General features: G+C 38.8%; 1 protein-coding gene and 1 long non-coding RNA gene across 5 annotated transcripts; one reads left to right on the plus strand and one right to left on the minus strand.

Annotated features, from left to right (window-relative positions):
- Nucleotides 1-25513: 25513 nt before the first annotated feature.
- LOC132827025 (uncharacterized) lies at nt 25514-32206 on the minus strand. The gene is made up of 3 exons (XR_009645954.1): nt 32145-32206; nt 31836-31965; nt 25514-25970 (listed from the first exon to the last, which is right to left on the minus strand). It is a non-coding gene; the product is annotated as an uncharacterized LOC132827025 (long non-coding RNA).
- A 164-nt stretch (nt 32207-32370) lies between these two features.
- On the plus strand, nt 32371-107777 carry pik3r1 (phosphoinositide-3-kinase, regulatory subunit 1 (alpha)). 4 transcript variants are annotated; one of them, XM_060835578.1, is made up of 16 exons: nt 32372-32484; nt 34836-35514; nt 77908-78000; nt 78800-78874; nt 80048-80179; nt 81626-81827; nt 81996-82084; nt 96048-96150; nt 97402-97500; nt 97611-97791; nt 98073-98198; nt 98338-98480; nt 101811-101987; nt 102579-102653; nt 102736-102906; nt 103972-107777. In XM_060835578.1, the coding sequence occupies exons 2-16, from the start codon at nt 35184-35186 to the stop codon at nt 104159-104161; spliced, it is 2187 nt and encodes a 728-aa protein (XP_060691561.1). In that variant the 5' UTR covers nt 32372-32484; nt 34836-35183; the 3' UTR covers nt 104162-107777. The 4 variants fall into 4 exon arrangements, with proteins under 4 accessions (XP_060691569.1, XP_060691561.1, XP_060691579.1 ...); XM_060835586.1 differs by lacking the exon at nt 77908-78000 and having other exon boundaries at nt 32371-32484; XM_060835596.1 differs by lacking the exons at nt 32372-32484; nt 34836-35514; nt 77908-78000; ... (2 more) ...; nt 81626-81827; nt 81996-82084 and adding an exon at nt 92530-92673.
- The last annotated feature ends 36402 nt before the right edge of the window (nt 107778-144179 follow it).

Genomic DNA, 144179 nt, shown 5'->3' on the forward strand with positions numbered 1-144179 from the left:
AGATTAGAGTAGTGCTGGAAAAGCACAGCAGGTCAGGCAGCATCTGAGGAGCAGGAAAATCAACATTTTAGGCAAAAGTCCGAAACGTCGATTTTCCTGCTCGTTAGATGCTGCCTGACCTCCTGTGCTTTTCCAGCACCACTCTAATCTAGATTCCAGGGATATATCCAATGAGATTATTTGCGTGGAACCGAGCAATAAGAAACAAATGATCACCTTATTGGGATTGTATGATAGCCACATTGCGCCACCCCACCAAGTCAGGGGGAAATTGAGTAGCAAATTTGTATGGAGATCTCAGTTATTTGTAAGAATAATAAGGTTGTAATGGTCAAGGAGTTTTACTTTTAAACATAGACTGGGACTCTCATAGTGTTAAGGGCTTGGATGGAGAGGAATTTGTTAATTGTGTATAAGAATATTTTCTTGTTCTGTATGTGGATGTACCTGCTAGAGAAGGAGAATAACTTAACTTCTCTGGGGAAATAAGGCAGGGCTGGTGACTGAAGTGTCAGTGGGGGAGCACTTTGGGAATCAGTGATCATAATTCTATTAGTTTTAAAATAGTCATAGAAAAAGATAAATCTCATCTAATAGTTAAAGTTCTAAATTGAAGGAAGGTCAACTCTGACAACAATAGGCAAGAACTTTCAAAAGCTGATTGGGAGCAGCTATTTGTAGGTTAAGAGACAGCTGAAAAGTGGGATGCCTTCAAAAATGAGATAATGAGAGTTCAGACACAATATGTTCCTGTTAGAGTGGAGGGCAAGCCTGGTAGGTGTAGGGAATGCTGGATGACTAGAGAAATTGAGGCTACGGTCAAGAAAAAGAAGAAGGCATATGTCAGGTATAGATAGCAGAGATCCGGTAAATTCCTGGAAGAGTGTAAGGGCAATAGGATTGTACTGAAGAGGAAATCAGGAGGGCAAAAAGGGGACCTGAGATAGCTTTGGCAATTTGGGTTAAGGAGAACCCAAAAAGATTCTACAAATACATTAAGGACAAAAGAGTAACTAGGGAGGAAACAGGGCCCCATAAAGATCAAGAAGGTCATCTATGTACAGAAGCCATAGGAGATGTGTGGGACATGAAATGAGAATTTTGCATCAATGTTTACTGAAGGAATTGGAGGTAGAGAACTTGGGGAAATAAATAGTGATGTCTTGAAAAGTGTCCATATCACAGAGAGGAGGTGCTGGACGTCTTCAAACACATAAAGGTGGATAAGTCCCAGGGACTTAATCCGGTGTACCTCAGAACTTTGTGGAAAGTTAGGTAAGCAATTGCTGGGCCCTTGCTGAGATGTTTGGATCATTGATAGCCACGGGTGAGGTGCTGGAAGACTGAAGATTTGCCATTGTGGTGCCATTATTTAAGAAAGGTGGTGAAGAAAAGCTAGGAAACAATGGACAGGTGAGTCTGAAATCAGTGGTGGGAAAGTTATTGGAGGAGATTCTGAGGGACAGGATTTACATGTATTTCTAAAGACAAAGATTGATTAGAGATAGTCAACATGGCTTTGTGCATGGGAGATCATCTCTAACTAACTTGACTGAGTTTTTTTAAGAAGTAACAAAAAAGATTGATGAAAGGAAAGCAGTGAATGTAGTCTATATAGACATTAACAAGGCGTGCAACAAGGTTCCATGTGGTAGACGAGTTAGCAAGGCTAGATCACAAGGAGTACAGGGAGAACTAGATGTTTGCATGCAAAATTGGCTTGAAGGTAGGAGAGAGAGGGTGGTGGTAGAGGGTGGCTTTTCAGACTGAAGGCCTGAGACTGGTGTGCTGCAAAGAATGGTGCTGGCTCCATTTTTTTTATCTTTTATAAATAATTTTGATGGTTAGTAAATTTGCAGATGACACCAAAATTTGTGGTGTAGTGGACAGCGAAGAAGATTACCTTAAAGTACAACGGGACCTTGATCAGATGGGCAAATGGGCCAAGAAGTGGCAGATGGAGTTTAATTTAGATAAATATGAGATGGTGCATTTTGGTAAAGCAAATCAGGGCAGGGTTTATACATTTAATGTTGATGTCGTGGGGAGTGTTGCCAAAGAGACCTTGGGTTGTAGGATCATAGTTTCTTGAAAGTGGAGTGGCAAGTAGACAGGATAGTGAAGAAAGCATTTGTTATGCTTGCCTTTATTGGTCACTGCATTGAGTATAAGAGTCGGGAGGTCCTGTTGCATCTGTATGTGGCATTGGTTAGGCCATTTTTGGAATAAAACATTCAATTCTGGTCTCTCTGCTACAGGAAAGATGTTGTGAAACTTGAAAGGGTGCAGAAGAGATTCACTAGGATGTTGCCAGGGTTGGAGAGTTTGAGCTATAGGGAAAGGATGGTGTGTGTATACGTAATGAACTACCAGAGGTGGTTGTGGAGGTTGGTACAATAAAAGCATTTAAAAAACATCTGGATGTGTACATGAATAGAAGGGTTTAGAGGGATATGGATCAAATGCTGGCAAATGAGAGTAGATCAGTTTAGGGTATCTGGCTGGCATGGATGAGTTGGATCAAAGGATCTGTTTCAATACTGTACATCTCTATGACTTTAAGCCAGTATGATGAGTGGCTTGGAGGGGATCTTGAGTGTTGTGGTGTTCCCATGTATTTGCTGCCCTTGTCCTTCTAATTGGAAGTGGTCATGGGTTTTGAAGGCACTGTGTAAAAAAACAAACAAAAAAAATTCTGTAATGTATCTTGTAGATAATACACATTGCTGCTTCTAAGCATTGGTGATGGAGGGAGTGGATGTTTTGTGCATGTGGTGCCATTCAAGTTCATTGTTTTGTCCTGAATGGTGGCAAGCTTCTTGGGTGATGTTGGAATTGCGTTCATCCTGGCAAATAGGGATTATTCCATCACATGCCTGACTTGTACCTTCCAAATGGTAGAAAGGTTGTAGGGTGTCAGGAGGTACAGTTTTCACTGCTGTTTTCCTAGCCCATGGCCTGCTTTTGTAGTCAATATATTTATATGATGAATCCAGTGTGTTTCTGGTCAATGGTAATTCCCATGATGTTGATAGTGAGGGATTCAGTAATGGTAATGCCATTAAATATCAAGGGGCAGTGATTAGGTTGTCTCTTATTATAGATGGTCATTGCCTTGCATTAGTGTGGTATGAATGTTACTTTCCACTTTCTTAGCCCAAGCATGAATATCATCTATATCTTCTTGCAATTGAATATGGACTGCTACAATAGCTGATGACTCACGAATACTGCTGAATATTGTGCAACTAAAGGTGACAATCCCCACTTCTAATGTTATGATGGACAGAAAGTCATTGATGAAGCAGTTGAAGATATTGGGCCTAGCACACTATCCTGAAGAACACCTGCAGAAATGTCCTGGACCTCCAACAACCACAGCCATTTTCCTATGTGCCAGGTATGACTCCAACCAGCGGAGAGTTTGCTCTAATTCCTATTGCTTCCACAATCTCCTCGATGTCACACTTGGATAATTGCAGCCTTGATGTCAGGGACTGTCTCACCTTGCCTCTGGAATTCAATGCCTTTGTCCATGTTTGAACCAAGGCTGTAATGAGGTCAGGAACTGAGTGGCCCTGGCAAAACCCAAACTGGGCATCACTGTGTTATTGTTGAGCTGTGCTGCTCGATGGTACTGTTCATAATGACACCTTCTATCATTTTGCTGATGATCAAGAGTGACTGATGGGGTGGGAATTGGCTGGGCTGGATTTGTCCTGCTTTTTGTAAAAAGGAATCTCTGAGCAATTTTCCACATTGTTGGGCAGATGCCAGTGTTGTAAGTGTACGGGAGCAGCTTGGCTAGGAGAGTAGTAACCTTTGGAGCACAAGTCTTCAGTAGTATTATCAGAATGTTGTCAGGGCCCATAGCCTTTGCAGTATCCAGTACATCCAACTGTTTCGTGATAGTATCCAATGTCTCTAATTATTTCATGGAGTGTTTGAATTGGCTGAAGGCTGGTGTAAGTGATGCTGGGGCCACTGGTAGAGGCCAAGATGGACCATATACTTGGCAATTCTGGCTGAAGATTGCTTTGAATGCTTCAGCTTTATCTGATGTGCTGGGCTCTTCCATGTTTGAGAATGAGGACATATGTGAAGTTGCCCCAACCAGTGAGTTACTTCTCCACTACCAATCAAGACTAGATGTGTCAGGACTGCAAAGCTTAAATCTGATCCAAGCATTGTGGGATTGCTTAGTTCTGTCTTATAGTTTATGCTGGTTGACACACAAGTAGCCCATTTGGTTCCTTCACAAGGTTGACACCACATTTTAGGTCTCCCTGCTGCTGGTATGCCCTTTTCCATTGAACCAAGTTTGATGGTAATGATTGAGTAACAGAGATGCTGGGCCATGAGATTGCAGGTTATGTTGGAGTTCAATTCTTCTACTGTTGATGGCCCACAGCATTCATAGATGACTAGTCTTGAGTTGCTAGATCTGTTTAATATCTGACCCATTTAGCACAATGGAGGTTATTCTCTGTGTGAAGGTGGGAATTCAAGATTTGTGCAGTGGTCACTCTTATCGAAACTGTCATGGACAGATGGGTCTGCAACAGGCAGATTGGTGGGGATGAGGTCAAGTCTATTTTTTTCCTATCATTGATTCCTTCACCACCTGCCATTGACCAGTCTAGCAGCTATGATCTTTAGGGCCCGACCAACTCAGTCAGTAGTGTTGCTGCTGAACCACTTTTGGTGGTGGACACTGAATTTTCCCAAACAGAATTCATGCTGTATTTTTGCCACCTTTGTGTTTCATCATGGAGGGGTACTGATCCATCAGCTGCAGGAGGATGATACATGCAATCAGGCAGGAGGTTTCCTTGCCCATGTTTCATCATAATCCACGAGACTTTATAGTCTCCGTAGAAATGTTGAGGACTTTCAGAGCAACTTTCTCTCGACAGTATTCCACTGTGGTGTCACCTCTACTGCGTCTGTCCTGCTGGTGGGACAGGACTTAGTAATTGTGGTTTCTGGGATATTGCACAGTATGATTCCATGAATATGACTATATCAGGCTGTTACTTGACTCTCCACTCACCCCCTCTCCCCAGCCCCACCCCCACACACCCCTCCCCAACTTCCCTCCCAATGCGTGATTATCTCACCAGGTTCAACTTACCCATTTTATTTCCCCAGTGTGCCATCTCCAGGGTGCAAAATGTTCTGCCATGTGGATTGGATTTTTTTGGGCAATTCCACCTGAAATTGAATAAGGATGAAGTTTCATGGCAAAGGAGGAATACTGAACATTGAGTTCAACTCTTGTCCCAGCAAAGCAAGATTAATTTACACGCAAATGTCTGTGTATCTGGTCAATTATTTTACAGCTCTGAAGTAGGTTAATGAATCCACTACAATTCAACAGTTTAAATAATCAAAGAGGATACCAAATGAAGGCCAATCTAACATTCTGCCCCAGTGCTAGTGTCATTCAACAGCATATCCACCCTTTTACTCTCAAGTATGCTGTTGATACAATTGAAATTTTGTAAATATTTAACCATCTGTGAATTGAAGATGAATTTGATAATGATGAAGTTGCTGTAATATCAGGACATATCCTAGAAGTGGACTCTGGCTTTTGTCACTGTAAAGTTGGATACTAGTATTACTATTGAAGAGGAAGGCAATAGGGCAATAGAAGACAGAGGAGCAAGGGGAATTCAGACTTGTGGACAGATGGCAGTCAAAACAGAAAATTAACAGCAATTCCGAGCAACTGCTGGGAGGAATTTAAAAAAAAAGGAACATAACACTGACAGGAAGACATGCACATTTCCTTGTTTAAGTACAAAGGAACTGTATACATATGGGCGTTAATATTCAGTTATGACGTTGACAGAAAATAATTTGTCAAATTGTACCATAGTTTTGAATGTGATCAAATTTGTATGCATATCAGTTTTACAGGTTCCAAAATCACTGCCCATTCCCAAAATGTATTACACTGATTAAAAACTGAAGCTGTCATGCCATATTACAAAACCACTGTTGTTAAGGGGCTGCCAAGTCAGGTGTGGGGAAGATGAAATATTTTGGAAAAATTGGAATTCTGAAGGGTACACCAGCAGCTGGAGTTGAGAGTGGGTGGTCTTGGGGGTGGTTCTCACATGCAGGAGAATATCTGGGATTAGGTAGAGGGGAGCTATCAGAAAGGCTGGAGGCAAGAGGAAGTTGAAGACTTCCTTGAGGAGCTGGGTAAATCTGTTAGTCAATCTTGGTCCACAAGCAAAAAAGTATTAACCATAAAAAGCCTCCTCCAACATCCCTAATATCACAAACACCAATCTTTAGTCGATTCAATTCACTCCACATGAGTTTCAGAAACAGCTGGAGGCAGTGAATAAGCAAAGGCAATGAGCCCTGAAAACATTCCAGCAATACTACTGAAGATGTGTATTTCAGAACTTGTTGCACCTCGAGCCAATACAGTTACAACATTGGTATCTACTGACAATATGGAAAATTCCACAGGTATAACCTGTGTATAAGGAGCAGGACAAAACCAACCTACCCAATTAACAAAAGTCACTCTATTCTCAATTATCGGTAATGTGATGGAGGTGTCATTGACAGTGTTATCAAGCAGCACTTGCTTAGCAATAAACTGATTGCTGCCATTCAGTTTGGGTTCTGCCAGGGCAATTCAGCTCCTGGCCTCATTACAGCTTTAGTTCAAACATGGATAAAAGTTCCTAATTCCAGAGGTGAGATGAGAGTAACTGCCCTTTACACCAAGGCCACACTTAACCTAGTATGGCAACAAGGAGCCCTAGCAAAAACACAGCCATTGTGAATTGAGGGAAATTGTCTGCAGTTTGGAGTGAGAACTGGTGTAAAGGAAGATGGTCATGGTTATTTAAAATCAGTCACCTCTGCTCCAGGATGTTTCTACAGGAGTTCCTCACAGTAGTGTCCAAAGCCAAATCATAATCAGTTGCTTTCCCTCATTATAAGATCTGAAGTGCAATCACTGATGATTGCACAATGCTCAGAATCATTTGCAACTTAGATACTGAAGCAGTCCATCTCTAAATGCAGCAAGACCTAGACAATATCCAGATTTGAGCTGGCAAATGGTAAATCACATTTGCACCATACAAATGTCAGGCAATGAACATTTCCAAAAAGAGAGAATCTAACCATTACCCCCTTGACATTCAATGACATTACCACTTGTGAATCCCCCACTATTAACATCCTGAGGGGTACTAGTAACTAGAAACTGTACTACATTACCATATAAATATTGTGTTTGCAAAAGCAGGGCATTGGCTAGGAATCCTACAGCAAGTAACTGACCTCTTGATGCCCAAAGCCTGTCTACTATCTACTGGGCACAAGTCAAAGTATGATGGAATATTCCCCACTTGCATGGATGACTGCAGCTCCAACAATACTCAAAAAGCTCATCATCATCCAGGACAAAGCAGCCCACTTAACTGGCACCACATCCACAAACAATCAGTCCCTCTATTACCAAAACTCCTGTCAGCAGTGTGCACAATCTGTAAGATACACTGAAGCAGTCTGTTACTCGTAAGATGGAGTATGAAAGCAGGGAAGTCTTGAATGAATCATCTGGGGGCAATGTGAGTCTCAACTACCTGCTGGAATGCTGGCAGCAAACCTTCCTCTAGATGTCACTGAATCTAGAATCAATCAAGCAGTTGAGATGCTACTGATGTGCTTTCCACAGGACCAGAGCCCTACAGAGCACTGTCTATAGACTGCTGTCTGCCAGAGGTCAGCTCTTTTCCACAGCAGCGGCAGCAGTAGTGGCTACTGCTAGCACAGCATCCATCAAAACCTCAAGATCAAGGAGTGATCAAAAGCTAAGCAGGTAATGTCAGGAGCAATTTCACAAGGTTAGAGTTACAGGGCAGAGTTCTGTAAGGGGAGAGGTTGGCAGAAAGGGTAAGGAAGTATTTTGATCTCTCACTGGGGAGATTACAAGTATCTTGCACATGTTAGTCTTTCATGCTCCCCACTGTTAATACCAGCTGCAATGAGTTGAGATGTTTAAGGATCTCAATTGGGCAGGAAGGCAACTCCTGGGCCTTCCTACCATGAACTGAATCGGGGTAGAGGCAGGAAGAGGGCCTTCTCCAATTACCAGCCACTCTGATTAAATGCATTCCTTATCTCCAAACATTCCACAAGAGAAGGCAGAAGATCCTGGTCTTGTTGCAACTGAACACATCATTACCAACTAATCTGTGTACAATTCTGGTTCCCTTATTTAAATAGGAATATTATTGCATTGGAGGCAGTTCAAAGATTTATTAAGTTTATTTCTGTGATAATGAGGTTGACTGATGAGAAAGGAATGAGCAGTTTAGCGGGCATTTACTTATTAGCATTTAGAATGTCAGGTGATCTTTTTGAAACATGTAATACTCTTAAGGTTCGTGAGAGGGTAGATACTACGATGATGTTTCTCATCATGGGAGCATCTAGAAATAGGGGCTCAGCTTCAAAATATAGGACTATGGTTTATGACTCCCTCTTGGATATGTTTAAGAAGAGAAGCATGTCAGATATGAGAGACAAACAATTGTCAAACTGACATCCCAATCACATTGTAAAGCCAGTAGGTAGGCAGGCAATTAACAGGCAGCTTGCTATTTCCAAATAGAATATTAACAGTAAATTTAGCTTATTACAAAGAATTGCTTAAATATGATACTACCCACATCATAAGACAGTTGCCATGTCAGACATGCAGGAATGAGCTGGCCTTTTATCAAACACAAGCTGTAGAAAGACAGTAAGGAAATGGGGAATGTCTTTTCACAGACGCCCTATGTGTACTTCCAACCCCAAGATCTTGCCCTGCTCTCCATCTGGCCTCCAAGACACATTCACCTCCCCCGCCCCCACCCCACTCACCCTCATCCCAGGGGACCAGCTGGCTCTATGGTCATTCACAGTTTTGTGCGGGCCTGCTTGCAGTGCTGGAAGTGGTCACTGGCTTGTCATGCTGCTGGAAATTCTAGTCCTACTGGCCAATCAGATTGGCTAGCAGTTTTCAAGGATATCACTGATGGAAGTCCACTGTCTGCCTTAGCCTATCAACAGCATATTATGGTTGGTTGCAAGGTATATCTGTTAGTTGCTGTCCAACTTATGCAACATGATGACACAGCCTACCTTCCCCAATAATATCTGGCCAGTGAGAAGCCCCTTTACATGGCAAAGAGGAGGAATTTCTTCTGTAGAGCAGTCACTGAATTTTGAATTTCCATACCACGGATAGCAATGGAGGCTGTGATATTGAATACATGAAAGGCTAAATTGGACAGATTTTTGATCCAAAAAGGAATCAAAAGTTATGGGGGTCAGGCAGGTAAATGGACTGAAGACTACAATTAGATCAGTTATGATAGTATGGTTGTATAGGTTGAAGGGCCAGATGGCATGCTCCTTCTATTTTTTATGTTCTTGTTTTCAACTAATTGATGTAGAACAAATTTTTTGTCCATTTACTGTTATACCTCAATTACCAGAGAAAATGACTTCATGGTTTCAAATTCATCATCAGGTTTCCTTGACTAGAGGCCCACCTGCAAAATATCGAATGGATGATTGGATCACATTTCCAAATTAAGTATAAAGGAACCAATTTCTAGTTTGATTCAACTTCAGTGATACTTCATCTGAGGTGGTGCCTGACAATGTCCCTGACATTAAACTTGTCCAATGTTACCCCAATGGTTTCAGCAACAGACAAAGCAATTTTTAAAAGAAGTCCCAGAAGTGAAGAAAAAATATCAGTGAGTCAAAATATCTAGCAACAAGCTTCTTGGCATGGAGTTGAATGTTACTAAGGCATTTGCCCCATAACTGCATTTGGCTTACAGTACTTTCAACCATTAGATGAAATTGTTGCTGGAATGGACCAGATATATTCATAAAAGTTCTTTTTGTAGCCAGCTAACGTGCTATATCAAAAATGTTCTTGAAGCATTACATTTCCACAATAGAGATAATGGTGCCAGATGGCATTTTTAATTGAACTCTTTGTTTTATCCAATTTCAGACTGCAAATAAAGCTTGAGTCAGGTTCCTTTCCATGTATTTAATTTCAGCAACTAATTAAAGTACAGCAGAAATGGCCAGTAGGCAACAATTGCTTCATGACAGCCAAATGTTGAAAATCTGGCAAAAAAAGAACAGCAGCAGATTGCTTTATTTCCATGTTAGTGCTTGGCTTAGGTGTGGTTGAAGCATGAACAGGAGTTTAGACCATCTTTTATATAAAGTGACATCGCTTACAAATTAACAGATGAACAATTTGTCAAAGTTTGGACAGAGGGATATGGACATTGTTCGTTCAGCAATTAGCAATAAACTGCCTAATCTGATCAAGATCACTTAATGCTTAAGTACAATACATATGTTTCAGAATCGTACATAGTTCTTTTCAAAGTAAATTAAGTGACCCAATTTTGTATTTCTATTTGTCTTGTGACTTTACATCTTAAGACAGCTCAAAATTGAGCTGAAAGGTAAAACCCCTGATAAAATTCAACATCTCACTGATAATTTGATGGTATAATAAATTTAAACATTTTAATAGATCACTCAGAGCAACTGTCATCTTCCATTCAAGTGCCTCACTTACCAGTCAATCTCTGCTTCAAAGAGCAGCCATGAACTGCAGAAAGGCAATAAAAAGAGATGGAAGAGAATAGATTTGAAATCTTCTGGAGTTGAGTGCTTATCAAGAGATTATTGTTATGTTAAGACCAAAAGAAATAGGAACAAGAGTAGGCTACTGGCCTCTCAAGCCTGCTCCACCATTCAATAGGATCTTGACCAATTCGCTATGTCCGCTTTCCTGCCCTTTCCCCATAATCCTTGATTCCTCTACCTATCAAATATTTATCTCAACTTCAAATTTACACACAGATTATTTTCCTACAGTGCTCTGTGAAGGAATTCCAAATACTCACAACCTCTTGGGAGAAGAAACTCCTCTTCATCTCAGTATTAAATTGGCACTGTTTTATTCTGAGACTATGCACTCTGGTCCTAAAATCTCCAATGAGGGGAAACATCCTCTCAGCAATTACCTTGTTAAATCCTGAAAGAAGTCTATACATTTCAATGAGATCAACTCTCATTCTTCTAAATTCCAATGAGTAGAGTCCCAACCTGTTTAACTTGCAACTATGGAACAATCCCTCCCTGCCAGGGATCATCCTAGTGAATCTTCTCTGAACTGCCTCCAATTAAATAACATATTTTCTTTAAATAGGAGACGGAAACTGATCACAGTACTCCAGATGTGGTCTGACCAGCGCCTTCTACAATTGCAGCAAGTCTTCCCTCCCTCTTGTCTTCCAAACTCTTTGAAATAAGGGGCAACATTCCAAAAGGCTTCCTGCTTACCTGCTGCACCTACGCACTAGTTTTCTGGTTTTGTATCCTAGTATGTCAGGTCCCTTTGAACTGCAGCTTCCCTCCATTCAAATAATACTGTCCTCTTTTGTTCTCCCTTCTAAAATGAAATACTTCAGATGTTCACACATTATACTCCATTTGATTCATTGATTTATTGTCACATGTACCAAAGTACAGTGAAAAGTTTTGTTTACGAGCAATACAGGCAGATCATAGTAAGCAAGGATGCATAGGTCAGAGGTTGTAAAAAGACTTAAGAGGCATACAGGTTGCATTGCACAGGGCGTGCGCTAGACGAGATCAATGTTGGCAATATCAGCATTGTTTGATGCTACAGTGTCCATTCATCAATCTAATAACAGCTAGGAAGAAGCTGTACCTGAACTTGCTTGTGCGTGTATTCAGACTTCTGTATCTTCTGCCTGATGGAAGAGGTCGTAGGAGATCATTACCAGGATGCAATGGTTCTTTGGTGATGTTGGCAGCCTCTCCGTGACAGTGAGCCATGCAAATGGAGTCCATGGTTGGAAGGTTGGCTCTGGGATGGTCTGGGTTATGCACACCATCTTCTATTGTTTCTTACAGTCCTGAGTTGAGCAGTTGCCATACCAGGCCATTATGCTTTTAACGGTGCATCTGTAAAAATTGTTAAGGTTCTTTATGGACATGCCAAATTTCCTGAGCCGCCTGAGGAAGCCGAGGCCTTGTTGTGCCTTCTTAACCGTCAAATCTATATGGAAGTCCAAGACTGGTTGTCGATTGTCGTCACTCCGTGCTCTCCACCCAACATTTTCCACATGTGCTAAACCTATGAATAACTCTCCGTAAATTGTTTATAGCCCTCCCACAATCTTCCTTTGCTCCTATTTTTATGCTTTCTGATAATTTGGTTACAGTACATTCGCTTCCTTCCTTCAAGTAATTAATACATATTGTAAACCATTGCAGTCCCAGCACTGATCCTGGTAGAATACCATTGTTCATAGTTATCAACCGTAAAGAGAATTCCATATCCCAACTTTCTGTTTCATGCCCAATAGCCAATTCCCTATTCATACCAAAATATTACCTCCAATACCAATGGCTCTTATCTTGTGCCTTTACATTTTGTCAAGAGCATTCTAGAAGTCCAAAGACAACACAATTACTGGTTCAACTCTATCCAACCTGGTTCAGACTTCCTTCAAAAACTCTAATAAATTGGTCAGACATAATTTCCCTCTTATTTAGCTGTGCTGACTCTGCTCAATTAGATTGTGATTTTCCAAATGTTCTGCTATTACTTTCTTAATAATTAATCCCATTTGCATTTCCAACAATAGATGTTAGGCAAGTTGGCCAGTTACCCACTTTTTGCCTCCTTCCTTTTTTGAATAGGGGTATCACATTGGCAGTGTTGCAATTCTTTGGTATTTCCCCAAAACATCTTTGTATCGTCTTTGGCCACAGTTGAGGTCCCTGAGGACTGGAGAATAGCCAACGTTACCCCATTGTTTAAGAAGGGTAGTCATGATAATCCTGGAAATTACAAGCCTGTGAATCTCATGTCGTTGGTAGGGAAATTGTTGGAAAAAATTCTCAGGGACAAGATCTATATGCATATAGAAGCGAAAGGACTTATTAGCGATAGCATGATATTGTGCGGGGGAGGTCACTAACTTGATGGAGGTTTTCGAGGAGGTGACAAAGATGATTGATGATGGAAACATGGTTGATGTTGTCTACATGGGCTTCAGTAAAGTCTTTGACAAGGTCCCTCATGGCAGACTGGTACAAAAGGTAATGTCACACGGTATCAAGTGTGAGGTAGCAAGTCATAGGAGACAGAGGATAGGAGTGGAAGGATGCTTTTCAGAAAGCAGAGTTGTGACTAGTGGTGTTCCACAGGGATCAGAACAGGGACCTCTGCTATTCTTGATTATACATAAGAGATATGGAGGAAAATGTAACTGGTCATGTTAGTAAGTTTGTAGATGAAACAAAGATTAACGGAGTTGCAGATAGTGAGGACGATTGTCAGAGGATACAGTAGGATATAGATCAGTAGGAGGCAATAGAGAAAAATGGAAGATGGAATTTAATCATGACCAATATGAGGTAATGCATTTTGGAAGTACAGGTGGAAATTATACAGTGAACGGCAGAACTGTTAGGAGTTTTGACATGCAGAGCGATCCACGTGTGCAGGTCCACAGATTACTGAAGGTGGCAGCGCAGGTAGATAAGGCTTATGGCATGCTTGCCTTCATTGGAAGAAGAATCGAGTACAAAGAGAGACAAGTTGTGCTGCAGCTTTGTAGAACTTTAGTTAGGCCACACTTGAAATATTGCGTACAGTTTGGAATATTGTTTCCACACTGTAGATAATCTAATCTAATCTAATCTGTTCTAGTCACTACACTACCAGAAGGATGCTTTGGAGAGGGTACAGAAAAGGTTTACCAGGATTTTGCCTGGTATGGGGGATTTTAGGTATAAAGAAAGGTTGGATAGACTGGATTTGTTTTCACTGAAATGCAACACTATGAGGGGGCAACCTAATAAATGGTTATAAGGTTGTGAATGGCATGGATAGAGTGGAAACTGAGGCTTTCTCCCCAGGGTGGACAGGTCAATTTCTAGGGAAGACAGGTTCAAGTTGCGAGGGGGGAGATTTCAAAAGAGATGTGCAGGGCAAATTTTTCACACAGAGTGGTGAGTGCCTGGAACACATTGGCAGAGGAAGTGATGGAAGCAGACACAATAACAGCATTCAAGAGACACCAGGATAAATACATGAATAGAAAGGGAATAGAGGAATTTGGATCTTTTAAGTGAAGACAGGTTTAGCATGGGAGGGCAAAACATGGCCGCTCAGGCTTGGAGGGACAAAGGACCTGTTCCTGTGCTGTATTGTTCTTTGTTCTTTTTTTTAGAACTGTCCTCATTTAGTACTTCATCACCTTTTCCATTCCATTCTTCTCCATTCCACAAGGTCAAGTAACCCTGAATGGTAAGAACCCAGTTTTGATCTCCTTGTAACCTACTTCCATGGTGGCTGAGAACATATTCATTTACCTCAATTTTCATCCAGCTCATTCAAAATGCTTCATGTATCAAGATGCAAAGCCTTTAAATCTGTTCTATTATCAAATTTCCATACATTTTATTGCTGTTTGGTGCAATGTGACATTCTCATATTTTTTTCATTCCTTTTATTTGCTGATAATATCAGCCCATCACTAACCTGCAATCCTTCCTTCTCCTTTATCTTTGATTTTCTAATCTTCTAGACCTAGCAAGACTCAGGTAACACTCCTTCCAGTACTGGTACCAATGGCTCACAAATTCAACCCAATTTCTCCCATACAAATCTCTCAGCCAATAAACGCTGATGGATTGTAATTCCTATTTCAAAGGAAATATTTAGTGAGGCAGCAGTGCTAACCACTGAGCCACCATGCCGCCCCATGTCACACATTACGACCTTTACATCATGTAAATCCTCTTCAGATTTTCATGTAATGTCTTTTGTAATCTGCTATTCATATTAGCACTGTGAAGCAGCAGTGCTAGCCACCATACCACCCATAGATAGAGGGATACGGACCATGTCGAAGCAAAAGGTGCATAGTTTAGAAAGGCATCGTGTGTTGGTATAGTCTTGGTGGCTGAAGGACCTGTTCCTTAATTTGCACCCCGTACCTAGCTCGCACCAAGACTGCTTCTGGCTGCTATTCATATTTTTTGAAGTTTTTTGCATAGATTCAATGATTCTATGATTCTACTATCTAGCCATCTCATGATTTTAAATACCTCAGTCAGGCTTTCTCTTCAAGAAGAAAAGTCTCAAATTCTTAAATCTATCCTTGTAACTAAATTATCCCAAGAATCATTCTTGTAAATTGCCTCTGCACTCTCTGCAATGTGTTCAGATCCTTGCTCTGTACACAATACTTCATCTGACATCTAACAAATGTCTTATACAAGTTTAACATCACCTCCTTGCTCTTATTCTCTATTCCCCTATTAATAAAGCAGAGGATATGTATGCTTTACTTACTACTTCCCACTTTCAATGATCTGTGTGTATATATGTAGGTTCCTCTGCTCCTGCACCCCCTAAGAATTTTACCCCAAATTTTATATTGATTTCAAATTCTTCCTACCAAAGTGGACTCTCTGCAATGAGGTATATCTACTAGCTTTATCCCAACCCAATCAGCTTACCGATGTCCTTCTGGAGTTCTACACTGTCTTCCTCATGGTTTACAATTCTTCCCTGTATTATGTCATTTGCAAATTTTGAAATTGTCCCTTTCAACTGAAATCTAGATTATTAATATATATCAGGAAAGGCAAGAGTCCCTGATGCCTGGGGATCTCTACTACAAAACTTATCTCAGCTCAAAAAATGTCCATTGACCATTATTCACTGTTTCCTATCACTCTGCCAATGCTATATCCATTGTTGCTACTGACTACGGAGTCACAAATAGTGCTGAATATTGTGCAATCATCAGTGAACATCCCCACTTCTGACCTTAAGATGGAGGGAAGATCATTGATGAAGCGGCTGAAAATAGGTAGGCCTCAGACACTACCCTGAGGACCTCTTGCAGAGATGTCCTGGAGCTGAGATGACTGATCTCCAACAATCAGGACTATCTTCCTATGTGCCATGTATGACACCAACCAGAGGAATATTTGCCCCTGATACCCATTGATTCCAGTTTTGTTAGAGCTCCTTCATGCCACACTTGGTTGAATGCAGCCTTGATGTCAAGGGCTGACAATTTCACCTCACGATATTAAAACAGAAATATTAGTTTCCTAATTAAATCATAAAATTTTTAAAATTCTGCTAATGTCCAAATGATGGTATCAAAGTGTCACTGATATTTGGACTTGGAATTAATTTCTATGAATTTGATGACTCATACAGAACTTCCAACCAAACTTGTGATTGAAGGTTGCAACAGGGAAGAGTGGGCATTTTGACCTTCAGGGCTGGAAGAGTTATTTATTCTTTCATGGGATGATGGTGTTACCAGTAAGGTCAACATTTGTTGGCCATCCCTAGTCACCTTTGTACTGAGTGACTTACTAGACCACTTCAATTGTACTCCTGAGAGTCTGGAGACTGACATAAGCCAGACCAGTTATATAGCAAATCTGCTTGTCTAAAGGACATTAGCGAACCAGATGAATTGCTACAATAATCAATGATAGTTTCATCATCACTATTTCTGAAACCAGCACATATACTCCAAAATTACAAATTGAATTTGACTTCCATTTGCTCCTATGGAGGGATCTGGACACATGTCCCCAGAGCTTTATCCTGAGTTTCTTCATTATTGGTCTAGTAACTGTTATTGTCTCCTCTGGGAAGGAGACTTATGGTTATGATGCGATAAGTGGGTTGTTACAAGCGATTGTTGGCTATGGGGAGTGAATAGTGCTTGGTAGGTATAGGGGTAACAAAGATTGCTGGCTGGCTCAAGGAGATTGATAGCCAGAGAAGGAAGACTAGTAACTGGTGATGTGTGATTAGGGGTGCAGAGATTGCAATGAGGTCAACGATATGCAATTCATAGAATATCAGTTCCCTAACTGGGACTGCTAACCTGATCCAATCAGGGAGCCCTGGCTGACAGATATACTAACAGGTATGTCAGACATCCTGACATTCTGAGAGCTGAATCAGTGACAAGGATTCTGCACATGTAGATAAAGGGTGACAGAGTCATACAGTCACAGAGTTGTACAGCATGGAAACAGACCTTTAGTCCAACTCGTTCATGTCAACCAGATATCCAAAATTTAATCTTGTCATATTTGCCAACGTTTGTCCCATATCCCTCCAAACCCTTCTTATTCATATACTCATCCAGATGCCTTTTAAATGTTGTAATTGCACCAGCCTCTATCACTTCCTCTGGCAGCTCACTCCATACATGCACCACCCTCTATATGAAAGGTGTGCCCTTTTAAATCTTTCCCCTCTCACATTAAACCTATGCCCTCTAGTTTTGGAGTCCGCCATCCCAGGGAAAAGACCTTGGCTATTCACCCTATCCATGCCCCTCATGATTTTATAAACCTCTATAATGTCATGTCTCAGCCTCTGACACTCCAGGGAAAATAGCCTGAGTCTATTCAGCCTCCTCCTCTTGCAGAAACCCTCCAATTCTGACAATATCCTTGAAAATCCATTCTGAATTCTTTCAAGTTTCACAACATCATTCCTATAGCAGGGAAACTAGGATTGTATGCAGTACACTGGCCTCTGTGGAGTTATTTCAGAGGCAGCAAGAGTAAAGTATGCTTCTGAAGAATTTCACTCGCAACAGTCATCTTTGAGTTGGGGGAAGCATTTTTGGCATCATGTCGTTATTTGGGAAGCATGACTTGTACAATCCTACCGTTGAAGACTTAGCCTAGTATGTGGAAAGAATGCATTATTTTTCTAGGCAAATGACATTGGGACAGATTAAAAGCAACAAGCAGTTCTTCTGACAGCTTATGGATGTATAGCTTTATTGGTTATTAGGAGCCCAGCTTTCCACGAGGCACCAGATACTAAAACCTTTCAAGAGTTGACAGATTAGGTAAGGAAAATTATCACCCCAAGCCTCCTTTAATTGTGAGATGCTATTGGTTTTACTCGACAGGAAGATGATTGCAGGTTAGGAAGGCGGTGCTGAATTCGATAGCAACATGATGGCTGGAAGAAGAGCGCCTCATTTTCCACCTAGGAACCCTCCAACCACAAGGGATGAACCTACATTTCTCCAGTTTCCTCATTTCCCCTCCCCCCACCTTGTCTCAGTCAAATCCCTCGAACTCAGCGCCGCCTTCCTAACCTGCAATCTTCTTCCTGACTTCTCCGCCCCTATCCCCACTCCGACCTATCACCCTCACCTTGACGTCCATCCACCTATCGCATTTCCAACGCCCCTCCCCCAAGTCCCTCCCTCCGACCTTTTATCTTAGCCTGCTGGACACACTTTCCTCATTCCTGAAGAAGGGCTCATGCCCGAAACGTCGATTCTCGTGCTCTTTGGATGCTGCCTGACCTGCTGCGCTTTTCCAGCAACACATTTTCAGCTGTAATACTAAGTGCATATAATTACAAGTTGGAACATTGTCCAGGAGGTCAAGTAGCAAATGTGGATATATTGAGCCGGCTCCCACTGGCACTGGAAGAATCCGTAATGGTTTTAAATTTTCTAGACACACTTCCAGTCACAGCTGACAATATCAGACTTTGGATACAGAGAGATCTGATCCTGGCAAGACTGAAGCAGCTTGTGGTGATGGAGGAAAATAAAGGGCCATTAAACCAGAATTGAAACAGTTTTGGATCCGGAGAGACCAGATCACTGTAGCAGATGGCATATAATTATGAGGAGTAAGACTAATTGTCCTAATTAAAGGTTGCAGCCAGATACTGGGTTAACTCCATCAGGGTCATCCAGGGATTTCCAAAATGAAGATGCTGGTGAGAAGTTGTATCTGGTGACCAGGACTGGACACTGACATAGCTGCGTTGATGGGGCAGTGTCCAGAAGGCCATCAAGGGCAAAATTACCACTAGCAGTTCCTACATAATCGTGGGAATGGCCAAGTAAACCCTGAACTTGGTTACATGTCAATTGTGCAGGTCCTTTCATGGGCTCAATGTTATTGCACATTGTGGACACCCATGTGCATAGAGTTAACTTGTCAAACACGGAGACAACGACTGAAAAACTGCAGGCATCTTTTGCAATATACAGACACCCAGAATTGTTGGTCACAGATAATGGGCCATTGTTTATCAGCAGGAAATTTGAGTATTTCCTAAAGTTGAATGGCATTTGACAGAAAAGGACAGTTCCATACCATGCATCAGCCAATGGTCTGGCAGAAAGAGCAGTATAAACTTTGAAGTCCAGGTTAAAGAAACAGTCTGCAGCTTCACTAGATACCAGAGCCAGTTCCTATTTGAATATAGGACCACCCCTCATACAACTATAGGAATAGCCCCTGCAGAGTTGTTAATGGAAAGAAGACTCCATACCAGCTTAAATCTGATCTTCCTGGATCTGGAGGGGAGCGTGAAACAGCATCAGGAATGCTAAGTGAGAGAGACGGTTTGCTACAGGGGACAAAGTTTGGTGTAGAAACCATGGAATGGCCCCACATTGGTAAGAGGCATGGTCGATGCGAGGTCAGGTCCAGTGACGCATAAAATTTGGGTAGGTGCGACAATTTTGAGCAAACACTTCTGGGCCATATGAAGGCTGCAAACTTGCAAACAGGGTAGACGTAGGATGCCTGGCTCCTCAAAATATTTGGAAAGGCTGCTGGAACCCATGGGTTCTCCACCCTCAATCAGGCAGTGAAGAAACCTCAAAATCTGAGATGGACACAGCTGATGTCGTTGCTTTCATGCCTTTGACACCTGAAGAGGAGGATGAATTTCTTCCACGATGCTCTGGGCGCAAGAAGGAGGCTACCCGTATCTGAAGCAGAGTCAGAGGAACCCGACCCAGTTCTAATACGGCCTGGGAGGAGATACAAGGAAAACAATTGTCCTGGATCTTCAGACTCAGAGGGACAGGTATGTAGTGATTGTAACAAAGTCAGACAGATGGACCTCATAGAATATGGGTTTCCTGATTGGAGCTGTTCATCCAGTCCAATCAGGGAGCCTTGGCTGACAGATAAAAACAGGTGTATCAAACATATTGACGCTCTGGGAGTTGGCTCTGATAGAAAAGTGTCAAGGACTCCCATGTATAAATAAATGGGGACTTGGTAACAGGATACCAGCCTCGGATTTATTTCAGGTGGCTGACATTGATGTAATTAGCACCTGGATCAGAAGGATCATCAGTTGGGAGGGCTAGATTTAGGCTGTGATCTTTTAATGTAAAGTCTGGGGGAAACATACCTGCTCTTCCCTGTACTACATTCAGATGAGTATGGGGAGCATTTCTGCCTAGTTATCACATCATGTTATCTTCATATAAAACATGTGATTACTTTGAAATTGAAATATTTGAGGCATATACTGCTGTAATTTCAATAAATTGTGACCTCCTAACCATATGTTTTAATGGTGAGTTTATTTGTCTCAACATGGCAGATGACACATTTCCAGGTTTCAATTCCCTGAAGAAAACGAAGACGATTCCAAAGTTAACATCATGGGTTATGAGCAAGATTAGAGACTTAAACAAAACATCTCAGAAACAGTAATTAAACAATGGTTAGAGGAGCTTAATTATCTCTACATTTGCTAACAGTTTTGAGTATGATGTACATTCTTGGTCTATAAGTATGAATTCTGTTGTATGAAGCAAATAATATCTGCAAAGGATTAAATAATATTAAACCCCCGCCCAGCAGGAGAAAAAGAACTCTCTCTAGTTGGAGCCAACCAGTTCTATACCGATTCTGTATTTGTTATCAAAACTGTGTGAAAATGGTTTAGTAGTAGTAATTGAATTTGCTTTTTAGTTGAGTCTAATGCTTCACAGGAGACCACCGTGTTTCTCGGGTATCACATAACTTGCTATTAAGTAACATGTAATAAACCTGTTCACTGTTCTTCAAGATTACCAAAGACTTTGTGTGGACATCCTTCCTGACATTGTATCAGTGACTTAAATTAACACCGGCAAGAAGTGACAAGAAACCACCCAAAGCTTCTTAGTCTTACCAGTATAGAATGGTGGCAGCAGTGGTCATCTGAAGACTTAATTTAGCTGTATATTATAATATGCTTATAAGGTGGGCACTGCTGTTTCACATAATATACTACAATGCTACAGCAGCAGTGGTCACAATCTTAAGATATTCAGTTTTACAAATTCCATAGCCAACCTAGAGGAAGAAAAAAGAAAAAACATTCTAGTCAGAAAACTAAATGTGTATTTCTATATTCAGAAGATTAAAAAGCACAGAATCTAACAGCTTCAGTGAATGCGGAAACCAGTAATTAAAAGACCAGCAGCATGGTCAGGAGGAATAAGCTAGCAAGTGAAAGCCTAAAACAGCAAAATATAGTGAAAAATTGTGTTAAAAGCTTGAGTAGAACATAGAGAGAGACTGTAGGAGTCATGGAGAAAATCCACATCATAAACCCACAATAAAATGATCGATATCAGATACCCGATGTAAGTTAAGTGGAAAGATTAAATTTATTTTATTTAAAGAGAAATTCTAAGCTGAGAAGCTTAAGGATGGCTTATATATCAAGCAAACAAGCAATGTTAAAACTTTTTAACAATTTCTTAAAAGAAAAATAAGAATGTACAGTTAAAACCTCTTCATGATAAAACATCATAGCTTAAAGATAATATTTTATGAGCAACTAATCTGCATTATCCAGTAATTTAATAAAATAATTACAATCGTTAGAAAACTTGCTGAAGAAGATTCAAGATTTAAAACTATTGAAGTGAGTAAAGACAGCTTTATCTACAAGACATTAGAAAATTCATCAACAACTGTCAAGAAATGCTTTAAATAAGAGAAAGCAACAGCACATAAATAGAGGGCTGAATCTTTCCAAAACACATATTTGGCAAAATGTCATTTTGAGTATTTCTCTCAACAAGACTTAGCAAGTTTTCTCACACTATTGTCTAAGACTTACCTTATCATCTGCCTACCACAGTCCTACAGTAGCCCTCTTGTCCAATGCTAGCCCAACTTTTCCATTAGCTGTAGCCAAAAGTATATACCATGTGTTTGGATATCCTGGCATCATGGTGCCATACTTAAAATGCTGCTCTGCACCCAGTTAAGCACTGGCATTGCTGCCAATTATGATTTCACACACTGTCCCAGGGAATGGCTCATAAGGTCAAAGTGGAGCTCCACTTTGCTGACAGGGACTTGGGGTCCTGGTGGTTGGATGGTGCAGAGGAGAGCAGTCCTACTCCCACAGAACTGCCTGAGGAAGCAATGTCACCAGATCTTGCCAACTTGGTTTGAAGTCAGCACCTAGATCAGTCTCCAAGCTCTACAAAAAGGCTCTGCACTTGGCCAGCTTAAGTACCACCATGTTCTCTCTTCTACCTTAAACTGTCTATCTCCCTCCAAGGCTAACCATTTTCACTAGTACATACAGTATACTTTCACTCACTCCATCGCATCCAATCCACCCAGACCACTAACCCTGCAAGTCCTCTGCATTTCCTACTCACTCACTGGGGCAGCCTCACCAATTTTCACAAACCTGCACCAGCACTAACAGTTATAAAAGATGATCTGAGTGCACATATGTGCACAGGTGATATACCATTGTAAGTAATTTTGGGCCCTTGCAAATATATGCTCCCTTTCACCATTGTGTGTGTGTGTGTGTGTGTGTGTGTGTGTGTGTGTGTGTGTGTCTGTGTCTGTTTAGTCGCAACTTCAATGTAGAAGGTACAGAACCCATCCATCCTTAAGCAACATATTTCCATGATCCAAGGTGTGATGTGAATAACTCCTGTGTCAAATGCAAACAATGATTAAATCAAAAATGACTGATACTTTGGGAACATTTTTCCAGATAGATAAACAATCTTATTGCATTACTGGCAGGGTCAAGGAAGGCAATGGCCTAGTGGTATTATCACTAGACTGTTAATCCAGAGATCCAGATAATGTTCTGAGGATCCGGGTCCGAATCCCACCACAGCAGATGATGTAATTTGAACTCAATAAACTCTGGAAGTAAGAGTCTAATGATGACCATGAATCCATTGTCGATTGTTGTAAAAACCCATCTAGTTCACTAATGTTCCTTAGGGAAAGAAACTGCCATCCTCACCTGGTCTGACCTACATGTGACTCCAGACCCACAGCAATGTGGTTGACTCTTAACTACCCTCTGCGCAATCAGCAACAAATGTTGGCCTGGACAGCGATGCCCTCATCCCGTAAATGACTTTTTAAAAATAGTTTTCTTGAATGTTATGGTCGGGGTGCTTAAGACTGCACACAATAGACTACCGTCAAATCTCAAAAGGAATGGATTGCTTGCAGTTGTGTTTCAGCTGCAGTGAATGGTTTTGGTGTAATGGCGTTACCCTTTGAATGTTCTCACACTTCATAAACACGAAGCTCCCTCCTTCACAGACCCCACCTAATCTGGATGTGGTAGCAGCCATTTTCATCTCCATTGCTCACTTTTAACTTACAGGATGTGGAAGGCAATAGTGGCCACTCTTCCATGGAGTCTAGTTCAGTTCCCGAATATTATCTAAACTCCATGCTTCTGACCTTATGAAGAAAAGAAGACTCCAGCAGCAGAGAATTTTCTCGATTACCATTAACACTAGTTTTTCTAGTGTTCATTGAACCAAATGTAGCTTTGATGTCAGGGGCAGTCACTCTCACCTCCCCTTTGGTGTTCAATTCTTTTGTCCATATTTGAACCAAGGTTGTAATGAGGTCAAGGGTTGAGTGGCACTGATAGAAACCAGAATGAGCAGGTTATTGCTAAGCAAGTGCGGCTTGACAGATGTTTAGATGATTACATCTAGCACCTTACTGATGAGATGACTAAGTTCCAACAATCACAACCATCTCCTTTTGTGGCTCCGTATAATAAACCTGAGGTGGCTTATTCCCTTATGGTATCAGTAGCTTACCAGGAAGTACCAGTAAGAATGGTTGTAGTGGCAGTAAACTGCCAAAAGCTTCTCAGGACTATCATTATATTAATTTCCTGGATTACTTTGTAGTCAACATTTAGAAACTTTACATGAAAATATTTTTATTGGGAAAGCTGTAGATAACCACTTTGGGACCTGCTGCCATTGGGAAAAAGTAAATGCAAACAGTATTGTCTAGTTTATTGGTAAAACAATCCAATTACTCCATGTCTTTTGAAAAAAACTGGTCTGTAAACAGAATGATTTTTCTTATCTTACGTTGAGTTTTTTTACAATTTACTTATCAATTTATCACTTGTGTTTTGCTAATTGTTACAAAGAATAAGTATTGTAATAATGACTGACAGATACGTGATACAGAGAGGGAGAGAAACGAGTATTTAGTTGTGAGGAAGGGTCACTCAACTGGAAATGTTAACTCTGATGTTAACTCCACAGATGCTGCCAGACCTGCTGAGCTTATCCAGCAATTTTGTTTTTCTTTCTGATTTACAGTAGCTGCAGTTCTTTCAGTTTTGTTTTGGGACTAGCTGGATCGAAGGCTCTGTTTCCATGTTGAATGACTCGATGACAAACAGATGGAGAGAAACAGTCAGATATGAGAATCCATCTTCCTAACATCAGAATCGTATCTTCCTTGGCTTGTCCTCGAATGGCTGAAGGTTGTGCAGATTTTCTTTAGGAAATTGGATCCTGGGACTTCACTGCTGTTTCAGTTACCAAGTTGCAGTTTGTGATGCTGGCAGTCAACCAGGACTACACACCAGTACGGGATGGAGCTGTCATCAGTTTGTAGGGTGTGGACTGTGTTTTAGCAGGAGCTATGGGATTTCAGACAGGTTTTTTTTAGGTCCTGTGTTATTGGAAGCATTTGATAGTTGTCAGCTGCCAATGTACTTTGAGGTGGATGCTTTCTCTGTTGACACCAAAAGGTTCGACATGTACTAGCACACCACTCAAGTTGTGTGATTGGTCTAAATGATCTAGAAATAATCCTACACTTCTAGAGATGGCTATCAACCACCATGCTCGTATGTCAGCTGAGCCAGGTTGAATAGCCGTACTCTGCTGTTGTGTCGACGAAGTTGACTAAGGTTGCGTTCAGTGCATTTGTTCTGTTTTCACAAGTGGTACCTTTACATACCCAGAGACAGCAGAAGTCTTCATGTGGCACTCTTGTTAAGGAACGTTTTCTAGTCCTGTCACTTGAAAACTGACTAACTACTGCTATCGAGAGGAGAACCAAACCCTGACCACCTAGTTGAAACAATACAAGCCAGCTGGGCTAAGTAATTGAAGCAAATGATTGAGATTACTCAAAAAGGTAAATTAGATGTCAAAATAGAAAATTGAATGTAAGAAAGTAATTGTATTTAAACGGAGGCTTAATACTTCCTCAGGATGTCTCACAGTCAATTGTTTACTTTCGAAGGGCAGTCATTATCGTTACGTCAGTAATTTACATAGAAAAAGTACCACAGGCAATGATTAATTGAATTAGCAAATAGTTTTGTCTTCAAGTAGTGTGGGTTGAGAGAAGAATGTTGATCAGTGCACTAAGAATAGATTACAATTGTGTGATCAGAGTTTAGTACATCTATCCAAGCTAGTACAGGCCATTCAAGCGATCTTTGATCAACAAGACAGACTGCTCTGTGTTGCTTTTCCTGATACACCTTGTAACTGTATATATAGAATTAAAAACAGCTTTTTGCATTAATCTGCTAACATGAAATGCAGACTTTAAAGTGCTGTTCATTAGAAAAACATTGTCCAGTGATTCTAAGAAACAGTTTCTGAAGTTGAATCCCAGAAAGTTACTTCCCAAGACTTCTGTGCTTCTCCTTTCAGTCTAGTTCACCATTAGAACTTTCGACAACAGCAGCAAGGATATGGAAATAGCTGAGGGACAGGAAACACAAAGCAGTGACAAAGATTGTTTTACTTAATACATGAGAAAGATGTATAGTAGAGCTCCCCAGTGTTAAAACTGGAACCATTCATTCTCTTGATTTGTACTGATGACCCAGATTTAGGTGTAAAGGCCATAGTTTCAAAAGTTATAAATGATACAAAACATGGAAGTATTGTCAACTGAGAGGAGAGTAGTAATAACATTAAAAAAAGGCCAGATTGATGGATTGAGCAGACATTTGATAGATGAAATGTAACACATAAGTGTGAATTGATACATTAACTAGGAAGGATAAGATGAAACAACATTTAAGCAAACGACACAGTCCTAAACGTGTATAGGAGCAATGGAAGCTGGAGTATATATGCACAAATTATTAAAGGTGACAGGGCAAATGAAGAAACTGGTTAATAAGGCATATTAGCTAGAAGTTGCTAAATTCAACTGGCAATTTAGATCAAGCAGTAGTTCAATAAAGATGCAATGGTAAGGCAATATTTGTGGATACACAGAATAAATACATTCCAACAAGAAAGGAAAATTCTGAGGGGAGGACCAACTATCCATAGTTAACTAAAAAGATGAAAAAATATTTACATTTTTTTAAAGCGTATATATTGCACAAATAGTGCTGTGGTAGTGTCCCTGCCCCTAGAACAGGAGACTCAGGTTCAAATCCCATCCACTCCAGAGGTATGTAATAATGTCTCTGAACAGGTTCACTAGAAAAATAGATTAAATAAGAAAATATATAATTGCACAAAGGTTGGTGACAGTACAGAAGATTGGACAAAATATAGAAAACAGCAATGAATGACTAACAGGTTATCAACAAGGTAAAGTTAGAGTAGGCTAGAAAGTGAGTTAGATATATAAAAGATAGATAGTAAGAGATTTTTAGAATCCTATAGTGTGGAAACAACAAGTCCACACTGACCTTCCAAACAGTAATCCATTCAGACCCATTCTCTAATACCCGACTTTTTTTTACCCCTAACTAATGCACTTAGACTACACATCCCTGAACACTATGGGCAATTTAGCATGGCCAATTCACCAAACCTGCAAATTTTGGATCGTAGGAGGAAACTGAAGTACCTGAAGTAAGCCCACGCAGACACGGGGAGAAAGTCCAAACTCTACACAGACAGTCGCCCGAGGCTGGATGCAAACCCAGTTGTGAGGCAGCAGTGCTAACCACTGAGCCACCGTGCCACACAATTAATCTGGATTCTATGGATATTTTTAAAAAGTTACCAAAATGTGTGTTAGTCCTATACAAAGTGAGTCAGAGGCATTAATATGGGAAAATAAGGTAATAAAACCTGAATTAAATAGGTATTTCAAATTGATCTTCCCTTTAGTGTAATATCCCAGAAATATCCATAAATCAGGAAATGAAAGGCACAAAGGAACTCAAGAAAATTATTTTCACCAGGAAGTAGGATTGAGAAAATTATTGGAGCTATATGGGTGGAACAGAAAAATAAGAAAGGGATGATCACTTTGATGGGATTGTACTATAGGGGCCGCAATAGTCAGCGGGAAATTGATGAGCAAATATGTGGGGAGATCACACATAACTTTAAGCATAGTAGGGTTGTAATAGTAGGGGATTTTAACTTTCCAAACATAGACTGGGACTGCCATAGTGTTAACAGCTTGGATGAGGAGGAACTTAAGTGTGTTCAGGAAAACTTTCTTAATCATTATCGAGATGGCCCTACCTGAAAAGGGACAAAGTCGACCTCCTCTTGGGAAATAAGGCAGGGCAAGAGACTCAAATGCTATTGGGGGAGCACTTTGGGACCAGTGAGCATAATTCAATTAGTTTTAAAATAGCTACGGAAAAGGATAGGTCTGGTCCTCAACTTAAAGTTCTATTTGGGGCAAGGTCAATTTTAATCAAGAACTTACAAAAGTCGAATGGGGGAGGTTGTTCACTGGTACAGGAACACCTGGCAACTGGGGGGTTTTAAAAAGTGAGATAACAAGAGTTCAGGCCAGCATGTTTCTGTTAGTATGAAGGGCAAGGGTGGGAGGAGTAGGGATATTGAGGCTATGGTCAAGGAAAAGGAGGGATATGTCAGGTTTCTGTTTATTTATTCACAGGATGTGGGCTTGCTGGCTATGCAGCATTTATTGCCCATCCCTAATTGCCGAAAGGGCAGTTAAGAGTCAACCACATTGCTCTGGTCTGCAGACCAGGTAAGGAGGCAGTTTCTTTCCCTAAAGGACATTAGTGAACCAGATAGGTTTTTCCAACAATCAATAATGGATTCATGATCATCATTAGACTCTTAACTCGAGAATTATTGAATTGAATTCAAACGTCATCACCTGCCATGGCAGGATTCAAAGCTGAAAATGTGTTGCTGGTTAAAGCACAGCAGGTCAGGCAGCATCCAAGGAACAGGAAATTCGACGTTTCGGGCCAGAGCCCTTCATCAGGCAGGATTCAAAACTTGGATCCCAGAACAATATCTTGGCCACTGGGTTAATACCATCAGGCCATTGCTCCCCCTCAAATAAGTGTAGGCAGCTGGGATCAAGTGAATCTCTTGAGGAGTTTAGTGAGTGTAGGAGTACACAAATCAGATGGGCAAAAAGGCAAATGTGTTGGCTTTGGCAGATAAGGTAAAGGAGAATCCAAAGTATATTTCTGCAGTATATTAAGAGCAAAAAAGCAAGCACCCAGATGTGCTTCATTTTAAAAGAAATGGGTCTTAAAAGAAATGACTAGTCAGACAGTTGGTGTACTAGTTCTAATTTCCATTCCTGATGAAGCGCTTTTGCACGAAACATCAAGTCTCCTGCTTCTCAGATACTGCCTGACCAACTGTGCTTTTTCCAGTGCCACACTTTTCGACTCTGACTTGCCAGCATCTGCGGTCTTTACTTTCTCCTAAAGGAATATGTGATAATATAGTAGGACCCTGGGAAGCATTGAGGATCAGCGAGATTTTGGTGTGCATGACTACTGGCAGGACAGATAGATAAAGTGGTTAATAAGGCATATGGGATACTTGCTTTTATGAGCTGAGGCATAGACTTTAAGAGCAGGAAGTTTAGATCAGAGTGGTGCTAGAAAAGCACAGCAGGTCAGGCAGCATCCGAGGAGCAGGAAAATCGATTTTGGGCAAAAACCTTTCATCAGGAATAGAGGCAGGAAGCCTCCAGGGTGGAGAGATAGACGGGAGGGGGAGGGGGAGCTAGGGAGAAGGTAGCAAAGAGTACAATAGGTGAATGGGGGTGGGGATGGAGGTGATAGGTCAGAGGGGAGTTTGGAGCACATAGGTGGGAAAAGAGATAGGCAGGTAGGACAGGTCATGAGGACAGTGCTGAGCTGGAAGGTTGGAACTGGGGGGGGGGAAATGAGGAAACTAGTGAAGTCCAAATTGATGCCCTGTGGTTGAAGTGTTCTGAGGCGGAAGAGGAGGCGTTCCTCCTCCAGGCATGGTGAGGGAGCAGCGGTGGAGGAGGCCCAGGACCTGCATGTCCTCAGCAGAGTGGCAGGGGGAGTTTAAATATTGGGCCATGGGGCAGAAGGGTTGATTGGTGCGGGTGTCCCGGAGGTGTTCCCTGAAGCGCTCTGTGAGGAGGCATCCAGTCTCCCCAATGTAGAGGAGACCGCATCGGGAGCAACGGATACAATAAGTGACATTAGTGGATGTGCAGGTGGATGTGGAAACTTTGATGGATGTGGAACTTATACACTTAATGTTAAGGTCCTAGGGAGTGTTGCTGAACAAAGAGACCTTGGAGTGCAGGTTCATAGCTCCTTGAAAATGGAGTCGCAAGTAGATAGGATAGTGTAGAAGGCATTTGGTATGCTTTCCTTTATTGGTCAGAGTATTGAGTACAGGAGTTGGGAGATCATGTTGCGGCTGCGCAGGACATTGGTTAGGCCACTGTTGGAATATTGCACGCAATTCTGGTCTCCTCCCTATCGGAAAGATGTTATGAAACTTGAAAGGGTTCAGAAAAGATTTACAAGGATGTTGCCAGGGTTGGAAGATTTGAGCTATAGGGAGAGGCTGTACAGGCTGGGGCTGTTTTCCATGGAGCCTCGGAGATTGAGGGGTGACCTAATAGATATTTACAAAATTATGAGGGGCATGGATAGGGTAAATAGACAAAGTCTTTTCCCTGGGGTTAGGGAGTCCAGAACTAGAGGGCATAGGTTTAGGGTGAGAGGCCAAAGATATAAAAGAGACCTGAGGGGCAACTTTTTCACACAAAGGGTGATATGTGTATGGAATGAGCTGCCAGAGGATGTGGTGGAGGCTGGTACAATTGCAACATTTAAGAGGCATTTGGATGGGTATATGAATAGGAAGGGTTTGGAGGAATATGGGCCGGGTGCTGGCAGGTGGTACTAGATTGGGTTGGGATATCTGATCGGCATGGACAAGTTGGACCAAAGGGTCTGTTTCTATACTGTACATCTTTATGACTCTGTGGAAGGCTCCTTTGGGCCTTGGATGATGGTGAGGGAGGAGGTGTGGGCACAGGCTTTGCAATCCCTGCCGTGGCAGGGGAGGGTGCCAGGACGGGAGGGTGGTTTGTTGGGGGACGTGGACCTGACCAGGTAGTCACGGAGGGAATGGTCTTTGCGGAAAGCAGAAAGGGGTGGGTGGAAGAGCAGGAAGATTATGCTGGAGCCATATACAAAGTTGGTTGGCACACAGCTACAGTATTGTGTGCAATTCTGGAATCGCATTATTGGAGAGATGTGACTGTGCTGGAGAGGGTGCAGAGGAAATTTACCAGAATGTTGCCTATGGGCTGGAAAGTTTTAGCGATGAAGAGAGATTGGTAGATTAGGGTTATTTTCCTTGGAATAGAAGAGACTGAACTGGGACTTGATTGAGATACAGTATGAGGGGTATAGATTGGATAGATTAGATAGAACCATTCCATTTGGTGAAGGAATCAATGACCAGGGGCATAGATTTAGGGTAAGCTGGACGTTTAGAGGGGATGTGAGGATTTTGTTTTCTCCCAGAGGGTGATAGGAATCTGGAACTGTCTCTTCATAAGGATGGTAGAGGCAAAATTCCTCTCAATATTTACAAAATATTTAGATGCATATTTGAGATGCCAAGGCATACAAGGCTATGGACTAAGTGCTGGAAAATAAAGCAAAGAACTGCAGATGCCAGAGACCTGAAACAAAAACAAAAATTGCTGGCAAAACTGAGCAGATCTGGCAGCATCTGTCGATAGAAAAAGTTAGTTTCGAGTCTGGCAATTGTTCATCGGAACTGCTGAAAAATGGGATTTGAGTGTTTTTTTTTGACTGGCACAGACTCGATAGGCTGAATGGCCTTTTTCTGTGCTGTAAGCCTCTGAAATTATCCCTGATGGGGCAGCACAATGGCTCAGTGGTTGGCACTGCTGCCTCACAGCGGCAGGGACCCAGGTTTGATTCCAGCCACCGGCTAGTTTGGAGTTTGCACATTTCTCCCTGTGGGTTTCCTTTGGGTGCTCCGGTTTCCGCCCACGATCACAAAGATGTGCAGGTTAGCTGAATTGGCCGTGCTAAATTGCCCGTAGCGTTCAGGGACGTGCAGGTGAGGCGCATTAGTCAGGGTTATAAATATGTAGGGCGAGGGAATGGGTCTGGGTGGGATACTCTTCGGAGGGTCGGTGTAGACTTGTGGCCCCCAACGGGCCTGTTCCCACGCTGTAGGGATTGTAATTCTGTCAGCACTGCCATTGAGGATTCCGCGACTGCTGTTCAGTCCGAAACAAAATTCACTCATAATTTTTGAAAAGTTTCTAAACGCTGAACGCAATCTTCAGCTCTTCCCTCGGTATTCTTCCCCAAACTGCCCGAGGGATCACACCTTTTTGAAGTGCTGTGGAATAGTTTGCCACCCTAAAGGCGCTGTGTAAATCTAGAATGCGGTTGTCAAAAAGCTGAACCGCAGAGTCTTGGGAGCTTTCCATCAAGTGTGTCACAATTTCAAGGGGCCCCTGAAGAAATATATTTGGGGGGGGAGGTAGAAAAAAGAAACTAAAATTAAAGCACATATATTATTAAACTTATTAACCTAAGGTACATATTTATGGTTTGCACAAAGTACACTCGTGTTCTCGATTCTAATAAATAGATCGCAAATGATATTGAGAGAAAAAATGTAATGAGTTCTTACATGCCGGAACAGTGAACAACCACTTCTTGCCAACATTGCAGCTGCAAGAATTGAGCACGGGTTGTTGGCGGGGGGGGGGGGGTAACTAGGGCTGGAAGGTCGGTGGAGACGGTGATTGACAGCGCAATGTGCTGCTATCGTCACGAAATTGGCCAATCGGCGATGAGCGAAGCGGAAGGGAGGGCGTGTTTCTCGGAACAATACTGGCTCTTGAGTTTGGGGAGGAGCGGCTCGAGGCCATTAGTAACTGTGGAGTGGGGAGCGACTGGAGAGAGCAGCGCGCCCGCGCGAGAAAGAGGGCACGAGCTGGTACTGGGGGCTTCGAGAAAGTTTGAATCCGGTAAGCGGCGGTTATTTGAAGCGGGGCAGGAGGGAGGTGGTGACAGTTAACAGAGAGCACGGCTCGAGCCGGGCCGGCCGGTTTGGAAGTGGGAGGGAAGGGAAAGAGGGTGCGCGGCCTGTCCGCCTGCCTGGCACTCCGCGCTGTCTGCGGGCTCTGCTCACCACCTCTGGGCAACTGACTCGAGCAGCGGGGGTGGAAGTGCGGCCTGACCGGACGTCCGTCTCCCCTCTGTCAGACTTCGGCTTTGGTTTAACGCGTTTTTTTTGTGTGCGAACGGAGCTGCTGGCTCTCGGCTACAAGATGGAAGGGGGCAAATTATAGGGAAGGTTGATCGCCCGAATTCAGTGAATCGAAGGATTGAAAAGAAAATGCTGATAACTGTGCAGTGTTTCCCCCCCCCCCCCCCCCCCAAACATTGGCTTGTTCTTCATAAACGGTTTACTGATGTTTTATTGTCCCGGATTGAGGAGCTAAAACCGACTAACCTTCGATTATCTATTCGGACGCGTTAGTTGCGTTGGTGCATTTTTCAATGGTTGTTTATTTTTGGAAGAAATTGTAACGGAAAAGAAACCTTGAGAGCCTCTCAAAGAGCATATGCTGACCACGTATCGATAATAATGCAGTCCATATGGATTGTTCTGCGACGTTTCAAATTACTGTACGCTTAACTTGAAGGGTTTCTTCTTAAACTTATTTTATTTTCATTAGAAATATTGATGCAGTAGTACATTTTTAACACTTTTTTTCTTGATGAGATGCAGAAGAACCCTTTTGATTTCCTCAGTTGTGGAGGTGAAGATTTGAATTTATTTCCTTTTGAAACAATATACGCAGGTCCAGTTATAATTGACTTTGGATTAAACGAATCTTCGATGCTGTATTGAGGCTTGTATACTAATTTACAAAACGCCGAACCCATTTTGCACTTGTTCATTTTTTATGAACAGGGTTTGGAAAAAAAATCTTTTGCTCTGATGTGAAGAGTTTTTTTCAGAAATTTACAACGCATTGAATTTGAGCTTCACTACAAGTAATCAAATCCACATGGTCTGGAAGACATTTGCCTTTTTTGCTAAACTTCCATTTCCAGGTTGCAGTTTCCCTTTTAGCTCTTTGAAAGTGCTAGCATTTGTTGTAAGATAACCTATCATCTTACATTGTAGTGCACTCATTTATCATGCACCCACTTAACAGAATGAATAGTTTGAATTTAATTTCATCATTCTAATCTAACATTGCTGAAGAGTTAAATTTTGCAGCTCAATCACAGTATTTTAGATTGGCATTATTCTTTCTGTTTAACTCGTGAACGATCATAATTATCAACTTTGTTTTTCTTGCATGGTTGATCACCTTACTACAGCTGTAAAAGCTCTCAAGCTTGGTGATTTCTTTTTGGAGTAAGATCTGTCTGGCAGGTCGAGATATGCTGAGTTCCCATTTAACTCCAACTACATTACTGCAGGAATGGTAGGAGCTTAAGATACAATCACTATACCTGCTCCATTTCTCTCTTTAGTAATACTTCATGCAAAATTACTTTGGGACAGCTGTTGTATTAAGGTTTGATACCATTTATCTCAGTCTAATTCAAGTTACAATATTTCAATCTTGGTAATTTCAAACAGTTATTAACTAATTCCTGTTGCAATGTATATGCTTGCTATATCTCCATGTCAATTTGTTCCTTTTCACATAACTGACTAACTTTGCTGATGTGTTGAAAGTTGGACCTATGATAAATGCATTTGTAAGATTGTGAATCGGAACAAATTTGACTTGTATAAGCACAAACAGAAATTGCTGGCAAAAGTCAATTGGTCTGGTAGAATCTGTGGAAAGAAAGCAGATTTAACATTTTGAGTCTGATACTTCTGATATAATCTTCCCACAGATGTTGCCTCAACACCAGAATTTTGCCAGCAATTTGCTTTTGTTTCAGGTCTTCAGCATCCACAGTTCTTTGTTTTACTGACCAGCATAAATCAAAAAGTGTGGTGCTGGAAAAGCACAGCAGGTCAGGCAGTATTCAGGGAGCAGGAGTGTTGACATTTCAGTCATAAACCCTTCATCAGGAATAAGCCCTGAAGGGCTTATACTGAAAACATCGACACTCCAGCTCCTCGGATGTTGCCTGACCTGCTGTGCTTGTCCAGCGCCACACTTGGACTCTGATCTCCAGCATCTGCAGTCTTCACTTTTTCTCCTGACTGGTATAAATGTAGATCTATTACTGCAGTCTGGATAAGGATTCATTGTGATCTATTGTCAAATTGGCAGCACTGTTGTAATAAATGTTGCTTTTAAATTGCTTGTAATATAATTATTTTTTTCTTTTTTTTAAGGTTTGGACTGCTTGCAAAGACCAATGGTAGTTTGTAGTTGACTGATGGATATGCTGTGGATGAGGCACCAGAGATGTGTTAATTACTCAGCAGTGGAATTGTACTTTGATTTTAGAATGTGCTGACAAAATCAAGAAGAGCACAAGTCCTTATTGCTTATTTTGTAGAGTGATATTTCATTTTTTTTGAAGGAAATGGTACAAAGACTTAAATTTTTTTTAACCAAGTGAGCACTGTTCACAGTACCTTGTGTGAAACATTCATTTGACACTTTTTTTTTAATTTGCCTGCTGAGCATAGAAGACTGAAATTCTATTTGCATGTTTTGCATCTACAACAACAGAGAAAATGAGTGCTGATGGATATCAATATAGAGCTCTATATGAATACAAAAAGGAGCGAGAAGAGGATATTGATCTACATTGTGGTGATATACTGATTGTCACTAAAAATACTCTGTTAGCCCTGGGTTTCAGCGAGGGAGATGAGGCAAGACCAGATGAGATTGGCTGGCTCACTGGCTTAAACGAAACAACACAGGAAAGGGGAGATTTCCCTGGAACATATGTAGAGTTTCATGGTTTCCGGAAAATTTCGCCACCAACACCCAAGCCACGACCACCTCGACCACTACCTTTGGCTCCAAATCCATCAAGATCAGAAGATTCTGACCAGCAAGGTCAGTCCTTTCAGTTATCTTCAGAATGAGAATCTAGGAATGATGGAGAAATCACCTAATATGAGCATTTCTTAACTCTGTGCAATACTATCTTTTTAATGGATTGATTGTAAAACTTAATTTCCTGTCCTCATCTAATAAACCGAAGAAATAATTCAGGAACTATTCACAAATGTTAAAAAATGGTTCTCGTAAAACAACATCTTACGCTTGCAGGATAATATATTACATTAATTTCTTAAATGAGCGATGTCTAAATTAGAAGATGTTTAGTTCTGGTGTGCAATTGCGTGGATATCAGTAGACGCCTTGGACTTGATTCAGGTTTTATAGTCATAAGAGTTATATTTGGATCGGTGTTAACTTTCTTGACAATCATACATGAATGGAGACTTTCAGGCAAGTGTCTCTAAATAGAGAATTGGAACAGGTGCATTGATTATTTTTGTCTTCATCTCCTACCATTTTTGCAATTAAAATAGTCCAGTCGCTTGGCTAATAAACCACTGACTGTTCACTCAGTGCAGAATGGAGCAATGTAACTCCACAATAGACATTCTAGGTGAAATAGATTGCACCAGAAAAGACAGTTTGTCACTTTGGATATGATAGCAATTTTTTCAGAGTTGCATCCCTTTAACTTCTCTGGAAGTTTTACATTTAATATGTCACATGATTGAAAACCTTGTGGTTTTTTTAGCCTTTTCTTGCTTGCGTAACAGGATTCTGCACAACCAAGCTAGTTAATTACAGTTGGACTATTACCTGGTGTTGTGATTTTGTTAAAATAATTCCGCAGAAACAGGCTGTTCCTTCTGATTGGTTTTCTTTCTAAATCTGCCATCCAAACTAACTCTCCACTGCTTTCCCCCCAAAAATACAATCTAGTTTCTCCTTAATATATTCATGTTGTTTGCTTCAGTTGCTCCATGTTGTAGCAATTTTCACTTTGCTGCGCTCTCTTTGGATGAGGACGTTCTTCTGAATTCCTATTAGTTTTCGTCTCATTACTTGAATGATGTGGTGGCACTGGAGGCAGTTGAGGAGGTTCATCAGATTGATTATGTAGATGAAATGACTGTTGTGCAAGGTACAGTTGAATACCTTGGGCTTGTACTCACTAGAGTTCAGAAGAGGGGAGGTCTGATTTGATGTATATGAAATGTTAAAGGGGTTTGCTATGGTGAACATTGAACAGATTTACCTCTTTATGGGCCCGTCTTGAGCAAAAGGTCATAGGAGGAAGGTTCATAACAGATGAGGTGAAACTACTTCACTTGCAGGGTTTTGAATCTGTGGAACTCGCTACTCCAGAGTGCAGTAGTGACAGAATCAATCAGCAGATACAAGAAAGAAATAGATACTTTCCTGATGGAAAAAATGGGTTAACTGGCTGTGGGGAGCAGGCAGAACAATGGAGTTGTTCTGAATAAGATCATGATAAATAGTGGAGTGGGCTCAAAAGGTTGAATTGCCTACTCTTCTCCTAATTTCTGTATTCCTACATTCCTTACATTGATCAATCATTATACTTACTCACAGGAGAAATCGTTTTCAGAATCCACACTATCAAACCTTCTGTAATCCTTTTAAAGATCTATTATGTAACTCTTTTCATGGAAGTAGTGACCCAGCCTGTTGATCCTTTTCCATGTAATACTTTTGAATGGAATTTAACTAGGATTCAGTGGACATTTAGCATGAATTTCCTATTTTTTTTTAAAATTGATAGTTTCAGAGCTAATTTCTCAATGCTCTAAAAAGATCCAGATTAATTGTGAGCCACCAGTGACTTATTTCGTTGCTCTTTTTGACTGATCAGTGAATCATATTGAGACACAATTTTTGACGCGGTCATAATGCTGCATTTTAATCCCTTTAATATCTGTTTCGTAGCTAACCTGAAGTAACCTTCAGAACCATTTTTAAGGTGTTCATTGCAACCTTCTTCACACACGTTGATTTCAGACTGTGTATTAGGAAGGTAGAAATTCAAGGAAAAGGTGTTTCTAAATAATCTTGAACTGATGCTCTAAAAGTTTAATTATGTACAACTTAAAGAATGTTAGTGCTTTTAATGTAACGAGACATCCCAAAGCACTTCATAGGAGCATTAGTTTAAAAAGGAGACTTTGACTCTCACGTGGCGATGTTGTCCGATTTCCAAATATTTGGTCAAAGCAATAGATTTTAAAGTTTCATTAATAGCAAAGTGAGTTGGAGATACTGGGGCCTAAGCAAGTGAAGGCACAGTCACAAATAAAGAAGTAATTCAAATTGGGGATGCACAGCATGCCAGAATTGTGGTAAGGAGAGGGCTCAGTTTCTAGTTAAAGCCCAGGTGAGAATTTTAAAATTGATGTTTGTAGATCCCTAAACATGGGAGCAGTTCGTCACGTTAAAGCTTGGGTAGCAGAGTTTTGGATAATTTGTGTTTTATGGAGGGCAGAAAACAGCTAGAAGTGAATTGGAACAAATTGAATCTAAAAGTAATGAAGGCATGGTTGAGGGTTTCATTAACAGGTGAGCTGAACCAGCTAAATTCAGTGATCAGACAAAATTGAAGATGGGCAATGTTATTGATGGCCAAAGTACTAGGTCAGAAGCTCATCTCTAGGTCAAGCGTGAAATCAAGATTTACGCAAAGATAAGCATAATCTCAAATTGTTGCCAAAGAGAGCGTGTGTGTTGGCATCAACTAAGAAATAAAGCTTGGAGCTGGGACTTTAATCAGTGTCTTCAGTGTTCCCAAGTTTTAAATGTGGCCCAAATATTTCCAATAAGTCATTGAGGCTCTGGACATTTGCTTGATTTGAATATTTGTCGAGAGTGGTACTGTAAAAGCACAGCCAGTCAAGCAGCATCTGAGGAGCAGGAGAATTGATGTTTCAGGCATAAGCCCTTTATCCTGATTTGAATACTTACCAGTGGTATGAAATATTAGCCAATGTTGTTTAATTTTGTTGAATCAGCTTTATTAATCACTGTCTTACCCCCTATTACTGGTTATACATTACTGATATTGTTGCTACATGGCCTGGTCTAGAATTGGTACTTTTTTTTTTGAATGCTCCTTTTGGGGCATCACAAACCTAATCTAATCAGTGGTCTCATCTGTGTTCTAGATTACTTGAGTTAGGAGGCAAGTAAATAGCTGGCTTCTAAATTATCACTCACTAATTTAATTGGAGAAATGAGGGCTTGACTTGAGTTTTTGAGTCTGTGAATTGCTTGTTGTGTTTACTGTACAGTGTTTTGAGTCCATCCAGTGCTAGGTCATCCAGAATAGTTGACTGTTAAGTTACAAGGCCAAAGAAATTACAAGTGTTCTCCATCTTGAAGTCTGTCATAACTTCAGGATTTGTAAATGAAGGAACTTGCTCAAATTGTACTACTGATCTTGAAATTGTTTTTGTATTAACACAGTCTCTTGCATTTGCCAAGAGTAGTATTGTAACTGCATTATATAGTCTTCTAAAATGCTTTCCTTCCAAACCTGTTTGTCCCCTTTCCCTTGAAGAGCATCAAGAAGGAAACGGGGTAAATAATGCTGCAATGAGGGGAGTGCATGAGGGAGGAAGAGAAATTGTAAGCAAATGGGATCAGGAGAGGGAAGTGGTTAACTAGAGGGAAGTAGGAAGGAGAAGGGTAGCAAACAGGAAGTGAAGAGTTGAAAAGAAGCGAAGTATTAAGTGTAATATTTAGTGTGTGTAGAAAGGACTTTTGGGCTACTTAGGTTGAAAGTGGCAGTAGGTTTTTAAGTGCAAGTTTTAAACACAACACCTTAGGAACATATCCTTATTCAAACTTTCCTGTGATAGTGAATTTTTAATTTCACATTTTTTTGAAGGAACACATCAGGAGTGCTGAGTGAAAGATCACTGCTCAGGAATCAGTTACAGTTCATATTACTGTAGCTTGCATTCATAGACACTTGCAGCCACAAGAGGAGATTTTATGAAAAATGTCAGACTTTGCTTCAAGAAATAAGTTTAAGACCAAGGCTGATAGGAGGAAAGAAAGGCCTAGACACATCAGCTAAGAATTCTAGATTTTGCTGCTTTTGTAAATGAAGGCATGGTCACCTGTGGTAGAGCTGTAAAAATCCAGGACCTTGAGGCTACAAATATTGGCATGAATTCTCTGGGGAATGAGGGTGAGGCCATGGAGGACTTCTAAAACTGGGATGAAAAGTTTTAAAATTGACTCATGACCATTCATAATGCAGATGACTGGGATGGTGCAAGTTGGAATACTTGCTACAGAGATAATCTCTCTCACCATTCCTGAAATTGAGCCAGAACTACTTTTTTGTATCTATCTTGAAGGGAAAGTCGGGTCTCAGTTTGCGGTCGTTTCCTTCTGAAAGATGGAACCTCCACACTACCGTATCACTTGATACTGCTGGGAACTATCTTAGATTATAAGGTTCAGATCCTTGAGTAGGACATATTAATTTGATCACCTTTTAGTCTCTAGGTGAGAGCACTACTAAGGGTGCAGAAAGCAAGATGGTCTACTGTACGATTATTTTTATCTTGCTTCATGTCAAATTTGGATTTTTTATTTTGTAAAATTAATTAATACTGTGACTGTACTGGCAATGGCACCACCTGCAAGTTCCCTTGTAACTCTGTCGCCATCCTAACTTGATGCTGTGTCAGAATAGGCAAAGGTGAGGACTGCAGATGCTAGAAACCAGAGTTTAGATCAGAATGGTACCAGAAAAGCACAGCAGGTCAGGCAGCATCCGGGGAGCAGGAAAATCTATGTTTAGGGCAAAAGCCCTAATGAAGGCCTTTTGCCTGAAATGTCGATTTTCCTGCTCCTCAGATGCTGCCTGACCTGCTGTGCTTTTCCAGCACCACTATGATCTAAATGCTGTGTCAAAATAGTTGAACTTCCTTCCTAACAAAGATATCAGTACACCTGAGACTGCAAGCTAACTCCACCAACTTCAGGTAATTAGGGATGGATGGTAAATGCTTTATTCCTGATGAAGGGCTTTTGCCTGAAACGTCGATTTCGCTGCTCCTTGGATGCTGCCTGAACTGTGCTCTTCCAGCACCACTAATCCAGTAAGCCAGCAACCCCTGCATTCCATTAACTACTTAAAAAACTCAGTGCAAATATATTTGCACTATTTGGGTGTTTTAATAACACTTAACTGTTTTGGATGGATTTGTGTATTTTTTTTTGCTGCTACTATTTTGCTACTTCTTGTCATCCTCCATTCACTCCCTGGCACATTTTTTTTCCTTTATTTTGGTCCCATTATCAAATTCTGCCGCACAAGGTAAATACACCATGGGCTGGATGCTTCCTATAGTTGAGCAGTGTTTCTAATCTCTCTTAAGAGTAGATGCTGCTGTGCCAATTTTCTTTTTGTTGAACACCACCTTTTCTCCTTCTCTTTGCCATTTCCCAATTTTTCTTTCAGGCTTTTGTAGGGCATTTTCAGTTTATGGATTAAATTACAACTTATGACCATGTTCAAGATGGCAGGTGTACAGCTAGCTAGATACCCCTTTCAACTAACTATTTAGTGTTGGGATCCAGCTCTCAAAAATCTAAATATTTCCATTTTGGTCTCCAATTGGCAAATGATTTCTCTCTGGATTAGTGGTGCTGGAAAAGTACAGCAGTTCAGGCAGGCTTCTCGGATGCTGTCTGAACTGCTGTGCTTTTCCAGCACTGCTCTAATCCAGAATCTGGTTTCCAGCGTCTGCAGTCATTGTTTTTACCTAAATGATTTCTCTCTCTCTCGATTAACCACATCATGCACGTTTTGTTCCATTATATAAGCATCCTATTACATAATTTTGAGACACAACTGCTTTTTGCAGAAGAAAACTACATTTCTCCAGTTTAAGAAAAGAGTTCATGCATTTGTAAGGTGTATACTGCTTAATTTTCTTCATCTAAACCTTTGAAAGGGCAATTCTTCAATGACCAGCTTCAGGTCTAGACAAGTCTCCACAGATGCAAAGTAATACTGCCTTATAAACACTATCATTTAAGTCTGTACATGTAGTTTGGAGATGTTGATATGCTTTACAAAGTACGTGTGTATATTTTATAACACCTAATAGGAATGGTGATATATCTGAGATGATTTATTTTAGATTGAAACATTAACAAATTTAGAGAGATTTCATTTGAAGACTAAGATTTTTCATAGTGATTCAGTTCAAATGTTTGCAAAATACTGTTTCATACCTATTATTTCATACTGTATAAGTACTTTTTATTCATTTGCTGATTTTCAAAGTTTACTTTTTATATATGATTTTGACTTTTGCCCATTGCAAATATCAAACATACAAGAAATTGTATTAAACATGATACAAGGAATCTTGTCAGTAGATGTGGGCACGATATTTCCTCTTAGGCAAATTTAAAAGCAGAGGTTCCTATTTTAAAATGGGTGTGGTGAATTTTTATTTTGGAGTTGTCTTTGGGGCGCACTCAAAGGTGGTGAAAGCAAGAATTCTTGACTATTTTAGGCAGAGGATAGTTTTTTATTGTATTAAGCAAAGATTTGATAGGTCTTCAGGGATAGGCAGGAATGTTACTCAGGTTACAGTTGGATCATTTCTGATCTTGTGAAATGGCAGAGCTTATAGCTATCTATCTTTTTGTTTGAAGTGTTTATTGAAATATAGATATTTGCAAAGGCCATTTGTGCTTGTATGGTATTGGTTTTTGAAAGAGCTAATCCATTTAGCTTCAGTGCTTTTGCATTTTTCTCCCATAGCTCAACAAGTTTGTCCTCTTTTGTGAAAACACAAGATCTATAAAGCAGAGACTTTATTCAGTATGTCATTTCTCTGCTAGCCAAAGAATTATGTAGAGTCATACAGCATGGTCCGTGCTGATCAGGTTTCCTAAACTAAACTAGTCCCATATGCCTGCGTTTGGCCCATAACCCTCTAACTTTTTTTCTATTTATATATCTTTAACCCTTGATTTTGTGAAGTTCTTTCCTCTGTATGAATTTATAGCTTTTTTCCTTTTTTTGTATAATCTGTTATCAACTAATATGAATTAAATATAGCTTACCAAGCCAGATTTCTGTCTGGGATCTGACACATCCAGTATTACCATCAGCTAGGATCATAACAGTCCTGCCAAATATTTTAAACCTATGCCCACTCCTTGCTAAGGGAAATAAGTCTGTCCCGTCCACTTTATCTGAAACCTAAGTAATTTTACAAACTCCAATTAAATTTCCCCAGCCTCAGTAGTTTGAAGCAAAATGGCCTCAGTCTTTCCCCATAGCTAAAATTCTATAGTCCTCGCAATATCCTGCTTTTTCAGTGTCCTTTCTAATACAGTCACATCCTTCCTGTAATTGGTGACTGGTACTGCATGCTGTATTCTAACTATAGCCTAAATAGTTTGTTATAAAAGTCTAACCATAGCAGGAAAACTATTACAATCCATCTTGACTTTCCTGTTTGCTGTCCTACTACTTGTCTACTTGACCTGATATCTTTTTACAGACCTGTAAGCATGCACCTCAAGGTCCCGGTGTTCCATTATCAGCAACAAATGCATTCCGTTGCATTTTTCGTGATTGCATTCATTTTCTCACTTCTTACCTGACTAGTACATCAGATCTTTTTGGTTTTCTACCTCTCAACCAACCATGCGGACCACCTTTTTTTCAGTATCATCCACATAGTTAACTGCACTCCACTATTGTAGAATTGATAACTCTTATAAACTTCAGTGATTGTCTTACTCTTCCTTTAGTCTACCTTTCGCATTCTTACTAAAAAGTATTACCTAAAATTGTGGACTTTGTTACCTAGGCTTGGAGATTTGTGAATGTTTAGCAAGAATTTCCTTTTTATGTACTTAATATCCTTATTTGCAAGGATTCTTCCTTCTAAAGAATACCATGTTATTTTACTTCACCTACTCCAACCATGTTGTAAGTTTTCTTTAGAAGTTCACTTCTTCTGCTTGTGTTATCTACCTCATTTGTTTAGTGAGTTTTAAAATGATTCCCCTATTTATGAAATGCTTCCTTTGTCTTATTAAAAGCACTTTAACTGTAAAATCCTCTTGGCCTTCTCTGGTCCAGTAATTCGAATCCCTCAAGTGTTTTCAAATTTCAGTCTGGTCAGCTTCCATTGTACACTGACAGCTTAAATCATTTTTCTCTTGTGAGGGTGTCTAAAAATGTTCACCGTATTCTTTGGCCTCTGTTCCATGTCTTTGCTGTTGTACTCTGTTCCCTAATTAAGAAATAGATAAAGTCATAAAAAGGCTTGTTGCATTTTCTGTGTTGTAATACTCTCAGAATTGTGTATTGCAGAGCCCACACACCCTTTGTTTTTTTTTTCCCCCCCATTTGAGTTTATACTCCCTTTTTTTTCTGACCTTTATGCCAGAAAGGTCATTAAACTACTGAAGATGGTTGCACCTAGGACATTACCCTGAGGAATTCTTGCAATTGAGGTGAGTGGCCCCCAACAACCTCAAACTTATTCTTTTTGTTTGCCATGACTCCAGTTAGAGTGTTTTCCCTATTTCTCATTAACTCCAGTGTTACTAGGCCAGCATGATTCCTCAGTTGAATTCTGCTTTGTTGTATACGGCCGGTTAGCATTAGAATCCCCTCTCAGCAGAGGGAGTATTGCTTAAGTAGCCCACTGTTGCTCTGAGTTTGTGTCATCTTATATACTTATTTTGGGATTTTTTTCTTTACCACAAAAGTGATAATTCTCTGGGTTTTGGATTAATTGATGGAGGTAATTAGCATATTTTAACATGTTAAAAAAGGAATGTGACAAGGGACAAATTGTAGGTGCTTCTAGATGGAATAATTAAGATGAATCTTATTCTATTTGCCTATATTTACCTCCTGATTTAGAACAGAAGTGGATTGAACACTGACCTAACGTTTCACACTTTGAAGAATAACATCATTCTTCTTGATTGTTCTGTGGAATATTTAGTCCTTTTAATTTACCAGTTAATATACTTTTTTAAAAACAAATAAGTAAAATGTTACATAATGCAGCAATTGAAATTGATGAGCAAATCTGCTTGAGCATCACTGCTCTGGAGTCCTTGAATGTATTTTAAATACTGTGGCCTTGAGTGGGTGGTATCATGAAACCTGTTTGACAAGTGATCAGTATGTTTACACAAAAAAATTCTCATTAACATTTAACTTAATGTTAAAGGAAACGTTGACGTGGTAACTGGCAGGTGTGAAGTTGAATATATTTTCCATATTGTTACATCCATTTTAATTGTATGTAAAGTGGAAATTCCTTTTGGTAAAACTGATTTTTAGTGTTTGTGTAAATGAGCTTTGATTAAATTAATTTTGTGCAAATTTTTTGGTCTTCGGTCAATGTGGGAGAAAAGTAGGACAAGTTCAATATCGCTTTGGTGGAATAGGACAGTTACACAAGTTTGTCAGAGTTTATCTTGCTTGAAATGTGCTAACTCAGCAACTAATATTGTTTGTCTAAATAATTTTCTCAACTGTCTTTTTAATATTAAATATGACATTGTTACTTCTGTACCTGCTGAAAATAGCTCCTCCTTGGCATCATTTTTTTTCGATATTACATGCATATGAAGATTTGTGGCCAATCCAATAAAGTTGAATATTTCGGTGGATTGGAAAGAGCTGCTTAATCAATGGATGGTTTCATTCATGTGGCCCAGTTTTTTAAAAAAAATCTTAAGAATTGAACGAGCAAAATGTGTGAGCATCGTATAATCCCTGGAGTGTACAAAGAGGCCATTCAGCCCAGTAGATCTGCACCATCTGAGCATCCCACTCTATCCTTGTAACATTGCGTTTACCATGGCCAGTCCACTTAACCTGCACATCTTTGGACTGTGGTAAGAAACGTCCACAACTGTGGAGAATGTCACCTGAGGCCAGAATTGAATCCTGGTCCCTAGCACTGAGGTAGCAATGCTAACCACTGTGCTACCCTTTCAGGATCCTCTGAGCTACATTTTTAAGCTGTTAGTTGTTACTTTGTTTCATTGCTAATACTTTGCATGTTAACATTGGAACTATAAACTTGTAAGCTGCTTTTTACAGCAATACTGAAGTTTGTCTGGCACTTGTCAGGACAGAATTGCAGGAATATCAAATCTCAACAATTTATACTGTAGTTGGTGGTTTGGCAAGTATATTCTAGCAGAAATGTTGTATTGGAGAATGCATCAAGAATTAACTGCCAAACTTTGCTTCACTTCAAATCAAGCAAGTTGACTGGTCATAGCATTGCCATGGATACAAAGAATGGTTGTCCCCAGGCTTCAGTTTGGTAGAAAAAAGTGCAAAGGACTGTGTGCTATGTATGAATATATAGCTTCCAGCATGCATATTTAATTTAAATCTTTTCAGCCTTTTGTCTTCCTCTTGCAACATCTTTCAACTTAAATAGCTGTCTGCTTCTAGTATTCAAACATTGGAATTCCATATTTAATTTAGTCTTCCTATTGAATCTTAAATTTCCCTGTTTACCATTATAGAAGTTTATGAAGTCATGAGGGGCATAGATAAGGTGAATAACAAAGGCCTTTTTCCTAGGGTAGTGGAATTTAAAACTTAAGGAACATAATTTAAGTGAGGAGAGAGAGATTTTAAAAGGGACCTGAGGGGCAACTTTTTCACACACCAGGTGGTTCATATGTGGAATGAACTGCCCGAGGAAGTGGTGGATGCGGGTACAGTTACAACATTTAAAAGACATTTGGATAGATATGTGAATAGGAAAGTTTTAGTGATGTGGGGCTAGTTAAATTTGGGAAACTTGGTTTGCATGGATAAGTTGAACCAAAGAGTCTGTTTGTTTCTGTGCTGTCTGACTCTATTACTCTATCAATAGTTGTTGAACGCATTATGGATATTCTGTACATGAAATTATTGTACTGTTTTAATGGCGAAGGCAGAGAATATTGTTTGGCATCACTAGCTCAGCACTGAATGTCTAACAAAGTGTCCGTTTTTTTTATATACAGCAAAGTTCTAAACTCCTTTCCCTGATCGGAACTTAGAATGAAAACAAAAACTAATTACTCAAATCTTTGTAACAGGGGAATACAGATGAATTCCTTAGATTGCTGCTTTTTGAATTAAGTTGCAGTAATCCTTTTTTTTATTTAAATTGTCTTAATATCCCACTATCTTTGCCACTCTTTTCTACTTGACTCTTCGACTTAAAATGGTGTATTTCACTCTGATGTTCAAAGGCTCAATGTCTCTTCAATTTTGAAGAAATTAACCTTTCAGATTCAACATTACTGCTGTCACTTTTGTTTAATGAAAGCCACTGAATTTCCTGTGATGATGCTCATGTTACAAATGAGGGGTGAGGGCATAAAAGAAATTTCACTGGTCTAGTAATCCAGACCCCCAGTCAGTTCTGGGGATACTGGTTTGAATTCTACAATGACAGGTGATGAAATTTGATTTTCATTTTTAAAAAAAAATGAATTAATACTTGGACTAATGGCAATGTGACAGTTGCCATCTGTTGTAAAACCCATCTGGTTCACTTTTTTCTAAGAAGAAATTCTGCCATCCTTACTTGGTCTGACTATATGTGCCTACAGATCCACAGCATTGTGATTTGACTTTTAAATTTCCTCCCTCCTCAAATGTCAGTGAAAATGTACGAGTAACTGGTGCTGTGATGAGCTTGCCAATGGTGAGTCTGATTAAAGTAGATAACAATGACTGCCTTAAAATTTTAATGACCATTTATGTAACAAAAGCAGTTCAGTTTGTCAAGAATGCTCCTTCAGTGTAAATTATGTACTCGTAACTAGTCTCTACCCAAATTTCCTTCAGTCTCTTGAGTAAAGTGTGTAGTCACTGATCCAACTTTGAAAGACTTAATTTGCCTCGCGGGATATTAGGATAATTTTCTGGTACCCTAATTGTGGTTAAAATTAACTCTTGCCTACACTATGGTGTAGATTGACTGTTGATCATAATCCTGTGGATATTGGCAACTTGTATTTCAGAGTGGATATATTTTCACTTGAAAGAGAATTTTTTAAAAAAAAAGTTGTTTTGATTTGGAAAAGGGAATCTTTAAAAATTCAAATCAGAGCCCAGTGTCATTGGGAAAGTTTCTTTTTGTTTTATCTCTACAGTCTCATTGATCTTGAAACTGCAATTGTCGTAGGCAAACTTCAGCATTTGTTGTTGCTGATGCATAAAACCTGGTAATTGCCATTAGTCATAGCTTGCTCCTCCTCCGTAGGGTGCATAACTGCAGTTTTCACAAATGTACAACGCAAATAGTGAATTGATGTGAGTTCTTAAATTGTTTCCCGGATTTGGGCATCAGTGGCAAGACCAGTATTGCAGTTGTTAATTGTCTGAGAAAGTGATGTACCACCTTTTTAAACTGCTGTACGTACACCCACTGTTCTGTTAAGGGAGTTCCAGGATTTTGACTTGTGACAATGAAGGAGTGATGTTATAATTTCAAGTCGGGTTGGTCATCGTTCAAGTGGTGGTGTCCCTCTTTTCTTGTTCTTGCTCTTCTGGGGGGGGGGGTAGAAGCTTTGAGTTTGAAATGTGCTTGTAAATCAGTGCTTTGCATACTATATCGCAGGATTTCCCTGTTGTACATATTTTGGGTTATGCTAAAGTGCTTTGCTTTGTTAATTGTAATTTCCATGAAATTTGTTAACTGTATGCATTTTTTGAGCTGATACTGTATTACTGCTGTAATTGGATATATGTACAGCATAGAAACAGACCCGTCGATCCAACCAGTCCATGCAGACCAAAACGCCAAACTAAACTAATCCCACCTGCCTGCTCCCGGCCAATATTCCTCCAAACCTTTCCTATTCAGGTACTTATCCAAATGTCTACTAAACATTTGTAAGCATACCCACATCCACCACTTTTTCAGGAAGTTCATTCCACACATGAGCCACCACCCTCTTTTTTTAAAGAAAAGCAATGGCCCCAAGTCCTTTTTTTAATCTTTTCTCCTCTCTCCTTATTATGTCCCCGTGTCTTGAAATCCCCCACCCTAGGGGAAAGATACCTGCCATTAACTCTGCCCCTCTTGAATTTATAAACCTGTAAGGTCACCTCTCAACTTCCTATGCTCCAGTGAGACAACGTCCCAGCCAATCCAGCGCCTCCTTTTTATTACGCGAACCCTCCATTCCTGTTAACATCCTGGTAAATCTCTTAACCCTCCACTTTAAAAATGTCCTTCCTATAAAGGGGCAACCAGAACTGGATAGTACTCCGGAAGAGGCCTGCATATGGATTCTTGTAGCTCTCCCCTTTTCTGGTTGAATAAAGAAGTCAAATCAGTTTGACTTAATCGCAGTTAATTAAGTCAAACTGTTTTGTTACTTAAACATTACCTCATTTTATTTGAACTGCCAAACCCTTGAGTATGCAGTGGACACAAAGTCCAGGAAAGGTTGAGGGAGAAGGCTAATACTTGATGTTCTTCCAAACTAGATCATATTTCTTAACTTTATGCACAGCTGAATTTCAGTACAGATTTCAGGAAATTCTTGTTGCTGAATAGGCAGACTATTATTGAATCTTAAGTAAAGCCTCTTAAAGTATTGTACCCAAGTCCTGGCACCAAACTTCAGAAAGGGGCTAAAAAATGTTGAAGAGATTTTAGATTATGTTGTTCTCCTACCTTCTCCACAATTCTGCACATTTTCTCATTAAATAACCAACCAATGACCCCTCAAATGCATCAACTGAACTTAACCTCCCATCACGCTGTCAGGAGTGCATTTAGAACCCTAACTAATCATGTGATAAAGTTTGTTCTTATCTCCATTTGTTTCTTTTAAAAATACTTAAACTATCCCCTCCTAGTTGTTCATTTTTAAAATATTTGTTCATGGGATGTGGGTTTTCCTGGCTAGACTGGCATTTATTGCCCATCTCTAGTTGTCTAGTGGGCAGTGAGTCAACCACATTGGGTCTGGAGTCACATGTAAGCCAGACCAAGTAAGGATGGTAGTTTCCCTCCCTAAGGGGCATTAGTGAACCAATGGGTTCATGGTCGTCATTGACTCTTTATTCCAAGCTCTTTCTTTATTGGACTCCAATTCCACCATCTACCCTGATGGGATTCAAACCCAGGACCTGGTTTTCTGGATTAACCGTCCAGTGATAAAACCACTAGGCCATTGCCTTCCTATTCAATCGGTAAGTAGAAGCTATTTCCTACAATTCCCAGAGCTGGGCTGAGAAGTGGCTGATGGAGTTCAACCTGGATAAATGCGAAGCGATTCATTTTTGGAATGTCTAATTTGAATGCTGAATACAGGGTTAAAGACAGAATTTTTGCACTATAGAGGAACAGCGGGATCTTTGGGTCCATGTGCATCCCTCCTAGTTGATAAGGTTGTTAGAAGCCATATGGTGTTTTGACTTTCATTAACAGGGGAATTGAGTTTGAGTGGCGAGGTTTTGCTGCAACTCTATAAAACCCTCGTTAGACTACACTTGGGATATTGTGCCAGTTCTGGTCACTGCATTATAGGAAGGATATAGAGAGGGTGCAGAGAAGATTTACCAGGTTTATGCCTGGATAGAGGGTTTCTCCTATGAAGAGAGGTTGAGTGAGCTGGGGCTTTTCACTCTGGAGAGAAGGAAGAGAGGTGACTTGATAGAGATGTACAAGATAGCTAGAGACTTTTCCCCCGGGCAGAAATGGCTTTCACGAGTGGTCATAATTTTAAGGTGGTTGGAGGAAGGTATAGGGGAGATAGATTCTTTATGCAGAGAATGGTGAGTGTAGGCATGCACTGCCAGTGGTGGTTGTAGAGTCAGAGACATTAGAGACATTATGCTTAGCTGGGCAAACACATGGACAGCAACAAATTGAGATGTAGGTTAGGTTGAGATTAGAATGTGCCAAGCATTTATCTTAATGTTGTGGGCAGAAGGGCCTGTACTATTCGACGTTCTTATCCAGTCTATGTCCCTTGTTTTGAAAACTTTTATTGAGCCTCCTTTTTCTCCAAGGTAAGCAGTCATAATATCTCCTTGATTTTGATTCATGACTGAAGTAGTGTTTTCCTAGAACAATTCTCACTAATTTCTATGCACTCACATCCTTTGGTGTGGAGCTTAAACTTTACACAATAATCCAGCTGAAGTTTAATATGCATTTTACGTATGTTCTTTATAACCTACTGGTCTTGTATTTAATGTGAGGCTTAAATGATTTAACTTTAATTAGTCTGTCTACCTGTCCAGCCATTTTAATGACCTTTACATATACACTCAGGTTTCTGTGCTCCTACACATAATTTACAATAGTACCCTTTTATACTGTCTCCATATTCATTGTTTTGTATCACCTCTCACTCCTCCGTATCTGCCACCGATGTTCTACACTTATCCTTTCAAACCTTACTCCACCCCCAAAAATGTTCACTAATCATTATTCTCTTTCCTATCCCTCAACTAACTTTGTATCCATATTGCTGTTGCCCTTTTTATTTTGTGACCTGTAAGTTTTCTCAAGTGTGGCACTGTATTGGATGTCGTTTGAAAGTCTTCTCAGCATTTTCCTCATCAGCTTTCTCTGTTATCTCTCTTTAAAGAAACTCCAAGCTCTCTTAAGCATGACTTTCTCTTAATCCATTCTGACTCTTTGGAGTCAATCTACGTTTTCCCATGTGTCTATTAATCTATTCTTGAATAACTGTTTCTGGAAGCCTGCCACCAGACAAAGTTGAACTGACTTGTAATGCTGAACTGGTCTTCACTGCCTTTTTGAACAAGGGTTTGCAATTTTCTAATCTTCTGTCACCACCCCTGAACCCAGGGAAAATTGAAAGGTAATTGCCAGTGGCCTGCAACTTCCACTTCTTTTGTTTCCTTCAATATCCTCAAATGCATCTCATTTGGTCCAGATGCCTGATGAACTTTAAGCAACAGTTTATCCAGTAACACCACCTTATTGTTATACTCTTCTAGTGACTGAGTTTCCTCTTTTCTCACTGTGGTCTGGCATTGCTGTTTGCCTCTTTTTGTCAATCATATTTTTGTTACCTAATTGTGTCGTCTCTTTTTTATACCCTTTTAGTACTGATGGGCTCATAGAAGACTTTGGGATTTCCCTTTGTGTTAGGTAGCAGTCTTTTAATAATCTGTTTTGCTTTTCACTTCTCTAAACCTCAATAGTCCACTTTGTTTCTCACTTGCCCTGTAATAAGCACATTTTTTTTCTTTGCTATCCAGGGACCTCTGGATTTTTCTTTTTTTTTGCCTTAGTTTAGGCACAAAGTATATGATCCAAATAATCTCCTGTTTGAAGATGGTCTATTGTTCAGCTGCTATTTACACCATCAAACTTTTTGGTTTCATTCTATTTGGTCCAGCTGTCTTGCCCTATTGAAGTCTGCTGTCAACCAGTGAACATTCTTGTTGTGAATTAACCAATGTCACTTTCTGCCATCATCAATGATTGCGGCCCTCTAAATGTTCCCCCACTCACTCTTGATATATTTGGCCCTACTAATTTCTAGAATCCATTCTAGCAGTGCCTCCTTTTGCAAATGCTGTTCAAATTCATGGCTCCCAAGTGCTGTAAGGCAGCAGTGTTTGCCACCGGGTCACTAGTCAACCCCACTCTATCTTTCTCGGTAACTAGTGATTTCTATTATACAAAGCATGTAATTACACTGTTCTTCTTTATCTGTAACTAAATTGACCCTGACCCTGAACCCACTGAAATCGCTCGCTCTCGCTATGAATGTCGTGTAGCCTTGTAGTATTTTAATCAGTAGTTATGAGGAAAAATAGGATGTGCAAGACTAACTGAATTGCTCTTCAAAAAGTACAGACTTGATGGGACATATTGCAACTTATGCTGTAGAACTTCCTAACTAATTATTTTATTTATATATTTACACGACTGATTGAACTGTTGAAGCCCCTTTTGTTTTTTGCCCACTGCTATTTAGGAATTTCTGAAGGCTGATATCAATTTTGACAATTCTTGTTATCATTGATCATGATTGTATTTGCTGACAAAATTTTAAGATTTAAGGTTTTTTTTGGCAAAGTTTCTTCCAGTTTGAAAGGGACTTGGGTAATTATTTGAAGAGGAAAAATATAAAAGAATTTAGTATCATACCCAATGTCACATCATTACAGTGAAGACCTCTAGAACTGATAAGGTCAGTAAAATGGGCCTCTCTTGTGTTGTAAATGTTCTGCTTCTGTTTGGTAACTTAAGTGCAAATTTACAATTATTATGAAGTCTATTATCATTAGTCTTAAGTCCTTACTACTGGTCAGAACACATTCCTGTCATGGAAGTGAAACTTGTCATGTCCAAATAGGTTGATTTTCAAAGTTTGTGAGAAGATTTGTAGCTCAGGTGCTCATTGTTGTGGTTCTGTTCGCAGAGCTGGAAGTTTTTGTTGCAAACGTTTCATCCCCTTTTCTAGGTGACATCCTCAGTGCTTGGGAGCCTCCTGTGAAGTGCTTCTGTGCTGATTCCTCCGGCATTTATAGTGGTTTGTCTCTGCCGCTTCCAGTTGTCAGTTGCTGTCCGCTGCAGTGGCCGTATATTGGGTCTAGGTCGATGTGTCTGTTGATAGAATTTGTTTTTTTAAAAAATGTTGATTTTTAAAAATATCTTTTACAGAAGGTTATTGGTGTACTATACTTTTTAATATTTTGCAAATAATTTGGATAAACTGCTGAAGTCATAGGTGATAATTGCAATTTTGGTATTATGTATTTCAATTTTGTTCTTTAATTTACCTTATAGTCTTATTTACTTTGCTTTCAGACAGAGGAAGTAGTTGGCTAGAATAGAGGAATACTTGGTGCCAAACAAATGGCTCTGGAAATAAAGCAAAATGGCATGCAGCCATTAAATAAGATTCTGTTGCTCGTTTCCTTAGCAAGAAATTTGAAATATACATTGGAATAAAAAATGAGAAGTTTTATCTCTGCTGTAAGAACTTTGCACTGGTAATTTATTTTGGATTTTTAATATTTTGGTTTGCCTTCAAAATATCGTTTGTATATACAATCATAGTATATACTATGAAAATCCTGCTAACTCAGGATTTGATCTTTATTTACAGTATGCATGGTACCAAGAAGCTGGCGAAAACCCACTTGCTTTTGACATGTGGTCATTTGACCTTTTTTTTTACAATAAATTCTTGTAAAAAGCAGATGAAATGCAGTGAGATAATGCTTTTGTTCCAATTTTAATGTAACAATACTTTTCTAAACCGTTAGATTTGTGGTTTCTTATCCTTAGTAAGGAAGATTTAACTGGAGTCCGATGTCAATTTGATTTGGAAGCAAAATGAACTGTTTCTCTTCTCCTATAGTGAAGTAAATACACATTAATCTAAAAAACCAATTTTAGCCAGGAACGTGTCAAAAATTATTTTATAACCTCAACTGACTGCAGTCATTGGATTAGAGAATAAATGACCATAATGAGAATGTTCTGCAACCTCTGCTGTAAGAGTAATTAGAGATATACAGCACAGAAACAGACACCTCAGTCCAACACATCCATGCCAACCAGATATCTTAAATCTAGCTGCATCTGGTCTGTATCCCTCTTAAACCCTTCCCATTCATGTACCTTTATAGATGCCTTTTAAATGTTGATTGATTGTACCAGACTCCCCTGCTTCCTCCAGCAGCTCCTTCCAAACATGCACCATCCTCTGAAGTTTTAAGTCTTACCCCTCTCGCCTTTAAACCTATGCTATCTCTGTTTGGGCTCGCCCCACCTGTGGAAAAGGTGGTGGCAGTTTACCCAATCCATGCCCCTCATGGCTGTCTGTCATGTGCTTAACATCCAAAGGGCGAAAGCACTCCAATTTCAAACTTGCTGTGCTGTTCCATCCTACAGTTTTGCCAACCAGCAGATTTAAAGGGTTAAAGTTCAGGTACATACACTGATGAAGTGTTATTGCTGAGCATATTAGTCTTTTTTTGGGGTCACATGAAGCTAGTAATGTATTAGACAGTGTTGCAGCAGACTGTTTTCCATTTAAGCATTCAGTTGTGCTGATAGTTCTGGACTATCTCAGGGGAGATAGAACAGTGAGTTATCCTATGCCCCAGATTATATGAACATTGTTTTTTTTATTGAACCCAATAGACAATAGGTGCAGGAGTAGGCCATTTGGCCCTTTTTGAGCTAGCACCACCATTCATTATGATAATGGCTGATCATCCACATTCCGTATCCTGTTCCTGCCTTATCCCCATAACCCTTGATTCCACTATCTTTAAGAGCTCTATCCATCTCTCTTTCTTGAAAGAGTCCAGAGACTTGGCCTCTGCTGCCTTCTGGGGCAGAGCATTCCATATATCCACAACTCTCTGGGTGAATAGGTTTCTCCTCAGCTCTGTTCTAAATGGCCTACCCCTTATTGTGTCCTCTGGTTCTGGACTCCTCCATCAGTGGAAACATGCTTCCTGACTCCAGTGTCTCCAATCCATTAATAATTTTATACACCTCCATCAGATCCCCTCTCATCCTTCTAAACCCATGTATACAAGCCCAGTCGCTCTGGTCTTTTCAAAATGTGATAGTCCCACCATTCCAGGAATTGACCTAGTGAACCTACGCTGTGCACCCCCAGTAGCCAGAATGTCCTTCCTCAAATTTGGAGAACAAAACAACACACAATACTCCTCTGGGTGCAGTCTCACCAGGGCCCTGTACAGCTGCAGAAGGACCACTTTGCTCCTATACTCAATTCCACTTGTTATGAAGGCCAGCATGCCATTAGCTTTCTTCACTGACTGCTATGCCTGCATGCTTGCTTTCATTGACTAATGTACAAGAACACTTAGGTAAAGGGAAAGTACAATGATACCTAACTTGACTCCATTTAGATAGTAATCTGTTTTCCTGGTCTTACCACCAAAGTGGGTAACCACTCATTTATCAACATTAAACTGCATCTGCCATGCATCCATAAACTCACCTAGCCTGTCCAAGTCACTCTGTATTCTCATAACAATATCCTCACATTTCACCCTTTGTGTCATCAGCAAATTTGCTATATTACTTTTAATACCTTCATCAATGTACATTGTAAACAGCTGCAGTCCCAGCACTGGACCTTGTGGTACTCCTCTGGTCACTGCCTGCCATTCCGAAAGGGATCAGTTTACCACTCATTTTTTTTTCCCCCAGAAGAAATGTTTCACTTGTATGAAATACAACCAACCAAACTCTGAAACTGCAGCGGGAAAATAATCTACATAAAGTATTTGAATGTAATAAGATTCTCAAGTTTGCTGTTGTATGAAATGAGTTCCCTGTCATAGTGAAACATTGTCATCAAGTTTTAGCCCGGCTTACATTGGATTACCATTATTTTCACTTCAGTGCTGCTAACTAATTATTTGTCGTACTTCTGCCAATAGTTTTAGTCACTGGTTATTAGAATGCAATGATGCCATTTGTGCTTTTAACACTTGTAGTAAAAGCACAATATTGCAGGTGCTTGATTTTTGAAATAAAAAAGCCAAAAAGCTCTAGCTTTGGCAGTATCTGTGGGGAGAGGCGCAAAGTTAATGTTTTTGGATCAGATTTGAAATATTAGCTTTGTTTCACTCCATAGATGCTGCCAAACCTGCTGAGTTTTTCCAGCACTGTTTTTATTGAACAAATAAGTGCTTTATGCATCAACTGTTCCTCTAAGCTTTCAACTGCTGTTCAATTAGTTCTAAAGAGCTGGTAGTTTAAAGTAGAGAATTTTTTTTCCCTTTAACTAGAAAATCTAAGGGTACAGTTAATTTGGAAACTTTGTCGACTGCGTTCCTTCAGTTTTTGTATGCATGTACATACATGTGTGTTCCATTACTTGATTGCTGGAGCTTTTTGTTTAAGTTGGCAAGGTTAGTTTGTGGAAGCATAGCTTGCCTTCTGGCAGGATTAACTGCATACCAGAGAAAATGCACCATGTGCAGCAGAAAGTTCTGGTTATTTTCCCTTGGAAAACTTTACATTTCGTAATCTTATTATTGGTCACTGAATATGTCAGTCCACATGTGACTTAATTATTTCTGATATGAAGTTGTTGTAACTTTTGAGCACTCCCTTTTATATATGTCTTCCTTATGTTGAAATAAATTTAATATTTTTTAGCTGTGGAGTGTTTGTAGTACTGTCATCCAGAGCCTCGAAGTGTGAACTTCGCTGTTAGAATTGTTAAGAACTGTCTGCTGAATGCTTATTTATCACCTGGTATGCAGTAGTTTCTTAACTGTTGGGTATGCCAGGATTTCTCAGCAACTTCTTGACTGTTTTGTCTTGATTTATTCTGCAAATAGTCAGCTGATTGTTACTTGTCCAGATAACGATACATAGTCTGTTATGTTATTTACATCATCTGCATGCCATCCTCTTTAAAATCAATGCTAAAAATGATTTTTTTACAGCTATTTGTCAAACTAGATGTAGCTCAAACAAGAGCTGACATTCTGTTTCCTTTTCATCTTTATTTGTTACATAAGTTGTCACTTTTTTTGCTTTAACTGTCCTTTCCAATCAACAGTATTGTGTTCTGGCACACCTGCCAGAGTCTTGCTCAGTTTATTGCAAACAATGCCCTTTCATCGTATCCGGCAGTTCTTGCTGATCTCCTCCAGGATTGAGCAAAAGGAGGCAGGTGATGAACACTAAAATATTTTTTCTTTTTGTTAGCTTGGATTAGATTCCCTACAGCTTAGAAACAGGCCCTTTGGCCCAGCAAGTCCACACCGGCCCTCAGTAACCCACCCAGACTCATTTCCCTACATTTACCCCTGTCTAATGCACTTAACATTATGGGCAATTTAGCATGGCCAATTCACCTGACCTGCACATCTTAGGATTGTGAGAGGAAACCCACGCAGACACTGGAGAATGTGCAAACTTCACATAGTCTCCCAAGGCCAGAATTTAACCTGGGTCCTTAGCACTGTGAGGCAACAATGCTAGCCACAGTGCCACCCCTGCACTTCAAATATTTATTTGGGAGAATGTATGCAATTTTTAGTAGCAAGAAAGCAAGTTACGTGACTATTTAAGGAATGGTCATTATCGCAAGACTTCTAGCTATATTTACACTATGTTGAGAAATTCAGTAAAAAGATACCAATTGTACCTGTTAAAGCTATGCTAGTCATAAAAAGGTCAAACATCTGCAGGCCTTCTTTCATGATTTTTCTTACTGTGTGGTTCTTCTAGATTTCCATGCAAATACATTGGCAGAAAACCAAACTTGTGCATAGTGTATACAAATTTCCTATATCTGCTGCACTGCAGGGTTGACAGTATGCTGGTATCTTCTCTAAGTATGCAAGATATTGTGCGATTTTAGCTCATTCAGAGAAAACTTTCAAATCTCTGCAAAACAGACTCTTGTCATCCCAGCATTTTTGCTTTTTGAGGCTCTTTAGCTATACTTCCCTTCCTAACAGGACTAAACAGAATAAATGCAGGAAGAATGTTTCCAATGATGAGGTAGTCCAGAGTCACAGATTACAGTTTAATGATAATGGTCCAATAACTGAAAGCAAAACTAAAATTCAGTCTGTGAGCCTGACTCCACCCACTAATGCTTCTTTTGCCTACTTTTTAAAAAAAAGACCAAAGTTCTTAGCTCTGCTTTTCTGTGGAGCAGATACCTCATTACCAGGCTTGTAACATACCTCTCGTAGAGAAACTGGAGAGAAAAATCCCTCCTAAAAGAACATCTTGTCATAGGATCACTTACTTTCTAGACCAAAGAACAATACTGGTACCTCGAGCTCAGACTAGAAATCGACCTTGTTTCACTTTGAAGGCTATAAATACCATTCCTGTGTCTTTATTACCTGCACTGGGCAATGAATTCTAGATGTGCCTGACCAGCTTACTATCCAGTTAGTAATTTTTATGTTCTGTATTCTGTCCATGTAACACAATCCTCTTTTGGCTCTCTTTATGGCATGTTAGACTTTCAATGTCAAACTCTTAAGACTTTTAAAATAAGTCCTTTCCTTTAATATTTAATACCATTTCATTTTTTGCACTCTACCTACTTCACACTGATATTAAAAATTACTTGTTTTCTGGCAGCTTACATTATTTTATCCAGCTTATTTGGACTTTGATTTGCCTTTTTTGATTTCGTTGCCTGTCCCAAGTTGTTTGTATGCCAGTTTGGGTTCGAGTCAATCATTGTAAATTGGAAACCATGATGGTCATAATACCAACTCTCCAGTGCTTGCAGCACTTATTCCCCTAGGAAGAGGAGGGTCTCCTCTGTAATACTGATTATACATATTCAAAAATTACATGAATCACAGTTAGTTTACAGGTACAGCACGTAATGAGGGAAGCAAATATAGAAGTTTTTATTGTAAGGAAAATTGAATGCAAGAGTAGGGACTTTTTATACTTCAGTTATTCAGGGCATTAGTGAGGCTACATCTGGAGTACAACTAATAGTACTGGTCATTGTATTTTAAGGAAAGATGTTAATATGTTGGACACAGTTCAGAGAAGCTTTACTCGATGTATATCGGGAATGAGAAGATTTTCTTGAGGATTGTATCTCCTGTAGTTCGGGACTGTCAGATAACTTAATTGAAACAACATCCTGAAGGGACACAGGTGGATGCCAAAAGGATGTTATCTCCGATGGAAGATTACAGGACTAGGGATTATGGTTTAATAAAAAGTTGCCCATTTAAGACTGAGGTGAAGGGGGGAAATGTCAGTTAAAGCTTTGGAATTCCTGGTTGGTGGAGAATCTCTGCATATTTTTAAAGTAGAAATTGATTCTTGATTATCAAGGGAAGCAAGAGTGTAGAGTTAAGGTTATAATCTAATCAGCCATGATCATTTTGAATGGCACCAGTTCAAAGGGCTGAATGGCCTAGTCGTCTTCTATGTTTATATGTTTGTTTTTTCTAACTAACCTCATGGCATTTTCTTCACCGAATTTGTAAATGCTTTCCCTTCCACCACCTTTCCATTTTAATTTTTAATGTTTGACAATCCACTTCGTATCATACCTGTTCAGACTGAACTTGCTAGTTTTTATAACCTGTATTTTTAACATTTCTTGGCACTTCTCTTCTGACTTGTACCATTCTTCACTGATTCCTGATTTAAAATTCTAATATTCTGTTATCTAATTAATCATGGAATGTTGAGTAGGATTTGCATTCTAAAACATTTGAATCACTTTAATATTATTCATTTTTATCCAACCGTTACTTTCTTTTCCAATTTTTCTTTTACCGAAAAATGCTCAAACTAAACTTTTCACACCTGGCCCCTTGGTGTTTTGAGATTTATTTCAATGTAGCCACACCTTTTTTTTAAATTAAAAATCCTTCAAGCTTTGGATGTTCTTAGTCCTAGTGTTGTCCTGCTTTTTTTTTCCCCTTTAGTCAAAGCAAAACACTCACGCAGTATAGTTTTACCTCCTTCACCTTTCTTCCTCCAGGGCCCGGAATAGAGAATGATCACCCATGTGCACAGGGACATGAATTCACAGTCTTCTCTGGAAGAACAGTTTTTCATGAACAATATAGTCATTTTACAGGGAGGAGCATCCAGATAAGGCAACATGTATATTAATTGAATGACCATTACAATCAACAAGTATTATAACAGAAACCAAGCTCTTTACTGTTATACAGTGAATGTTCTTAACCTTGTTGACTAGTTTCACATAATGAATAATTTTCCCCTTGGTAACTGATATTACAAAGTGAATGCTACCTCATCTTGCTAAATGGCTCTACATAATGAATGCTTTTCCATCTTCTTGACCCATTACCCTTGCCTCCAGCACCCCATTGTTAACTACAAGTTTCTTATCTGATCTGAGTCATGCTCAGCTGAACATCTTATTTCACAAAACTCAAGTCTTTCCCTACCTGCTTATAACTAATACACTCTCACTAGATGGCTCTTTAAGATGAACCTAAGTAAGTAGATATCTTTCACTGCATTTTTCAAATGCTTTTTGATTACTCATAACTGAAGAAAATTCTATATAATGCTAATAATCAACCTGTTTGGACATTTTATGATGCACCTCCAAAGCAGGTGGGAACTGAACACCAGCTGTCTTGCCCATTTGCTTCTATTTAAACTAACCATTTTTGACCATTTACCCAAAATGTTGCACATTTATTGTGATATGCTGGAGAAGTCCCAGTTTGCAGCCAAGCATAATATAGTGAAGAGGGAGGAAAACTGGAGACCTGGTCATTCTAGACTTTGCATGCTGATCATTTGGCAATTGGTTCGCAGCATTGTGTTTTTGCATGAGCCAGAGAGATCCAGAATGGGAGAAGAACAGAGATATCTTCCCTGAGTTAAAGTTACAATTTTGTTTGTTTTTAATTCATTCATGGGATTTGGGCATCCCTGGTAGACTAGCATTTATTGCCCTCATTATTGTGGGCGTCAAGTCACATTTAAGCCAGACCAAGTAAGGATGGCAGTTTCCTCCCCAAAAGGACATTATGGGTTGTTCCAGCAATTGTCAAATGGATTCATAGCCATATTGAAGTCAAATTCTACCATCCGCCATGGCAGGATTCAAACGTGGTTCGCCAAAACCTTGCCTAGGTCTCTGGATTAACAGTCCAGTGTTAAACCATTAGGTCATCGCCTCCCCTTGTGTATGTAATTATTTGAAGTCTATTTTAATTTTTGGGATGTGAGCTTTGTTTGCCTCTCTTGCCATCTTAGTTCTTGCCCTTGAAGGTGATAGTGAGCTCCTTTTGAATCGTTGGTGTGTGCAATGGAGTTATTCTGTTATAGGAAGTTTCAGGAAATATGTTTTTTCTGATTCTGACAAGGTAGTGATTTTCTTTTAAACTATGGTTTTGTGTGCATTTTGTTTCCTCCTTTGCATATTTCAGTTTCCATTGTAGAGGAGATGTTGATATTTGTTAGGATAAAATGAAAAGTTTTCTAAATATTTTATGAACATAATAACAGTAAACCCAATGTTAGTAAGTTTTCCTGTATGAAAAATGTCTTCCAGAAAACTCAGCAGTTCTTTAATCATGGGGGAAAAAAATTTAAAATTTCAAATAAAGTTTGATGTTTTCTTTAATTCACCATTGGTCCTGTGGAGATGCTTAGAATGGATCCACCAAAGCTGGTTGGCATGGGTTGCAAAGGTGCATTTCAATATTATAATTCTTTGAAATGTAATTATTACAAATTAGTTTTTAAAACTGAATATTAATTTGTTCTGAAATGAATAATGAAATATTTTATTGTTTAAACATTCTTGCAGACTGGCTAGCATTACCCATGTGTTTGGTATACTTAGCCTGGCAAAAGTGTTATTAAAACTAGCCATTGATCAATGTTCTATAAACTTTAATTCTGTCTAAATTGTAAAGTGGGCTAAGCAATTTGGACTAAGGTAAGGCAATATTATACTTGTTGAATTGTTTGAGAAATTTTTGGTAGCGGTGCTTTTGTATAATTTTGATCCATAATTATTTGACAAAGACTAGTTTTGGGTTAAGCCCTTCCAAAACTCTATAATCTTCAACTGCTCATCAATGACCTCCTTTCTGTCATAAGGTCTGAAGTGTGGATGTTCAACAATGATTGGTGCTGAACTTTGCACATTCACAATTCTGAAGCAGTCCATGTTCAAACACAATGAGGTACTGACAATATCCAGGCTTAGGCTGACAAGTGGCAAGTAACATTTTCACCCCACAAATATCAGGCAATAACTATCTCGAATAAAAGCTAATCTAACTACCATCCCTTGAAACTTAGTGGTGTTACCATCACTTAAATCCCCCATTTGAGTTTGCATTGACCAGAAACTCTTCTGGATTCACCATATAAATACGGTGACTACAAAAGCAGCTCAGAGGCCAGCAATAATGCGGTGAGTAACTCACCACCTGACTCCCCAAAGCCTGTCTGCCATCTACAAGACACAAGTCAGGAGTGTAATGGAATACTCTCCAGTTACCTGGATGTGCAACTCCCAACAACACTTAAAGCTGAATGTCATCCAGGACAAATCAGTCCAGTTGATTGGTGCACCATATTCACAAACGTCCACTCCTTCTCCACCAATGTTTGGTAGCAGCAGTGTGTACTGTCTACAAAATGCACTGCAGAAATTGTCCAAAGTTCGTTGGAAAGCATCTTCCAAACTCATGACCACTTCTATTTAGGGTAAACTATATGGGAACACTAGCATCTACAAGTTCCTCTCCAAGTCACTTGCCATTCTAATTTGGAAATATATCATCATTCCTCCTTGTCACTGGGTCAAAACTGTGGACTTTTCTTCCTAAGGGCATTGTGGGTGTACCCACATTAGGTGGACTGTGACAGTTCAAGAAGGCAGCTCACTGTCACCATCTCTAGGGCAACTAGGGTGGGTATAGAAATCTGGATTAGTGATGCTGGAAGAGCGCAGCAGTTCAGGCAGCATCCAAAGTGCTGCGAAATCGACATTTTGGGCAAAAGCCCTTCATCAGGAACCTGGGTATAGAAATACCAGGCCAGCCAGCAAAATCCATGTCCCATGAGTCAATGAATAAGAAAAATTCAAAAAAGATTAAAATGGCATGAAATTTGACACTTGTTACTTTCCTCATTGCCATAAGAGGGTGCCAGTGGGGACTGCAGGTGCTGGAGATTAGAGTTGAGAGTGTGGTGCTGGAAAAGCACAGCAGGTCAGGCAGCATCTGAGGAGCAGGAAAATTAATGTTTCGGGCAAAAGCCCAAAAATGTGTTAAGTTTCATTTTATGTTTTGCTAATTTTGAACAGAAGATAAAAAATTCTTATTAACTAATGATTCCAGCAGCTGTTGATTCTTGTCTGGTAATATTTAAAATTACTGGAAAATGTAGAGTTTCATGTCAGTCTCTTAAACAAGGAAAGATGTGTTTAAGTTTTATTTTCTGCTGACAGAACTGTTGTGCATTTTGAGTATGCTTTTCAAATTAAGAATTTGCGAAATTTGTCATGCTTTTCATTTGACCGAAGGGTCTGTTTCCATGCTGTACGTCTGACTCTATTCTGGTCGCTTTGAATTCATTGCAGTGGTTTATCAGAGCACTATGTTGCTACACAGTGCCACCTAGCAGTAAGAACATTATATTGCAAAAATGTAACAAGTTCTTTCCCATAATAGTTCTAAGGGAGGCTAACTGACAGATCAGCTATGTTTACTATTTTTTCTTCATTAAATGACGTGGCTTTGCTGACTAAGCCAGCAGTAATTTGCTCGTCCTTGATTGCCTTTGAGAAGGTGATGCGCTGCTATCTTGAACCACTGTTTTCCATTTGTGTAGATACACCAAAAACAGTGGGAGTTCCAGGATTTTGATCCAGTGAAGAAATGGCAATACATTTCAAAGTCGGTAGTATTCCATATGCTGCAGTGTCTTCCTAGATACTACTAGTCATGGATTTGGAAGGGATGGTCTACAAGCTTTGGTAAATTTCTGCAGATTATCTTGTAGATAGCATCATTAGTGTGTACTAATTTGCACCACTGAAGGTGCTAAATGTAGATATGCTTTCTACTAGATTGCATCAAGCTTCTTGTGGTTATCGAAGAAACTGCAATGGCTTGATAAATTTGAAAGAGGAAAATGATGCTTCCTTCAAATGGTATTTCAATCTTTTTAATACAGGTTGTTCTATAACCACTTGTTTCGTTACCGTGATTTTGCTGTAATGTAATTGACAAATTGGGAGCACTTTTCCTAAAGCATGAACTTTTAAAATGTGTTGGCTGTAACAAGTACATGGCTTTTGCCCAAAATGTCGATTTTCCTGCTCCTTGGATGCTGCCTTTTCCAGCACCACTAATCCAGAATCTGGTTTCCAGCATCTGCAGTCATTGTTTTTTTTACCTCTGTATCAAGTACATTGCAAAAACTTTAAACTCTGTTTAAGGTGTGATTTTTATGTAACATGGGATTGCACAATAATACAACCATGTGTTAAAGAAGAACTACTTGTACTGTCCTATTATCCTTTATCTCCTAAAGAGTTGTGATTTTATAATAGTACACACCAAATACAGGTGTTCAGATGCTTCCTTAAACACATTCAAATGGAAGTATTTGTCCAGATATTGCCGCACAAACTCTTTCAATATCTGAGGATATTTGCTACCTTCTGAGTAGGAATTCTTTGTGGTCTCTGTCTTAAATGTGCCACTCCTTTATTCTGAAATTATGCTTTCTGGCCCTAGACTGTACCACATTGGTAAGCAAGCTTTCTGCATCTACCCTGTCAAGTCCCTGAAGAATCTTCTACTTTTCAATAAGTTTACAAATTCTAATCAGCATAGGCCAATCTATTTAACTAATCAAAAAACAATCCCTCCATATCTGGTATCAACTTAGTTTACCTTCCCTGGCCAGCCTCCAACATCAGGATGCCTTTCTTTAGACAAGGGGCCCAGAATTGTTCACAGTATTCCAGCTGGGGTCTGATTAGTGTTCTGTATAGTTTGAACAAAACCACTCTACTTTTATACTCCATTCTTTTTGAAGCAAAGACCAACATTCCATTTGCCTCCTTTTATTACATTTCCTCCAACATCATGGGCTCTTGTCTAATTAAGTAGCCTAATGTGTGATACATTATCAAGCACCTTCTGACCCTCCAAATATGTCTATTGCTTCTCTCTTTCCCTCCTTCTCTCCCCCCTCCCCCCCATCTAATTGCTTCTTACTACCTCAAAGACTGTAGTAAAATTGTCATGCACAATTTCCTCTTCATCATGCCATGCTGACTTTGCTTATTATGTATTACTAAATATTCTTCTGTTACATTATTTATTGTTTCCTTTATTGTCTCCTTCCTCTTTTTTTAAATAAAGATGTTTTCATTGGCAGTTTCCCAAACCTCTTGAACTTTTTCAAAATCTAAGGATTCCTGGAAGATTATTACTCGTGCATCTACTATCTCTACCTTTTTCCTTTTAATATACCTGGATGCATCTCATCAGGTCCAGAGATCTATTGATCTTTAACCCTATTAACTTCCCTCATGATAGTTATGGTACTTATTTCTAGTCTTTTTTCCACTTTTGGATATTTAGTAATTTGGGGATACTATTAGTGTCTCCTACTGTGAAGACTGATGCAAAATATTTATTCAAACTCTCTGCTATTTCTTCTTTCACCCATTATTATATCCTTAGCCGCCTCCTTTAAGGAGCTGATGTTTACTTTGGCTTTTTTTCTCTTCCTTTTCATATGTATAAAGATGTTCTTGCTGATTGTCTTGATATTGCTTGCAAATTTACCTTTTTGTTTTCTCCCTCTTCATTACTACTTTGCTTTCTAAAGGTTACCCATTTGCATGGTGGCTCAGTGATTTGCACTGCTGCCTCACTATGCCAGGGACGCGGGTTCAATTTCAGCCTTAGGCGACTGTCTGTGTGGAGTTAGCACGTTCTCCCAGTGTCTGCATAGGTTTCCTCCAATAATCCAAAGATGTGCAGGTGAGGTGAATTGGCTGTGCTAAATTGCCCATAGTGATCAGGGATGTGTAGGTTATGTACATTAGTCAGAGGTAAATGTAGAGTAATGGGGAATGGGTTTGGATGGGATATTCTTCGGAGGGTCAGTGTTTCTAGGCTGTAGGGCTTCTAATCCCTCTGGTTTACTGCTAATCTTTGCCACATTATATGTATGTTTCTTTTCTTTATCCCTAACTTTCCTGGTTAACTAGGTTTGCCTTCTCTCCTTTGTAGAATCTTCCTTTCCCACTAGAAAGTCATTGCTGTGAATCATGAACTAACCACTTAAATGTCTTGACATTGCTCCTCAATGGTCTTTGCTCAACTCCTTTCCCACTCCACTGAGCTTTTTTTAAAAAATTAGATTGTGCTCTGTCTTCATTCCATTATAATTACCCTTATTTAACCTTAGCACAATTGTTTATGGTTCTCTGTCAAACTGAATGAATGCTAAATTCTGCCATGTTATATCACTGTTCCTAGGGATCTTTTACCTCACTTATTAAATACCCTGGCCATAAGTATAGATTAGAGGTTGGACATCTGCGGCAATTAACTTGGCACCTAACCCGAGAGCCTGTCTACCATCTACAATGCATAAGGAATGAGTGTATTGGTATCAACTCTACTTGCCTGTGCGTGCAGCTCTAACAACACTGTAAATCTAATACCATGCTGTTCCTTCACTGTCACTGGATCAAAATCCTGGAATCTCTTTTCTATAATAGCACAGTTGGTGTGCTTACAATGGATGGACTTCATTTCAAGAAGGCAGCTTACCACCATCGTAAGAGCAGTCAGGAATGGGAACAAACAGTGACTTTGCCAATAATGCCCACATTCCATAATAAAAATGCAGAAAGAATAAATTTGCAATGGTGACTTGTATATTTGTGCCTCTCAATCCATTTGTATTTTTATTCTACTTTGAATTTCATCAAAGCTGTATGTAGTCTCTTTTATTCTTTCTACCAAAATGGACTAATGTGCTCTTACCTACATGTTTTAAAATCATAATTGTGTACTTGTATGTTACCCAGGAACATAGTGCTTATACTGCTTTAACTCCACTCAAAACTTTAAAAGTTAGAACTACTACCAGAATGGATTACAAATTCTTGTTCATGGATATTAGCATGAGTCAGTTTGTGCCGTAAGTCGGTTAAATGTTTTTAAAAATTAGATGGCATACTTTTTGTTGATTAATGATGCCCACTGTAAAGCAGGGAATTCTGTTTCTGCGAGATGCTGTTTTCTCACTCTTAATTTGATTAATATGCTTAATCTAGTCATATTCCGTTGGGAAACAAGCTTATCTGAATTGGGTTTGCATTATGTTTTTACTGCTTTTGTTCAAAACATTCTTGGCATGATACTGGCAGTTTGACACAGCAGAATTATGGCAACTAATTTAAATTGAACCATAAAACACAATATTTATAGAGAACAGCAATATCTAGCTATGTAAGAACTTTCAGGGGATCTATTAGATTTTAATTTTTTTCTTTATAACAGTTAAATGATTATAAATATCTGTTTTGGTTCTGCAACTTGTGAATTTGGATTTTCATTGTGAACAGATAATGCATCTCAGAAGCATTAAAGTCTTGTTCAATAAATGAATTTTACTCTAAATGTATATTAACCAAATATGCTTTTCTTGTGAATCGGGTGACTTATTTATTTGAACGCGCTTGTATTGAAATATCTTCAAGTATCTTACTGTTTCCATATGTTCAACTTGTAAACTGAGAAAGTGGGAATTTGGTGTATTCTTCAGTATTTGTTCTATCATTGTAGCTAAGGGGAAGCTACATTAAATTCATGAAAGTTGTGGTAATAAGACGCACTTAAGTAGGAGAATTGTGTGGAGTGAAAAACATTAGTTTTGATGTACTGAATTGGAAGGCTTGAATGTGTGCTGTAACGTATGTGTTTTTGTAACAAGATTTAACATTTTTAAACTAACATGCCAAATACTCTAATAGTCCAGATTTTGTCTGTAGGGAACTGTCAATTAAGCTGTTTTTAAGTTGTGTACAGAGGGCCATGTGTTCCCAGCTTTAAAGGTCACCTTCCTATAATATGAAAAAAGCTCAATGAATTCTTTTCTTATGATAACTTAGTTACCAATACATTTGTACATGCAGGTGTGTGCTTGTTAACTCAAAAATCAAGTTATTGAAACCATGCTGTCCTGAACAAACCAAAAGCAAGAACTAAATTTTATGTTTTTTGTACTGCTAGTATGATTTTTTAAAAAATGACTTTACCTCGATTTTACTGAATTTTAAGACATGGGCGAATGTATTGTTCAAGGAGGTATAAATTAGCTATTGAGGAAAACCCGATTCTTTAATGCTAATGAACTTTAAGCTGCTGTTGTAAGTACTGTCAGGTCTCAATCATCTGTCATTATTTGTACCATACTTTCCTAGAATATGTTTGTAGGAATTAGATGGATAACTGATACCTTAAAATAAATTGTGCTGTTCATTAACCCTTAAATCCCAGGATTTCCATTTCACTTTTTTTCAAAAAGTAAAGCGATCCCATGGCTAGACTACAGAGTTTGTGGCTTAACTGACTTTTGGGAATCATACCCCCTCACTGCAAGTTTTAAATGTCAAAATTTTCTTCTGCTAGTTTATCTAGATTTTTCAAATAGTTAAATCTAGATGTAGAAATAACAGTATATTTTTGTAACCATTACCTTCCCCTTCTGTAAGGTGAAACTTTAATGCTTAGAATGTTTTTGGTTTTGTTTTGTTTATGGTCATCTGTTGGTGAAAATTTAGGTTTTTTTCCCCAGATGTTGGGTGTCACTGCTATTTATATAAAAGTCAACAATTGAAATGGGATGTCTGCACTTCAGCTGCATTTTTGCATATTTCTTTGTCAGCATTTATGGCTCTTAAGATTTCAATACCTCTCTCAAATATTTAGAAGGGTTCATATCAGATTTCACTTCTAATTCTGTTTCTGAAATCCCAGCATAAATGGGCAGTTTCTTTTTGTTGCCTGTGCATTGTTTGAGTTGGTCTTTTTTGTTAGCAAATGTCTCTAATTCTATGTGGGAATTTACATTTAAGAGCATCTAAAGTTCTATATTCACTAGAAAAATATAAAATTATTACAAAGTGTTTTAAGTATGATGTTGCTCTCTTGAGATTATGTGCAAATTTGCCAGCTGTCAAATATACAGTTTTAGTAGTCTTATCTCCTCAACCTAATTAGATGGGTGGGCCCATAATAAAACAGCATCAACTGAAAGGGTATTGTACTCTTGTGGGCATGCCATGGAATTGCACAATTTATAAATGATTAGTACCGAGTAAAAAAAAAAATCAGTGTGGTAGATTTTACCACCTCACTATCTTACCAAACTTCCTGCATTTATTGGCATTCCTGCCCTCGTAATGTGTGCGAAGTCCAATCTTTCACCCCAAGTGAAGGCTTATCCGCCTTTTACTTAAGACCCACTGACAACTGTAGCAAGTGTTACAACAGGTAGTCCAGATATCTCTGGCTTCGGGGGGGGGGCAAATGTGGTTCAAAATGTTTGAGGACGTTGAGCTGTAGGGAGAAGCTGAATAGGCTAGGGGTTTATGAAATCATGAGGGGCATGGATAAATGGAGTTGTCAAGGTCTTATTTTTCTCTCCAGGGTAGGGGAATCCAAAACTAGAGGGCATAGGTTTAAGGTGAGAGGCGAATTATTTAAAAGGGACCCCAAAAGGCAACATTTTCGCACTGGGTGTTGAATTTACAAAACTAGCTGCCAGAGGAAGTGGTTAGAGGTGGATACAATTTTATATTTTAAAAGGCACCTGGATGGGTACAAGAATGGGGAGAGTTTAGAGGGCAATGGGCCAAATGTTGGCAAATGGGAACAGATCAGTTTAGGATATCTTGGCACAGGAGAGTTGGACCAAAGGATCTTGTTTCTGTGCTCCATGACGCTGTGTGCAAAAATATAAACCATTTGGAATACAGGGACCATTTAGGTAGGCTTGGAATGAATGAGCATTGAGAACGATAAACAAGCCAGAGGTGGAGCCTTGTCCAGTGCTGGACTTGGATATCTGTTTCTGACCTCTGTCCTTTCTGCAGCATTGCAATGATTAGATGCTGGTGCTTGAAAGAACTGTAAGTGGGTCAGAAATGTGGCATTGGAGTTCATAACACTGGCATGAGATACGTGCCAATATCTATGAATGTGATGGACAAATGGTAGGTGTCCATGGAGCTGTTCTTCAGCTGTTGATATCTAGCAGGGCATGTGGCAAATTTATCCCGCCAAGAATCCATACTGATTTCACACTTAGTTTCCCAGTGGCAATTTGTATGATATGTTGGTAAGATTGCAACCCATGGCAAGTAGAGCTAGTTGATGCTTTCCCAAATGAGAATGTGTACACTTTCAAGGAACTTGGCAACACTGTGGTGTTCCAAGGTTTGTGCGAAGATTTGTAGCTTGGGTGCTCGTTGTTGTAGTTCTGTTCGCCGAGCTGGAAGTTTTTGTTGCAAATGTTTTGTCCCCTGGCTAGGCGACATCATCAGTGCTCTGGAGCCCCCTGCGAAGCGCTTCTTTGATGTTTCTTCTGGTATTTATAGTGGTCTGTCCTTGCCGCTTCCGGGTGTCAGTTTCAGCTGTCAGGACAAAAACTTTTTGCGACAAAAACTTCCAGCTCGGCAAACAGAACCACAACAACACTGTGGTGAGATGCTCCTGGCATCAAGATGGGATTCGGCACTAAACTTCTAAAACGGTGTGTTCCCCAAGTAAATAAGCTTAATTAGAACTTTTAGTTCTGTTTCCCCTAGTTCTGCCTCACAATAAGTCAAAATTATTGTTGCAATTTGGATAAATTTGGGAATAAAATTTGATCACTTCTTTTACAGGGTGAGGGAATGAATGAAAGTGTTTGCTGGCTGCCATGACCAGTCTTGTTTGGGAAGATTTTAATTTCAGGAAAACAAATGAATTGGTTATCAAGTTTGAAATCTGATTAAAGCAGTTTAAACGAAATCATGAGAGGGATTTTGTATGTTCAGACCAGCTATGGAAGAAAAATGTTACAAAACTACTGAAAATAATTCACTGAAATGTTAAGTGCTACAGAAATCCCTTGACAAGTTTTTCTATGTTTCAATCTGTTCAAATATTACTGAAATAATTGCCATTCTGTCATATAATTAAACTTTTTTCAATAAGGATTCTGAATGATTTCAATGAATCATATTGGCATGCTTGGTAGAGTAATTGTATTATTCCAAGTTCAAATTTTGTGTATGGGATCGAAATACTATAGTTGAAGCACCAACTGTAATCCATATTGGACTTCAGAGGAATCATACGTGATACAATTTGCAAGATTTAAAACACAATCCAGCTGTGAATGCCCTTTGAAACTCTATTTGAAAACTTGTTTGTGAAAGAATTGTCTGTTTCTGCTTGGATTTCAGTTTGTTGCCAAGGGCTGTGGCATGGATTGAAAAGTTTTCTTGAGTTGCATTTGTATGATTTGATTGATTGATTGATTGTAGGTTGACCTAGTAAAAGATAGAATATATGGAATCTGACCATAGTATGTCATCAGAAGTCTAGATGATTTATGATTGAGCACAGCCAGTTGAATGGGTTTACAAATGTGTGTACTGTGTGTTGTAATTGGGCTACCTCTTCCTTTCCAAGCTGGGCACAAGTTCTTTGCCAATCAGTTATCTATCTTGATTCAGTAAAAATAATGACTTTAAGTGAGATGTTGGCTGAAAACAGCAATAAATGCACCTACAAAGTTATACAGATTTTTGAAGTGTGAGCTTGTTCTGGAATCATTGTGCTTCATTGTTATGTTCATGAAAGCATTTTATTGTACTGTTTTATTGTAAGCAAACTATGGTGTATAGTTTACTGAATTTGATTGTGTAATTTATACTTGAGGCTTACTCTTAAGTACTTTTGATATTTGTCAGAATGGTGAAAATAATTTATACAACTTGTATTTTCCCACCAGGAGTCATTAAGTTACTATAATAGATTTATGTAACCTGCAAACCATACTTAACTGAAAATAGTTGCTTTGAATGGCTCCTTTGTAATATGTTGGCCACATGAATGTGATTATTGAACAATTACTAACTGAATTTAAATAATCTGAGCAGTAGTTAAGGCAACTTGAATTTTTTCACTCCTTTTTTGTATGAGGAGCACTGCTGAAAAGTTTAGCAGTTCTTGTAGTACTCTCCCAATTTGCTGTGATTTTTCCACTTTCATGCTTATGAACATTGCTTGCATGCATTCTCCTTTTTTTTTCTTTAGAACTCTGCACAGCGGTTTTTTTGTACTCCAAAACAGAGCACAAACATGAAAAGACTGTGTGGTGCTGGAAAAGCACAGCAGGTCTGCAACTGAGGAGCAAGAGTCGACCTTTCAAGTACTCTCTCCTGCTCCTTTGCTACCTAACTGGCTGTGCTTTTCCAGCATCCTACTTTTTGACTGATCTCCAGCATTTGTAGTCCTTGCTTTCTCTCAAGATTTTCAGCCTGTTGATTTTATGCTGTCAATTAGTCAATAAGCAGTTGTACATACCATTCAATGTGATGAATTAATTAGTAGTAGCTAGTTGTATTTGATATCCTCATTGATTCAAAACTACTTTATTGAATAGTTCTGAATTTGAAAAAGTGAGGTTCAAGTGCCTATAAAAATACATTTTAACTGTAGAAGAGTACATCGCAGTTTAGAAAGCTAAGGAGTGGTCCAATTAAGTCTCTAAATTTAGTGATTCATAGAGTTGATGCAAAGGAATTCCTTCTGGTGGAGAATTCCACAGCAAGTGGTCATAATATAAGAAATTAGGTTATTTGGGGATAAAATGTTGATCTCCTTCCAGGTAGTGGAAAAACTGGAATTTGCTTCCCTGTAAGGCTTTGAATGCCAGGATAATTTTAAATGTCAAACAATGGTATCAATTGATTTTTTTGTTGAAATAAGGAAAATGGGGTCGAATACAGATAAGACATGATCTGCTGTTGCTATGGAACCGCTTTTGTTAGCAAGAAGTTGGAAAACATTGAGGAAAGGGTTAATTTTATTGAAAAATTACAAGGTCACTTGTGGAGTCTTAGGGTTTCAGTGTGTTAGAACAATCCATCACTGAGGAAATTTGGTTTAAGGCACAAAAAATGTTGCAATGCAGTTTCCTTAGATCTAGTAGTCATTAAAACTGAATTATGGGCAAAATTGTTGCCAGAATCAACAGTTTCTAGAAATTACAGAAGGGAATGTTTAATTTGTATACATTCATCCTCAGTGGTGTGTTGTGGGAAATCAGGGCCACGTGGGTGTATTTGGGATCAATATTGAATGTGATACAAGGAACATTGAACAAGGAACAACTTCCATGAGTACTGCCTTGAATGTTTTTTGCATCCACCTAAACAACAGGCAATTATAATATTTTATCTGAAGTACACACCATTGATAACAACAGCATTTTCACTTCACTAAAGTGTTCTGAGATTACATTTGAGCCCACAAACGTCAGTCAGTCAGTAGATTTCAGCAAAAACACTGGCTATACATGTAATCTCAGTGCAGTGATGAGGAAACTTCTATCACAGAATTGCAGAAAATGGTCAAGGTCCTGAGACTTGCTTGCTTTCATATCTGAGAATGTGACATCGAGTTGTGTTACAAATGGCATTGGAGCAGAAAGAAGGAAAGGCTACATCAGAGAGCAAATACAGACGAGGTTCACTTTGTAAACAGTTGTCTTAATTTCAATCTGCTTGAGGCTGACTGCAGTGCAGCTATTCTGTAACTTAGAATAGGCTTTCTAGTTATGTTTCGGAAGCTGTCTATGATAAAGTATAATACTTGTACACATTTTGCATTGTGAAAATCTTACAATCATGTAAAACTTGAAAACCTGGCCAAGAAGAAATCAAAGAAAGATCCTTGGTGTGCCATGTGAGAGCGCACAATGGTCAATCAGTCTATGGCTGGAATATTATGCAACTCATATTTTACAAAGTTCTTTCTACTACCTTGGTTGCTTTTTTTTTTCAGTTGAAGATGCTAGATTTTATATAGGCGGTTGGGATTCACATACTCGGAGATTATATAAGCATTTGTAATCACATTTAATGTTGAAAAATAATTCCAAAGTGTTTGCGATCAGTCCAGCACTTAGGACTCTATTATAAGAGATATTAACTTTTTAGTGCCATCTCTCTTTTGGCATTCTATATATTTGGCGGTAGGTGTGAGAAATGACGAAGATGAAATCATGAATCTTCAAATTTTAATTGATTCAAATTGGTCATAAATGTTTCTTCATTCCATAAAATTCACCTGGATGTACTTCAAACTTGATTGTAGTTTACATCAATAGATTGTTTGCTTCACATTATGAAATTGCAAATTACAGAATCTGATCTGTTCAAACTGTATTTTAGCTCTGTATATTTGAAATGAATGAAGGACATTGAAACAATTTCAGTTGCTATATTGTATTTATTCAAGAAACTTGAATATTCAAAAGGAAGTATGCATGTTGTGCACCAGTTGACTTTTAGGATATCCTTGTATTGTTTGTTGCATTTAAGCATGTTAGAAGTAGCCCCAACTATGCAGTCTTTTTCTCTGCTCAGATGGAGCAACCTTTCCTAACCAACTGTGATTTGATAACATTGCATAATTATGATTGTGTAGGTTGCCAAAAGGAAAGAAAAATCAACTGTGTATTCATGTTTTTGAAGGATAATTGTATGCACAAGATTAATATTTTCTCCAAATTATCACAAAGTTTGTAGACAACATTTTTATTTTATTCATTTGGAAGTGAGTGATACTAGGTAGGCCGGCATATATTACCCATACCTAGTTGCCTTTGAGTTTCAGCCTTGAACCACTGCAGTCCACTTGGTGTGGATGGACTCTCAATGCCATTAGGGAGGGTACTGCAGGATTTTGACCTGCTGATTCTGAAGAAACAGCATTTTATTTCCAAATGAGAATGGGGAGTGATTTTGGAGAGGAACCTGCACATAGCAGATACATGGGAACACTGCTGCCTTGTCCTTCCAGATGGTATTAGGCCTGGTTTTGGAAGGTACTATTTAAGGACCTTTAACTTTTTGCAGTGCATCTTATAGATGGGTGCACAGTACTGCTAATGAGTGATAGTGAATGCTTGTTGATGTAGTGCTTGTCCTGGATGATTTATTGGAGCTGCTTTCAGCAGGTCAGTGGGGAGTATTCCGTTATATTTCCTGGTACTTTGTAGAAGTTGGATAGGCTTTAGGAGTCAGAAGGTCAGTTCACAGAATTCCTAGCCTCTTGTTGTCAGTGTTTATATGGCTGGTCCACTTGAGTTTCCAGCCAGTGATAAGTCCCCAAGATGTTGATGGTGGGGGATCCAGTGATGTTAATGACATTGAGCTTCAGGAGTGATGGTTAGATTATGTATGGGCTTGGTCATTGCCTGGCACTTATGTGGTGTAAATCTTACGTGCATCTAGGAGAAAGTGAGATCAGAGAGAGTGTGGTGCTGGGAAAGCACAGCAGGTCAGGCAGCATCTAAAGAGCAAGAAACTCCACGTTTTGGGCAAAAGCCGTTCATCAGGAATCAGGTTGATTTTCCTACTCCTCTGCTGCCTGACCTGTGCTTTTCCAGCACTGCACTAATCTTGACCTTAATCACCAGCATGTGCAGTACCCACTTCTGCCTGTACCTGTGGCAGGTCATTCCACAAACAAACCACCCTCTGTGTGGAAAATGTTACCCCGCAGGTCCCCTCTTTTTTAAAAAAAAATCTATCTTCTTTCACTGTAAATATGTCCCCTAATTTTGAACACCACCACACCTTCTGCTCCCCCCACCCCCAACCTCTCCAGGGAAAAGACCTTTGCTATTCATCTTATCTGTGCCCTTCGTGATTTTGTAAACCCCTGTATGCTCTGGGAGGGAGGGGGGATTCCCAGCTTATCCATCCTCGACTTAACTCAAACCCTCCAGTTCCAGCAACATCCTGGTAAATCTTTACTGAACCCTCTCCAGTTTAATAATATGCTTCTATGACAGAGCAACCAAAATTCTCTGCAGTACTCTGTGGCCTCCCAAACCTTCAGTACGACCTTAACGTGATGTTCCAACTCCTGTACTCGGTCTGAGCAATGAAGGCAAGCATGATGAGAACTTTTTAATCCCCCTGTCTACCTGTGATGCAACTTGCAAAGAACTGCATATTTGAACCCTAGGTCTCTGTTCAACACCACTAACCAGGACCCAGATTAGCTGTGTAAGTACTGCCCTTGTGTGTCTTGCCAAAATGCAGTACTATTGTCATGATGATCTTCAGCTTTGTAGGCAAGAGACATTTCATGATAGCATGGTAAAACAGGTTAAAGTCCAATAATAAAATAGGCTATTCAGCCCATTTTTAATGCATGCTAATGAACCTTAAAGAAATATACAAGTTGAAGTTCAATGTTTTGAATGCCACAGGATGTAGAGCCAGACCAGATGTGGGATGGTGTACACAGTTTTAATACTTTGTGCTGAGGTTAGTGAACATGTGGAATGGACTGTCTGGTATAGTGTGAAAAAATGTTACAAATTTGTGAAAGTGGGCAGCATGGTGGCTGTGGTTAGCACTGCTGCCTCAGTGCCACAGACCCAGGTTTGATTCCATCCTCTGGCAACTGTGTGCACACTCCCTGTAACTGCACGGGTTTCCTCCCAAAGTCCAAAGATGTGCAGGTTGAGTATGTTGGCTGTGCCGAATTGCCCATAGGGTCCAGGGATATGTAGGTTAGGTAGATTATCTATGGGAAATGTAGGTTATGGGAGGGGGTCACTCTTGCTCTCCAAAGAGCTTTCCACCCAGTGTGGACTGAGCTAAATGGCTTGCTTCTACACTGTAGGGATTCTATGAAATAAGCACTTTGACATTATATTTTGGAACCTGACACGTGGACTACAAATTTTCTGTCCTGTATTTTCCAATGTGTCATAATGCTTAGTATTCTGATTCCCTGAATTTTTAACTTGATGCTGAAGTGGGAAGATTTGTATTCTGTGTTACAGTATAATTCTGAGAGCAACAGTATAGCAGCAGTGCCCTCATTTGGTAACAATCAAGTAGCACAACATAACTTTGGAAATTTTAGCAAGCTGTTTTCATTTGAAATGCAAGAGCAAAGGAAGAATCAAATATTTACATCTTTTTGAGTGAGTTTCCTCCTCTGGGTTCTTCTCTTTAGATCACACGTGTGTGCACAATTTCAAACCCAACCAGGTTTTGTGTTGTAAATTTCTTTTAATATATTCAAATATACATCAAACAAGTTGGGTCTAAAAAATCCATAGTCATACTGGTATCTATTGTTTCCAATTAAGCCCCAAAGAACTTCTGAGAACTGCTTTCATAGAACTTTTGGACTTGCAATAAAATTTTAAGCTCAAGAAAAACAGATGCTAAGACTTTTTTTAAACCATCAGTTAAATTACAAGCTGGGAGTTCTTTTCAAGTAGAAATTGGGAGGAGTAAACCAGTCAGAATAGCCTTTGACAATCTTTTGTTAAATATGGTAATAAATTACTTTAAGTCCCATATCTTATTGAAAAGTCAAACATTAAGCCAGAAAAGTTTCTTGTGATCTTTTGAGTAATCGGAATAAAGGTAGTTTGTGAGTACAATCTATTTGAGTGTGCCAGAGTTGTGGAGAGGATGTGTCTGCAATATTGACAAAGTCAATACGAACATTTATTTAGGATTTAAAAATTAAACAGTCATGCATTTATTTTTAGATTCCTAGAACATTGACTAAATTTTTTTTGACTTGTGCAGCTTCTGTCCTACCAGATTTAACGGAGCAGTTCTCACCCCCAGACGTTGCACCAACCATCCTAGTGAAATTAGTAGAGGCTATTGAAAAAACAGGTAAAGTTTACAGTTTGAATTAATTTGGTTTTTAAAATTCTGCCTTTAGTCCTGATTTCTGTTTAAAGGTGAGTTTCTTGAAAGAGTTTAAGAAGCAACCACAAATATATGGGCAACGTTGTTGTTGGATTAGGTTACCTATATTGATGTAACTCCAGTCTGGAGTTGATTTGTACTAGAATAGTTGTACAAATATCTGTACAAATATTAATTTGTACTAGAATAGTTTGGAATATTTGGTAAAATAGATCCTTTTAATCACTATGGCTATCTATTGTGAAACTGATGCAGAATACTGTCACAGAAACTTTTGGTAAACATTTCCAATTTTTTTTTTGTTTCAAATATTTGTGTATTTGGATTTTCATTGTAAAAGCTGCTGGCAATATGATTAGCAATCACCATTTTGCTTGTCTATATCCAATCCATTTGATCAAGCAGGTGTATGTTAAAGGTTTTCTAGATTTTAAAAATCACATCACATCACAGTAATTTTGCAGTTGTAGGTTTAATTGTAAGCTTTTAGCTATAGCCACCTTTACAGTGCTGATTTGTTTGCAATACAAGTTAATCTTCAGTTTGTTTTTACATTCAGAATAAAAGACGTCATGTCAGAATTTAGTGTAAAAGCCACTATATCTTAAATTGCATTTAGCCAGTATTGCTACAAATGAACTGTTCAACATGAGCACTCTAGTTAGTTGCTTGTTAACTTGCCTAGATTATTTCATAGTTCTTAAGTGTTCTGGTATGTGTAAAACCTTGTGACTTACCCAATGAATGCCCTTGTATTTTACAGGTTTAGAGAGTGCCAATTTATACCGAATGTCTGGTTCATGTGGTGGTGCTGAATTAAAACAGTTGTTGGATTATGGTAAATATATGGCACCTTTTTGGATGTTTTTCAAGTTTTGGTACAGATATTTGTGGTTGAAGTGCGTTGTCACTACAATAGACTTTTACTCCCTTTTTGTGTTTCTAGCTGTCGCTTCATTATAATACATGTTGCAGTAGTATCTTCTTTGGGCATGGTGGGGATTGTAAATTCAGAGTTTTTACATAGCTTCTGTGTGTAGTTTCTGGAAACACAAGTTGAACCAGATAGCCACGTGTTTTTATCAAAACAGAACTTCTTTATATAAATGCTGCGTTACCACTAGGGGGCTCCTTTAATGTTGTGTTGGTTGTATTGCAATAATTGAAAGTGTTAGAAGAAGCTGATTTTGGACATCTAATATATCCATTAGAAAATGCTTTCAAAACTACTCTACATATTCTCTCGTAATTGTTAATTGCACCTAACTTTAATTTTGTCCAGTGTCTTGGGAATTAATTTTTACTTATGAACTGTATGTTCAATCTTCAAATGTATACTACGTGGTACAATGAAGACAAAGGTAATCCTTCAAGCCATAATCTCTAATTTATTTTTGGGTGCTGGTGGTGGGGGGGGGTGCGGAAAGAGTACCATTTCTGTTCGTAGGAATCTCTTCAATAATATTATGCAGCTAGTTTTTGCAGTTCTTAGTTTTTCTGCCCTTTTTCAGAAAGTGGTATCACTAATACTTTCTGTTCTGAGCTGAACTGAACACTTGCCCATTAGTATTCAGGTCATGACTTTACCTTTCTTGGACTTAAGTTCTACAAAAGTGCATTTTAAAGTGAACTGGTACTCCTAGCTGTTTCTCTCCCCACTATTAGGCAGGATGGTATTCTTAATTATCCTGTTAATACTGCTTTTCCAAGATTGGTTAGATCAGGATGGGTGAGAGATTGAACCAGAGTTATTACTGATTTTAGTAAGATGCAGTGCGATTCCAGGTAGCCTCATCATTAAGAAGCCTGATTAATTGTTTTTATTTATTGAAATATGCTTCTTGAGGTTGTGAACATTTGTATAAAACATGAATTCTTCAGAAAATATATCCTTTAACAATGGCACAGCCTTTTGAAAACAGATTTCTGCATACTTGTAACCTGATATATATCTCAACAGCCAGTTTATTTTTTAAACATTTGTTGTCATATGCATTTCTTAACTTACCAGATGCATCCTCAGTGGACATTGAGCAGTTTGATCTGCAGTCACTAACTGATGCTTTAAAGCAATATCTTCAGGAACTGCCAAATCCGGTCATTCCAGCATCCATCTACAGTGATATGGTTTTTACTGCTCAAGGTAAGGAAGAAAAAATGTGCAATTATGTAGCATCTTGTGTAACTCCAGAATATTATAAAGCTAACAAAATACTTAGGAAGTTGGACGAGTATATGGATAGGAAAGAATTAGAGGGATGCGGGCCAAACACAGGCAAATGAAACTAGTTCGGTTCAGGAAACCTGGTCAGCATGCGTGAGTTGGGCCAAGGGGCCTGTTGCCGTACCGCATGACTCTTAAGTATACTTTGTTATAATGTAGGGGCAACTCAGCCAGTTTGTGTGGGGTAAGATCCCACAAACACTTAAGCATTAAACTGTCAAATTTAAATTTATGGTTGAGTGATAAATGTTGCACTTTGATGTCATCTGCGATTGTCTGCTTAAGTCCTGGAGTTCAACCTTCTGATTTAGAGGATGAAGTACGATCACTGAGTTAACTGTTATTTCATATTAATCAATTTTTAAAAATTTAAGCAGATATTCTCCAAAAACAAAACTTGTATTTATCAACTGTCTTAAAATTTTTAGGCAGTTTCAGAAAAATGCTGTATTTATTTTTGTTTGAATACTTTAAGAATGCTCATTAGTATGTTTATGTAAAAAGTTGCAATGCCACAGAATTTCTTATTGATGCTATAGGCCTGATTAAATAGAGTTTCTTTTCTGTATTCCCTGTACTCTTTCGCAAACCCTTCCATGTACCTCGTTCATGTCTAACAGTTTGCTTCATAACTGCTTTTAATGTCTGCCCTCCGGGTAAGTGTTTTTTTAGTGAGCCCATATAATATCGTTCATTGTGTTTACAGTCTGTAATTTTTTGTCTTATGTATTGAACTTTGTTTACAAAAACTTCACAAGTTTACATCATTAACCATGCAAACTAGGATCGATGTTCTAGCTTATGGTGATAGGTTGTCTGCAGATGTTAATGAATGCAATTATGACAAGAATCAACTCTGCTCAGATATCAGTGCAAACCTGTGACGTGATCTTGATGTGTCAGAGTACTAAGACATAACCGCGAATTGTACTGTGGTTTGTAAATTTTGGGTGTGAATAGGTTACAAAGATCAAAAACACAAGGCTTGTTGCAGAGTCTATAGAGCTATTAGTCTGCTCAAAGTGAAGCCCTATCTACAAATGCATAATGCAGCAAAGGATGTGGTTGTTGGCCTTATCTGCTGTATCTATAAATTGCCCAATCATCTGCATCACAAGAAGAACAGAACCTATAGTATGTACTGTACTAATTATTTGTGGTCCACATCACAAGCATATAGTTTTCCATTTGTTGTTCACAGTAGCTTAAAGGCTTTCTTGTACCAGACACAGATTGATAACTGTCAGTCGTCTGTTTGCTTAGAAGTAGCATGTTGAGCAGTACTGGATATTGGATAGGAATTCTGAATGCTGGTGGTTCCGTGCCCTACTGTTGAGTGATGATCTTTAATTTCCCCAAATGCAGAAGTACTCAATACAGAAGAGTGTGCACAGTTGCTAAAGAGAGCTATCCAGTCCCACAATGTGCCTCAACAGTATTGGCTTACACTTCATTATTTGATCAAGCACTTCTGTAAACTTTGCCAAAGCTCTGGAAAGAACAATCTAAGTCCAAGAACATTGGCAGAAATCTTCAATCCTTTGCTTTTCAGGCAACAGGCAGCGAGGTATGTACATGACCGTTAAGACAGTTTCCTTAGGTATATGCATGTATTTTGTAAAATGTACAGTAGCAATGCAAATGTAAATAACATTTGAACAATTTTTTTTGGAAAATTGTTTTTATGATTTCTATTATTGTATAAATTAGATTTTGGTTTTTTATTTTGATCTAGCTCAGATACAAATCCTGAATACCATATTAAAATCATAGAAGTACTTGTAGCCAGTGAATACCAAGAAACACAGACTACACCTGCACCAGGTAAGATCAGATCTAGTAATGCACCTTCTTTTGCTAGATTTTTTCACTTTTTTTCTGCAAGTCTTTTTAACGTATATAATGAATTCTGGAATTTGCAGTAGTTTCCTATCTTATTATTTTGCTTTTCCTTTTCTATTTTTAAAGTATGCACTTATTTATTTCCGTGATGACCTTTTTAGGTAAGAGTTGTTGAGGAATATTTTGTAAAATAGAAATAAGTTCATGGAATTGATGCAGAACAGTCTAGATTTGCCAATCTATTTTTATTCCGTTTTGTTGGAGCACTCGATATATCTAAAGACAATGTGCTGTCTAACATGATATTTATGTCTTTGGTGAGGAACTAAATGCAGTCTGTTATTGTGTATTTTTAATGCGTTCTTTGTATTAAGATTTTAATGTGAACTTAGTAAGATCATCAAAATTTGGATCTCTTTCTATTTTTCCCTTTCAGTTCAGTTTTGAATATAAAGTAGCTGATCCTGCTCAACATTTTTATTTCTTTCATTTTTATTGGATTACGTATGATAATTAAAAGTGAAATGTATCATACAGCTTATTTTTAAGAAAAGTAAAGTGAGAAATATAGGAAATTGCATTCTTTAAGTATAAGTTTTGGAAGTCTCCCTTTTAGAGACTCCTGTTAGGGTATTTTAATTAACTGGTTACATAATTCTAATTTCAGTCGGGTAATGTAGACTTGGTTTTGAATTCAACTAGAAAAGAAGGCAACAAATGAAATTAACTTTTTGTTCTGTTAAGTGATTGGGACCATAGACTTGTAGATATGGTGTGAAATAGCCCACATTGTGATCTATAAGAGAGTCCATGGTTATTGGAAGCAAATACAAACAAGAGTAGACTAATCAGCCTGTTGAACCTGCTGTACTATTTATTTGGACTGAGGCTGATTACTTCAAGACTACTTTCCTGTAGTATCCCCAAATCATTAGTAATCCATTGATATCTGTCATCTTTGTGTTAGTGACCCTGCTGGCATAGTCCTCTGGGCAGTGAATTCCAAACATTTACAAACTTGATTGAAGAAATCCTTCCTGATCTCAGTCTTTGGCCTACCATTACTTCGGCTCACTAGATAGTGGAACTATCTATATCTATTCTATCACACTTTGTTAAAAATGTCATGTTTTTAAATTGAATCACCTCTCATTCAAAACTAACAAATAAAAGCCCATTTTCCTCATCTCCTTTATAAAAGACAATTCAGCTAACTCTCTGGGATTAAACACTGAATGCTGAAGAAATTCTGCAACCTGGCAGTATCTGTGGAGAAAGAAAGAACATTTTAAGTCCAGTACGAATCCTCTTAGAACTTCATTGCAGGGACTAGTCTGGTGAATCTCCATCTCCATACCTCTTTGGGAAGTATATCCCTCTTAGATTAGGAAACAAAAACTTGTACTCCAAATACGATCTGAGCAAGTCTGTGCTATTGCAGCAAGACATTTTAGTCTTTTATTTCTAAAGACCAACATGCTAGCTTTCTTAATTGCTTGCTAGTTGGTTTTTAGTGACAAGATCACTCCATTTCCTTTTGGACATCAATTTTTCATAACTCACCATTTAAGAAGTACTTTTTTTTTCTGGGGTTTTTTCCTACCAAGGTGAATAACTCAGTTATTCAAATTTATATTGTATCAGCTGTATTATTGCACAGTTACCCTGTCAAAGTTTCATTTGAAGTTTCCTTGTGTTCCCCTAAATATAAATGTCCACTTAGGTTTGCGTCATAAAGTTTAGAAATATTATTATGCTTCAGACCTCTTAACAAGCAGTTTATGGAGATTGTGAACAACTTTGTCCCCTGTGGTGATGCTCCCAGCATCCTAATAGTAACAGCCTGCTAACCTGAAAATGACTCAATTATTTCTACTGTTTTCTGATCTGTTAACCAATTCCCAATCCATGCAAATGCATTATTCCTAATTCCATAATTGACTAAGCTCCTTTGAGATCTTGTCAAAAGCTTTTAAAAATCCTAATACACCACATCACTGGATCTATGCTATAGGTAACATTCTTATAAAACTTCAACAGGTTTATGAAAAGATTTTCTTTTCATAAATCCATGTTGACTCCTCCCCAAGTGCCTAATTATCTTCCCTCCCTCGTCATTTGTAATTCAATTTTTTTTCATGTCTCTCCTGCTCCAAATGAGGTTATATTTTCTGCTTTCCAGTCTGCAGGAACTTTTCCAGAATCAATAGAAATTTGAAAGATGGACCCCAATGCATCCGTTCTCTTTTTAGCCACCACCTTCAGCACTCTGCAGTATGGATCATCTGGGGATTTATCAGCCTTCTCCAGTTAATTTTTTGAGTACTGCCTCCAAATTTGTTTCCGTTCCTTGTTTTCACAAGTCCCTTAGTTTGCAGTATTTCTTGGAGATTTTCTTTCACAAAGATGACCACAATACGATCAGCCACAACTGTACTAAATAATAAAACAAATTCAAACTTTCTTTTCATCTGTTTTCTGTTCATAGTTCTTTGTATTTTGATGTGTGATTTGATATTGATTCCTAAATTATTTCAAGTGGTATAGGTTTGTTTGGATATTACACTGGGAGCACACTGAAGAATTTCTGAATGAATGAGCTATGGTGGGCTGCATGGTATCTATCATTTGTAATAGTCTCAAATCATTATTGAAAAAATTAAATTGGAAATCGAACAATTAAATGAAGGATTTGGATACTGTCTAGGAATTTTATGCTGGTGGTAAGATATAGATTTCAAGTTCCTCCATTACCTATGCGAAACTGCCTCACTTATCAAGTTGTTTTAAAAAGGATGAAAACAAGTTTGACATTCCCAGGGCACTTGTGAACTTCCCAGGTTCTCTTACATGTGGCTCTATGTTGGATTGGAGTAATTTCTTGTCTGGTGCAAAGCAATGTGATGTTACCTATTCAAGATGGTTGCATCTCTTGCTCAATTATTTCTACTGTTTTCTGATCTGTTAACCAATTCCCAATCCATGCAAATGCATTATTCCTAATTCCATAATTGACTAAGCTCCTTTGAGATCTTGTCAAAAGCTTTTAAAAATCCTAATACACCACATCACTGGATCTATGCTATAGGTAACATTCTTATAAAACTTCAACAGGTTTATGAAAAGATTTTCTTTTCATAAATCCATGTTGACTCCTCCCCAAGTACTACTATAATGGTAGTGTTAAGTTTCACTTGCGTTTGCTATGTTTTGTCAATAACATCATGATTTTATGGTATAGTTGAAGAAATGGTATATAGCAAATAAAGTAATAGATTTAATTACTGCAATGTTTTAGTGAGAAGTTTTGCTTGTAGAAGTTTTCAGTGGAATAACTGTATAGCAGTTATGTTACTGAATTAGTGATCCAGAATCCTGGAGTATAATCCAAAGGGTATCTAAGTAGCAGTATGACAATTTGAGGAATAAATCTGGAATTTAAACAAGTGGTTATTGGGCATGGTCACTTTGGAGTTTTTGAGATTATCATGGAAAACTGCTAATTTACCTGTCCCATAGATTATATGAAACTTAAATCCATAGCATCATAGATTCTTAATTGTCCTTTTGTATATGACTTAGCCAAGCCAATTAGTTGCATCATAACCATCTCTAGGCTGCCAACTATGAACAGTGATGTTGGTGACTGTTATATTGAAAGAATAAATTATTTTTAAAAATTAGAAAGTGCATAAAATTCATTAGGTTGCTGTAGATGACCTTATCTTTTATTGATAGTTATACAATTTTATGGGAATGTTGAATTAAACTTTCCTGTTAAAAGCTGACACTGTACAGTATATGCTATAATATACAGTTTCTATTAGTCTATAAAATAAAATGTATTTGTGCAGATCCAAAAATTTATGGTTCCTTAAAGTATTTGTTTGGAATTCCTATTTAGTAACTTATAGAGTCCAAGACAAGGAAAGGCTTCCTGGTCATTTTCAATTTTTAAAATGATCTTATCCATTCTTATCTCCTGAAGCCCAAGACCACAGCCATCTGTTATATCCAGTTGGTTTCCAATAGGTGTTTCTTCTGCTTTAGTCTCTAATACTCTTGGTCTAAGAACTTGATTGGCTTCTGGATTAAAACAATGAACACTCCTATTAACTCAGTTCCATAGGCAATCAATTGACTATTGGATATCCTTAGCATAAAATGTTATGACCAATGTCATGTATTTGAGATGATGGCTAGTATAGAGCATTAAATAAAAATACAGCTAAATAATTAGTGCTCACTTATTTTGCCAGTTTAATTTTAGTCAAGAACAGTTCCCATGCAAGACAAAATGCAGGGAAAGAGGTTTTCTAGAGTTGAATTAAAACCAGCATTAAATTGTTGGTCAAAATGATACTGAAGCATCTTTATTTTCTTAACTGAACTATTCTCTTTGGCTTTATCATTTTATAGTCAACCTGTTATTAAAATCAAATTTTAACTTATAGTTAACCTTGAATTTTGAGCCACTTTATTTATCAACTTTTTGCCAAAGCAAGGTGGTTGAATATTTGATCATTAATGTTCAGATTTAGTCTCTTTCTGGTTTTCATTAATTTACTGTATGAATCTGTGTTTAGCTTGGTTACTATGTTTACAGGTTCATTTCAAAAATAATTCATTTGGTTATAAAGTACTTGGGGTGTACTAGTAATTATAGTGCATTTGTAAATCACATTTTTGTTGTGGAATAGGGAAAAACCTCTTATGATCCATTTCAAAATGTTTCCAATAGTATTCAACATTATGGGAAGGTTTAGTAAGCCTACTCTTAATAGCTTTAAGGTGGCTTGAGGGTCTCTTGTGATGTGCTCAATGTCCCTATGTCTGGGCCAACAGGCTTGGGGTTCAAGTCCCACCTGCTGTACAGGTATGTACTAAATCTGAACAGGTTTATTAGAAAATCAGCATTTATTTGTGTTTTTTGTTTGATTTCTAAAAGACATGTTACAATATTGGGCTGCTTACAAAAAAATTCTGTTTCTAAAGCACCAGTAAGACCATAAGAATTTTGAAAAGGAGTAGGTTGTTCAGCCTATTGAACCTGCTCCACCATTCAATAGGGCTATGGCTGAACTGACATTCCATTTTCCTGCATTATCCTCATAAACCCTTAAATTCTTGATCAGTAAGAGAATTGTCTCTGTCTTAAATATACGCAAACACTCTGCCTCCGCAGTTCTCTGAGGCAAGGAGTTCCCAAGAGTGACAACTCTCGGAAAATAAAATTTCGTCCCCTTATTCTATGACATTCCCATTAGAAGAAACATCCTCTAAGCAATTAGCCGGTAAAGCCCTTTAAGCCCCTACATGTTTCAGTATTTCCCAATAAACCTGTTGGGCTAAAGCCTAGTGTTCTGACTTTTAACTTTGTCCACCCCAGTCCAACACCAGTACCATCACCTCTCATTCTGAACTCCAGTGAGTAGGGTCTCAACTGTTGAGGCTTTGCTCAAATCTTTCTCTTTTGTTAGCATAGCAACATGATGTAGAAAACAATCATAAATGGAACAAGTCATATATAGCTTCCTGATGTGTGCACAGCCTGGGCATGATCACTGCTAGAACCTATTTTAAAGCATGTATGAATTTCAATTTTTTGAGAACCAACATGACTGCAATTATGTGTATTTCTTGCTTCCAGTCTAGTATATTTATAAAAGATTCTACAAAAATCTATAGGAAGGAAGAAGAAAATAAAAATAATGGTTAACATAGTACCTTCAACTGAATTATTGAAATGGCTGGGATATTCAGCAGGAATGTAAAACAAATGTTAAACAGTGGCCTAGAGCTTTAGCTTTAAACTAACTTATGGACTACTAGAACAAAAGCTATAAAATGTGGCTGCCACAAACCTAAAATGAAGCTGGGAATATGCTGGTCAAGTAACATGTTTGGATGCACTTTAAGTTTGAACCTTGTTTTACTTTACATGAAATTTTATATTTATCCTGAAGAGGGCTCTGAATATTAAAGCAGACTTTAATACGCATACGTAGTTTTGTTTTGCATTCTAAATTTTCTTCTTCACTGAAGATGCTAATTTCTGTTAGCTACATTCCATTTTTTTTCCACTTCCATTCCATGAAATTTTTACAATCAAATGTAGTTTGCATTTATGATAGGGGAAACGATTAGGAACCCTTGTGTTGTAGCTGCTGTGCAGTTTGCTCCTGTATCATTCAGAGCAAAATAATTGAACAGATTACAATGTCTTTACAGTTTCTACATGGCTCTGAGGTTGGATTGTTACCTGAGTTGTATGAACCAAGAATGTCCATGAAGTTTTAGATCTGGTCTGGACTGAGTTAACTGATTTTCAGTTGAGGTAGCAACTCACTATACCATTCCAATTTAGGGGAGGAAAGGTTTGCTAGAGTGCTTGTTTGATTGCTACACTCTGATTTCCTGTCAGAGGTATGTCTTTGAAACATGTTGAGGAAGGGGCAGACTCCAGTTGTTTTTATGAAAGACTGAAAATCATTCTGGTATTTGCCATGAGGGCTGGTAATTTTGGCCACTTGTTAAAAGATTTCCCACAGCATCATATCTAATAAGGAAGTTAGTGCTTTGCAGAAGGAAGAAAATAATTTTAATTTTGACTGTCTTGGGCATAACCTCCATTTTTGGGGTGAAGCATTTTTAGGTTATCACATTGAAACATTTAAATTTCCTTTTTAGCAAATTTCAGAAGTGTATAGCTGAAGTTTGATCTTAGCCCATTGGCTATGATCTTCTGAGTTAGGCTCATTTAATTCATTATTTTGGATTTTACTTCCATTCCTTCAACTCCTTTCCAAGATCTTGTATTGAGACTTCATTAATTTCAGTTGTCTATCATTAAAGCTACTCTTTGACGCAAGGGAAAGAAGTTTAGCTTTGAGTTTTTTAAAATTTGTAATAAAATTTGCCAAGTACCTTTTAAATGGTCAAGTGTGTCACTACATCATAATTTGATTTTTCTGAGGAGAATAAGCCCAATTGAACTCTTTCTTAAACTTAAATTACAGATAACTGGAATAATCAGTACACTTTTTTTATTTTCCTAAATAAATGAATTAAATTTTGTATAACCTTTTGAAGTCATGAACTTCCCACAATAAACGAGAGTTTGAGAGACTGAATGGATGTCCGTTATTGTGAAAAGCTATAATATTTTTCAAAATTAAAAAAATTTAGCTAAGATGTGTGTGGAATTAAAGGTCATACTTTATTAATATGTTAATACTTTGAATATTCATTAATTTGGCAAAATTTGAATCCAGTTAAAAAGGTGCATATTTATTGAGTTTACAAGTTTTTTTAATGGCAAATTTAATCGAGTCTACTAGAAATTAAAAAATACTTTTTCTTAAATTTTGCTAAAGCTGATTTTACTATCAGCTGGCCTGAAATTCAAATTTAATCCTCCAACCCAATGCAGACTGAGTTCTAGTTGAACTTTGAGTCCCTGAAGTTGAAACTCCTATTGGTTGGGAATAAAATAATCAGAATACTTGTTTCTGGTCTTTAAAATGGATTATGGAGTTTTCTATTGTAAACTACTTTTAAAATTGCAGGTACTCGTGTGTAACAAGTTTTTAAAATCTTTGGTTTTGTTTTAATTTTTTGAGTCAACTATATTTTGGTCTGTGTATTTTGCCTATGTGGTCATTTTTATTATTGAAATACACCGAGGTTTGAAATATGAGCAGTCTAAAGTAATGCAGTGTCGTCTTTGTTCTGCACCTGTAGTCTGACCTGAAGTAATAGCTGTAGTCAGATTCTGAGTTGGATTGCTAGTGGAGGGAAGCAACTCGAGGAAAGCTTTGATTCTATTTTTGCTGAACCAGCTTTGCTGCTTCCTACACTTGGTTGTCTGAAGTGGTTTGCTTTCCATAAAGTAATAGTCAAATGCAGTGACCATTTATGAATACTTATAGGTCCTCTTAAACAAGCCCTAAGGTCTTGGTATTAGTTCCCTGTTAACAAGAAGTTTTTTTTTATTAATGAAAGTTACCTAAATTTCTAATCAGCTGCTTTCTCGTGTTCTTCCTTCTAGTCCTCCTCATCTGTTTTGCCCTGGCAAAGAGAGAAATCCCTAACTCAGCAAATATTTGAACTTGCCTGGGTTAATGTTTAAAAAGATTTTTATCATTAGTTGAATTCAGACCATTGATGTGCTGCAAGTACAGAATTGGGTTCACTTTTTAATTATTAACTTTGTGCTCTACAAAGATATCTGTACACTACTGCAAAGAGTTCACTTGTTAAAATTGCATTCGTTTCTTGACTAGCTGATCACAAGAACCTGATGTTCAGATGCAGAGTCTGATGTTTTCACTGCTGATAGTATGATACTTCTGCAGCTTTTGAACTGTACCTTGAAACCATTTGCAGAAGGCAAAAGGTATTGCCTTTACAGTTGAAAAAGTAGTTCAGAGCTATATAGTTAATGCAAGGAAACTGATTTAATACAGTAAATTGTCAAAATACATAATGAAGTATAAAACTCACATTGTATAGTACAATATGTAAGCTTGTCTATGCGTATTTAGTGTTTAAGAATCTGGTTTAAAATATGCTCTTCCAGAATTAAGTATGACTTATAGCTAGGATAGATTTTGATTCTTCTGTCACTCGTGTTTTCCCCCACGCGCCCCCACCCCACCCCAAACCTTGTTCCCAGTGCCTAATTTAGTACATATCTGGCATTTAGCCAGACCATGCAGTGGCAGTGGAAAATCACCTGTCTGTCACTTCTGTCTATGCTAGCTTAACATATGGTGTCGCAGCAAGCTAGACTGGTTTGAGTTGAGCATTAACCTGATTGTACAAGTGTATGCATCCAGGGTTTGGTTTTTTTTGGTAAAGCCCTCAGGGATTCAAGCTTTACTCCCCTAGTTGCAGAACTCCAGTCTTTATTGCTAAAAAGTTTAAAAATAGAAGTGAAAAATAGACCTTTTTTTGCACGGAGTACTTTACCACACCTTTTTCCACATTAGCTGATTACAGTACAGTTCAGTTTAGAGTTCAGCTCTTTTTAAATTCAAACTTTTAAATAAAATGTTTTTTTTTCTACTGTTTGTATGAAAGCTTGCAGAAAAATTCAAGTGCTTCAGTTACAAGGTTGGTGGAAAAACATGTTTCAGTTTTGAATATTGTGCAAACAGCAGTGGATTGCCGTCTTTTGTTCCCGTTGGGATTTTCCTCCAAATGCTCTTATTTGCCCAGAGATGTGGGTGTTACTAGCAAAGGCATTTCTTGCTGCCCTTAAAGTAGTGCTAAGCCATTTTCTTGAACTGCTGTTGCTTGTGTGGTGAGAGTGCACACTGGTATAAGTAGTGTTCTGTTTACTGATGAGAACAGATGGATGATAGTGACTGAATTTTTTAAAATTTGAAAACGATTTAGAATTGATCATTTGTAAAAGCCTTTTGAATTATTGTTAATTGCTGTACAAGACTTCTCATGGATGTGTATAGTTGGTTATGCTTGGATTTTGCATTAGACTTAATAATATATTGGGCTGATGGTGTAGTGATTTAGGTGTAAATTAGTGATATTGCATTAAATCTGATCCACCTTCTGACATGAGTTAAATGAAGGCATCTTATTTAATCTTCTTATTCATTTTGATCACTTAAAATCTTGTAAAATTTATAATTCTAAGAACATTGTTTCAACCCACACAACACAGCTTTTGGAATAACTCTATTAAAATGCTGCATACAGGAAAGCATTTGGTACTGGGCTTTCCACTGTTTAGGGCAAATGTGAATTCCTGCCAGTAGCTCAGCCTTAATCTTCCAGGTGGGTGTTGTTTTATTCTGATTCCTGTTTCATTTGTACCAATATGCCACAATGTCAGCTTTCAGTATTATGGATGTATATTTTAGAACACTTTATTTAAATCTGTTAGTATAACTGGAATTTATCTATCATATTTTGTTTTAACAATTCATAGGTATGTTTTAACCATGCTGTATTTTGTTCTCATTGGCCACTTAAGGTTCACATATGTTTTGAAAAGATGCAAATTTTTTTTAAAGCTTAAAACTTCTTAGAATGGACTAGCTGTGTGTACTGCCAGATGCATTGAGGAGCCTACGTGCTGCAGTTAAGCTCTTGTCAGTTTGCCAAAGTGGGATGTACCAAGCTGAAAGCATTAGATAGAAAATAGAAAATTATTAGTGCTAACTTTGTAGGATTTTCATCTGTTAACTAATTTTATTGTAAAATGATTTTCATTTACTGAATTTGGGAGTTGATACTTATTAATACTGAAAGTCACTAGATTTAGGAAATGAGCAGGAGTGGTCTGGTGACATTATCTTGATTTGGATTGGCTGTAGTGTATGATGTAAGAGGTTACAGTGCAGCCCTTCATAGGTTTTAAAATGAATTCCAAGACATCATTGTAAAAAGACTGCATTTCTTCTTATGATTGACCCTGATCAGCAATGTTCGAATCTTAATGTACAAGACAGTTTGGAATATGGAAGAACTAGAATTAGATTATCATAGAACAGAAATTCCCTGTGCCACAGATTTGATGTTTTACATAGAGATGGATCCACCAGGTAATTCTACAGTAAAACCAAAACAGCACTGGTTTAATGTAGGTATTTGTGCACAATCTGTGACAATAGTGAAGTTGTTTGTGATTTCTGGATGTTAAATGTTTAAATTTTCAGTCTAGATGAAGCATATTTGTTGCTGCTGATTATTTTCCCTCCTCTTATATTAGATATGTTAACTTTAGTGCTGAAGGGGGTACTTACATCGTGTTTGTAATTCCATTTAACAGGAGATAGGACTGCATTTAGCATATTTGACAAGGATGAATAATGAAAGCAATCCGTGTCAAAACAAAGCCTAAAATTCTAGTGAAATATTTGTCATTTTTATCTTGCTATAGGGTTAGTAATTTGTGGCTGGTATTCAGGAAGGTAAATAACTATGCGCATTCTTGAAACTGAAGTGGCAATGTAAAAATTATGCATTCATCAAAAATATATATTTTGTAATGGGTCAACAGTGGAATTTGTGCAGTCCCAGTGGCTTCATTAACTACTATTTATTAGATGTAGCATCATAGTATTTTATTGACCAGTTCAAAATTAAATTAATTGCTAGAGCAGTATATATTTGTTTACTTGTGTTACGAAATTATAGTTATCTGTAGAAAAACAGAATTTTAAGAAGAAAGTTACTTGATCAAGATTACTTAAGAACTATATCTGTACATTTCTGAAACTAAATTAATGAAATGATACATAACTTAAGGTTAAATATGTGGCTGTTCTTTCTGCTTTTAGTTTTATTTGTATTGCAATATAAATTATAAATTAGCTAGCTGTTAACATTCTTGCTAAATGCTAAGTACTTATCTACCATTTTAATCAGTTTTTTTTCACAAAATTGAGACGAATAAGTCGTTGATTTATGAAAACGAGTTGTTTTTCTTTGTAAAAGCACAATAGTATTTGCTGAAATAATTTTTTAAAAGGTATTGTGGTTAGTGTGAGATGTCCTAGTCAACATATTTAAGGTTCATCTAAAATCCTATAAAGAGCTAGGCTATACTGAGTGTTGTGACTATATTAATGACTAATCTTTTGAAGGTTTAATATCCACTGAAGCTGAAAAAAATCCTGCAGTATTGTTTTTATTGGCTGCAGAATCTGTTTCTGTATGGTTCATTTAAAAACCTTTTTAAGCAAGGTTTCAGTACAGTGCCTTAACCCTTTCATTACTTTAGTTGTTGGGAGAGAATTACACATAATAGGTGTGGAAGTATTTTGAAGCAGCTTTTTGGAAACTATATCCATAAATTTGAAATGTGAAGTAGTGTTTTTTTGAGGATGGAGAATTGTTTGTTTGTTTGAAAAGGTGGAGGTCATGCTTAAATTTCAGATTTTAATTTATCTGTCAAATGTGAATTGATTGCAGCAGTAAACTGAATGTCTAATTAACAATTCTTATCTACATAATTTCCTGCTGATCATCTAATACTAGCTAGTGGTTATGTTAAAATGTGCTTCTGCATTTATTTTAAAACCATGTGAGATGCTCACGATTTGATGTAGTTTGTGTATCATCTAAAAATTTATTTTAGTAATATATCAGTATTGTACTTCGTCACCTGGAAAATCACCCAGATTATTTCAGTATAAAGTCAGTAGTGCACGGATTCCGGTTCTCTTGTGTAGTATTGATTTTCAGTCTTAGTGTCATATTTTTAAAATATTTTAATGTAAATGATTTGAATGTGAACTTGAGCATAGTTAGCAAGTTTGCAAATGACCCAAAATTGGTGGTATAGATGATCGTGAAGAAGAGTTTCTAAGATTACAAAGAGGTCTTGATCAGTTGGATCAGTGGGCTGAGAAATGGCAGAGTTGAATTTGGGTAAATGCAAGGTATTGCATTTTGGTAAAACAAACAAGGACAGGACTTAGTAATGGTAAGGCCCTGGGTAGTTTTGTAGAACGGAGACCTAGGGGTTCAGGAGCATAATTCTTTTTGAAATTTGCATCACTTGTAAACAGGGTGAGGAAGAAGGCATTTAGCATGCTTGTCTTCATTGCTGAAACCTTTTTGTATTGAAGTTGGAATGTCAAGTTGAGGTTGTACAAGTAGTTGGTGAGGCCTCTTCTGAAGTACTGTATCATTCTGGTCATCTAGCTATAGAAAGGATATTACTAAATTGGAGAGTATTTAGAAAAGATTTTACCAGGCTCTGGAGGGTTTGAGCTACAAGGAGAGGCTGGGTATGCTGGGACTATTTTCACTAGCGTCGGATGTCGAGGGATGACCTTTAGAGGTTTATAAAATCCATAAGGGTCATAGATAAAGTGAATTGCAAAGGTCTTTTCTTTAAGGTGCATGAGTTCAAAACAACGGGCCATATTTTTAAGGTGAGAGCAGTGATATTTAAAAAGGACATGAGGGACAATGTTTTTACATACCGCGTGGTTCATATATGGAATGGACGCATGGACAGCAGGGGCTAATTGGACCAAGGGTCTGTTTCTGTGCTATTTGACTCCAATTTGTCAGAAATTGAAGGTTTTTCTTTGGTCTATTCTTATTGTTGCCCCTTTGCTTTCCAAAATCTTGGAACACTCTTCAGAACTGAATGAAAGGAAGGAATAAAGTTGACCTCATTATAGATGCCCAATTCTCCATATTGTGTGAAGATGCATTTCCTTGCAATTGAATCCTTACAGCCAGAATATCCTGTCCTGGTGCACTTATCATTTTAGGTCAACCTACTAATTTCAGAAACTAATTTTCTGGACTGCTGCTAAGATACGTCATCCGTTGGTGTGAAATGTTTCATTAATGATATTGAGATGCAGTGGCAGTGTCTCTATCTCTGGATGAGAAAGTCCAGGGGATGGAGGTATGTCATAACACATCAAAGGTTGATTTACAAATGTAATTTGCTTCAGTAAAGTGAAGTTGAACAGAATCTGATTTTAAACAGAGCAACTGCAACTTTAATTAGTACATTTTGCTCTGCAATTTGATTATTTTAAAGCATTTTAAAGCAATATGTGATGTTGCAACACATACTGGAGAAACTTGGGTCTGGCAGCATCTGTGCAGAAAGAAACAAAGTTCACATTTTGAAGTCCATATGACTTCATAACCTAATGGGCTTTAAACGTGAGTAATATTGGACTTGAAACATTAACTCTGTTCCTCTCAGTAAGTGTGGCAGTTTCTCTCGCATTTTGTTTGTTTCCGATTTCCAGCATCCACGTTATTTGCTTCAAATTTAAACTGTTGAGTTTTTGGCTCATTGGCGAATGATGAAGCTTTTTTGATTCCCCTTCTATTTAATGCTTTACTCAGAATATTTTGTACATGCCATATTATAGCATTGCAAAGCAGATTTGTTAAGTTGGGAATTTTATATAATTGTTCTTTATTTTTAATTACGCAGCTTTACCCCCAAAGCCACCAAAACCCACACCTGTAACTAATAACGGGATAAACAGCAATATGTCTCTGCAGGATGCTGAATGGTACTGGGGAGACATTTCAAGGTAAGCCTATAGCTTTGATTATATTCTCTGTACTCCCAAATCAGAATAAAACTGAGCATATTAGTTCATCTCAGACAGCTGCTCAGGGAAATACCTAGTTATTTGTATTCGTATGTTCCAAACATAAGTAGCAGAGGGTTGCAAGGCAGAAGATTACTTAAAGCTGGATAGCAGCAAACCAGAAATTTTAATTATTTGAATAGTAAGTTTTTGTGGTTGTCAACGAGGATAGAACAGAAGAACATTACTTAATTCAAAGAGGTGTTCAGAAGTCAAGGTTACATTTTGATGAAAAGATTTCTTTCATGACTGTCAATTCAGGTTAAAACCGAACTGGATTGGTTTCATGAGCATACATATCAGGAAAGAATTTGTAGGCTGAATCTCTTTTTCCCTTAGAAAAAAAATGTTCCAAGGGTGACCCAACAGACACATTTAAAATTTCAAAAGGTGTTGACGCAAGTCGATTTAGAGAGAATGTTACTCCTATTGGGAAGAGCATTACTCAACATCATCAATAATAGGGTCACCAGAAAATCTAATAGGGAATTCAGAAGAAATTTCCTTAAAGGATAATATGAATATAGAACACTCTGCCACAGGATATGGTTGAAAGAAATAGTTGTGATGCATTTTAATGGGAGGGTAGACTAGCAGTTGAGGGAGATGGAAATGGTGGAGGATTGTGATTTGATTTTTAGATGAGGAAAGATTGGAGACAATTTGAATGAAACTAAGTGTCAATACGAGCTAGGTTGGCTGAATAATCTGTTTCTAAACTGTACACGTTATCTATAGCGTATAAAAATTTGTTTGGAATATAAATTTCCTTTTCCTAAACGAAGGATGACCTACGGTAGAAATAAAGCTAATTCTCAAAGTGACAACTTTGCATTTGCCAGTACTTTCTCCAGTAGGACTTTGTAAATACTTCTAAACTAATTGTTCCTGCCAACTAAATTCGTAGGCATGCCTTGCCAGATAAAATTGGCTGTATAACTTAGCTGTGGATCATTTCCATTTGATATGAAATTTGGGCCAATGTCCTCGGTCTAAACTAAACCTCAGTACTTCATTATGGGTTTGCAAAATATCAGAATTCAAAAGAAAGTGATGATCTTGCTAGAAGTCATGCAGAATTAAAAGTTTTGCAGAATGGTCTAATTGAGCAACTTTCTTTTGTCTATTGCTCCCCCGCAACCACCACTGCCAACTCCTTCCTCCGACCCACCGTTTTGCCAAATCCCACAGAGAGGAAGTCAATGAAAAACTGCGAGACACCGCTGATGGTACCTTTTTAGTCCGTGACGCTTCAACAAAAATGCATGGTGACTATACTCTTACCCTGAGGTAAATTTTCTGAACATTTATTATCAAATATGCATTCTTTGGAGCATCTTGATAGATATTGACATGCAACATATCACCTGAACCTGTCACCTGAAATGTCACTTTTGCAGGAAAGGAGGCAACAATAAGTTAATCAAAATTTTTCATCGAGATGGCAAATATGGCTTTTCTGACCCACTAACATTCAATTCCGTGGTGGAGCTTATAAATCACTATCGTCATGAATCGCTGGCACAGTACAACCCTAAACTAGATGTTAAGTTATTGTACCCAGTCTCTAAGTTCCAGCAGGTATGATATGACCTTTTTGATCTGAATGTTGAAAGACTATTGTATTGAAGGAAAATATAGTTAAGTTCAATTTCTGAACTTTATCATACTTTGAAGGATATCCCATTCTTTTAAATTGTTAAAAGAAGCCTGCTGTGCTATATTTATTGGATGTTTCCTTGTACTTTAAATATTTAATGTTGAAATCTAGACATTTAATACTACTTGAGATGGTCTTCAGGAGCAACCATATTTTAAATATTGCATAGTATTTGTATCATGTCATCTCCCATTTTCTTCAGGATCAAGTAGTGAAAGAGGACAACATTGATGCAGTAGGCAAAAAATTGCATGAGTATCACACTCAGTACCAGGAAAAGAGTAGAGAGTACGACAGACTTTATGAAGAATGTACAAGAACATCTCAAGTGAGTTTTTTTTGCCAATGACTAAGTTGCTTCCATTAAAAATTGTATTTTTATTGGAGTGAATTCTGTAGTGCATCAAATATTTTGCACTTCTAATAAATATTGCGTTTTGTACATACTAATTTGTTTTTTCAATTAGGAAATTCAAATGAAAAGGACAGCTATTGAAGCATTTAATGAAACAATCAAAATATTTGAGGAACAGTGTCAAACGCAGGAAAGGTACAGCAAGGAGTATATTGAAAAATTCAGACGAGAAGGAAATGAAAAAGAGATTCAGAGGTTTGCATTTTGTCTTGGTTTAATCTTCTTGGTTTAGATTTTTAAAGTTCATCACAGTCTAGTTTCCAGAAATGGTAATTTTTTTTCTTTCATTTGATATTTAATTTAGTTTTTTTTTAGTAAGTTAAATAGAGGATTCAGAAGAAACTTTAACTAGAGAATGGTGAGAACACGGAAATCGTTGCCACCATCACTCCATGATACATGGTATTGATGAATTTAAGGTTCAGTGAATGCATACATGATGTAGGAGGCTATACTGAATGGAGTTTTGAAATACTTGAGTAGTTTGTTCGATCAATTCAGAGGGCATTTGAGTTGACCACATGATTGTTGGTCTGGAGTTGTATGCAAGCCAGATTTGGTAAGAATAGCAGATTTCCTTCCCTAGAAGATATTAGTGATAAGTATTTACAACAGTCGATGAAGCTTTTGTGATGCCCGCTACAAATAGCAGGTTTTAATTCCAGTTTGGTTAATTGAATTTAAATTCCATCATTTGCTGACCTTTTGGTCTGGACTTGAATACTAGTCCAGTAGCATTTTCATTAAACCACCACCTCCTCCTGGTGAACTTAGATGAAGTTTTGGAGAAGCCTTATGTAAAGGCCAGGGTGAACTGGTTTGCAAGTGGTTGGTTTCTGTGCTGTTTCCTACAACCGTGATACACTTAAAGTATTTGTAAGGCGCTTGGACGTATGAAGTGGTATTGAAAAGTTATTAAAATGCAAGTTTTCTTTCGTAGGTTTGTAATATTCTGTATGAATCACATGGGATCTAAAGCATCAGAGCAAACAACTTGGATTCACCTGATCTATCTTTCCAGAATTTATATTCAATTCAAGCCTCCTCCATCTCATTACTATCTTCTATTCTCCATACACCTCATGTATGCATCAAACCTCTCCTTGAATAACTCATTAGCAGCAAGTTTTGCATTTTCACCATTCTGCGCAGAAACATTTTTCTTTGCTTTGTTCCCTTGAAACCTATCTTATCTGTGTATTTTATCAGTGTGTAAGGCACTTATTAGACCACATTAGGAGCATTGTGTACAGTTCTGGGTGCTACATTTTAGGAAGGATATGAACACATTAGTGTGCAAAAGCTGTTTGCAAGAATATGGAACTTCAGATATGAAGATAGATCTAAGAAGTTGGGACTGTTCTCTTTGGAGAGAATATGATGAAGACCTCTGATAGGGTCTTCAAAATAGTGATCAGGCTAGGTAGAGCAAATATGGCAAGAATTCCTTTTTCAATCAAGTAGTTGGATTATGGGATGCAGTACCTGGACGTGTGGTGGATGCAGGTTTGTTTTGAGGCATTTAGAGGGTAGTGGAGAATTTATTTTGTCAAAAATAATTTTCAAGGGCACAGGAAGGAAAATAGCATATTGTCTCCAGGTAATGAAGCTCATTTAACAAGCTGGTACTGACATCGTGGGCTGAAAGACCTCCTTCAGCACTGTAACACTTATGATTTTATATCCCTTGTTCTAGACTTACCCACGATTAGAAAATGTTTCTCCACAATCATCCTATTGAATCACTTCACTTTTTCCAAAGTTGTTTCTCTTCCAGAGAAGAGACCACCCCCAGCCAGTACCCCATTTATAGTTTTAAATTCTGTTAGCACACTTTTTAAAATCCTTTTCTGCTCTTCTGCAGTGCTTCATTATCTTTTCTGTAGCATGGAAACAAGAACTGCCCATATTAGGTTCTATATAAATTTAATGTTACATACAGCTTTTGAATGTTGTTACTCTAGCATTGAATGGCTATCTGTATGCTGTATTTACTGTGCACACTGTGGGTTATCAGTTTGTATGGTGGCTACTTTTGATTCATGTATCTATATGGCCATATTTCATTTAGCTTCCAGACTTTCCAAGGATTGAGTGAATTCCTTATTCTGTCAATGAAAAGAAATTACTTCATACTTCACTACATGGAGCGTTATTTTTGACTTAGCCAACCATTAATCAAACCATTATTATTTGGCATCCCGTATTTTGCTGCTGTCTTCGGCATTAGTAACTGACTCTTTGCTTGCCCCCAACACCCCCGCCACCACAAACATTTGTTCGTTTAAATTTATATCTCATCTTTACAGTACACACAGCTAATGTACTAATATCAATCCTTGTAGGACATATACCTTCCATATTTCTGCCAGTCTCAAACTTTCCTTAACTTCTGCCTTTCCTGATGAAGGGCTTATGCCCGAAACGTCGAATTTCCTATTCCTTGGATGCTGCCTAACCTGCTGTGCTTTAACCAGCAACACATTTTCAGTTCTGCCTTTCAGCCTCAAACTTGTTCTGCTAACTTATTCATGACTATTGATTACAAGTGTTTCCATGATACATCATGTATTTTATATAATCACGTGGGTGTTGCAGACTGGCTAGCATTTTCTGTCTGTGCCTAGTCACCCTTGATAAAGTGCTGAGTTGCTGCCTTGAACCACTGCAGACCATGTGCTATAGGTTGGTCCACAATGCCTTTAGGGAGACAATTCCAGGATTTTGACCCACTAACATCAAAAACTTCTGAATGTTGATGTTTTGCAGCAGGTGCAATGTACTCCTGTCATCTGTTTTTTTTTTCTTCCTCTTGACCTTTTTAGAATTAAACAAGGTTTGTTAAACACTACCCTTGCAGAAATCTTTATTGACTACTTTTTATTATCTTGTTATCTGAATACTCAAGTGTCGTTCTGACTACTGCTAAAAAGCTAACTGGTCTGTTAATTTTCTGGAATAATTCTAACTTCTCTTGAAGATAAAAGTTTATATTTTTGTGTGCCAGACTTCCTTTTCCAACTGGATTTTTGTACATGGATACTCCCCAGTCACCGCTTTTAGATTTTTGATTAGCCGCTGAAACAGTCCTCACGTGGAATATTTTTCTAATATCTCTCTCGTTCTATCTTCACCATTGTAATATTCCTTTTACTGTCATCATCCTCCTTTATTCCAGTCATTTTTTTGTTCTTGTGTACTCCCAGTTCTTTCATGTTTTAGTGCTTTCATTTTGTTTCATTTTTTTTGTTTTCTATTTGTTTTTCTATGATTTTATATTCTCTGGTTAGGTTCTCTTCCTGATTATAGACTTTGTGCATGCTTTTTGTTTGTTTGGATTTAATGTTTTTTAATTCTCATATCTCTATGGTTCGTTTGCTCATTTTTAGTGGAATGGACTTTAGAACGTATCATGAGGGATGGTCTTTTTATGGTTAAGGTTGTATATTATCTCTTTACAGTTTAGTTCAAAATATCTCCATTTGTTTTCAACTTCATCATTGCTAATGTTTGACTTCTCTCCAGAATTATGGTAAATTATGAAAAATTGAAGTCCCGCATCAGTGAGATTGTTGACAGTAAGCGAAGATTAGAAGAAGAATTGAAGAAACAAGCCGCTGTTTATCGAGAAACTGACAAAAGAATGAACAGCATTAAACCTGACCTGATTCAATTAAGAAAGACAAGAGACCAATACCTTTCGTAAGCAAAGTTCTTATTTAAAGAGCATTTAACACCAGAAATGTTTTGGTCAGGCAATATTTCTGGAAAGAGAAACTTAAATATTAATTCTGCTTCTCTTTCCAATGCTGGTGTCTGACATACGAAGTATTTCAAGAATTTTTTTGGTTTTTATTTCTGAACTAAAGCATTTGCAGTGTTTTTATTTTTAACCTTTTTTAAGCCAATATTTATGATCAAAAACAGGATTGTGATAGCGTTTCAAATAAGTTTTATGATTCTTGTTCTTTATGCTTAGAATAAAGTCTTAGCATCAATTTTTAACTTCGTGGCTGAACTGTATCACTTAGTTTGGAAATTAAATCTATTGCAATTGCATTCTGTGCTTCACCTGTATCAGTAAACAAGATAATTCTAGGTGCTACTTGTCAATGCATAGATTTGTGTTTTTGAATGTAGTGATGGAGACATGTATAGTCATAACTAATTTGGGTAAAGAAACATGACCTATACAGTTAGTGGTAATTCAGAACAGTCTTCCATGTTCCAGAAAGTACACTTAAGTTCAATTACACTCCCAGTAATATCTTTATTTAAATTTTCTTTTTGAAGGTGGTTGACGCAAAAGGGTGTTCGGCAAAAGAAGATCAATGAATGGCTTGGAATTAAGAATGAGAATGCTGAAGAGTAAGAGCAACTAATTTCTAAGAGTGTACACATTTCTATATATTTTGTTTTTATTATTGAAAACAATTTTGATTTCTTTTAGCCAATATTCTATGGTAGATGATGATGAAGATCTACCCCATCATGATGAGCGAACATGGAATGTAGGAAATATCAACAGGACTCGGGCAGAGAGCTTACTGAGAGGAAAACGTGATGGAACATTCCTAGTCAGGGAGAGCAGCAAACCAGGCTGTTACGCTTGCTCAGTCGTGTATGTATACTTATCCTTTACAGATATGCTAGAAATTTTAAAGCAAAATCTTCGCATGTATAAATCAACTTAACATTCAATTTAATTTGTAACAAAATGTCTCATACTTTTTGTAGAATTCTTTGTTCATAGCAAGATTACAATTTTTAAAAATCATGATTTAAATATTAAATGAAGCTTCAATTTAGCATTCTATCTGAGGGACTTCACTTGCAACAACAAACTTCGCTGAGAGTACAGAGTGTTATGTCCTGGGGTGTGGCTCGAAACCCCACACTTTTTTTTTATTCATGGATGTGGGCTGTGTCAGCAGTTAATGCCCTTCTATGACTGTCTTTTGAAGATGGTGAACTGCCTCCTTCAACCACTGCAATTCTTCTTGGTGTATAGGTGCACCCACCATATTGTTAGATAATCATTTCCAGGATTATGACTCCTCCACAAAGAAGGAACAGTGATTTATCTGGGCCTTTTGATTGGAACTTGCAGGTAATGGTGGTCCAGTGTATCTGCTGCTGTTGACCGTCTCAGGTGATAAAAGTCATTGGTTTAGAACGTGCTGTTGATGGGGAATAGAATGCTACCAACTGATCTAAGATGGCAATTTTTAACTAACAATTTGACCAGATTCCCCATGACGAGTTTTGACCATCATTATTAGCCCCATACCTTGTTTTTATTTTTAAAAAATCCAGTGCCTGACTTTTCCTCTACCAACTTTCTACCAATACCTCATTGTAATGGTTTCTTTTGTGATCACCTATTGACTTTCAAGCCACCTATTTAAATGTATGGTTAATTGTTTAGTCTGAGGTGGCACCCTTTCTTATAGCAATATCCCAGTTTCCCTTGTTAGAGTATACTTTTCATCCCTTGGTGCACCATTATATAAAAATAAAATACTGTGTATAATAGCTTGCAATGCACCCTAAGCTAAGAAGTATATTCTGATTTTTTTTTTAAATTGGAAATATTTATATCTTGTCTTTATAAAAGAACTCCATTTGGTTGTTAATATTTCTGTGGCCATTCATTGTTAATGGTGTTGCTTTCTTTCTTTTGTAGGGTTGACGGTGATGTAAAACATTGTGTCATAAACAAAACCCCCACAGGATATGGATTTGCTGAGCCGTACAATTTGTATAACTCACTTCGAGAACTGGTGCTACATTATCAGCACACATCGCTTGTACAGCATAATGACTCTCTCAATGTCACACTAGCCTATCCAGTATACGCTAATCAGAGAAGATGAGAGCTAAACACTTTCGTTTTTGGTTGCTAGACTTGAGGTCATTGAAAAGGCTCGTACTACTTTGCTCAGATTCAGTTTGACTCCTATTCCGAAGACAGTGTGCTAAGTGAACTTGAGCTTTCCACAGATTTAACTGGGAGAAGCAAACACATGGAGCTGTGAATGTAAATTCCTGAAGTGCTTTTTAAGAAAGCACAAGTTAATTGAGAGTGGCAAAACTATCTCCGTGTTGGGGATGTTGGGGCCTATTTTTATTGGTGCTTGTTTACATTCTTCAAGATTTACCAGCTGGAATGTCGGTTACTGCAAAACCAGGGATAGAAAGAGACTGAAGAGGAACATTGATACGTTAATTGTATCCATTGGAGATGTTTCTTTTTATCTGAACTGAGGAAGTGTATCAAAAAGGAGTGACTGGTTTGAAAAATAAATGAGGACTAAAATACGTAGAGCAAACTGGCACTTTGGAAATCTACCAGAATTAAGATGAGAAAGGGAATGCTTTGTTTGGTAGGTGAAGGAATTGGATCATCGTAACAAAGTGCCAGATTTGTAGACTTTAGGCATTTAAGCCTGCATTATAAAACTAAAACCTGAAGAAAAAGACTTCAATAAAAAGTGGCACACAGTATGTAAAATCATATGTACAGATTCTGACACTCTGGGAGAGTCGGATCAAGTAAAATGGTATCAGCCCAACGTACCAGATTTTGCATTGTGTTTTCCTATTTTGAAGCTGATGTGTTTTTCCAGATATTGCTATGCAGGGCTGCATATTGCATATCACATTGTATATTTTCAAAGAAAAACATACCCACAATATAAGCTTTGTTTTGTTGCCTATAAGTGTTGTCAGTTGTTATAAATCTTCTGTTAAGTGTTTTTAAAACACAAAGATGTTTGTGAATGCAACTTCTAAAGTTGGGAGAGAAAGAAGCAGAAACTAATGCATTTTGAATCTTTATTAATGCAACTCGAGTAGCAGATTTGGGCTGTAATGAGCCAAGAATTTTTTTAAAAATTCAAAATCGTTTGAGATTCTTCATTGAAATAGCTGAAAAATCATTGCCATTTAAAGTAAGTTTAAGCCATGTTTCTTTTTAGTCAGTGCAACCATTTTTATAACTATGTACGCAGGAAACACTAAGGAAAGTCTTTTAAAAAGGTGTTAAACTCCCATTGCCAGGCCAGGAGTTAGCATTACATACATTAAAAATGTTACCTTGCAGCAGGTTGAAAACTGGAGCTATTCATCTTCCTTAGATTTAATTCTCCCTACAGTTTTCAGGCTTTTGAACTCCAAAGTGATCACGTAATGGCTGTTTTCTAATATTCTTCTTTATTTTCAACTTTGCTGTTGTCCTGTACTGATGGGCCTTAGCCCTTTATTTAGTACCTCCAATTGTGGAAGTAAGAAAATCATGATTTGTAAAGGATGTAATTGTAACCCTGCAACAGAACTTCTGGTGTCCATGCTGGTGGAAAATGACAGTTGATGTTAAAATCCTTTATCTTGGAGCTTGTTTCATTAATATAATTGTTTCACACAACACAAAAGCTTAAGTATTTTGTAAGTAGGTGCACATTTTGAGACTTCAGAAAAAGAGCCAAAATACCAACACAGACTGCTAAATATTCAGCTGCATGTGGCTCAATAGCACAGATTAGGTAAAGTGCCACCCTTCTGAAATAAACAAAAAATCATAAATTGTCAATGCTGTAACTCAGCTACTACTTGTAAGTTTTTGCTATTCAAGTCTGAGGAGCTAGCGTGTACCTCCTCTTCCTTCACCTTTTGCATTGAAAATTTCAAATACCAATAAGTTATTTGCCACTTACAAGCACACTTGGACCATATAGCTGCAGTTATGAAATTAGGTCACAGTAACCTTGCTGCCGCTCCACTGAATGAGATCAAGAGAATTGGTACATTAAACGGGAACATTGAGTGGGGTGGGAGTAGAATCAGTTAATGATCACAGGAAAATTGTAATTGGTTTCATAAACACTTTGTAGCTAATCCTTCATGAGGCTAAAATGAAGTACTTTACCATAAAGTATAACTAAGGAACTCTGCACATCACAACTTTAATGTGGGCCTCCATAACTATGCAACTTGAGTTGTCTTAGAATGTGAATCTAATCCTGCTAAAAGACAATCAAGTAAAATTTAATGTTTAATTGTTCTGTGGATCAAACATTTGTGCTAATGCTGGTCTAAGATGACTTCGTAAATGAAAGAGGATTTGCTTACATGTACGCATATTTTTGATTCAGTTGCAAGTGTAACACACAAACTTTCTGCAAAAACACCATTTCACCCTTTGTCAGCATGCTAGGAGAAATAGCGTTGTTTACCTAAGTATGTGATATTGCAAAGCTATTAAGTGTAAATGATTAGACTTCCAATGGAAAATGAGCTAGTGTTTCAGATAATTCATGTTACTGTTGTTATGTGCACCACGAACTCTACTGCACTTTCAGCATACTCTTCTCACTTCAGAATGCTTTGCATTTGGTGGTGTGAAACAACCTCTATGCAAGCAGTTGCAGCAGGATAATTATGGTTCCACTAGCATGCGTTTTATTTAGCTCTTCCAAAGGTACCATGAGCTTTATAAATTTAATTCAACTGTTAAATGTTTGGATGTTGAACTGGTTATGTGCACAGTTTATCTTGTGTATGAAAATTCATTTGTTTCTGTGTCTGCTGTGTATGTTCTCTGTATTTTGCTGTAGCTGTGTTTTTGAAGAAGCTTTGCTCCTTTCATGTGTGTACTGCTTCTTTGATTTAATGGTACTACTGCTGTTGTGCTTTTTTTAAAAAAAATGCATTGTGTGCCATTTTTGTTCAGTGTTGCATTTCTGTGGAAGTTCCTTGTAAACTATCGATATGGGTTTTCACATGGAGATGCATATCTTAACAAGACCGATCTGAAAGGATATTAATCTTGTAATTATTCTTGAGCCATTTCTTTTCTTGAATTAATAAATGTAGTTGCAGAATTTGTGTTGATGTTGGGTGTTTTAAAAGATTCCATCACCCTATACCAAATATTTCTCCTACAGATTGCTCAGCATGACATTCGCTCGTTACTGTATTTTGAGTGCTGGTTGGGCAAAGTTCACTTAAGGGAAAAGGTGTGTCAGTTGAAATCGTTGGTTCTCCTAATTAGACAGTATTCTAATTCAGTCTTCTGTTTGATTAGTTACTTTCCAAAATATACCAGATCCAACTTAAACAACTTAGCCCTCCTCTGCGAATTCATGGATAAAGTTATTCAAATTGTATGATTCATCACCATGAGACAGCAGCGGCTGTCCAATTTGCTGCTATTTTTCAATCCTTAGAAATTCAAAACTTCATTAGTTGAATAATGTTTGTAAAGTAGTTAAGATTGCTTTGTTTAAAAAGCCAATTGCTTATTTTTTAAAATGTTGAAAGGCTAGAAGGACATGATGTAGCTTGTCTGGGAAGGCAGCACCATTATTGTCATGTACAACATCTTAAAACTATGCTTGAGCTCTAGGTTTGATATAATTGTCTCTTTTCAAATTGCTATAATCCATGTATTTGACTATCATAAGGAATAAAGTTGTTTTTTGGAAACAAAAATGTGTGTGTGGAACTGAGGAGGAAAAATCAGATAAAAAATTTGGATTTCTAACAACTACCAGCAGATCCTAGCAGCTTTCATGTAACTGGTGCATAATTCTTGCTGTTATTTTAATCAGCTATGAATGAGCAAGTATATAGTTGCTATAGATACTGACACCTAGATTCTGCTGGATGCAAAAGGCCTTGGTAACTGTGCATGTACACACACTCTAGAATAATGTTGGGGATAATAGTCCCTTTTTTTCTTTTTTAAAAAAATCCTACTGTTTGAATCTAAATTAGATTTTTATTTTGTAGCCTCCTTTCCTTTATTAAATTTGTTCATGGGATGTAGGTTTTGCAGATAAAGCCAGCACTAATTGGTTATCCTTCACTATACTTTTGAGGTGACATTGAACCACCATCTTATACACCTTTACACCTCTTGCAGTAAAGGTATTCTGTGCTGTAAGGGAATTGCAAAATTTTGGCCATAGAAAAATTTCGATTCCGAATCGTGTGTAACTTGGAGGGGATCTTGGAGGTTTGCAAATTCTGTGTATCATCCAAGGCTTTCAAGTTGCTATATAGATTGTAAGTTTGAAAGCTGAAGCCTTGTTAAGTTACTATATTGCATCATTTGCATAGTATACACTGCAGCCATAGTTCTCTGCTAATGGAAGGTGGATGTGATGGTGAAAGAGGTGTATTCATCCATGTAAGAGGAGACTATTCCATCGGGCCCATTATTGCTTTTCATATTATATGCACAGTCTTTGGAGATTTATCAGCTGAGTAATCGGACGTGCTGTTGCTGCTGCAGTATCTACTTGGCTGGTCCAGTTAAATTTCAAGTCAAGAGTGACCCTGTTTTTATGGGAGCAATTCCGTACTGGTAATAGCATTGCTTGTCAAGGGGATGAGGCTAGACTTGCTTGCTGGAGAACATTGGAATTGATCATGAACATTCTCACTTGACACTACTTTTGACTTTTGATGGAGAAGATCATAGAAGCGACAGAAGATGGTACGGCCTGATGAACTCTTCCAAAAGTCTTTGAAGAGATGATGAGTCATCTTCAGTCACAGCCATCTTCCATTGTATGAAGTATAACTGGTAGCAGATGGCAAATTTTCTCATGATTTTCCCTTTACTTCATTTACACAGGGCACTTAGGTTTCAGTTGATGTGAAATTAGCTCATTTGGTGGTGTTTTCCAAGCAGTAGCCAAATGGTCCTGGCAGAATTAAAACTGGGCACTCCTTTGCAGCCATTGGTGAGCAAATGCCATTTGGTAGTATTGTATGTGATTCATGCAACTACTTTGATTGAAAGTGGGCTGACAGGGAAATAATTGACTAAACTGTACTTTTCCACTTTCTGCCTAAATGTCAACATTACATCTGTACTGGAATAATGAACAGCACTGGAATAATGAACAGCACTGCTAATTCAGGAGCATAGGTTTTTAATTACTATAGTCCAGATATCATCATAGTCCTTATTGGCTTTAGAACGATCAGTTGTCACTTGACCCATAGAGTTGCTAATACCTGCCATCACAAACCATTGTTTTACTGCCAAAATGGATTATCCACTTAGGTCATTTTGCCATCATTTGAGAATGGCAATATTAATGGAGACACCTCCTGTTATTGTTAATTGGCTATTGATTCTTGGGGCTGAGTATGATAGGACTTCAGAGCTTTGATCTGATCTGTTGGCTGTGGGATCACATGTCTATCTAGCATTCTGCTTCTGCCACTTATCATACCTGGAGTCTTTTATTTTAGGTTTATCGAGGAACCATGTTTTCAGATTTACCTGCTGCTGCTCCTGTATCCCTAAACTGGCTGAACCAGGAATTGACCCAATCTTACTGGTCACGAAATCAGGATGCCAAAGAAAAGCCACAAATTGTCTTTGACAGGTGGGATGAAGGAAAACAAATGCTTTTATAAGTGTTTAGATTAAGGGGATTGAGGCAAAGTGGGACTTATTAGAGATAAAAAGGGCTAACCTGTGCATGGAGCCAGTGGGCATCAGTAAAGTCTTAAATGAAGACTCTCCTGTATTCACAAAGGGGAAAGACATCAGTTGGGATGGTGAAATTCTAGAACATTATCAAAAGGTTGTAGGAGGCATACAGGTGCATAAGTCCCCAGGGTCTGATAGCAACCTAGGATGCATCCTATGGGAGGAGATTTGGTGGGGTTCTGGCGAAGATAATACTTCGGTCACAGGTGAAGCGCCAGATGGATGGAGGATTGCAAATGTGGTTCCTTTGTTCAAGGGCAACAGGGATAGGCCCAGTAATTACAATTACTTTGTCAATGGTTCAGAAATTGGAAAAACTTCTGAGGGACAAGATTAATCACATTTGGAAAAGCAGGGACTAATGAAAGACAATCAGCATGGATTTGTCAGAGGGTGATCCTGTCTGGCTGAGTCTTTTGGAAAGGTGATTAAGAAATTGAGGGTAGTGCAGTTGATGTGGTTACATGGATTTCAGTGAGGCCTTTGAGAAGGTCCCACTTGATCCAAAAGTTAAAACCCCATGGGACCCAAGGAAAGTTGTCCATCCAAAATTACCCTTCAAATCAGAGGCAAGGTAATGGTTAAGGGTTGTTTTTGCAATTAGTAGCCTGTGATCAGCACTTTACCACAATAGTCAGTGCTGGGACCTTTTGCTCTTTGTTATTTATATTAATGACTTGGATGTGAGTGTAGAACTTTTGTTTGTAGATGACACAAATTGGTGTTGATGGTGAGGAGGATAGTCTTGGGCTACAGTATGATATTGATCAACTGGTAAATTGGATATAGCAATGGTAGATGGGATTTAATCTTTAAGAGTGAGATGATGCATTTTGGGAGGTCTAACAAGAGATATATATACAATAAGTGGGTCTGTGTTTCTCTACAGAAAAACAAAGGGGTCATAGTATGTTATCCATAGATCCCTGAAGGTGTCAGCACAGGTAAGCAGGCTCATGAAGATATGTGGGGTGCTTTCTTTTAACTGGGGTGTAGAATATAGGAACAAGAAAGTCTTATTACATTTTTTATAAAACATTGGTAAGATCCCAGTTGGAATACTGCATGCAGTTCTGGTTGCTACACTATCAGGAGGATGTGATTGTATTGGAGAGGGTACAGAGAAGATGCATCAGCATTCGTCCTGGTATGAAAAGACTGAGGTGAGGCTGAATAAGCTGGGGTTATTTTAGTTGGAGCAGAGGAGGTTGAGGTGGGTATACAAAACGTATGCAAAATTGAGGCATAGACAGTAGATTGAGAATCTGTTCCCCAAGGGCAGCACGGTGGCTCAGTGGTTAGCACTGCTGCCTCAGCACCAGAGTCCCAGGTTTGATTCCAGCCTCTAGCAACTGTCTGTGTGCAGTTTGTACATTCTTCCAGTGTCTGCGTGGTTTCCTCTGGGTACTCCAGTTTCCTCCCGCAGTCTAAAGATGTGCAGGTCAGGTGAATTGGCCATGGTAAATTGCCCATACTGTTAGGTGCATTAGTCAGAGGGAAATGGATCTGGATGGGTTACTTTTTGGAGGGTTGGTATGGACTGGTTGCGCCAACAGGCCTGTTTCTACACTGTAGGGAATCTAATCTAATCAAGACAGATGTTATAAGACTAGAGGGCATCAGTTTAAGGTAAGGAGCAAGTACTTTAGAGAATCTAAGGAAAATGTTTTTCACCCAGAGGGTGTTAGAAATATGGGAAATGTTGCCCGAGAGAGTGGTGGAGGCAAGTATTCTTGCAGAACTTATGGAGCACTTAAAACGTCAGACATAGGCTACGGATCTGGTGCAGGTAAGTAGAATTAGTGTAGTGTTTTATGGTTGACATAGAAAGAGACCCTTCTGCCTACTTTGTCTATGCTATATGACTCGATACCTGGAATTAGTAGTAGAGCAGTTTTGAAATGGGAATAAAGGACTCTATAATGAGAAAATAATATTCTTGATTGATTTGTGGGACAGCTCCTGATTTCATTAAGTCTCCAATTTTATCGATTAGGACTTTGCAGGCATGATTTAAGTCGAGTGTTTTATTGCAATGGGTAGTTCATCCAATTTTGCCCTTGTAATGTTCTGATAAAATATAATCTTACTAGACATTTTCAGAGGATAGTTAACTGCACTCCTGCAGAGTCTAAAGACCAGTATAGCCCAGGAAAGTAAGTACACTTCCCTAAATGACATGAGTGGTAAAACACTTTTGGTTCAATATACAAAATGAATGGAAATACACCCTTTGGCACAATGAGCTTGATCTGTAATTTATTAAGTAATGTTTGATCTGTTGCTGTTTTGAATTCCACATTCCCATCTACCCTTGGGTTCATTCTTAGCATTGGCATTATCCACTTAAAATATGCAGTGCTCCCATCTCGACTGCATTCTGAGGCAGAGTGAACCAAAGTCATGCAGCTATGGGAAAATACTTTCCTCCCCATTTGACTGAAAGGGCAACACCAAATTTTAAAGCAATGACCCATAAGAGGAGCAATTCTTTTCACATCCACCATGGCAAGACTATTCAGGATCTAATAGACTTCAAACCAGACACACTTTCAAACTCTAGACCAATACAGCGCAGAAGAGGCCTTTTGGCCCATCAGGACTATTCTGATCTATCTAAACTAATCCCACTTTCCAGTATCTGGCCTATAACCTTGAATAGTCTGATATTTCAAGTGATCATTCATCTGCCTTTTTAAAGGTCATAGAGTCAGAAAGCATAGAAACCGATCCTTTGGTCCAACTAGTCCACACTGACCATGTTCCCAAAGTCCCACTTGCCTGAATTTGGACCATATCCCCCCTTGACCTTTCCTACTTGTGTACTTATCCAAGTGTCTTTTAAACATTTGTAACTGTACCTGTGTCTAACATTCCCTCTGGTAGTTTATTCCACATGTGAATCTCTAAGTTTAGAAAAATAAAGTTGCCCCTGAGGTCCCTTTTTTAAATGTTTCTCCTCTCACTTAAATATACCCCCTACTTTTGAAGTCTTCCCATCTAAGGAAAAGGTGTATGCTATTCACCTTACCTATGCCCCTCAAGATTTTAAAAGGGACCTGGGAGGCAATGTTTTCACACCCACACTGGTTTGTGAGGAATGAACTGCCAGAGGTATGATATATCCAGGTATTGTTACAACACTTTAAGACATTTGGATATGTACAAAAATAGGGAACATTTAGAGAGATATAGGCCAAATGCATGCAAGTGAGGCTAGTTTAGTTTGGGAAACTTGGTTGGCATGGAAGAGTTGGACCAAAGGGTTGATCTGTGCTGTATGATTTAGTATTAACAGGATGTTTGAAGTATCTTTCACCATAAAGATTGATGCTAAACATCTATTTTAACTCCTCTGCCATTTCCTTGTTCCCCATAAATATCTCCCTAGCTATATTTTCTAATGGGCCTATGTTCACTTTGACCTCTCTCACCCTTTTTATAAGTATTTCAAGAGTTGGATTGAGGAAGGCAGAACAGTAGATGTAATCTATACAGACTTCATAAGAGGTTAGATCACATGGAATGCAAAGAGAACTAGCCATTTGGATACAGAACGAGTTCAATGGTAGAAGACAGTGGGTAGTGGTTATTTTTCAGACTGGAGGCCTGTGATCAGTGATGTGCCACATGGATCAGTGCTGGGTCCACTGCTTTTCATCATTTATGTAAATGATTTGGATGTGAACATAGGAGGCATGGTTAGTAAGTTCACAGACAAAATTGAAGGTGTAGTGGACAACAGCAGAGTGAGATCTTGATTAGATGGGCCAAGGAAGACAGTTTAATTTAGGTAAACGTGAGGTGTTGCATTTGAAAAGGCAAATCCAGTTAGAACTTAATACATCTAATGGTAAGGTGTTGTGGAGTGTTCTAAACAAAGAGAACTTAGGTTGCAAGTTCATTGGTCTTTAAAAGTGGAATCACCGGTTAGACAGGATAGTGAAGACGTTTGGTATGCTTTCCTTTATTGGTCAGTGCATTGAGTATAGAAGTCGGGAGGTCATGTTGCAGCTCTACAGGACATTGATTAGGCCACTTTTGAAATACTGCATGCAATTCTGGTCTCCTTTCTATAGGAAGGATGTTATGTAACTTGAAAGGGTTCAGAAAATATTTACAAGGATGTTGCCGGGGTGGATGGTTTGAGAGAGGGAAGAGGTTGAATAGGCTGGGGCTATTTTCCCTAGAGCATCAGAGGCTGAGGGTTGACCTTCTAGAGGTTTATAAAATCATGAGGAGCATGGATAGCATAAATAGACGAAGTCCAAAACTAGACAGCATGGTTTTAAAGTGAGAGGGGAAACGTCTTAAAAGCTACCTAGAGAGCAACTCTCTCATGCAGAGGATGGTATGTGTATGGCATGAGCTGCCAGAGCAAATGGTGGAGGCTGGTACAAATACAAAAGGCATCTAGATAGATACATGAATAGGAAGGGTTTAGAGGGATATGAGCCAAATGCTGGCAAATGGGACTGGATTAATTTAGGATATCTGGTTGGTGTGGAAGACTGAACCGAAAGGTTTGTTTTCATGCTATACAACTCTGACTCTAAGCTCTTATTGTCAGTTCTTATATTCCTCGCTAGAGTGCCCTCGTAGTTTATTTTCTCTATCTTTATCATCTTGTCAGTCCACCTTTGCTGGATTCGGAATTTACCTTGGTCTTCGGGTCTGTCACTGAGTTGGGCCTCCTTTATATGCTTTTTAGAGTCATAGAGATGTATAGCATGGAAACAGACCATTCTGTCCAAATCGTCCACGCCAACCAGCTATCCCAACTCAATCTAGTCCCACCTGCCAGCACCACCCCATATCCCTCCAAACCCTTCCTATTCATATACTCATCCAGATGCATTTTAAATGTTGCAATTGTACCAGTCTTCACCACTTCCTCTGGCAGCTCATTCCATACACATACCACCCTCTGTGTGAAAAAGTTGCCAAAGGTCTCTTTTAGATCTTTTGCCCTCTCACCCTAAACCTATGCCATCTAGTTCTGAATTCCACCACCCCGGGGAAATGACTGTCTATTTATCCTATCTATGCCCCTCATGATTTTATAAACCTCTAGTAACACACTCCTTAATGAACCTGATTTAACCAAGGTTGGTTATCCCTCTCTTAGAATCTTTCCTCCTTACTGAGATGTATTTTTGCTGAGAGTCATGAATTACTTTAAGTGCCTACCTGTGCTTGCTTACTGTCAATCCTGCTAATCTATCTGCCAAGTTCACTTTTGCTGACTCTATCCTTATTTAATTCCTTTTTTTTAAGTTAAACATCCAAGCAAGTTTCTCACGCTCAAACTATCCATTCCCCTGACTATACTATCCCCAATTACAATTGCATTTCTCTGTTCTACTGCCCCAACACCACCTCCATCCCCCCACCAGAATGGCTCCCTATACCATGATGCTATGGTCAGTTCATCCTCCCTACTGCACCCACTCTCATCCACATAGCTAGTGAAAATCTCGGATGTGTTTGACAAGCTCAAGGGTTGAGGTCCCTTCAGCACTACCTCCTGGATCCCTCTACCTACCCCACTGACAGTCACACCCTCCTGTCCTTGACCACTGACCAAATTTGAGGTAGTTAATGCAAGGGGTGTGACTGCCTCCTGAAACACAGCATCCAAATAATTCTTTACCCCCTCCCTGATGTGTCAGTGTTCAAAGCTCCATCTCCTACTCATCAACTCTGAGCTGGAGTTCCACAAGCAACCAACACTTGCTATGTCGCATCTTCCTCATATCAAGAAATGTAGGAAAGTATGTTATCATCTGAAAATTTTAGATGAGGGGAGTGAATGCTTGGTGACTAAGTCATTGCTGGAAATTGTAAAAAACTGAGGTCGCAGCACATACCTTTGCAGGATTCCACTCGCCCTTTCTGCCAATCAGGCTAAGGCCTATTAATGCTTACTGTTTTTTTGGCAGCCAATCCTTTGATTCTAGTTTTTAATTTCAAATCCAAATTTAATTAATTAACTGAATTTAAGTTCTCCAGCCATTGCAATTGAATTTGAACTCTACTCTGGATCAGTAGTTCTTACCATCTGTATTGATTGCTTTCTATTGAACCATTATTTTAACTATCCCCATATCGTTCTGCATATTAGATATTTTAACCAAGTTGTTCAGACACGTTCTGAAACACCTCTAAGGCAGGTAGTGCCTTTGTCCAGAGATTGAGGCACTAGCACCGTACCACAAGATCCCATTGTACTACATAATATATTTATTGAATACAGAATAATTTGAAGTAATTGAATTCACTTTAATTAACATTGGATGGAACATTTCAAATAGTTAGATATGATCATTGGCAGGTCATATATTGAAGAAGGATTTGAGATTACAAATGAAAAGAAACTTTGTTCTGCAGCAAATTAGTCAACCCGTAGCAATGACCTATCTGCACAAAAACCTAAACTGTATGTAACCAGAAGAGTCCAAAAATAAATATTAGCTGTTGCCACCTAATCATATTCTTGGAAACACTTACTACGTAATTAGTTTCAACAGCTATTATTACATACATTCCTCCAATCATATTCCATATTTGACATTGCTAGGAGTAATATGTTTTCTCTTTTCATGTCTAGATCTACTGAATTTTTAATACTGTGGATATTTCACATCCTAGAATAAAATTTAAATCTGAGAATAAAAGTCTGTTTAAGAGGGGGAGGAAGAGATGAAGTAAAAGTGAATGCCTTTTACATTGATGTCATGCTCTGTCAAAACCTACATCAATCAGCCCTAGTAACTCTAGACTCATTGGGAATTGGGGATCAGGAAACTCTCTGCTGATTGGCGTCAGATCAAACACAATGGACTTGGTCTCAACTCCTGCAGAGATGTCCTGGAACTCTGATTTTTAAATAGCAACTCCTCATATTAGTTCTCAACTCTTTCAGAACAAGTAACCTCACGTCCACTTCTATCCTGTTAAGATCACTCAGGATTTTGTCACGTTTCAATCAAGTCAAAAATCTCACAACACCAGGTTATAGTCCAACAGGTTTGCTTGGAAGCACTAACTTTTGGAGTGCCGCTCTTTCATCAGGTAAAGTGTGATTTTTAACTTTGTACACCCCAGTCCAACACCGGCATCTCCAAATCAATCAAGTCAATCCTCCTCTTCTAAACTCCAGCCTAAAAGCCTAGACTGTCCAAACGTTTCCTCATTAGGCAATCCTCTCATTCCAAGTATCAGTCTCATAAACCTCCTTCCACTTTATTCACATCATTCATATAAAGGTGACCAATGCTGTCCACTGTATTCTAATTGTGGTCACGACAGTACCCTGTATAACTGAATCTCAACATCTTTACTTTGTATTTAATTCTCTTCACAATAAATGAAAACATTCTGTTACCTTCTATAATTATTTGCTGTATCTGCATGCTAACCTTTTATGTTTCATGCATGAGGTCACCCAGATCCTTCTGCAAGTCAGCGCTGTAGATTCTCACCATTTAGATAATAGGCTTTTTATTTATTCTTCCTGCCAAAGTAGACAATTTCACATTTTTGTACATTATGCTACATTTACCATATATTTGCCATTCATATTACCTATCAATATGTTAGCTAACCTCCTTATGCCCTCTTCAACTTAATTTCCCACCTACCTTTATGTCAGTAATAAATTTGCTAACAACACATTGTCCCTTTATCTAAATCACTTACATAAATTTTAAGCAGTTGAGATCCCAGCACTCTTCCTATATCTGAGCAACCTGAAAAAATCCATTTATGTCTGTTTCCTGTAAGGTAGCCAATATTCAATCAATGTAAACATGCTACTCATGAGGTTTTATTTTCTGCAATAACATTGATGCAACACCATAGATATAGCACATCCATTAGTTCTACTTTATCGACTCTGTGTTACCTTCTCAAATAATTCCAAGGGACTGGATAAGCATGATTTCTTTTGCACAAAATTCAGGCTTAGGTAGATAAAATGATAAATAATATTTGTGCCATTTAAGTGTTAGGCAACGAACCATTCCAATAAGTGGTATTCTAACATTTATTATATTACCATCACTGGACAATACCATCAACGTCCTGGAGGTTACCATTTTGACCAGAAACTGAGCTGTACCAGCCATATAAGCACCATGTCAAGAGTGTGGTGCTCGAAAAGCACAGCAGGTCAGGCAGCATCCGAGGCACAGGAGAATTGATGAAGGGCTTATGCCCAAAGCATTGATTTTCCTGCACCTCAGATGCTGCCTGACCTGCTGTGATTTTCCAGCACAACATTCTTGACTCTGATCTCCAGCATCTGCGGTCCTCCCTTTCTCCCATATAAATACTATGGCTATAAGAGCCGCTCAAAGATAGGAATTCTGCAATGAGGAACTCAACTCCTGTCCCACAATCTACAAGACGCAAGTCAAAATGGAATAACTCCACTTGCCTAGGTGAGTACAACTCCAACAACATGCTTGTCATCATCTAAGACAAAGCAATTGTTTGATTGGCATCTCATTCACTCCTTCTACATACAGTCACGTCCACCAACAATGCAAGATGGTGTGTATCAATCACAACATTCACTACAGTAATTTACAAGGGGTCTTCTGACAGCACTTTTAAAATCTGTGACCTGTACTATTTAGAATGACAAGGCAATAGATGAATGGGAACACCAACACCTGAAAGCTCCTCCCCAAGCCACACACCATCCTGACTTAGCACTATATTGCCATTCATTCATTGTTGCCTCAGAACCCAAGAACTCCCTTCCTAACAACACTGTCAATATCCTTACACCCCAAGAACTGCCATGATTCAAGAAGTCGTCAACTCCCCAACAACTTCTCAAGGCAATTAGAGATGAGCAGTAAATGTCCACATCCCATGAACAAATGTAAATAAAGAGGTGCTTTGTAACTCCAGCTCTTAATTTTAACATAACTCATCAAAAATATGTCATCAAAGGCACAGTGACCGAGTTGTTAGACAGGTATAATCAACTAAGTGAATATGCATTTTCATGCAGTTAGGAGACAATGACTCAAGTAAAGTGTTTCTGCCCTGATTGAGTTGTGATTTGAGGCCACAGCATTCAACTCAAATGATAATTTGGGATGAGGAAGAAACAGTTGGGAATTCAAATTTGCCAATAACATTAAGTTTAAAATCACACAACACCAGGTTATAGTCCAACAGGTTTAATTAGAAGCACCAACTTTCGGAGCACTGCTCCTTCACAACCACCTGATGAAGGAACAGTGCTTCAAAAGCTAGTGCTTCTAATTAAACCTGTTGGACTATAACCTGATGTTGTGTCATTTTTAACTTTGTACACCCCAGTCCAAAACCGATCTCCAAATCATAACATTAAGTTTGATTCAGTTTGTTGTGTAGATAAGTGAAGAAGGACAAAATGGCATAGACTAAGTCAATGGGTAAAACTGTGGTAGATGAAATTCAATGTGGGGTAAATATTAGGTGAACCACATTAGGTCAAAGAAAGACACTTTGGATTATTTTCTTGATGAGAAACTAGGCGGAATAGGATTTGAGTAAACCAATACTAAAAATTCACATATAAAATATAATGAAAAAAGCCCTTTGGAATTTTATCTCAATGAGTTGATATTCAATCTGAATGAGCTAATACTTCAGTTCTGCAAAGCCTTGGTTGCACTCTGTCTTCAGTAGTATTCAGTTTTGGGCACCAAACCAGAGGAAGGGGAACAGCACTGATTTACCAGCTTGATAATAGAATTTAAAGAATTAATTTGAGGGTATTTTGCACAAACTTGACTTCCATTTCCCTTGGGTTTAGATGGTGAAGGCTGAACTAATCCAAGTATTTAAAGTGAACTTGATATGGTAGATAAGATAAATTACATTTGGTGAAAGAAAATCCAGAACAAGAGAGAATAAATTCATAATCAGATTTGGACAACTTTAGGAATACAATTTAGCCACATTTTTTTCCAATCCTCCTTAGTGGAATTTGTTCCCCCAAGATGCTATGGTTAGTTGTCAATTGAGATTTTCAAGACTGACATTTATAGATTTTTATTGAGTAAGATCACCAATGGCTATGAAATAAAGCTGAGTAGCTGGAGTTGTGGTATATAGCCATGATCTAATTGAACATTGGACTAGATGAAAGGGGCTTGTACTTATATTTTTATAAATAGTACCACAGTACTTTTCCTCTTATGTTCCACTTTGAGTAATTCATATTTCAAGAACATTATCAGTTTCTAAGGCAATATGTGCAAAGCCTAACCTAACTACAATATAACAACGTTCAAAAAATTTGAACAAAATGAATTAAGAAATGGCAGATGGATTTTAATGCAGTTATAGATGCAAGTTTTTTTGCTTTTTTGGTTCCTATATTTATCTACACAAAGGGAATATCAACAATAGAAAAGGAAAAGGATTCGCTTCGACAAAGCTGTTTGATTGTGCAGAAAATGCTAATGTGCACCTTGATGTGATTTTTTTTAAATCAAGTTATTTTAATCCCTTATACTTATTTAGTCAGGCCACATTTAATGGCCATCTATGGAAAACCTGCCTAATCCATGTTTTATAAAAATTTAATATCACATTGTCGTTTCTATACTTACATATACAATCTGGGAAACCGATTGCCTACTCATAGGCTATTCTATTTACGTTCCCACCAGAAAGCTTTTTATCTATTTGTGCCTTTAGATGTCTTCCTCTGTTGTTGAATGCTTGGTTTCATTGTGTCACAAAACCTTCTTATTTCTTTGTATTACACTTTCACAAACAATACAATCATCCTCATCCTTGAACAAAACTTTGACCTCTCAATCTTGTAAATAATCATCACAAGCTCCCTTTCCTGGCCTCCACCAATACTGTTGTCTTCAATGTTCTGTCCAAGCAGTGTAGTCATAAAACAGTCCAAATCTTACTGTGCAAGAATGACACAGGCTGGCTATAAAAAGCAGTCATTTTAAGATGTGCACATGTTGAGCCACATGCAAAGTGTTCTAAAAAGGGTCACTGGACTCGAAAGGTCAACTTTCTTTTCTCTCCACAGGTGCTGCCCGACCAGCAATTTCTATATTTGCTTCACATTCAAGGAAAACAGAAACATCTATTCCCAATCAAAAAAATGTCCACTGTAATCTATCCATGCGTGCTCAGTTGCACTATGATGCCATGCATATGCACAATCACATAGTGAATCGACAGGACTGGAGATACACAATGTCAGAATTTACCTGAATTCATATTCACTACAACACTAAGATGTGTCTTGCAGAAGTGAAGACAAAAATCTTTAATTCTTTTTCAAATTCACTAGTAATCTTTTAGCACTGTGTAACTAGTGACAAAACTCTGTATTACGCTCTACTGCAAATTATTGGCCATAATTTATCCACAAAGATATTTTTAAGTGTTAGTTTTGAAATTTGGCTTTCAACACTTCTCTCCTGATAGTGGGAGATGCTACTGAGTTAACTTGTACCTGATAACGAGGACTGCATGTTAACTGAATTGCTGCTCAGGAACTGCAGCACTCCACCTAGCAGTGGTGTTTTCCTGTAAGAGCAGGTAAAGGGAAATTAGAGAGGTAGCCAATCCTCCCTGTAAGAGCATGCTTGAAGCTTTCCAAGTGGGTTCTGGTCCTACCAAAAAAATTAGCCCTAATTAAAGTAACAAATGGTATCCTCTGCTACTGAGACTATGGTCTCTCCCTTTCTCAGCCTGACCATAACAAGTCACAAAAGCATAGGGTCACACTTTGCATATTGAATGAAGTGTTCAACAAAGCAATTATTCAATCTACATTTGTGCCCTCCATACCTTCAATATGGAAGGGGTTGCATTGTGAACATTAAACATGGTGCTATCAAATATGGTGCACCTATTTGAAAGAGTAGCTAATATACTTGGAAGGAGATTTTGACAGAAGAAGAGGGAAGATTGAACAATAATGTTTGCATGCGAGGTACTGTGGAAAGGGAATCCAGTCATGGGGGGATTGAAGAATGAGCTATAAAGTCCCATACAGAACAACCCCTTCAGAATGAAAGGGAAGGGAAACATATACTTGATGGGAGATAACGTAGTTGAACATGGATATTGGTGGTTGGAATCTAAGGAAAAGGTAAGCCATATTGTCGTTCTGGGAGAAAGGAAAAGAAGGGTGGAAAATGGACAAGTAGTTTTGGGATTTCTATCAACTATGGTGCAGGGTAATTCTCAGTTAGGACTTTTCAGAAGCACTGATGTTTGAGGTAACACCGCTGGACCAGATAAGGCAGACATATGGAAACTGGGAGACTGGAATGGAGTCCTGACAGGAAGCAGAATGACAGTAATTGTCATTAAGGTAGCTGAGGAAGTCAATGAGTTATCATAGATATTTATCCAATGCTCTTCTGACTAGTCTTCATATTCTTCCATGCATAAACTCCAGAACTCAGCTGCTCATATCTTTGTTTACACCGAGGACTGAACTTTCTCACCATCACTGAAAAAAAATGGCATGTTGTTCACATCAGGACAATTTGTAAAAAGTACAATGTATATAAACACCATTTATACTGTATAGGAATTTAGGAACAGGAACCATTCAGCTTATTGAGACTACTCCATCATTCAATATACTCATGCCTGATCATCCACTTCAAAGCCCTTTGCCCCCATTATCCACAATATAGAATCATAGAATTCTACAGTACAGAAGGAGGACATTCAATCAATTGTGTTGTACCAGCTCCTGAAAGATCTACTCAGTTAGTCCCATTTTCCAACCCTATCTCTGTAGCCTGCTAACGTTATAACTTTGAAATATATATCCAGCTCTCTTTTGGAGCCTCTTGTGAATCCACCTGCACCATTCTCCCAGGCAGTGCACTCCAAATCTCAGCAATTCTCTGAGAAAGGAAGTATCTCCTCATCTCAATCTTGAAATTGTCACCCTTAGATAACTGAGATACCAATTAGTGGAAACAGAATATCCAGCTTTATTCTGTCAAAATTGTTCATAAACTTGAACACTTCAATAAGGTCACCTTGGTCCTCCTAGGAGATGTGGAGCTGCCGGTGTGGAGAAAGTTAAAAATCACACAACACCAGGTTATAGTCCAGGTTAGAGTGCTGCTCCTTCGTCAGATAACTAGTGGGACAGGAACATAAGACACAGAATTTATAGCAAAAGATCACATGTCATGCAATTAAAACGATATATTGAACAAACCTAGATAACTCCAATGAGAATAAGCCCAAATTTCTCTTATCTTTCCTTGAAACTAAATTCTTCATTCATGATATCATTCTCATCTACCTGGACTACACCTCCTCCCACCCTGCCCCCTGTAAAAACGCCATCCCATATTCCCAATTCCTTCGTCTCCGCCGCATCTGCTCCCAGGAGGACCAATTCCAACACCGCACAACCCAGATGGCCTCCTTCTTCAAGGACCGCAGATTCCCCCCAGACGTGATCGACGATGCCCTCCACCGCATCTCCTCCACTTCCCGCTCCTCCGCCCTTGAGCCCCGCTCCTCCAACCGCCACCAAGACAGAACCCCACTGGTTCTCACCTACCACCCCACCAACCTGCGCATACAACGTATTATCCGCCGCCATTTCCGCCACCTCCAAACGGACCCCACCACCAAGGATATATTTCCCTCCCCTCCCCTATCAGCGTTCCGCAAGGACCACTCCCTTCGTGACTCCCTTGTCAGATCCACACCCCCCACCAACCCAACCTCCACCCCCGGCACCTTCCCCTGCAACCGCAGGAAATGTAAAACTTGCGCCCACACCTCCACACTCGCTTCCCTCCAAGGCCCCAAGGGATCCTTCCATATCCGCCACAAGTTCACCTGTACCTCCACACACATCATCTATTGCATCCGCTGCACCCGATGTGGCCTCCTCTATATTGGTGAGACAGGCCGCTTACTTGCGGAACGCTTCAGAGAACACCTCTGGGCCGCCCGAACCAACCAACCCAATCACCCCGTGGCTCAACACTTTAACTCCCCCTCCCACTCCACCGAGGACATGCAGGTCCTTGGACTCCTCCACCGGCAGAACACAACTACACGACGGCTGGAGGAGGAGCGCCTCATCTTCCGCCTGGGAACCCTCCAACCACAAGGTATGAATTCAGATTTCTCCAGCTTCCTCATTTCCCCTCCCCCCACCTTGTCTCAGTCGGTTCCCTCAACTCAGCACCGCCCTCCTAACCTGCAATCCTCTTCCTGACCTCTCCGCCCCCACCCCACTCCGGCCTATCACCCTCACCTTGACCTCCTTCCACCTATCCCACCTCCATCGCCCCTCCCCCTAGTCCCTCCTCCCTACCTTTTATCTCAGCCGGCTTGGCTCTCTCTCTCTTATTCCTGATGAAGGGCTTATGCTCGAAACGTCGAATTCTCTATTCCTGAGATGCTGCCTAACCTGCTGTGCTTTGACCAGCAACACATTTGCAGCTGTGATCTCCAGCATCTGCAGACCTCATTTTTTACTCGAAGATTTTAACCTACTGCGAATCCTCTTACAAGGATGCCTTCCTTGAAGAAGCTCTCTTCCTCCCTCTACAAGGATTTCAGTGAGTCCCTCTCTCACTGCACCCCCCAGGTCATCTCCTCTGCACAGAAGCTCTTCAGCCACGTTCTCAAACAGACCCGTTACCACAGCCACATCTCCTTCCTCAGCACCTGCCTAAGGAACCGACTGATCCCACACGGACTCCGAACTACATTCCAACCAACAAAATTTGGACCCAACCAGGACAACCTGTACCTACAACAAATCCGAAGCCTCCAGCATAAATCTCCTTGCACTCCCTTTAGGGCTGTAACATCCTTCTTTAAATAAGATGCCCAGAATTGAACACAATATTCCAAACATGGTCTGACCAATGATTTGTAGGGGTAGAGCATTACTTCCTTATTTTTATATTCTGTACCTCTATTTGTGAATCCAAAGATCAAGCAGCCTACTTAATAGCTACTTCAACTTGCCTGACCACCTTCAAGAGAATTGTGCACATGACCCCAATGTCCCTGTGTTTTTATACTCCCTGAAAGGTTTTTCCATTGAGTGGAATATCCAGTTACATCATTGATATTTTGAAATGTGTCCATTTTTACATTAAACATATAACCGAGCTACAACAGCCTTCTGGGGTACAGAATTCCAAAGATTCACAGCCTTTTAAGTAAAAGATAGTCTTATGAGCTCGATCCTAAGTGGCTTCTCCCTTATTTTGAAATTGCAACCCCTGGTTCTCGACTCCCCAACAAGAGGAAACATTTGTGGGGTGTTGGCTATTGTGAGGAAACACCCCATAACTCTGAAGAATATCCCTACTTCTACACTTCTAATCTTTGAGTAGGTTTCATTGAGATCACCTCTCAATCTTTGAAGAGGACACAGGTCCAGTTTTCCCAATGTCTCTTCATTGGCCAATCCTGCCATTGTTGGAACAAGTCTGATAAACCCTTATCGCACTCCCTCTATGGTATTATTCTATTTTTGGACTGTAGACTGAAAATGGGAGCAAAACTTTTAAAAGGGGCAAATATGCAAAGCATTGTTTGCAATTTGAAAGATCAAGTGAATCTAACTGATACATGTGAGACAAGTTTACTTTTGGGAACATTGAGTCCAGAGAGAAAAAGAAACTAAACCTTCCTAGACTGAACTCAGTTCTCCATTGATAATTCTATATTTTTGGATCTGCCAAAAAAAAACCCTTGAAATAGCAGCTGAAAGCCATAGAGTCATAGAGACGTACAGCACAGAAACAGACACTTCGGTCCAACTTATCCATGCTGACCAGATGATATCACAAAACAGCTTAGTCCTACCTGCCAGCACCCAACCCATATCACTCCAAACCTTTCCTATTCATACACCCATCCAACTGCCTTATAAATGTTGCCATTGTACTAGCTTCCACCACTTCCTCTGGCAGCTCATTCCACACACAGACCACCCTCTGCATGAAAACGTTGTCCCTTAGGTGTCTTTTATATTTTTCCACTCTCACCCTAAATCTGTGACCTCTAGTTCTGGACTTGCCCATCCAAGGAAAAGACTTTGTCTATTCATCCTACCCTAGCACCTCATAATTTTATAAGCCTCTATAATAAGGTCACCCCACAGCCTCCAATGCTCCAGGGAAAACAGCCTTTAGCCTATTCAACCTCTCCCTGTAGCTCAAATCCTCCAACACTGGCAACATCCTTGTAAATCTTTTCTGAACCCTTTCAAGTTTCACAACATCTTTCCGATAGGAAGGAGACCAGAACTGCACACAATGTTCCAACAGTGGCCTAACCAATGTCTAGTACAACGCAACATGACCTCCCAACCCTTGTACTCAACATTCTGACCAATAAAGGAAAGCATACCAAACGCCTTCTTCACTATCCTATCTACCTGCGACTCCACTTTCCAGGAGCTATGAACCTGCACTCAAAGGTCTCTTTGTTCAGCAATACTCTCTAGGACCTTATCATTAAGTGTGGAAGTCCTGCTAAGATTTGCTTTCCCAAAATGCAGCACATCACATTTATCTAAATTAAACTCTGTCTGCCACTTCTCAGCCCATTGGCCCATCTTATCAGGATCCCGTGTAACCTTCTTCGCTGTCCACTACACCTCCAATTTTTTGTGTCATCTGCAAACTTACCAACTGTACCTCTTATGCTCACATCCAAATCATTTATATAAATGATGAAAAGTAGTGAACCCAACACCAATCCTTGTGGCAGTCCACTGGTCACAGGCCTGCAGTCTGAAAAACAACCCTCCACCACCACCCTCTGTCTTCTATCTTTGAGCCAGTTCTCCCTGTATTCCATGAGATCTAACCTTGCTTACCAGTCTCCCATGGGGAACCTTGTCGAATGCCTTACTGAAGTCCATATAGATCATGTCCACCACTCATCAATCCTCTTTGTTACTTCTTCAAAAGACTCAATCAAGTTTGTGAGACATGATTTCCCGTGCACAAAGCCATGTTGATTATCCCTAATCAGTCCTTGCCTTTCCAAATACATGTACATCCTGTCCCTCAGGATTCCCTCCAACAACTTGCCCACTACTGACGTCAGGCTCGCTGGTCTATAGTTCCTTGACTTGTCATTACCACCCTTCTTAAATAGTGACACCACATTAGCCAACTTCCAGTCTTCTGGCACCTCACCTGTGACTATTGATGATACAAATATCTCAGTTAGAGGTGCAGCAATCACTTCTCTAACTTCTCACAGAGTTCTAGAGTACATCTGATCAGGTCCTGGGGATTTATCTATTTTATGCATTTCAAGACATCCAGCACTTCCTCCTCTTTAATATGGACGTTTTGCAAGATGTCACCATCTATTTCCCTACATTCTATATCTTCCATGTCCCTTTCCACAGTAAGCGCTGATGCAAAATACTCATTTAGTATCTTCTTCATCTCCTGTGGCTCCACACAAAGGCTGCCTTTTTGATCTTATAGGGGCCCTATTCTCTCCCTAGTTACCCTTTTGTCCTTAATGTATTTGTAAAAACCCTTTGGATTCTCCTCAACTCCATTTGCCAAAGCTATCTCATTTCCCATTTTTGCCCTCCTGATTTCCCTCCTAAGTATACTCCTACTTTCTTTATACTCTTCTAAGGAATTCACTCTATCTATCCTGTCCATACCTGACATATGCTTCCTTCTTTTGCTTAACCGAACCCTCAATTTCTTTAGTCGTCCAGCATTCCCTATACCTACCAGCCTTTCCTTTCACCCTAATAGGAATATACTATCTCTTGATTCTCATTATCTCATATCTGAAGACTTCCCATTTTCCAGCCATTCCTTCATCTGCGAACTTCTGCCCCCAATCAGCTTTTGTAAGTTCTTGCCTAATACCGTCAAAATTGGCCTTTCTCCAATTTTGAACTTCAGCTTTTAGTTCTGGTCTATCCTTTTCCAACATTATTTTAAAACTAATAGAATTATGGTCGCTGGCCCCAAGGTACTCCCCCACTGATACCTCAGTCACCTGCCCTGACTTATTTCCCAAGACTAGGTCAAGTTTTGCACCTTCTCTAGTAGGTACATCCACATACTGAATCAATAAATTTTCTTGTACACACTTAACAAATTCCTCTCCAATTAAATCCCTTAACACTATGGCAGTCCCAGTCTATGTTTGAAAAGTTAAAATTCCCTACCATACACATACCCCCAACTTCTTACACATAACGGAGATCTCCTTACATATTTGTTTCTCAATTTCCCTCTGACTATTAGGGGGTCTATAATGCAACCCTAATAAGGCAATCATCCCTTTCTTATTTCTCAGTTCCACCCAAATAATTTCCCTGGATGTATTTCAAGGAATATCCTCCCTCAGCACAGCTGTAATGCTATCCCTTATCAAAACTGCCACTCCCTCCTATCTTACCTCCCTTTCTATCCTTCCTGTAGCATTTGTGTCCTGGAACATTAAGCTGCCCATCCCTGAGCCATGTTTCTGTAGTTGCTATGATATCCCAGTCCCATGTTCCTAACCATGCCCTGAGTTCATCTGCTTCCCCTGTTGGCCCCTTGCATTGAAATAAATGCCGTTTAATTTATCAGACCAACCTTATTCTCTGCTTTGTCCCTGACTGTTGGACTTGCTTTTGTTCTCAACTGTACCAGTCTGAGATTGATCTCTTTCCTCACCATCTCCCTTGATCCTACAGCATCCCGCACCCTCCACCCCCCCCCCCCACCCCGCCCCACCTTATTAGTATAAATCCTCCCAAGCAGCTCTAGCAAATCTCACTGCTAGTATATTAGTTCCCTTCCAATTTAGGTGCAATCCGTCCTTCTTATACAGGTCACTTCTACCCCAAAAGTGCTTTCAATGATCCAAAAATGTGAATCCTTCTCCCATGCATCAGCTCCTCAGCCATACATTCATCTGCTCTATCCTTTTATTCCTGCCCTCACTTGCTCATGGCACTGAGAGTAATCCAGATATTACTACTCTCAAGGACCTCTTTTTTTAAATTCCTGCCTAACTCTCTGTAATCTCCCTTCAGAATCTCAGCCTTTCCCTTCCTATGTCATTGGTTCCAATGTGTAAAATGACCTCCTGCTGACCCCTCTCCCCCATGAGAACATTCTGCAAATCCCCCCCCACCCCGAGACACCCTTGATCCTGGCACCAGGGAGGCAACATAACATTCTGATTTTTCGCTGCTGGCCACAGACACATCTATCTGTACCTCGGACTAGAGAGTCCCCTAGCACAATCGATCTCTTGGAACCTGATATACTCCTCATTGCATTAGAGCCAGTCACAATACCAGAAACTTGGCTGTTCGTGCTACATTCCTCTGAGAATCCATCACCCCCTACATTTTCTAGAAGAGCATAGTTTTTGTGTTTGCTGAGTTTAAGCTTTCAGACTTGATTATTACAGGTGATATTTCATCTCCAATGATACCATTACATAATGGTACAAATCAAACAGGAGATGAGGAGCTATTCATAATTCCACCATGGCTGGTTTACTGTTTCACTGTCTTCAAGGCAAATGTTAATTTCAGCTCATACTGTCTTTAATATCCATGTCAGTTTCATAAACCATGACCAAACTGTGTGGGTCAGGTGATTGCTGTGGTCATTTTAAGTCAACATTATGGTCCCTTTGTTTTAGTTCATGGAAGTCCTCAACATTAATTTGGCTAATAGAATTCAAACAACTATAATCTATATTTCATATCAGTATGATGGTATGAACTCATTAATTGAATTTTAAATCCATTACCACTTTAGTATGCCAGAATTCAGGCCCATGCAGGCCTATTGTTGTTCTTTTAATCAGGTTAATTATGTTTTGCTTCCATTCAATGTAAATGTCTGATCTTAAAGATTTATCAAATATAGTTTTCCCAGTGGTCCATAAAAATAAGTCCTAGTTACACAACCATCCAAAATTCAATTCTAGTAAAGTCAAAGGAGCTGAACATAAATAGGTTTCATAGCAACCAGAAGTGGTAGCACCTTTTTGCATCCAAATGCATGTAATTCCTGTTTATGGTTGTCACTTTTCAAAAGAGTGAAGTATCTGAAAACTCAACAGAAAAATGTCCATAACCCTCTCATTCATTGTCAAGCTACCTTGACTACATCACGTTGCTCCACTCTACATTTCTCAAATGTCCCTTTGGTTCTGCTGAGTGTACCTAAAGTTCGGCTAGATAATTGAATGTAAGCAACAAGTGTTGCCTGAAGCATTTCTACAAAAAATGCAGAGGTACTTGTCAAACAGCATTCCTTACACACCAGCTAATATGGCTAATGAATTTATGATGGCACTCATATATTTTCCTTTGAACTATCGAATATTTTACTCAGACTTTAAACACAGCAATTGTTTAGTAATTCTTGGCACCAGCTCTGTTTGAACAGCTCAATCATCCAAGTGACAAATGCCAGACCAATTTTATCATTCTCATCAATAGCTCCATCTGCAATCTATTGCGAGCCCAGATTAATTTTTAAAAATTCTTTGATGGGATCTTAGCGTCTCTGGCAAAGCGACAGCATTTGCTGCCAATCCCTAATTTTCCTTGAGAAGGTGATGGGCTGAGAGCAGCCTTCTTGAACCGCTGCAGTCCATATATTGTAGTTAGGCCCATAGTGATGTTATGGAGAGAATTGCTGTAAGTATAATTACGGTTGAGAAAACACATCATAATAGTTATGTTATTGGGTAATCAAGAAGATGGATTAATGATCTTTGAGTTTAGCTGGAGAATTTACTTTCAGATGATTAAGTGAATTTGAAATAAAAACTTAGTACTTGTAATAGTGACCATGAAACTATTCAGTTCACCTATGACCTTCTTGGAAGGAAATCCGACATTCGCACTTGATCTGGTCTAAATATAACTTCAGGCCTCTAGCAATATGAGGGCATCTTAACTGCCTTCTGAAATGTACTACTAAACCTCTGCAGTTGTCTTGATGATTGTTCACCACCAAGTTCTCAAAAGATGCTGGTCTTGCCAGTGAGATCAACGTGTTATGAATGAACAAAAAACATTCTCATGACTCGGCAAATCTCATTCCCAGTGCACATGTAATATGAAATGAGTTCTTAGTTTCAGAAAGTCGAAATTGAACGTTGGCTCTTCTGTGTATTGCGCTGGAGAATTAGAGTAAGCAAGTTTATTTGAGCCATGAATGAAAAACCAAATTGTATATTGGGCAAATCACCTCACACTGAATAGAAATATAAATGTCAAAGGATCCATAAAGCTATGACTTAAACAATTAAAGGTGCATTCTCATTAGAGAAAGCACTGATCAATTCAATCATTGAACTAATAAGGAAAAATAGGCTACATTTTACCAGAAATCAGCAAAATGTAATTTTTAATGAACTTCATGAAAGCTTCTCTCCAGGAGTCCTGGCATGTTTTCTTGTGCTATTATCCTAAACTCACCTCATTAACCACCATGCTTGTCTTACTCCCCTATTCCAGAAAAGTAGAAATACTCACCACTGCTGGGGCATCACAGAATTCTTCACACCGGTGCCATATTTAAAAGGCAATTGTGAATCAGCTGGTCTGGAGTTGCACTGTACATTTTGAGTAACTTTCCCCAGACATACAGATAAAGGAAAGTGGCACCATGCTTTGCAGACTAGGACCTGCAGGTTCTCGTAGTAGTTCTAAGGAGGTGTTCTCTTCCTGGTCCAAGGTTGCCAACTGGTCAGCATGATATGTACTGTCCAGAAGAATGTCAATGACCTTCTGTGTGCCTCTATGACAACTGCCACCATCTCTGCTAGCAGACAGTCACTGTATCTCTGCTACTGCACCTACCTCCCACCAAGGCTCAATACCTACCATTCTCACTATCGCATATAACATCTTTTCTCACTCACTTTGAACCTGTGGAATTCACTACTGGCTGGGATTAGGGTACTGAGCTCAAAGATCAGTCATGATCATGAAGAATGGCGAAGCAGACTAGACATCTCGAATAGCCTAGTCCAGCTTCTGTTTTGTAAGTTTCTATATATAGCAGAGCAGGTTCCCTCCACCCCAGTGAAGGACCATGGGATTGCACCATGATGTACTGGAAGGGAAAGAAAGCAGATGATATTCTGAGGCCACATTGATGGCATGTGTGAAAATTTCATCAGTAGTACTTGATCATCTTTGTTAATAAATGTTCATTTCTCACCAGGTATATGAATAAATGTATATCCAGCTGCAACTTTAAGATTGAAGGTGTAGAGTCTGAACATCTTTAGTATGATGCAATGTTTATGTCCAAAATATGAAATGTAGAAACTTAGTTAACAGGAGCAGAAATAGGCTATTTGACCCTTCAAGTGTGCTGCACCATTCAAAATTTTATTGGTTGATCATTCAACTCAGTACCCTGATCCCATTTTCTCCTCATATCCTTTCATTCCTTTAGTCCCAAGAACTATAACTAATCTCTTCTTGAAAGTGTTTTGGCCTCAACCAGTTTCCGTGACAGAAAATTTCACAGTCCTAAATGGCTGACCTCACATCCTTAAATTGTGAATCTTGCTTCTGGAAACCCTGGAGGAGAAAGTGAGGTCTGCAGATGCTGGAGATCAGAGCTGAAAATGTGTTGCTGGAAAAGTGCAGCAGGTCAGGCAGCATCCAAGGAACAGGAAATTCGACGTTCCGGGCATAAGCCCTTCATCAGGCTTATGCCCGGAACGTCGAATTTCCTGTTCCTTGGATGCTGCCTGACCTGCTGCACTTTTCCAGCAACACATTTTCAGTTCTGGAAACCCTAGCCATTCAGAATATCCTTCCGGTATTTACTCTACTGAGTTTTGTTAGAATTTTATGAGATTCTATGAGATTCCAAGTGAATATAGTCCTTGCTGTTGTAATCTCGCTTCATACGTCAGTCCTGCAAATCCAGGGTTTAGTCTGGTAAACAGCCTGGTAAATGGAAACAGTCTGGTGAAGAGAGCAGCTCCTGCACCATTAGTAGGCTGTGGAAATTTGGAAGGTGCGTGTGTTATGAAGCGTAGTAGTCCTGTACTTTAAGACAGTTGAAAAGCTAGCAAAGCCTGCCTGACACAGCACAAAGTGTTCTGAACAAGGTAACAATGTAACATTTGGTTGAAACAGCTAGCAGCAGATGGGTTACCATGAGATGAAAACAAATTCAAATTCGGCCAATCAGTTTAAATTATGCCCCAAAATACCAAACTTCAATCATGTTTGAATTTAGTATTTTGATAATATTAAAACCAATGAAATGATCTGATGTTATGGGGTATAAAACCGAAATTTTTGAACAGTTAAGAGAGAATTACCAAAAGACCAACACATGCAAGTTGCTCGCTCAAGAGCTCTCTGAGAGGTACCTGTCTGTGGGGAGTCTGTGCCACAGAACATCAAAACCGACCTAGAGAGAAACTACAGAAGAAACTCAGCAAAGCTGACTGGTTTTGAAACATGATTTCTTCTTTATAAATCTTGATTTTTTTTTATATCAGACTAGAATTGTAGAGTGGGAGGTAAAAGACAGGTTTAAAAGAAAGGAGTTGTAAATAGTTGTTAGTTTCAATCTTCTCTACTGGACTTGAATAAAGTTGTTAATTTTTACTTTAAATATTTACCTCTGGCATAGTTCTTTGTCTCTCGAGTTTTAACAGAATACAGCATGGATTGAATCTTTTCTGTGTTGCTGGTTTACATTAGCAGAGGAGTTTACCCTATGTTGTAACACTTAAAACTTTATCAAGTAGGCTGAACATTTCCAGGACTCAAACCATTGCTTGTGCATCATGAACAATAGTGAGATAAATTCAGAATGTTCATAATATGGTTGAGAGTGCTTTGAGCCTGGATTTGTTGTCCACACTGCAGTCCCCTTGCACTCACTCTGTCCAACCCATGTGTGGCTGAGCCAATTTTAGTTTATATAGTGTAATGGTTATCTATATCACATTGGTCTCTCACATTGTGAGTCTCAGGCTCAACCTCTTACTATGGGTGAACCTTAAATATAAATATTAACTTCTCCATTATCTCTATTGGCTTTGAACTTCCTCACATTACCATCCATCCCCATTTATCTAACTCTTTATCTCCCCACTTTACCCCATACATAGAGTCAACAGATATAATAGTCCCCAGTCCCCCCATCAAAGCCAGGGTGTTTCTTGACTATCAATGATGCCCCCCACCCCTGCATTATGTTTTTCTCATGCGTTATCATCTTCCTTCCTTATATATTGAGTTTCTCCCCTTCACTATTGTTCTCCTCTCTGCATTCCAGCATACTGTCTTCAATCCCCAGTTGAGTTCCCCAGCTTCCCTCTGACAACACTGGCCCCTGACAACTTCTCCTTGACATTTAGTAGCGAGACACCAAACTGACCGTGGCTTACCTCTTGTCCCACTTAACTGGACTGATGTCTGACCAGACCCCTGACCGATCTCTGTGCAGCTCCCCAGCTGATTTCCTACAAGGGCCCAGATTGCTTACAGTAAACACACTGTGCTGAGAATGGCCATCTTCCCATATTGTAAGGGTGTGGACTCTTTACCCTAAACACCCCAAGCAGCAGATGATGTTGTCTTGATGTATTGTGCTGCGACCTTCAGAATGAAAGGAGTCTTCTTGGACTTGGCTGAGGACCACTCCTCTTAGATATTCTGACATGCCACTTGGATGATTCACATGCAGTATATTTGCCATATACATGGCAGTGTGCAGAGGTGAGATTGATACTACATGGTGCTAAGCAGTAACATGATCCCTGCTCACAACCAAGGACAAGCTGCCTGGTTTTGTGTATGTGCTAAAAGGCAAGTCAAGACAGTATTGTGAGCGTTTCAGCTCTGTCTGAGTGGCAAAGGGCAAAAGGCAAAAGATAAGGCTGGATAAGGCAGGAATACTGTGAACAAGCAAGGATCCCTAAGATGCTACACGGTCTTGTCCATGAGCTGGGCATCTGTCCAAATGGGCAAAATATTCTAGCAGCAGTCTCTTTGTGAAAGGTGCTGGTGCATTTCAATTTGCTGCATTAAAATGCAGAACCATACTGTCAGTGGATCGGAGCTATGCCATATTGATATGGTGAGTTTGGTATGAGCCGATGCCAAGGTCTGAGGACCTGCTGTTGGTGAAATCACTGCCCATTGAGTGTGCCTGGGATGTTTGTGTTTGTGTTTGTTCAACATGGGCAGCTGGAGGAGCAAACAGTGAACTGCGATTGCCAGGTACCTGCTCTGATTTTTGTGTGAGGAATTGTCACTGTCTAATTCTAACCAGTGGGTGGGTTAATGATCATGCAATGATATCCTTCCATTCTGCCTAATTGTACTTTGAAAACTTTCAATTTTTTTGCTGTCGTGGGATTTTCAGAATTGGTTCGATAGGTACATTACATTATATAATGCACAAGTTTGATTTTTAGGAAATTGGGAGGGTAGTTTTCGAATATGATAGTCTAGCGCAGCAAAAAGAATTGGCCTGCATTTTTCCACACGAAAAATGCTGTTCTGTCTAGGCCAGCAGGAAAATGAGTTCCGCAGACATCATGTCGTCTCGCTAATTATCACCACTAATAGACTCCAGATAATACAAAAGATTGACCATTGCAGTGACTCAACTGTATGATTGAGTGAGTGACAGAAATAGCTGTGTAATATGACCTCTGTGCCTCAGCTTTTATCTTAAGGCTCTTAAAGTGTATCTTCTGTGATAATGGATGATTTAGATGGATTTCTGCAGTACTTGGGTTATTGGTATGTGGCATTAGTAGTTCTTAAGATTGCAGAATTTTGATTGATTGATATAATCTGTAGAAACTATTTTAAGGCATAGATTTATTATTATTAAACCTATAAAATTTTGCCAAAGACAATGAAAGCTGGTGGTATGTAATGTGATGTATTTATTTTGGAGGTTAAAATAAAAATCATTTAATGAACTGAAACAACAGATGATGCATGATTCTCTTCTTCAGTTGTTACTTCACAGATACCTGGGGCCATTATTATTCCAAAGTATAATTCTGAAATATTTAAACTATTGTGGCATCAAATTTACCTTGTTATTTGGAATTTTCCAGGTATTAAGACAGGGAATGTGCTCCAAAATGTAGAATGGACTGACATGCACAATGTTTATATCGATAAACATCTACTTCAACATCATCTTTGAGGTAAGTAATGATCTGGTAACCTGCACAGACAGATAATGGAACGGTGATCTAAACTGCTTCTTCAGTATAAAGGGAGTGCCATGCATCTGAAGATCATAGTTTCAACGAGATGTGAAACAAAACGTAGAATCTGGAGTAAACAGAGGTATGTAAGGGCACAAAAGACAAGGCAGAATCATTTTCAGAAATCTTGATACTGAAATGCTCAGTGAATGATCCATTTCACTTTCCTCTGAGATCCACAACTTCATGGATGCTGGTCTTCAGAAAAGATGGTTCCCTCCATGTGATATCAAGAAGTAGCTGATAACTTTGGATACAGCAAAGGTTATGGCACCTGATGAACATTCCAAGAGTAGCATTGAAGACCTGGGCTCCAGTACTAGATACACCCAACAAGTTATTCCAGTGGAGCTGCACCACTAGGATCCACCCAACAATGCAGAAACTGGCCCAATTACATCTTATTCACAGAAAGCAGGTCAAATCCAATCTTTCTAATTACTTTCCCATCAACCTACACTGAATCATAAGCAAAATGATGGAAAGTCAATCAAGTAGCACTTACATAACAATAACCTGCTCACTGATGCTCAGTTTGACTTCTGCCAAGGCCACATGACTCCTGAATTCATTAGTCTCGGACTGAACATGAACAAGAGAGCTAAACTTCCGAGGTGAAGGGAGATGGCTGCCCTTTATATTATGACAATAATTGCCCAAGTGTGGCATCAAGTAGCCCTCGTAAAACTGGTCAATGGGGTGTGGAGATAGCTCTCTGCTGTTGGTGTCATACTCAGCACAAGAGCAGATGTTTCTGGTTGTTGGATGTTACTCATCTCAGTTCCACACCATCACTGTAGGAGCTCCTCAGCGAAATGTCCAAGGCCCAACTATCTTCAGCTACTCCATCAATTATCTCCCCCCCCCATCATAATGTCACAGATGAGGATCTTTGGACAACGTTCAGCACTACTGATGACTCCTCCGATACTGAAGCAGTCCACGGGCTTCTACGGCAAGACTTAGACAACAGTCAGACTTGTGCTGATAAGTGACAAGTAATGTTCATGCCACACATATTCAAGGCAAATAGCCATCTCCAACAAAAGAGAATTTAACCATCTCTCTTGACATTCAGCATTAAATAACTATAATGAATAGTGTGGTGACAAGAGAAAATCAGAAAATGGAGACTCTGCATGAATTTTCAAACAACAAAATCGTTTTAAGCACAGTTTGAAAACCACTTCAAGATATAGAAAGTTAGCAAAACTAATAAAGTCATATCTAGAACACTGGGGGAGCAGCAAAGTTAGAATGAGTTAACATATGCTCACTCCTCCTTTAACCCCAATACATTGTTGCTGTGTCAGGAGTCTTTCTGTTGCCTGCCTTCCACTCAATTTATTAATTCACTTGCGCCCCATGTGCCAGCATGGACATAATGGCTGAATTCCCTCCTTATGTGCTGTATATTTTCTGTGATTACAAATGAATTTGTATTCCAGTTGCTTCTCTACTTCAAGAACTCATTGAAGGCCACCTGCTCTATTCATTTTAATGCTTTATTGGTGTACTTGATGTTACATTAATGTATTAATTTTCTGGAGCCCACCATTCTGCTAAATTATTGATTTCTTGATTTCACTGCTTCATTAACATATTGATCTGTCCTATTGATTTGTTGTTGTTCGCACTCTTCCATTAATTCACTGATGCCTGCTGCATCATTAGTTTATTGATTTCGTGGTATGCCCATTGCAGTGTTAATCCATCGATTTGTTGGTTGCCTACTGTTGTATGAATTTATCATTTCAATACTGTTCACTTCTCCATTTAATTCACTGTGACCCACTGTTATATTCATTTATCAACCATTGATGCTTTTTGCTCTATTATTTATTTTTAATTTTCTTGTATACTTGCTGCAATATCAATTTATCTACTTACTGATGCTAACTGCTATATAAATATATCGATTATTGATGCTCATTTGTCTCAATAATTTATTTAGCTGTTTTACAACATCCATCAGTATCTATTCCTTTACCTGTGTGTAATTATCTGTAGGGTTTATGTCGGTTTATTTGTGCTTCATTGTAGTGTGGTTCTAAAACTATGATATCACATTTTATTCTAATTTAGTTCCACCAATTTATTTTATAGTTTTAATCTTTATGATATTGTCATCTCAGCTTCTGTGCTGCATTGTCCAAGACACCACTATTTTGTCAATTTTGAAACTTAAAACTGAAAAGAAAGTTAGACTGCAATAACCAAAACCAAAGGTATGCTCTGCAACTTCATTGCTAAGCTGCACAATACACTGTCGCTTTATGAAAACCAAAAAAAAGTGGAAGGAATTTCTACCTGGCAACAGCCTTCTGATTGGTTGAGATGCAGAGCGTTACTCAGCTGCAAATGCAAAGAGCTGCAGAGACTGAAAAACACCCAGAGCCTGCAGACAGATACCATTCCTTTCTCTTATACTCTCTTGCTCTCGCTAGGGTAAAAGGCAGGCAGCCCAAAAAATAATGAAACACTTCACACAAGACAAGATCTAAGTTCACCTGATCAACCATCAAATCAAAGGACGACCATTACTTTACAATCACTGCAAAAACCAAAAGGACTGTGAAAATAAAATAACTTTCCACCGTGTGATGTGGACTTAAGCTGGTCATTTTGGTACTTTGATTGGGGTTTCATACATTTCTACATTCTGTGATACCTTGTGGGGCATGATTACTGGTGCACTCTTCCCAGTTAAGTCATAGTCATAGAATCACAGAAATGTACAACACAGAAACAGACCCTTCCATCCAGAGTATAGTGAATGAAGAGCTTAGGGTCAGTCAAGTTCCCACTCCAGGCAGCACTTCCGAGAAATGAGCAGCTCCAAGGTTTGGATTCCACAGGTTTCTGTTTTTTTAGGGGTGTGGGGAGTGCTGCAGTGTAAAGGATAAAAATAGTGGGCGGCATGGTGGCATAGTGGTTAACACCACTGCCTCACAGCGCCAGAGATCCGGGTTCAATTCCTGCCTCAGGCAACTGTGTGTGTGGAGTTTGCACATTCTCCACGTGTCTGTGTGGGTCCCCTCTAGGTGCTCCAGTTTCCTCCCACAGTCCAAAAATGTGTAGGTTAGGTGAATGGCCATGCAAAATCACTTGTAGTGTTAGGTGAAGGGGTAAATGTAGGGGAATGTGTTTGGGTGGGTTGGTCTTCGGAGGGCCAGTGTGGACTTGTTGGGCCGAAGGGCCTGTTTCCATACTGTAAATAATTTAATCTATGTACTTCCTCTGGCATTTCATTCCTTATACACACACACCACCCTCTCTATGAAAAGGTTGCCCCTTAGGTCCCTTTTAAATTTTGCCCCTCTCACCTTAAACCTATGCCCTCTAGTCTTGAATTCCCCTTCTCTGGGGAGAAGATCTTGGCTATTCACCCAATCTATGCCCCTCATGATTTTAAAATATTCTACAAGGTCACCAGTTGCCAGGCAAGGTTATTTACATTGCCTAAAAATGTAGCAGGGCAACGCAAAAATCTTGATCTGTTGCCCGCCAACTTGGTGAGCATACATGTAATAGTACACAATATGCATTTTGCTAGAGGGTTGAGCATGGGATTATAGTGAGGTTATTCATCACTCTCTATTTGGCATAACTTGCCAATTAATAATAGTCCGTTGTCAAACACCATCCACTCCGGTATGCCAAATGAACCAAAAATGGTAAACATTGTTTCTGTGATCCTACAGTGAAAAATGAGAAATTAATGAAAGAGATGAAGAGATAGAGAGTAAAAATCTAAGTGATGACCAACAGATATAACTTGAATTTGCAAAGAAATGAAAAGGATAAACTAATGGCTCTGCACCTGAATGCATGTAGCTTTTGAAGCAAGTTAAAAATCACACAACATGGGATATGCAACAACGCAGAGTGGTCTAACAGAGGCTGATAGCCAAGTTTGGTACGGATGGGGATGACCACAACCGGGACCTTGGGTTCATGTCACAATACAGGTCACCCCACTACACTATACACTCACACACACACAAACACACTCTACATACACACTCACTCAGACCTTCTCTCATATACATACTCTCTCTCAGACGCACTCACATACACCCTCCACACTCCCATGCACACACCCTCTCGCAGGCTTACACTCTGTCACATTCACACGTACACTCTACCAAGCATGCACACATGCAAATTCACACATGCAAACACACACTCTCACACGCACTCACCCTCCTGCACAAACTCACACTCTCCCATCCCGCCATGCACACATACACACATATAAGTCTATCGGGTGAATTTGCATTTGCAGATAAATTCTATTTTTTCAAAAAGCACACAATCTGCAGGCAGTCAATGCAAGCAGTCCATCCATGTAGCATTTTATAAATTCTTATGTTAGAAATAGAGCCAGTCTGGCTCATGATTGGGATACAGGCAGACTCTAAATTCACACCTTTAATGCATTGTCTAAGTTGAGATGTCACTATTTTTTAATAAAACCTTAAGTTATCTCGAGAATGTGACTGGAAAGACATTCTGGGATTTACGTATTAATGAACTGAAACTTGCAACCTATTCTAAAAGATGAATGGCTTAGCAGCAATCTAGGTTTGTTCAATATATCATTTCACTGAGATCTTTTGCAATAAATTCTGCATTTTCTGATCCTGCTCCACAGCTACCTCATGAAGGAGCACTGCCTGAAAGCTAGTCCTTCCAAATAAACCTGTTGGACTTTAGCCTGGTGTTGTGTGATTTTTAACTTGCCCACTCCAGTCCAATACTAGCGCCTCCACATCATATTAGAAGCAAAACAGATGAACTGAAGGTGCAAAGAGAAATGGAAACATACAATCTTTCAGCTATTACAGAGACATGGCTCTCAGGTTACATGGTTTGGGACCTGATTTTAAAAGGGTAAATTTAGGAATGACCGGAAACTGAGAAAAGGTGGAGGGGTGGGACTGTTAGTTAATGCTGGTATTGCCATGATACTGAACAATGGCCTATTTTTTGGAAACTAAATTGTGGAAGCAACGTTATTAACTTGGGAATCTCACGTTAAGAATCTATGCACAATCAACATTAAAGAAGGTCATCGCACTGCCATATGGGGTCAAAGGTGTCAATGGGTATCTCTGACTGACCACTACTCTTCAGGATGCTTCCTGGTTACCCTAAATTGAGCAGGGGGCAGAAAAGGCACCCTAAGGATAGGCTGCTGCCATTTCTTCTTGTCAAGGGAAACCACAACCTATGTGGTTACTATCTTTGTGGTCCAGTCCTGCACAATGGATCCCATTACACGTGAGACATTCTACCTTATGTGTCCATAGATCTCTGTGTCAAGAATAGGTCTGTTTGGTCACATGAAGATCCATTACAGAAACTCACAACTTCCCTGAGTAGACATCATCTTTGAATTGAGGGAAGCTAATAACTGTCCAGCTGTATGAGTGTTTCTCATCTGCAAAAAGGTAGTTATGTAATGGATCTGCTGACACCCTTTGATTATTGTAACAAGGGATCACATAATCCTGTTTATCATTGAACAGCTGTTAGGTCCTTCTCCAATACGTCTGAACTCCCAAGAAGTACTGAATATACACAGACAGTAGTAATGAAGGGTTTGATTTGATACATGACTATCCAAAGATGACTAAATCTTGAGATCATTATAATTCAGATGTAAAGAGAAGGATTATGTGAAAAAGGTTTTGATATTGATGTAAATAGACACTACAGGTAATGTGCAATATCTTTAAAAATACTTCTCGTGCTGCATACAAAATATACACCATAAGACCATAACTTACAGGAGCAGAATTAGGCCATTCAACCCATCAAGTCTGTTTTGCCATTCAATCATGGCTGATAAGTTTCTCAAGTTCAAGAGCGTAGTGCTGGAAAAGCACAGCAGGTCAGGCAGCATCGGAGCAGCAGGACAATCAACATTTCGGGCATAAGCCATTCATCAGGAATGCTGATCAATTCTCCTGCTCCTAGGATGCTGCCTGACCTGCTGTGTTTTTCCAGCATCACACTCTCGACTCTGACCTCCAGCATCTGCAGTCCTCACTTTCTCCCCGATAGATTCCTCAAACCCATACATCCTCCTTCCTGTAACCCTCGTCCCGTTAACAATCAAGAACCTATTTATCTCTGTCACACAGATTTTGACTCACTTGAATGATATTAATTAAATCCTTTGTTAGGTCCAGCTCTTCCATTGGTGAAAGTGAGTTTAGAGGAGGAGTAGGAATTTAGACATGGAGGGGATCATGGCTGAAATACTGAATGCTTACTTTGTATCTATCTTTGTCAAGGAAGAAATGCAACCGATGTCAGAGGGCAACAGGTGGTAGTTGAGACATTGAATGGGCTAAAAATTAATCAAGATGAACTAATAGATAGACTGGCTCCACTTAAAGTTGATAAGTCACCAGTTGAGATACATTTAATGATACCGAGGGAAGGAAGGTTGGAAAGAATAAAGATACCAGTTATATTCTTCTAACCCCCTGTAAGTACAGGGGTGGTGCCAGCGGAGTGAGGAGTTAGAAATATTACAATCTGATTCAAAAAAAAGGGGTAAAAATAAGCCCATCAATTACAGGCCAGTCAGTACAAATTTGGTAGTGGGGAAGCTTTAGAAATCAACTGGAGGCAGAATCAACAATTCCTTGGACAAATGCAAATTAATTAAAGAAAGCCAGGACAGATTTGTGAAGGGCAAACCGTGTTAACCTGAACTGTTTGTTCTTTTTAATGAGGTAACAAGGAAGGATGGTGAGAAACAATATGGTGTAGATAAATTTTCAAAAGTAAGTTGTCAAAGTTCCTCATCAGAACTTGTCAGCACAGCTAGAGATCATGGATTAATAGGGACTTTAGCAGCATGAATACTCTGTCTGTCTTTTAACATTGATCTAATTCTCTCTCTCTCTCCCTCTCTCTCTGCTATCTCTGGCCCTGTCTCAATCTCTCTGTCCCTCTCTTTCTCTCACCTATCAAACATTCAATCAAGAACACAGGAAATACCTTACCCTGAAAGGAATCCACCCTTTTTGTCAGAAAGCCCAAGTTTAGGAGGTACAGTGAACGACCAGCCAGAAATGGGGTTCAGAGAAAAAGCTCTTAAAAATGCCATGAACAGGTGCAGAAAATAGTCAAAAAGACTAATGAAATGCTGGCTTTCGTATCTAAAGGGCTGGAGCACTGGAATGAAGAGGTTAGAACATAGAACATAGAACATAGAACAATACAGCACAGAACAAGCCCTTCGGCCCACAATGTTGTGCCGAACATCTATCCTAGATTAAGCACCCATCCATGTACCTATCCAATTGCCGCTTAAAGGTCGTCAATGATTCTGACTCTACCACTGCCACGGGCAGCGCATTCCATGCCCCCACCACTCTCTGGGTAAAGAACCCACCCCTGACATCTCCCCTATACCTTCCACCCTTCACCTTAAAGTTATGTCCCCTTGTAATACTCTGTTGTACCCGGGGAAAAAGTTTCTGACTGTCTACTCTATCTATTCCTCTGATCATCTTATAAACCTCTATCAAGTCACCCCTCATCCTTCGCCGTTCCAACAAGAAAAGGCCGAGAACTCTCAACCTGTCCTCGTACGACCTATTCTCCATTCCAGGCAACATCCTGGTAAATCTTCTCTGCACCCTCTCCAAAGCTTCCACATCTTTCCTAAAGTGAGGCGACCAGAACTGCACACAGTACTCTAAATGTGGCCTAACCAAAGTCCTGTACAGCTGCAACATCACTTCATTGAATTCAATCCCTCTGCTAATGAACGCTAATACACCATAGGCCTTCTTACAAGCTCTATCCACCTGAGTGGCAACTTTCAAAGATCTATGTACATAGACCCCAAGATCCCTCTGTTCCTCCACCTGACTAAGAACTCTACCGTTAACCCTGTATTCCGCATTCTTATTTGTTCTTCCAAAACGGACAACCTCACACTTGGCAGGGTTGAACTCCATCTGCCACTCCTCAGCCCAGCTCTGCATCATATCCAAGTCCCTTTGCAGCCGACAACAGCCCTCCTCACTGTCCACAACTCCACCAATCTTCGTATCATCTGCAAATTTACTGAC

Source organism: Hemiscyllium ocellatum, chromosome 2, assembly GCF_020745735.1.
Source record: "Hemiscyllium ocellatum isolate sHemOce1 chromosome 2, sHemOce1.pat.X.cur, whole genome shotgun sequence".
Taxonomy (NCBI): domain Eukaryota; kingdom Metazoa; phylum Chordata; class Chondrichthyes; order Orectolobiformes; family Hemiscylliidae; genus Hemiscyllium; species Hemiscyllium ocellatum.

Excerpts from the sequence above, each read along its gene's own strand:
- pik3r1 (XM_060835578.1), top strand. The coding sequence starts at position 35,184 with ATGAGTGCTGATGGATATCAATATAGAGCTCTATATGAATACAAAAAG. Across the intron at positions 97,501-97,610 it reads GACTATACTCTTACCCTGAG|GAAAGGAGGCAACAATAAGT; the intron begins GTAAATTTTCTG and ends TCACTTTTGCAG. Across the intron at positions 102,907-103,971 it reads TGTTACGCTTGCTCAGTCGT|GGTTGACGGTGATGTAAAAC; the intron begins GTATGTATACTT and ends TTTCTTTTGTAG.